Genomic DNA, 144179 nt, shown 5'->3' on the forward strand with positions numbered 1-144179 from the left:
ATTTTAATTTAAAATAATTTAAACAATTTAATAATTGATGATTTTTACTTATTTAATAAAGTAAAGTAATAAAATGGCTTTTGTATTTATTACTTGCCAGTTTAAATAAACAGATTTGGCAATAGCGCGTTTGATTATACCCATTATAGAGACGTGCATGAGCGTGTGGGTTAAACATTTCTCTCCCTGTAACTATATTTCTATCATTTTCTTTTTTCTTAGCTGTTGACGCGATGTTGTCAAATCAATGATGTTTGTCAAAGAAATGATGTTTAAGAAATGATTTATTAAATACAAAGAAATCTTTTTAAATACTAAGAAATCCTTCTATCAGTGCACATACAAATTTTTTTTTTAAACCGCTGTCTGAAATCTCGAATATGCTTATTCGTAAAAAAATTAACCTAGAAATTGTAATAAAATAGTCTACTGAAATTTGCTGAAGTTAAACTGGCGTTATCAATCACCAAGAAGGTAAAATTCTTGTGTGGTTCAGTTGAATTGAGCCATTGCCCGTGAAAAATAGCCTATCGACCTAGGGACTAAGTTTACGAGCGTTCCGAGCCGGTTATTCTATTACTCAAGGAATCTTCCCTGTTTCTCCCTTTCCATAACCCCCAGTGGATATTTTTTCGTATCCTAAATCGGTCAGGTTCACCCCACTTCTTTATGAAAGCCCAGCTCCCCAGTCGCCAGCACTATCATACACAAGAAAGTGAAAAGTGAGTCCTTCGATTTATGATAAAAAGAACACCCAATACAACACAAACAACACACATTTATTTATCAAAATAATTTATTAAAACAAGTAATAAATCATAAATTCAATCGCTGGTTGACGTTAATATTGGTGAATCCACTTTGGTAACGCGGTTTTTTTTATGGATTTTTCACGGGTATCAATCCTCGTGTTTTAGTAACCCTAAAGAATAAAGCAACTCGATATCACGATATTTGCATGTTTTTTATGAAAATTCTATAGTTTATGGGGACATTCGTATGTATTATATAATATTAGCATATTCAAGAAGAGCAACAGCAATCTCAATATTAGATGTAGAGAAAAAGAGATTGGTTAGATCGTTTGCGTGCCGCTATTTTTTTTGTTTTGTATTTTGCTAAGTTTTTTCTCCCCAGTCAGCTGGTGAAAATGAAATTTAAACTCTTAGATATCTGTGTAAATGTATTCAATCTTCTCTTATTGTCACTCCTTTATCTACGGAGAATGGAAATGCTTCTAATATAACGAATTCTCTCAATAAGTTTGATAAATCAGCAGTACTTCTAAACAGAAAATTTTTTTAGTGTCCTAAGAGGATTTTATTTCTAGGGATAGTTTGTTTTTTGAATTGATCGGATGAACTAATAGTTAAAATTTTTGCACGTACATTTCAGGCACATGTTCAATAAAAAATTTTTAATTTATATTATGTAAATATTTTCTTTTATGACTTAAATATATATTTATGTCATAAGGCCGTAAAGTTCGAAAGTAAAGTAAAGTTGTGGCCGGAAGGTTCGAAACGGGCGTAATTTTAACGTCCGAGGTGAAGCCTAGGCCGGAAATTTACGCTCGTTTTTTAACATTTGCGTCACAAGTATTGAAGCGAATATCGAAAAAAAGTCATTGTCAAAATCGCCACTAAACGGCCAGATGACATATAATATTTTTTGTTATTATCGCCCCATAAGTTTAACTTTTGAGGGATAGAAGGCAAATAATGACATACTTAAATGTTATGAAGTTTCACGAGGGCAGAAAAACTTAATTTTATATTAATTATCTTATTATTAATATTTATTTATGGCCAGATTGCTATTTTATTAACATTAGGTCCGATTCGTAATAAACTGTCAGCAGAAAAATAATTAGCGCCACTCAATAGTAACTAAGTTTAAAATTTACTTAAAATCATTGGTCAGTATACTAGAATGTGACTTTTTTTACCTCTCTCAATTCCGCCTGGGTGTACACGAAAAGTCCGTCAAAAAAGGGGGGAGGTAAACTTCACGGCCTAGGCTGTAAAAAAATGATATTTTGTATTAAAAAAAATTTTTCTTGTCGACAAAAAATTCAAATCAAAAATGTCAATTGCAAAATTTGAATTGAACCAAAAATTTTTTCCAGTTTAAAAAAAAATTTACCCTAAAAGAGAATTCCGTAAATCATCTTACTCACTGTTTGATCAAAACTTATCACTAAATTTTTTTTTCAATCTGCTCTATCCAATTTTCCAAGCAAGGCATCTGATCAATATTCCTGAATTCTGTCGTGAAGTTGTCGCCCTAATCACAAGAGCGCCTTCTAATTTGTTCCCGGACAATCTAGACAACTCGTTAACAACCTGACCAAACATTTGCTCGATAAGCGACAAGAAGCATCTAAACTCGACTACTCTTTTTTTACCAATTTGTCCACTCCCGTCCCCTTACTCATCAATTCCCTTATGCTCATCCTCCCAATTCTATTTGCGTATCTTCCCTTTCAACTTTCTCCAGAGTATCAGAACCTCTACGACCCACGTTTCTTTGTTTTCCTCATCTGCAACAATGTTCACTTTCCCTAGGTGGATCGAAAGCACGCTCATTCAACCGTGCCTCTATTGCATTACTTGTTTCATAAACATCCGTATTTGCTAAATAACTCGATATTGTATCTCCTGTTGGATAGTTTCTATTTCAGCATATACTATTAACTACTTGTGCAGCTAGTGTTTAGAGATTATAGATTCGAGATTCTGAATCCTAGAACATTACCAATTCAATTTAAACTTCGGTTACTTGGCAAAAGCTATCTATACTCATGACCAAAATCGAGCACTTTGTGATCTTAAGACCCAGAGCCCTCGAGATACTACTGCGATTCTCCTCTCGAGATACTCTGTTATTAAATCGCGCGAAATTAATCCGAGTTATCAGCTAACTATTTTCTAGCGATTCTATGGATTAACTTTGTATCGTGTTTGGCAATAAGCATTATCACTTTTTCCTAGTTCAAGTGTACTTGATTAATATTTTTGGAAAAACGGCCTAATGCAGATCTCATGTCATAATATGGAAAAATTATATTACAATTTATATTATTGCTATATTATTATTATTATTATTATTATTATTATTATTATTATTATTATTATTATTATTATTATACTCTAGAAAATGAAAAACAAGCTTATTCTTAAAAAAAATTTTTTCACCCACTTTATTATATAGGGCATTCCACGCCAAATCAAAGTATTTTTAATCGAGATTTTCGAGTTTTAAGTTTTTAATCGTGTTCTTAAAATTGTGTGTATCCTTCAATTTTTTTGAAAATTTGCTATTTTGAGTTTCTATCCATCTTTCAACTTTTATGTCTGGACCGGTAATGGGTTTTACATAATTACCATTTAAAAAGGGAGGTTTGTCACGTGATAATTTATCATTTCTTGCCAAAAATCGATCCTGTAAATTTTTGCATTATAAATTTTTTATTTTTGAATATAATAGATTACCGACCAAAACTCCTTATTAAAGAATCGTGAAAAATTTTATAAAAATCTATCGAGTGGTTGTGGAGATTGTTTGTCCATCAGTTGAAAAATGCGCTTAAAGTTTTTTTTTCCGCTCTGCATGTGATAACTTTCCCTCCACACAATGCTATAATTTTTCTTCTATTGCGAATTTTGTCACTAAATTTTAAGAGGTGATTTTCGACACTTTTGGATTATGGAAGAAAAACATTTTTGATTTTCCAAAAATTCTAGACTAGACGCTTATCTTAAGAGAATAAGAAAAATTTGGTCTTCAGCGTATTTATGCGATCAAATATATTTTTTCAAGTTAGTTTTAGTATCATTGATAATAATAAACTTAATGGTCAGTTACATGACTCTATATTTTCATAGAGTTCAATAAAATTCTATAAATTTTCATGAAAAAGTTTTTCCTAGATAGTCTGATATTTCTCACTATATTTGTCATTCCCTCAAAAAATAAAAATTGATCAATAAAATAAGTCACGCACAAAGCTAAAAAAGCTCTAATAACCCTTGATAAATCATCACGTAACTTATATCCCCGCAACAATTCAAGCCTTTAAATCATCCAGGTAGCAATGAGCGAATTTTCCTTTCCTTGTCTCGTCCATCGATCCATCATCAATAATTTGATTAGGATCATCAAAAATCTACGAAACCAATTTATCTATCCTATCCCTACCATCGATCAACTCTGTAATAAATGTCTCACATTAACGTGAAGATAGCGTGCAATGACGAAAGTTGATTTGCCAGAATACCCTGGTGGTATAGAGCAAATATTTCTTCTGGACCATGTGTACACATTTTAGCCAAGTGTATATATGCGTGACGTACAATACTCTCAATTCCCCTTCTCTCTTGCCTCACCCTCCTCTCTTCAGTGATAGCTCCATACCAACCCACCTCCAGTTGAAGTCCTTGGGGATTTAACGTGACGTATGTGGCTACCTGACGAGAGAAAACAATCTTCGAGAACATATCGCCTTTGTACCTGCACCATCGCTTGAGACCATGGGCATTCTAAAGGGAATGAAGCGGTTCAAATGGTGGTAAAAGAAGTCGAGAACTGGATATGTCGAGCTGCTCCTTTACGCCTTATGCTACCAATTCAATTTCAACCTTGTCTAAATTCTTATTGCACTCATTTTTCGTAATATATTTTATCTGATACTGAAACGATAAATTATTTAAACGGGTTTTTCATAATCAAGCTAACTTTTTATGACCCAGATGTAGAAGAATGATTTTTCAGACAAGTATGAAATTTATATTCTATATTACATAATCGTCTGAGAAATTAAAGAAAAAAATGATTAATTATCGGGTCACTTCCCATAAATTTACTTGCTTCGACCGGTAATGTAGTTTTTATTTGTCCTGAATTGTCTTCGAAGAGCTCGAAAATTAATCTCGTTAAGATTAAAGCCCCCATTATTGACACCATAATAATGATGATGAATATTTGAATTTTTTATCGTGTTTCAAATCAATATTGTCAATTTTTTTTTATATGACATCTTAATCATTGTTTTTACTTAAATAATTTAATTAATTAACTTTAATAGCAATAAATTTAATAATTATTATATTAACTTAAAACCAACAGGTCGAATGTATGTATTATTGACAGCGCAAAAAATTCAAAGAGCCGATTATTGACATACCATTGACCCTATTATTGACAGGTCTTTTATTACAGTTAAATTTATATTAACAATAATCATTTTTACTAACTAATGCAAAACTATTAATAATTTTTGTTATTTTAAAATTCATTTAAGACCTTGCTTTTCTATATTTTTTACCAGGCTTTTTTTAGCAATTTTTTCTAGTCTCAAATACTTCGATTCTTATTAAATCACATGACAGTATGTGAACATTAATACGTTAATATGTATGTTGATGGGGTTGGGTTATCTTACATTATGGCCTATGTTGTTAGTTGACGCAAGTTAATTTTTGTGTCCCCATCATTGACATCGGCTATTTTAAAATTAATTTTAACTTGATAAAGTATAAATAAATGATTATATGGTTATTTAGACTATAAATAATCTAAAATATCTTTAAGCAATGCAATTACATAAAAAAAGACATTGAGAAATCTGGATTTGAAAATAAGGTCTTTCTTAACGATATTGTTAAGAAATTACAAACGTATAAGCAGTTTCGGCCTATTTGAAAAAATGAAATTTTTTTGCGGTAAATAGTTTTTACCTTGGAATTAAATTTTACTATTTTTTAATTTTGAAAATTGTCATGAAATATAAAAAATTGTGATTATTAACAGATTTTAATTATAAAATTAAATAGGGTGTTAAAAGTGAGGGCCCTGTCAATAATAGGTGCTTTTACCTTATTATTATTTTTATAGGAAGTTTTATAGTTAAATTTGATAACATCAGAAAAATCTATATTTTTTGGTAACATTGTATTGTAACATCAGAAAAATATATATTTTTTAGTAATTAATTTTTTATGTAAAGTTTTTGGAGGAGTTTTTAATAGTTCATCGGTTCTATAAATTTGTTCCGTCACATTTGTCCATTAAATTATTAGTAATTGATCCTGTGATAGCACTATCATTTTCAAAATTTATTTAAAAAGTACCCAAACTACATATAGTGTCATAAATATCAAAAAATAATTAAGCCAAAGTTTTCTTAATTAATAATTCGTAAATCTCAGCAGTCACATCGGGAGAGAAGAATTTGCGGATAGCGACCAGAGGGACTTGACAGATTATTGTTCAGCATGCCCGAACTTCGGTTCTGGGCCTGAACAAAAATCATTGAGAGTATATAACTATCCTTGAGAGTATTCTCTACTAGTGATCTATTCAGTGTATTATTAGAATTATTATTTTTTTTTTTGTATTTTTTTTAGTAATTTTTTGGATCTGTTATCTGAGAGTTTGAGTAATATTAGCTGTAAGATCGTTAAAACTGGTGATTTCAATACTTATATGTATGTTCATCAGGCACCAGGCTCGTATATTACATGATGCAAGATTTGCGCTCTTAAATGACTTTTATAATTTTATTTTGCTTTAATTTGAACAAAACAATCTTGTTACTAACTATCAAATAATTATTTAGACCTGGTGCTGTCAAACTAACTTAGTGGCTGTATAACAGCATCACGGCAAATTATCAACTTAATGGTGTTAATTATGTGCAATTGCTACAACTTTTATAATAATTATTATTATTATTATTATTATTCTTATTATTAATATTATTATTTTTTCTTTTTATTTTATCAATTACTATTATTTTTTGTTTTTGTTTGCAATTGCTAACACATCAATGGTCTACTCATTTAGCAATCTATCTATTAAATTTATAATTAATATTAATATTAATATTCTATTAAATATGAAATCACTATGCTACCTGTAAGTCATCTTGTTACAAATCAAAAATTGTTTTTTTATATACTAACTGTTGTATTATTAACCCTGTTAATGGCCCCTTGGCTGTTGGGTTTGTTTATTTAAATAAAATAAATAAAATAAAATAAAATAAAATAAAAATGGTTAGTTATAAACTAATTCACTTTCAAATCGAACTAAAAATGAATTATTATTTTTTAACACATACACCAATAAATAACCTTACTAAAAATCAATCAAATAATTCCGAAACAGTAATGTAAAGTTTCTGTCGTAGTATTAATCATGCATATTCAGTCGACAACATTTCTACTCGTAGCAGTACCAGTGATCCGTCTAATTTATAGTTTAACTTATCTAAATGCGAACAGCGCTCGCGGTAAGGCTTGATGGGTAAAGGGGTTGCAAATAGGAAGGGGATGGATAAAGGGGTTAAAATGAAGACTGGTTTAAGCCAGTGCAGTAGCAGTAGTAGGAGTAAGGGTGGCAGAAGGAGGAAGGGTGCAGGGTGTAAGGGTGTTTCGGGTGTAACTTGTACACGGAGTTTGGTTCGATCGGCGAACCGAGTAAGATGGTATTCAACCCTTTCGGCTATTTAGCATTCCATCTTCGATTTCCGACAAGCAACCTCCTGGTTCCATCAACCCCTTCTCTACTCTCGGCAGCTCTCACCTTACACAGAATCCACCGATCACTGTCATGGATTATAATTTTTCATTAAGAACATATAAGACTATTTAAAGGTGAATATTTTAATTTTGAACAAGATAAGGGGACGCTTTTTGACCAAGTAATTATTTAATAAAGAATCATTAAACTAAAATTTTTTTTATGAGTTTAATTTTGATGTAAAAAAGATTATTTTTGGTGGTTTGAAAAAGTTGTAACTGTTTCGCAAAAAATATTCTTGCAATCCTAAGTCCGGGTCCTTTGATGAAATTTAACATTTTTTAACTTCCCGCTAAGAAAATTGAAAATTTTCAAAAGTCGGGAAGTTATTGTTTTCACCCCGTTTTTCAAAAATCGAGTTTTCATCAGATCTCGACGTTTTGAGATCCTAAGAAGCTTTCCTGACTATTTCCGCGGTGATATCACCTCGTCTGTATGTATGTATGTATGTATGTGTGTGTGTGTGTGTGTGTGTGTGTGTGTGTGTGTGTGTGTGTGTGTGTAAATCTCTCATAACTTCTCAAAATAAGCGGCGTTCTGAAGAGTTCCTTTGTCCCTAGAATTCTGATACTAATTTACAAAATTTTAGTCGATCAATTTTGAGAAATCTCAAAAATAAAATTTCCAAAAATTCGTTTTTTTGAAATATCTTTTAAACGGCTGAACCGATCAATTTCAAAAACTAATCAGCTCTTAACCTCAAAAAACCACGTCGATTGCCACCAGCTTGATCAAAATCGGTTGATTTGTTCGTGAGATATCGTTGTCGAAAAAAATTGAAAAAAATGTTTTTTTCAGAATTTCTATGAAATTTTTAGTCTAACCAGTTTACGCTTAAAAATTTTTCAAAGAACTCAAAAAACTACGTTGAATGCCATAAACCGCGAGAAAATCGATTTATTCATTCAAAAGTTATTGCGGTTTGAAAATTCAAAAAATAGTGTTTTATAAAACTTCCATTAGCCTTTTGAGCTCGAAGAGTTCAAAATCACAGAACAGCGATTTATTTGAGCTCGGAGAGCTCAAAATTACACAAAAATTATATTTTTGAGCTCGAAGAGCTTAACAAATAAGTGAATTGTTGAGCACTTAGGTATGGAGGTAGCGGGAAGTTGCAGGGATGGCCTTTAGGGTCAACCGTTTTCCTAATTTTTTTGTAAGCTGCAATCGATTGGTGCCGAGATAGCGGCTATGTTTAAAGAATTCTTTTTTATTATTATTGATATTTTTTGAACTTATGATTGTGAGGTCGACGAATGACATCTTGAGCAATAATTATCTGTCTACGAAATCTTTCAGTAATCCAGAGAAAAAAATTTTTTTATGGATTTAATTTTGATGAAAAAAAGATTATTTCTGATGGTTCGGAAAAGTTTTAACTGTTTCGCAAAAAATATTCATGCAATCCTAAGTGCAACCAAAAAAAATTCAAAAAAATTAAAAGTTTCGCGTCTTGTGTTAAAAAAAAAATTTTATGTTATTTTTTCATCTTATTCAACGAAAAATTTAAAAGATTTTTCACTTTCTATTCTATTATCCAAAATCGATAGTAATTTCGAACTCATTACTCCTTCAATATTTACCAAATATCTTTATTTAACTTCATACTTATACCTTTGAGTGTCCGTTAGATTTTCTCTAGTTAAAAAAAAAGATAACGATCTTTCTATTACCTTCGTTTGCCCTTGCATTTTATTTAGCTTTACGCTTAAGTTTCGAGCGTACCCTAAAAATGGTCAATACTAAAGAGTAGTAATTTGTTAAGGATTAAAAATATTTTCTGAACTTTTCGGTGATTTTTGTCAGATTTTATTTATGTCAAAAGTAATTAGAGCAGAAATCTGAAAAAAAAAATATTGTAAATCGTAAAGATTCTTATTTTAAAATATTTTAACTTAAAATTTTCAGGTCAGATTGTCACGTAGATGTAAGCAATATCGTGATTAAATAATTTTGCAATTTTTTTTTATTTCCGAGTAAATAAAACATTTTTAAGAACAGTAAGGACAGGTGAATTTAAATTTTGAACAAGATATTAGGACGCTTTTTGACCAAGTAATCTATATATATAAAAATAAATTGCTGTGCGTTAGTCTCGCTAAAACTCAAAAACGGCTAGACCGATTTTCAAAATTTTTTTTTTGTTTTGTTCGCTACAGTTTTGTATCGGAATCGCTATTGTTACGCTTGAGCCTCAACCATAAGGTTGCAAGAGTGTACCAAAATTGTTCAATATGTAGGAAAATACGTACAAGTATACTGCAGAGTTATACTACTTACCTATATTCAGTTTGTAGGACATAACCACAAATCTCAAGAAGAAACTCAAGAAGAATGTTTGTCATTACTTTTGTTTTGTTCGTGTTTATTTTCATATTGTTCATATTTATCTATCTATCTATCTATCTATCTATCTATCTATCTATATATATATATATATATATATATATATATATATTATATATATATATATATATATATATATATATATATATATATAAATGAATAGCTGTGCGTTAGCCTCGCTAAAACTCAAAAACGACTGTACCGATTTCAAAAATTTTCTTTTTGTTATGTTCGCTATAGTTCAGGGATGTTTTCAAAAGAATAAAATTTTAGGAAAACCCGTAAGTTCAGTAAAAGAAATCAACAGATCTAAAATTGTTAATCTATCTTCTGGATATATGCACAAAAAAAATTTCATTAATTCAGTGTTGATTTTTTGGGATCTTGATTTTCAGGCAATAATTAGAAGCGAGTTTTATTTAATAACTTGACAAAATTATAACTGTACATACAGCCAGTATTTATTTTTTATCGGAGTAGATTAGAGTTTAAAGATTGATAATCGCTGATCGAAAGGTGTAACAAAATATATTGTAGGTGATACGAAGTTCACCGGGTCAGCTAGTTATTGAATAAAAAATCATCAAACTTGGCAGGAGTATGTAAATAATAGTCCTCCGTAAATTGATTTTTTTATTTTTAAATTTAATCATTGAAAAAAAATAACAAAATGATAAATAAATAGGTAGTGTTCAAGCGTAAAAGTGCCTTATCTCAGGATCCATCATATAGTCAAGTAAATAAACTTTACTTTGAAGAAATTACTAATAACCGTACAACCAATATAATCTTTGAGATTGATTTAATTTTCTGGTTACTCTTTATTTTAGTTCAGATAACTTATAAGCCAGAATTATTAAAATGCAGCTAGGTTAGGCTAAAAAACTAATTATCAACGAAAAATTTCATTTATTATACTTTGATATAGGCCGCAAGAGAGTGCCAAAAGTAAATTATCTAGTTTAATTTTTTTAAGCAGTGTTTAGAGAATTTACAGTCAGTCTGATAACCTTCTTCAGTGCATTTTACATGTGTTTCAAATAAACAAACTTATATATTAAATTGACATTTGTTGTTACTGGTCCAGACTGAATTACCGACACCAGAATGTACTACATGTTCTTTATCACAATACGATTTTATTAAAGATTTAATTTTTTATTATAAACACAGTCGGAGGTTAGGTGGAGAAGACAGTAGGGGGTAAGCAAAAAAAATGAGACATTACTTCGTTCATCTTGTACGAGTTTCACTAATGGCGTCGTTATTTTAAAATACCGCGTTCATATTTTTCCGCGGGCTTGGTTAGAACCAAGTTGGGTATGGGTTTGGGTTGGGCGGAATGAGCACCGGGGAGACGGGTGTAAGAATATGGCGAGCGAATCGAACTTAATCTAAGCCGTGCTTTGTCCTACCGAAGTTACCCTCTTATTTTTTTGTTTTCTCTTTACCTCGGTTACCTCAAACCCCGAAGCGCTCCATGCTCCATGCGACTAAAAACTACCCCTTGATTCTAAATCATGTACGGGATTATGGCGAAGCTTTCTCTACCGTATTTTGAGGGACATTTAAATTCTTATTCGCGGATAAATGGCTAAAATTTTACGCGCAATAAAGTATAGATTTCCGTGGGTTGTTTTTTTTTTTTTTTTGTTTTTGAGATTCGGGGCTGCAAAGATCTAATGTACCCAACCGATGGAAAAACGTCGTCATAAAATCATTGATATGAAAATATAATAATACTTTTTGTTCTATAATTTATTCACTCATATTTCTACCCCGGCTTTAAATATCTTGGGCATTAGTAATTAATTTTTAGAGAAAGACATTATTTTGCCACACCCTATGTAAGAGAGATTTATTAATTTTTTTCAAATAAATAAAATTATCAATAATATTTATTACGATGATAGATAAAATTTATTTAAGACTAGAAATCTTGAACGAAGATTTTCATTGGGAAAAATATATTACTACTCTTTACATAAAATGTTAGTGAAAAAACTGGCTCGTTTATAATTTTCTTATTTTAATCGAATAAATGTTATCTTTTATTAGTAGCAGCTTAGAAATAGAAATTAAGTTTGCGAATTAAATAATATTTAGAACAGACAATTATTATAATTCTATTTTAATTCACAACAATTTATTTTTCATCCTGTAAAAAAGGATTGAAGGACTTAAAATTAAATTTTGGTTCAATCTACTATAATATTTTTATAGAAAACTTAAATAAAGTAAATTGTAGTTTTTACGTATGTAAAAAAATTACCTTAATGGAAGATAAAATAGCTTCTTTATATTTTTCTTTTAATTAATAAATAATAAATTCATTTTTTTACTTATTTTCTAAAAAATTTTGTAGTAATTTGTCAAATTTTCAAACTTGTTATTCCAAAATTCAAATTTTCTGTGACTAATTTTCATGAAGTTCAACGAATCATCTACAATGAAATCTAAATTATGTTAATGTCTTCAAACATTATCGACATTAAGTTAAGTAATTAACAGAGCTTAGCTAGAAAAATGATAATGACCTAAAAGTGAAAGTAGATCTGAAGCATATTAGTTTTTCTTCTTAACTATTAACGTCAATTTTTACAACTCATTGTCCAAATTAGTGTAGTTAATGCTATATAAATAGGACGACTTTCAATCATTGCCTTATTTTCAAAATCTTTTCGTGAGTTGACAGTCAAACAGTAACAATGAAGTTAATTATTCTCCTGTGCATTGTCAGTATGGTAGATAGCTTTTCAATCTATGAAGATACTAACCAAAACTGGGAACTTTACGCTCCGCCTGAGTAACTATTTTTTTTTTGTTTTTAAGTTATTAGTTTTCTAATTTTTAATTTATATTTATTTTCATTGCAGACCAGAATACGCCGATATAGATTATAAGTACTACTATAAAGCCTAAATTTTACAAGTGTAATTAACAAAAAAAAATATTTTTAGCCGTCCAGTTTCCTTAGACCCAATTGTATTTAAACCTAAAGCTAGAAAAGCAGGAAAGTAATCAAAAATTATTTTTATGCGATATTTCAGAAAAAAATTAGGGAAACAGTTGACCCTAAAGGCCATCCTTGCAACTTCCCGCTAATTCCGTTAATACCTGGGCGCTTAAAATTGCACCTACGAAGTTTTTGAGCTCTAAGAGCTCAAAAATATAATCTATGTGTGGTTTTGAGCTCTCCAAGCTCAAAAAGATACCTTTTCTATGCTTTTGAGCTCTTTGAACTCATAAGTCTGATAAAAGTTTCATAGAACACTATTTTTTGAATTATCAAACCGCAATAACTTTTGAATGAATGAACCGATTTTTACGCGGTTGGCGGCATTCTACGCAGTTTTTTAAAGTGAAATATTTAATTGATATCTTGAACATGATTCGTAATTCAGATAAACGATAGAACACATAGAAAATAAAAATAACTTGGTTCAAGTTTTTTTATTAAAGATTTTTCTATAAATTTAGGAATTGTTTCTCTTCATTTAAAAAAGCGATACACTTGAATGAATAAATTATAATTCCTGGATAGAGATCGGAAAAATCTCTATTGTAAAATTTTCTATTAATTTTTACATTACATGCAAATCATTTTTTATCATAGTGCATATTATCGGCGGAATTTATTTCCCTACTAAATTTTTCGTTGGAAACTAAAACAATTAGTTGTATATTGCCAAGTTATTGTCTTATTTCGCTTAACCTTAATTCAAAAATGTATGTGTATATTTGGTCGGAACCCCTCAGCCTAGAAAACCACCCCCGGAGTTATAGCCGCTTCGGTGCCACAGGCTGTAACTCACCGCCACACGTAGCACCCTCACCGCGTACACATTTACATAAATTATTGATCTCTGAAACACTGGCGCGTCTGCAATGCCATTGCCACATGCTTTTATATACCGAATTTAAGAAAGAAATCAATGTACTTATGTTGCTCTTTTTTAAGAGTTCAAAATTCACTCTACGATAACTAAATTTGGAATGAGAACAAATTTTTTCAAATATTTTGTTCTTAATCATAAAAGTCGTATTTTTTTTTTTTTTTAAGGCTACGCGAATAAAGTTCGTTGCTTATCCTCAATATTTAATATCGTAAGTAAGGATGCAATACAATGCTAATATGTAGTTCGGTAACATCGAATGTAAATGGGGCATTTCATGCCAAATTACAAAATTTTGTTTACAACCCTTTTTCATTTCGCTTTTTTTTTTTTTTAATAGTGTAATGCAACTTATTTTTGCTATCGGATAGAAAAAAAATGTAGACTATTGTTTTAAAACGTGAATAACTTATATTAAAAAAAAATACCATTTATCGATGAGTCAAAGTTTTTTTTAGCTTAATCTAAAATTTCAAATTTATAAAAAATTTTTTACAAGAAATATAAACAATAGATTAAAGAACATGTTTTTTTTTTTTGGTTCAAATATACGCATAAATTTTGGACTTCTATCAAATCATAAATACACATTTTTTTTTACGCCAATTTTTTCGTGATTAGTTGCACTTTTTTAAATGCAGTGATAAGAAAAAAATTGTTTTTTTCATAAATTATTATCGCAATTTATAAATAATGGTCACTTGCTATATTTTAATAGAGATAGAATTTCAAATCAGGATTTAGAAAGGGTGAAATATTAAAATTACGAGCAAAGTCTGAAATTTTGTACTCTTGAATCTTCTGTTTTATTCAATTTTTTAATTCTGAGACAAATTTTACGGCCCGTTTCGACTTTTTTCATATTCTTAGTCTGAATTTGTATTTTTGCTAAGAGAATTCGAACAGCGTTTCTTCTAATTCGCGTATTATGTTACTGATTCTCAAAAATGTCCTAAAGTAAATTTCTTATCAATTATAAATCGACCGATAGATTAGTGGTCACTGTCAACGTAAGCTAAAAATCTAGGCTTGAAAATCAACAATATCAATATTAATTTCTTGAGACTAGTCTTACAAATAAAGAAACTTAGCTTGAAAAGTTTTTAAAATTATTTTTATTAATTTACATCATCAATAATGAAACCTTTTAGCGACAGTAAACAGTAATTCCGAGCACGGAATAAATAGAGCAGTAAACAAATAGTCAGTCATACGGACTAACTTGCTCTATATCTACATTGAAAAAAAAAATTAACTCGTATCAAGAAAAAAATTCTCGAACTTAGAAAATAATTTCCAAGAGTTTAATTGTCTTGATTCAAGACGAAAAATTATTGAATTAAGTAAAATTTACTTAAACCAAGAAAAATTTCTTAGTTTAAGAATTTTTCTACTCAAATCAAGAAAATGAAAATTTTCTAAGTTATTTACTTTATTTAATTTTTTTTCCGTATAAAAAAATGTAGTTCTAATCAGATCAACTTCAATTATATAATCACTAATTTTTAAACGCCCACTTCACTACTCTTTAGTTAAAACCGAATGTTCAAATGCGTAAGTTTTAAAGTGACCGCAAATACAAATATATATGCTCCATATGTTTACACAAAAAAAATATGTCAGCATGTGTTTTTAAGTACATGCTAAAATATATGTATTTATAAATGTCAATATAAATATGTGCATATATGTATATTATGTATGTGTTGTATATTGATATTTATTCTTATATAGATATGCATATATCTAAACACGTATGAATTTATTATAGTTCAGGAGTTTTTCACGAGGGCGCAGCACTTACTAGGACGCGAAGTTTATAAATTATAAAAATAAAAATAATAGAAAACATAAAAAAAAGAAATTAGAAAAATTTGTAATTATTTTCTACTTAATTTTATGAAGATATAGTAATAACAATCTTTAAACATATTAATTTGATATATATTTGTAAGCTAAAATTCTTATTATAAGAGAAACTTTACCATTAAAAAATTATTTTAGACTGTTTATGGTCATAAGCCTTTTTTCTTTCTTTTTTTTTATCAAATATTCTTTTAAATAGTTAAATATAGTTTTAAATAGTTTTCTCTTCAGAATTTGCTGTAGCTCACTTAGGTCTATACCTTTCAGTCTAAATAAGAAAATACTGTTGTAAATTTAGGGATTAAGTACCCTTAGGTTTATTTTTTTGATTTTCTAACACGTGCATAACATCTGTTTTCAACTGATTATACCTGTACCTTCAAGTTATTTTGTTACGCTTACAACTTTCAACTACCAATACTCTAGAACAAATAATGTAACTACCCCATCGACTCTTTCCTAATTTTCTCGAAGTCTAATCTCTGACTGTATTACCTCAAACTATACATAGTTTACAATACTCAACTACTCACATCTATACTCAGATTAAGAAAAGAAATTTAAAGTAATTTAAAACAATTTGAATAGATAGAAAAAAAGGATTTGAATTGAATACTATTTAGATATACATTTCGCTTTGAGAAAGTGTTTTCAATTTCTTTTTTCTTAATAAGGATATCGTCTATCTATCGACAATCTTATCTTAACATAAATATTTTCAATTATAATATCAAATCTTGTAGAGTTGATATTTCATGGTTTGATAAATTTAAACAATTTTAACGTTTTAGTTACTTTTAGGTAAAAAATTTATTATTTTGTAATACAGAAAATACATGAAAAAAAAATAATATTTATTTATCTGAGAAATTTGTAATTGATAAATACGTTACATTCTTTTAGATTTGTCCGTGGATATAAAATAGAATTTATAAAAAATTTATGTTGGATTTTATAAATTTTTTGCTTATAAATATTTGCAGATCCTCGGAGTCAGGTAATTTGTTTACGATATCTTTAATATATACATGATACCTCTATAATTCACTTAAGAATATTATTATTAGATTATAAAATTCAGTGGATATTTTTCTTAGATTCTTTGGTTAACAAATTCCATTTTATGTTATTTGAATATATTTTTTTTCTATATTTTCTATATCCTAATTTATGAATTTTTTTCGTGAGGATTTCAGTCTTAAGCATTTAAAAAATGCTATTTCGAAAAGTATAAATGTGTAAATGGTAGTATCGCCACCCTTATAGATATGGATTATAATCAAAGATTGCCTTGTTGACTGTCAAGGAGAAGAAATTATTGTATGGAAGATAAAAAAAAAGTGACGGAAAAATGTATTGTGGCGTGAAAAGTGTTTGTGTTGCTATACAACGATGAAAGGCTCATCAATTAAGGGTAAGTGGAATAACCCGACGAAAAGGACCTGTTGGACGGCAGGCGACGGCAATTGTATTAAAGTCTGATCTTGTTATGACTCTACGTGTCATAGGACTCTTTTCCTTAATTCATCATGATTGAAACCCCTGAAACGTTTTTCCCGAAAAATACTTGGTGAAAATGTTGCCGCTGAATCTTGCTATAAGACTTTAGCCGGTAGCTAAAATTGACAAATGTTTTTCTAATACTACGTGAAATCTGTAAAATGTTTTTAAGATTTTTAAAATGTTATCTTATTCAAAACCGAGAAAAATAATGAATCAAATTAAAAAAAAAAGGCGTGCTTAAGGAGGTTCAAGTGTAACTTATGAGTCAAAATAATGTTTAAATTTTTTTTTACTTTAAGTCAGCCCAATATTCGTCAAAATTCTTTATTTTACTTTAAAACAATTTGAACAATTTGATAATTGATGATTTTTACTTATTTAATAAAATAAAGTAATAAAATGACAATCGTATTTATTACTTTCCGGATTAAATAAATAGATTTGGCAATAGTGCGTTTGATTATACCTATTACAAAGACGTGGATGAGTGTATGAGATAAATATTTTTCTCTCTGTAACTATATTTCTATCCTTTTCTTTTTTCTCAGCTGTTGACGCGACGTTGCTAAATCTTTATTCGAATAAATAGCTGATGATAGAGTCAAAAACATAAAATTAAACTTTAAATATTTCAAAAATTATATCGGTAATGTATTATTATTAAATTTTTTTTATATTTTACAATAATCCAAGTTTTTTGTGTATAGTTTATTATTCTTTAAAGTTGGGAGGTTAATATTGAAAAAAATAATTAAAGTCTCGACTATAGTTTGTCCGCCATAAGAGCCCGTGAATAAGGAGATAAAAAATGTGATTTATGAAATAGATATCTAAGTAACTAAAAGGTGAATTTTTTTAAAATTTTGGGATTAGATAAATGACGTACACAGAAAGAAAAATTTCTCGACTGAAGAACAAAATTCTTGGCTCAAGAAAATTTTCGGGTGCCTGAAGGAAGAAGTAAAAAATTTTCTTGAAATTCTATTCTTGATGGAAGTAATTTTTTTTTAATTCAAATTATCATAAATATTTGATACAATAAATTTTTATATTTGATCAAGATTTTTAGATTGTTTAGGGAAGCAGCGCCACCTACTTCAGCTGAGAAAATTCTCACCTCGAGAAAATTTTTCTCTTGAATATTTGATTCCCATTTTATATTTTATATTTTCATATTTTATATTTTAGCGTGCAATTATATATATTGAATGAAAAAAAATAATTAAATATAATTTGATCTTTCTATTTGACATGTTAATCAATAAAAATATTAATGAAAATTTACTTCTATCTTTATATTTAATTTTTTGGAGCAAGAGAGAAATTTTCTCAAGACAAGAAAATTTACTTCTATCAAGAACTAAATTTTTTGGAGCAAGAGGCTGAATTTTCTCAAAACAAGAAGATTTTCTTGACTTAAATAAATTTTCTTGGATCAAGATACGTATTTTTTAAAGCAAAAGAATTAATTTTGTTGGAATAAGTGAAATTTTTTGTGTCAAAAAAAACTTTTTTTTTTTTTAAGAAAATAATTAGGAAGAAAAATATTTTCTTGACTCAAGTGAACTTTTTTTTCTGTTTACAAGTGAACCTAATAAAAAGCGTGTAAAAAAAAGTTTTAACGAATTTCAATCGATAGGAAACCCTTAACTTTTCCCGTTCTTTCTTAATTCAAACTCCCACATATCCTCAATTTAATGACATAAAACACGTCTCTCTTTCCCCTAATCGAAAAAAAATTCACCAGCACAAACAAGGAAAAATAAAGATCTATCCTAAAGAAAAGTTTCTTGACTCTGCAAAAAGCCAACTAAAAGTTTAAATAAGCGATACATGCTCCAAATTCTAATGATGACTCCTTTTGTGCTGGGGCTTGCAGGGTAGTGATATACACCCTAGCATTCACATGTTATACGTGTAGACGTTCGGTACAATGCAATATTATTTCCAATCCACTCTAGAGTATGTGGTATAGAGTAGATACGTCACGAGCGACAACTCGACACTTTTCCCAACGGGCTTTTCTTGAAAATCCCATTACAAACTATCCTCTTGGTACGAGCGACGACGAGAGAGAGAGAGAGAGAGGTAGAGGTGGAAGTGAGTTAGCGAACATTAGTGTGAGTGTGAGTGTATCTAACGAAAATGCCAATAGATGATGTCTCTTTCATCCTCATCGTAAGCTCGTCAGCCCTTGAACGAGTACCGAAAACTTAACCCCCGACTCTTGCACCCCCTTAGCCCCCGTACCCTCCAACAAGCCTCCAACCCCTTATTTTCTGTACAGTACTGCGTTGACTTGCCTCATACCTAAGTTTTGCTCTCCCACACTTGGTATACCCTCGAAAACCCCCAAAACCACTTCGCTATTCGACTTTGCTTCCATACTCTCTGTATCCAACGAACGAGAGCCGAGCATGAATATGTAAATCCTTATTTTCAGATCGAATGCACTCGCAACTAAAAACCAACACCCAACCCACCACAAGCTATACTCTACCCATTGAATCAGCCCTACCATTTCGGCGGAATTGATTTATTAGCTGGGTGATATAAATATCGAGGGTGTGCTCTTTCAAGCTGTTATCAAATCTTTTTTTCCAGTTTTTTATTACTTCTATTAGGAGAAAAAGAAAATAAGAAACAACTTATCTTGTCAGGAAAAAGGAATAAGTTTTAAAGGAAATTTGGTGCGATGTTGTTCGGAATTTAGATTGTAATTGTCCCTTGCTTATAAAGGTATTCTGGTATAACAATTTAAAGCGATCGGAAGTTTTTTTATACTCTTAAAACGTAAGCATTCAAAAATGTCATACGTATGTAGAACTTTTTAAAACTTTCATTGTTCACGATTATCATTATAATAATGCTCATAAGTTTAATAGAATTGTAAATTTTTAATTTACTTTCATAAATAGCCTAATATCGCCATATTCAAATAAATCAGGGTTTATTAGAAAGTATATTTTATCAAGAGTAAGGTAAAAGCCCCCATTATTGACGCTATAAGAGTGATCATGAATATTTGAATTTTTTTATCGTGTTTCAAATTAATATTGTCAACTTTTTTTTTTTAGGACACCATAATCATTGATTTTACTTATATAATTGAATTAATTAAATTTAATAGCAATAAATTTAATAATCATTATATCAATTTGAAACCAACAAGTCGAATGTATGTATTATTGACAGCGCAAAAAATTCAAAGAACCGATTATTGACATACCGTTGACCCTATTATTGACAGGTCGTTTATTACAGTTAAATTTATATTAACAATAATCATTTTTACTAACTAATGCGAAACTATCAATAATTTTTATTATTTTAAAATTCATTTAAGACCTTGCTTTTCTATATTTTTTACCAGGCTTTTTTTTAGCAATTTTTTCTAGTCTCAAATACTTCGATTCTTATTAAATCACATGACAGTATGTAAACATTTATACGTTAATATGTATGTTGATGGGGTTGGGTTATCTTACATTATGGCCTATGTTGTTAGTTGACGCAAGTTAATTTTTGTGTCCCCATCATTGACATCCGCTATTTTAAAATTAATTTTAACTCGATAAAGTATAAATAAATGATTATATGATTATTTAGACTATAAATAATCTAAAATATCTTTAAGCAATGCAATTACATAAAAAAAACATTGAGAAATCTGGATTTGAAAATAAGGCCTTTCTTAACGATATTGTTAAGAAATTACAAACGTATAAGCAGTTTTGGCCTACTTGAAAAAATGAAATTTTTTTGCGGTAAATAGTTTTTACCTTGGAATTAAATTTTACTATTTTTTAATTTTGAAAATATGTAAAATTTTTATGAAATATCAACAATTGTGATTATTAACAAATTTTAAAAATGAAATAATGAAATTAAATAGGGTGTCAATAGTGGGGGCCCTGTCAATAATAGGGGCTTTTACCTTAGTCATTTCTCACTTGTGATTGTCATAAACCAACGAGAGCTTCCAGCGAAAAAAATATTCTTCACGAACAATATGAATATAATTTTATCCACGAAATTTAAAGACAGTAAAATATTAAATGGAAACTTATTTTTGCGGTATACCCATGACAAAACCGTAGCAAAAGCGAATGTTATCCACGACTTTATACTTAAATCCGCCCTATAAATATCACGCTCCTTTAGAGTTCTATCATAGTAGAGAGGGTGGTTTTCCAAAAGATTGGCTCGTCGTAGACGCAGAAATCGTTCATCTCTACTTATATACTTGTATATTTATATCTATATAAATATACATCCTCGAGCAAGAGCAAAAGGAAAACTTGCGTATTTCGTCCCACAGTACCCGGCTTTACAATCCACCCCGTGTACTCTATTGGACTGTAAAAGCAACTGACTATTCGTCATCCCCCGAAGCCTTCCTTTTTTTTTTATTGTAGAACAGACCGGACGATTTTAAACTACTAAATATTCCGTTCAATGAAATGATATTTATATATATTAAAATGACAAATATACAACTATATATTCATACATAAATAAAAGTATAAGAATGAAGGAGACGTAACACGTGCAGAAAAAATTCTCTGCAATGAATGGATGGATTTTTCACAACTGAATCCAGACAAAAGTATCACACTTAATGATACATCACACATAATATGTATGTATTTATATTATACTTATAAACATATATATGAATATACGTATATCACTGATGATTAGAAAAAAAAATGTCATACTCGCGTCATTATCACTGTGACAAATAATCACCTCTGCAGTAGTGATTTTTTTAAAAGCAGTGCTTTTCATGCTCTGATTATTATCGTCTCGTCATTCTTTTATTAAAAATAGAAAAAAAATTAAAGGAAAATATAAATGCTATGAAAATATTCCCACATATCAACGATAACAATGAAAATTCTATTATTTTTTCGTTTATTTATCAACTTCAATAATGAGTATGATGCATATTTTCATATTTTTAATGTAATTGTATAGAGAATAACTTTATTTAAAGCATATGAAAATAATTAACAAAAAATTTTGCAATCGATATGGAAGTAGATTTTTTAAAGTTACAAAAACTTAGTGAGTATTTTTTTTTATGAAATTCATATTTTTTAATGATGTTTAAGTAAATTTATTAAGTAATTTTGAATAATTAAAATTATTAAATCTATTATTATTGATGAATAAAAAATTATTGATTTATTATTTTATTAATTATTAACTGCCTTAATGTCCATGCACGATTAGTTTAAATTAAGAATTATAAATTAAATATGATTATAAATAATTATCTTTCAATTTTTAATCATTAATCAATTGAGTTAAATGGTATGATTTATTTTTTATTAATAAAAATTCAATATTTTAACCAAAAAAAAAATGTTTTTTTTATTTTTAGAGCTAAGTATATTGTTTAAAAATCTGTGCGATTTTTACTAAATTAATAAAAGAAAGACATTTCCCCTTTACTTTACTTTACTTTAAATCATTGAAAGTATTCATAAGAATTAATAATTTAAACTTTCATCAAAAGTTCATTTAACACAATAATCATTACTCAGAATTTTATTCGTCGTGGAATAGAAAAAAGTAGTCAAATTCTTAAAAGATTAATGAAGAAATAGTATAACGTAATTTAAAAAAAAAAAAGAAATATTCGAAGGGTATGTGAGTTATTTGCGGACAAGTGAATGCGAGTTACCGTGTTAGGAGTCTGGTAAGCTGAGTGTAGAAGTGCGAGGGGAGAACCAAAGTGGTAGGGGTTGGATAGTGTTAGAAGGGGTTGCTCGCGAAATGAAGATAGTATGAGGTATGAAGTGATTGATATACAGACACGCCACCGAGTGCCAACTGGTATATTGCTGACTCTGTCATAGAGATATGCCTAACTGTGATTTTCGACAACTGACAATGATGCATTTTGGGATTTTGATTTTTAGATGATTAATCAGGAACAATATGATTTATGCTTTAATATATGCGCTAAGATAACTTGTTTATGTTCATTGCCACGGGTTTCAGCAATAATTAATTAAAAAATTTCCTATGACCTTCAAACATCAAAATATTAGAAAAAGTCTATAATTAATCATCTAAATAATTTCATCGATAAAAAATTCATAAGATAAGGTTTAATTTTATTATTTCATTATTAAAATCTGTTAATAATCACAATTGTTGATATTTTATAAAAATTTTACATATTTTCAAAATTAAAAAATAGTAAAATTTAATTCGAAGGTATAAACTATTTACCACAAAAAAATTTCATCTTTTCAAGTAGGCCAAAACTGCTTATACGTTTTTAATTTCTTAACAATATCGTTAAGAAAGACCATATTTCCAAATCCAGATTTCTCAATGTTTTTTTTTATGTAATTGCATTGCTTAAAGATATTTTAGATTATTTATAGTCTAAATAACCATATAATCATTTATTTATACTTTATCGAGTTAAAATTAATTTTAAAATAGCGGATGTCAATGATGGGGACACAAAAATTAACTTGCGTCAACTAACGACGTGGACCATAATGTAAAGTAACCTAACCCCCTCAACATACAAATCAACATATTAATGTTTGCATACTGTCATGTGATTTTACAAGAATCGACGTATTTGAGACTAGAAAAAAATTGCTAAAAAAACCTGGTAAAAAATACAGAAAAGCCAAGTCTTAAACAAATTTTAAAATAATAAAAATTATTAATAGTTTTGCATTGGTTAGTAAAAATGATTATTGTAAATATAAATTTTACTGTAATAAAAGACCTGTCAATAATAGGGTCAATGGTATGTCAATAATCGGTTCTTTAAATTTTTTGCGCTGTCAATAATACATACATTCGACTTGTTGGTTTCAAATTGATATAATGATTATTAAATTTATTGCTATTAAATTTAATTAATTAAATTATATAAGTAAAATCAATGATTATGGTGTCCTATGAAAAAACAGTTGACAATATTGATTTGAAACACGATAAAAAAATTCAAATATTTATGATCACTCTTATAGTGTCAATAATGGGGGCTTTTACCTTGGATTGATTACGTATACACTGTAAAAAAAAACCGGTGTGAGTCCATGCGGTGTACGGTGTTAAAAATTCCGCTGTTAAATTCAACACCGAAATCGGTGTAACAGTAACACCGGTCGCGGTGTAAATATTTTTTTCGGTGTTAAATCGGTGTTATAAATTTTCCGGTGTTGATAATATTTTAAGTAACACAATTTTTATAATTAAACTTTTTATGTTTAATAATTAAAGATAAATAATAAAAAAAAAGTTAATATTTAATTTAGAAAGTTTAAAATAATAAAATATAAAGTAGATAAAAGTTTTTGATTAAAATAAATACACTGTGAAAAATTTCGATGTAAAAATGGACCCAGAGCACTTTACATGGCCGTGTGGTGTGAAATAATGGTGTGAAATTCTCTCGGTGTAAATTTTCGATCCGTCTTACTTTAACACCATTATTAAAGGACAATTTTAGGACATCATATAGATAATCGGAAACTCTAAAATAGTGGATTTTAGTAATTATTTCATAACTTTTAAATATTTTTTTTAAGATTTTCGGAATACTTCTAAGATAATTTTAGAATCAATGCAATTTATTTGAAGCAATTTAGTTGAAATTTTGTCCTTAAATCTTATGTGGAACATTTTTTGAATAATCTTAAAACATTTTTTTAACTATTGGAGGACAAATTTTGAATACATTTGAGACATTTTTCGGATATTTTTGAGACAATTTCGGAACATTTTTTGGACAGTTTTAGAGTGTTTTTACAGAAAATTTGAAACATTTTTAGAACAATTTTATAACAATTTTAAATGATTTTCATATAGATAATTTATTTTTGCACATCCGTACATTTGCCATGTTTAAAACATCCATTATATTATGAGAAACATCATGGTTACGATAAAAATGATTATTATATTGTTCTTAAACATTTAATATTCTAAATACTATTTAACTTGTTGTATAACATTCATTAAATCGATTTCTGCGTAATTTTATAAGTCGAAAATTCTTAAATAAATGTTACTTGTCTCATTTTGATAAATATTGAATATTAATTGTGTTTTATGAATCATGTAATATTCATATTCCGATACGGTGTAAATTTATTCTACTGTTACACCGGTATTACACCGGTTACACTAATATTACACCGGTTTAACACCGGATTTTTAACACCGCAAAAGAGCACCGCTACACCGGTGTTAATACACAGGTGTTACATAGCGGTGTTAAAATGAGTCCATTTTGTTAGCTTTTTTTACAGTGTAACGAAAACAAATGGTACAGGATATGAAAAAATATAAAATGGAATCATCCAGACTAGAAAAATTTTCCCAGAAGATTTAAATATCTTCCATTGTGAAAATTAATTCTTTTATCACAAAAACTCTTGAAAGATCTTCGACAAAAAGTAAATACCACCCAAAAAAATTATTTACTGAGAAAATATTCAAAAATAAATACGAGATTATTGACTTAAAAATATTCTGTTTAATCCACCGTGATCATAAACTAAAAAAGGAAATACAAAAAAAAAATCTCATTAATACTCTTTAACAATTTTTCCCATTAAAAAAACTCCATGATAATGAGATACCCGAAGCCGTAGATAGTGAAACGGATTCAAACGAACGAGCGTCTGACTTTAGCTTGAAGCGGATGACCGCCGTAGATGTACATATATAATATATCCATATATATGAAAGAGACTAAAGGTAGTATTAAAGGTTAGCCGGGATAGATGATGAAGAGGGAGGCTTGTAGAATGGGGGATTGAAGACGAGGATGGGGCTGGTGGGTAGATCCGATCCTCGATATTTGCGCCAGCTCGTGCTCACGGTACTCAACGAGCACCAGCGTATCTAGAGAAAAGAGTGGACGAGTCCGAGTAAGCTCACACGAATAACTATATGGATGATATGCATACATGTGACTATGGTTTTATGCTTTAATTTCTTCGACGGATTTAATTCTCATATTCGTATTTGTGGGTTCTATCGCTTCTCCGCATATCATCAAGAACACACGACTACACCTTCATCTTCGTCTGAAATCCTTTAGTCATATCACCATTTCGAGCTTTTTATGTTGACCCCAAAGTCCTTCTCCTATTCCTCTCGATTCTCTACCCCTGGTTCGGAACATCTCATCCTCAGATATCTAATGCGCCGTGAGCTTTTAACTAATTCTTCTGCTCTTCATTCTTTTTACGTTTCATTACTGTAAACTGTATCTTCTGATAATGGATTTCTATCTTGAAAGTTCAAGTTTATTTAAAAAAATTTTTAGTAACACGTTTTCTCTTCTGCTCGGAAAATTAATGAGTTACAACAAGATAAAATTGATATTTTTAGTGTAGTACAAAAATTCGACTTTTTTCGAGTCTTCTTTGAAAATTATAAGTTACCATATTTGATAAGCTCTCTCTAAAAATCAGATTGAATAAGATAAAGTACCTAGTAGTTGAATAGGTTTCAAAGTAAAACGTATTTGACCCTACTTTTACTATATAAAGATGTAATTATTAGTTCAAATTAGTAATTTTCATGAAAATATAAACAATTTTGAATTGATTGAAGCGCAAAAGCTATCAACGTTTTATCGAAATATCAAAAGAATTGTAACATATTATTGATTAATATTAAAAATAATACTATGAATATTTAATATGTTCATTTAAAAATGAGAAATATTTGTATTTAATTTTTTAATTACATTTTTTATGAATGACAAAGCAAATTTTTAATTATAAATCGAAAAACTCAATTCAAAACGTTCAATAATTTTTAACTAAACTAATTTTTAGCTATAAAACTTACTTAATTTGCAGTAGTTAATACAAATCACAATGCTGATCACTAGTCTATAAACCTATTAGAGATTAGAGTGCTGTTAAAATTATACGGCCCCAGCTTGTTCAAGTTCTGGGTACCGCTTTGAAAATTTGGAGGTATGGTTAGACTCTAAAATTTAATATAAAAATTATAGTTCATGTCTTTAAAAAATATATATTATTTAGAAAAGAATATTTCATTGGGTGGTACAATTTTTTTTACTTTCAATAATGATAACCCGTTTTTTTTACTGATTGTTCGGTTTACGGTTCAGTACCTTTTTCACGAAAAAAATAGCATCTGTCGGCTATTCTCGACATGTCTACTTTTAAGTTAACAAAAATATAATTGTTTTGATTTATAATTGAAAAAACTTACAGAAATCAATTACTGTATCATTGAATAATTATAACATGTGCATATTACTCATAATAAACATACGGATTTTGTATTACAACAATTCGAAAAGTCTGTTCAAGTATTGGTCCCTTTTTTATGTGTCCAAGTACTGAGTACTTTACCTTATACACAGAAAAAAAATTGCTATGAATCAAGTAAAATTTAATTTTTTACCACGTTAATAAAGTTAAAATATCAACTATTAATATTGTAAACTTAATTTAATCTTAAAAATTCAATAATCTCATTAATTAGACAATTATTCTTACTTCCAACAGTTTTTAGCTCCTAAAAAACTGTATTTTTACCAATCTTTTGGCATTCAAGATGCTATTTATCAATTGACTGCCTTTTCTCATTCTCCAAAGCATGAATTGATCTTGCTCGTAAAAAACTAAAAGTCAGCCAGACCGACAATAGAGCGGTCAGAATCAAAAGGGGTGGCTACTCTCGGTTTGGCGACCGCAGTGAGTTCCGTCATCGAGTCTTTGTAGCGCAGAGGGGTGAATAAGAGAGGGAGCAAAGAGTGGAAGGGTAGAAAAGTGTAAGGGTAGGTGGGTGAAGAAAGAAGCGAGAAAAGGGTTAAAAAAAGAGGATGAAATGTCCAGGACTAGCGGTTGATTGCTTTCTCTTTCCCCGGTGCCTTAAAATTGATGTCATATTCGTTATCCTTTGGACCCTCCTTTGAATCCTTTTCCACTTCTCCAGTTGGAGGTTGGTAGTCTCCTACATCACTCCCACATTCCATCTACATCCTCTTCTCCATCCACAATCTACATCTACCTCTTTTACATCCGGGGATATCCCCACTCGGGTTTTCGTATGCAAACTTATATTATTGATGTACCTGAGTATGTTTTATATCTACCTATGTTTTACTCCATTCTATTCCGTACTTTTTTCCCGGTTCTACCTTCGCCACTTTAAACCCTTATCCTTTTTTCTATATACGTAAGCTTGTATGCCTTTTTTTTATCTTGGTTCTCCTTCTTCTTTGGATAAGTACGTTCTTTAAAATAAAAATGCCACACCCATATTTTATTTTTTTTTAAACAATTTTTTTGTTTTCTGAATAAATCCTTGTAATTATTTTAACATAAATAATTAATTTTTACTTTATATATAGCTTTGTATGCATAAAAATGATTTCTGTTGGAAATAGATTGAATTTTTAATGCCGGAAATAATTTGTCGAGTGAAACGGGATGAAAATGAAAAGGGTTGAAGATAGAGATGAACGAAAAAGGTTCCCTGAGAGAATGAGAGTCAAGATATTCCGGTTTTTGCATAGATTAGTAAGTGTAGAAGCTACTTAGTGAGAGTGTATAAGCTTAAATGAAAGAGCATTGAGACTGGACGTCAGGGAATATGATCCAGTAAAGATAGTATTAAAGGGTAGAGAGTTATAGTTTATGTTGATTGAAAATAGAGATTTCATTTTCGTTAATCCTTGATTTTATTTTAGGACTGGTTTAATCAATTTAATTATCTTTGCAGTCATCCAGACCAGAATATCAAATATATTTACTTTAATACTCCTCCGAATATTCTAAATATAAATTATCGAATAATTTCAATTAAATTTCAAGGACAATTGCAGATGCGGAAAAAAAATTTTGGGAATTGCAGAAGGATTTGTTAAATTTAGTTTTACTTCAGGTCAGACTCGTAGAGCTCAAAAACGTCATGTGCAATTTTAAGCGCTTAGATATGGAATTAGCGGGAAGTTGCAGGGATGGTCTTTCGGGTCAACCGTTTTCCTAATTTTTTTTTTTATTAAATATTTTTTTTTTAATCAACAAAATGATTGACAAATTTCTTTCAAAGAATATTTAAATTCCTTGAACAATTGACTCAAGACGGTATCTGAATTTTTTGTGCTTGAAACACTGAGTTTAGTGCTGTTGAAAGTATCAGTAACGAACGAATCGTTAAAAATATATTGCAGGTTGGAAATTGAAAAACCGCCATTCGGCCGCACCCGAAATGGAAGGTAGATGTCATAGAATAGGTTTAAGGTAAAAATTTTAAAAAAGTGAGAGTGTTATAAGTCAAATTAAATGGCGTGTCATCAGCTTTAGAGCGGTGTTTTTAAAAATGGAATATTTTCTCTTAGTAAAAAGTTATTAAAAAATATAATCACGGAAATGACGATTTTTGACATTTGGTCGAATTTTATTCATCTTTAAAGTCGTTCAAGATAATTATCTGAAGAGTAAACATGTCTAGTTTCATTGAGATATGTTAAGGATTATAGGTGCTACGATAAACAGTGTTATAACTACATACCTAAATTTTTTTATAAATACACACATAAATTTTTTCACCACTACTTTTTTTAAGCCTTTCTCAACTATTTAAAAGATAATATGACAAAATTTTGAGTAAATTCTGACTTGAAGACCAATGCAAAAGATAGATTTACATAAATTCTACGTAACAGTGTTCTAAAAGAATTCGCAGATTCTTAAGCTCAATTAGCGGAAAGTTCTGGGATGGTTTATCAAGTCAACCATCTTATATATTTTTTGAGTTAACTGGCATAAGAATTTGTATCGTGAAAATTGTAACTGTTGTTCACATCAGCAAATTTTTCTAATAAACTTCTTGTCAAAATTCTTGAGTAGTTATCAAAAGTTTAATACTAATGTTTTTCTCATTTTTTTTTTTTTTTTTTTTAATGTACCTTTCTATTATAAATTCGTTTAATCTGAGAGAAAAGTATTATTTATGGATCTGAACGATTATAATATATGGATTCATGGATATTAACCCTTTAGAGTCTGACCTTGAAACCCCACTCTTGGGTCTTACTACGGATTTGCGCTCTCCCCACTACTCTCACGTGTAGACGTTTCAAGATCCTCTGACTCTAAAGGGTTAATGAGAAAAATATTAAGATATATTGTTTCTGATATAGTTTGCTTACATATTGATTTATTGATTATTGTTGTTGTTACAGGCGGATAATTAGTAAAATATGGAGTGACTAATTATATTAGTAACGTCAATATGTGATAAGAAATTATTTTTAGCTGCATGTAGAGAATTCACCAAAAATGCAAGTCATACCGTCGCAGCAAGGATCTTTCAGGCACTAAATAAAACATACAAATTGATAAATTATAGTTTCTAATTAATAATTAATTAAGTATTTCTATAAAAGTGAATAATCGATACAAATAATACAGAAAAATAATAGCAACTACATCAGTGACATTGAATAATACGTTCATATTTGCCTCTTTCTACACAACCCATGACAGATAAAAAAATCAATATATTTGCCAGAATAGCAATCAAAACAATCAACGCAAAGAACTTTGACATTTTAAGATTTTTAATAAATTGATTTCTCTATAAAAATAATTTGATACATAAATATGAATACTCTTAGTCGCTCAAACTCTTCTATATATTTTTATTTCATTTATGAGAATAATTAATTAAAATTTACTCACCGTTTCGAAGCGTAGAAAGCAGTTGATGGTGTTTTAGACAAACAGTCGAAGACAAATCCCAATAATTTTGGTGCAAATTTATATATTGTGCTTATCAGGACAATATTATTATTATTAATGAGTATAACTGACACGGACACATCGCTTGTTTTGTTATAAAATATTGCTCTGATGTACAATGCCCAATTATTCCCCTCATGCCCAAAATAAGAACGGTATTTATTACGTTAAAGGCAATTAAATATTTTAAATGTATGTAAATTTATGATAAGGATTATGAATTCATCCACGGGCGAAAGAATCGATGCTGCAACAGGATGCAATCCTGAGAGAGCAACAGGACAAAATCTTGTTACAGCACCACACAGTAAAAAATTTTTCGTCAAATTTAACATCGAAATTTGTGTTGATGACTTTTTTTATACAATCTGTGTTGTGAATCAACATTCTATTGTGTTGAATCAACATACTAAAATGTTAAATTCTACACAAACATTTTTACACTTTACACAATGATGAAAAATTTTTTACTATGCAAGATTTTTCCTGTAGGAAATAAAGGATGAAATGGAAAATTTTAGATAACGTTTATTAACGTAAATTTTACATTTGATAAAATCGGGAGTAATTTTAATTTTCGGGAGTAAAAATTTTAATTGATTATTCTCATAAATAAAATAAAAATATATAGAGGAGTTTGAGCGACTAAGAGTATTTATATTTATGTATCAAATTATTTTTATAGAAAAATCAATTTATTAAAAATCTTAAAATGTCAAAGTTCTTTGCGTTGATTGTTTTGATTGCTGTTTTGGCAAATATATTGATTTCTTCATCTGTCATGGGTTGTGTAGAAAGAGGCAAATATGGACGTATTATTTAATATCACCCATGTAGTTGCTATTATTTTTCTGTATTATTTGTATCGATTATTCACTTTCATAGAAATACTTAATTAATTATTAATTAGAAACTATAATTTATGAATTTGTATGTTTTATTTAGTGCCTGAACGATCCTTGCTGCGACGGTATGATTTGCATTTTTGGTGAATTCTCTACATGCAGCTAAAAATAATTTCTTATCACATATTGACGTTATTAATATAATTTGTCACTGCATATTTTACTAATTATCCGCCTGTGAAAACAACAATAATCAATAAATCAATATGTAAACAAACTATTTCAGAAACAATATACCTTAATATTTTTCTCATTAATATCCATAAATCCATATATTATAATCGTTCAGATCTATAAACGATACTTTTCTCTCAGATTAAACGAATTTATAATAGAAAGGTACAATAAAAAAAATGATAAAAACATTAGTATTAAACTTTTGATAAATACTCAAGAATTTTGACAAGAAGTTTATTAGAAAAATTTGCTGATGTGAACAACAGTTACAATTTTCACGATACAAATTCTTATGCCAGTTAGCTCAAAAAATATATAAGATGGTTGACTTGATAAACCATCCCAGAACTTCCCGTAATTGAGCTGAAGAATCTGCGAATTTTTTTAGAACACTTTTACGTAGATTTTATAGAAATCTATCTACTGCATTGATCTTCATGTCAGAATTTACTCAAAATTTTGTGATATTATCTTTTAAATAGTTGAGAAAGGCTGTATAATTCTAAACAGATTTTAATAAAACTAGACATGTTTACTCTTTAAATAATTATCTTGAACGAGTTCTTTAATATTACACTTCAAAATTAGGTGAGAAAATCATTTTTGGTCAAGAGTTTTTCTTTTTAATTAGTAGATGTCGGAAAAACGTCAAATAATGAAGATCAAACTCAGCAGTGTAATTATTTGACAAAAAACAATGAAATCGTATCTTTTAGTCAAAAAAAAAAAAAAAAAAAAAAAAAAATGAAACACGAAAGAGAATAAAAGGTAATACGTCAAGTAAGAAAATCATTTCTCCCTGAGGAATAAGAATAAGAAGTCAATGGTGTAACAGCTATGGTGAAAATACCGTGTAAACATTTGCAATGGATTTGCGAGCTATTCAAACGGTTAAATTCTCTTAAGAATTTAGTTTGCACAACCAAGAATCGCGAACCCCTTCTACTCTTCTTTCACTCCGATCCACCCCTCACATCTCTCTCCGTATTCTTATTCTTATTCTTCTTATTCTATGACGGAAATTCGAGCTTTTGTATTTCTAACAATTGATATTCTTTACTCTGTAAAGAAACAGATTTCATCCCTCACTTGAACAAATACTTAACTTTCAACCCCCTTCTCTACTTTCCGCTTTATCCGTCCGCCGCATCATAAACTGTTTAATATATTTTTTTTTTCCGTCTCTATTATAATTATTGTCAATATTTTTAAAACGAAACTCTAAAGGAGATAAGTTGAAATAAAGAGTAATAAAATAAAAATAAAGAATATTTGAATATGGCTTATTTGCGTGCGGCCAAAAAGTTCAATGCAGTATACTGTATTGCATGTTTGCAGACATTAATAATTGCTTTACAACTTATTATTTTTTTATATCGCTTAATTTTATTTGATAAGTGTGTCTGCATGAAGATAATAGAAGTGAAAAAAAAAATACTCTTAAATCAATACTACGTAGTGAAATCGGCGATAAAGTGCAATTAAACGTATTTTTAATGCGTCATTAAACAAATATAAAATTATAAACTATCCAAGTAATTAATTATTGTTTCAAGCTACATACAAATCGTTTAAGAATCTTACACATTCTATCAACACATAATTGAGTGGTGTAAAATATTATAAAATTAGATAAGACGTCAATAATTGGTGAATTGTGAATTAAATGGTATGAAATTGATTTAATATTTCCTAATAGGCAGTAAAAAATTTGAATTTTTTTAAATAATTAAGACATTTTAACAGTATAAAGCTTGTAGTTTTATATTGGCATATTTAAGGGTGAAATATAGTCGTGCGTAGTTCCTCTGTTTCTCACAAGAGTGCAGCATTTACTGGGTAGCATAAATCGAATTGATATAAAAATAATTTGCAAGATTTTTATTTAACTACCACACTGATAGAAGGATTTATTAACTATTAATAGTTTAATTTATTTGAAAACAATTATTTATTTTATTAAATTTTAATAAATATTTCTTAACATTCAATAAATATTTATTTGGGAGGAAAGTACATTTATTAATAGTTAACAAGTATTTATTAATAGTTAAAAAATATTTATTAACAGTTAATAAATATTTTGATGAGTGAATTTGTTTCGCTTGCAATGTCATATGATATAAAGATTGCTTATGATTAAAAATCATATTTATAAATTATCTATATTATTAAGAGAATAAGCAAAATTTTGAAGTCAGTGTATTTATATGATAAAATGGGTTTTTATGGTTAAATATGGTATCGTTGGAAAAGTCTTGACCTGGAGTTGTGCCTTTTCATGGTTTCATATCATTCTCACCAATAGCCAATTTATCATGATTATCTAGGCTGCGTTTGAAAATGCTCTATCTCTAGGATACATAATTAAGAAAAGACCGTGTATCTCGTGAACTATTGATATTTTTAAAGGTATAAGCTCACCTCGACATTACACTCATTGAGACCTTTAATTTGAGTACACATCAATTTTTCATATATTTATAGAAATTATATACATGTATACATGAAAAATATGTCAAAATGCATGTGGGAACTCAAATGAAAGCTTTTGATGAGTGTAACATCGGGATGAGCTTATATCTTTAAAAATATCAATAATTAAGAAAAGACCTTGTATCTTGTCAACTACTGACATTTTTAAAGGTATAAGCTCACCTCGAAATTACACTCATTAAGACCTTTAATTTGAGTACCCACATCAATTTTTCATATATTTTATATATTTATATATATGAATATATAAAAAATATATCAAAATGCATGCAGGTACTCAAATGAAAGCTCTTGATGAGTGTAACATCGGGATGAGCTTATATTTTTAAAAACGTCAATAGTTAAAAAAGTACAGTGCAATTTAACATAACACATTATTTAATAAAGCAAAATTGTATTTATTTATAGTACTTAAGTCACGGCAGTCACATAGTGACTGCAAGGTTGCTAGTTTGCATTAATTATATTACATTATAATAACGTTTATTGTAAAATACCAAATTCTATCACAGCTCATAATTATCTTTTATATTTTTAAATATTAAAAACGTTAATTTATTTAGTGAATTGAATTATTATCATGTATTTCAATTATACGATTATAAAATAGGTCAAAAGAAAATTGCTATTTTTGCTTTTTATTTTTAATATTTGTTAGCAGTTAGCAAATATTTATTAACATTTAAGAAATCGTATTTAATAAATAATTTATTAACTGGTTAATAAAGCTTATTAAATATAAACAAATCCTTCTATCAGTGCAATTTTTTTTTGTTTTTTCATCATGATCATCTCAATTATTGTGATTATTTTAATCATATTATTGTTGTGAGCATCAACACTATTATACTATAATACTAAAGTAGAAGAATACAAAACAGAAATATCCACTTTCGAGTGGAATAACAACCAATTCAATTATCAGCTTGATCGACGCCTAGCGTGATGTAATACTTTTCCAATATCCATTTTTCTCGGCAATGAAAGGTAAAAAAGTAATACTGTTTCGATTTATACTTATCATTTTTGTATCTATGGATTCGTGTTATCCAGAAAAATACGGAAATAAGTAGTTTATCAAGAATGATTCACGGATCCTAAGAGGGTGAGCTTAGAGGGAGGAGAGTAACAGAGTCAGAGAATGAGATCGCGTTTATATCCAGCCGATAATTACCTAGTACTCCAAAAAATTCTCCAGACAAACATCTATTGCGCTATTTCCAGTCACGATACAGTTATTATCGACATGAATATTTTTTTTTTTGCAAACAAGGAACACAATAATATAAATACACTAAATTTAAAGATGAATAGATTTTGATTTGTACTTTAAAAAATATTGTTTGCGGAAAAATTCAAATTTTTTTTAATAAAAAATCAGATGAACGTTAAGACGCTTTAAAATCTAGAAAACAGAACTAAGCAAATGCAGTTGTATTATTTAACAGCATATAACATGAATTCGGTTACCACAACGATTAGTAGTATATGGCATAGCAGTACGTTTCGGGTTAGCAGACGTATGTTTACCAGCCCCCGGAAATAACCTTACCGACCACTTGGTATCCCCGACTCCAGAAACTCACACTAGTAAACTCTCCTACCCACGCATCCTCTTTCTTAGTCTTCTTACCCCAAAACATCCCCGACTACTCTCTGTTCCTTAGTACTATCTGCTGTATCTCAAGACAAACAGTAGTGGTGTCTTAACAAGTGGACCAAGCTGTGCCCAAGACAAAGGGTAATTGAGGATAGGAATTAATACCCCTATACACTGGAAATTCACAATTCACCCAAACAACACCCTTCCTCCGACCTCCAACCGTCGGCTCAATGCTTTAAATGCGTTTCTTCGACTCAGAACGACACAAGAGTTAGGAGGACACCGGGATAGACACTACTAACTTGTCCGGAGATTCTCACTCACTTGAAACTAAAGATTGCGTTTCTCTTGTGCGTAAAAGACACAGAAAGAATTACCTGAACATCGATATTAATCAAACTTTGTCTTTATTTTAGTTTCTTTCCATTTGAGCTCAAAGATATGAGAGACTATTTCTTATGAATTGATACCTTCCAAAGTCCTTGAGAATTTCGATAGTTGATAGTTTCTACACTCTAGTATAAACTAAATTTTATCCCATTGTCCCTAGAGAAATTCGAAGGTCATCTTACTAATTAAACAATCAAATACGGGCACGTCTATATAAGAGATCAAATGCAGGGAATCTAGGTACACCCTCAAGGGATTACTATCTTTATTTTATCCTTCTCTTTGATGCTAGACAAGTGTCTATGGATGATCAATTAATTTTGTTCGATTATCTACTTGTAAAGTGGCAACTAAACCGTCATTTTCATTTAGCAGCCGAAAATTTGTAAAATTAAGGTAAAGTACCCAGTAGCTGCTCAGAAACCAGTACCTGCTCACGCTATGGGATTCGTATTCACAAATACGAATCCCGGAAAAAATAGACCAGGAAAAAATTTTAAAGTTATGAAAAATTTATATTATTTCAGATTTATTAAATTATTTTTATTATTATAATTTTTATATTATAATAATTTTAATGAAATAATATGAATTTTTCATAATTTTAAAATTTTTTCCGGTCTATTTTTTCCAATTACCGTATTTATTTTTATATCTGCATTTATGAATATAGATATACAAATACACAGAGTAGGCAGGTACTGGTTCCTGAACAGCTACTGAGTACTTTACCTTATCCTCATTTTCTATGCGCACATTTTTACAATTTACCATCCAGCATATTCAGTGACTATTTTTACGAATATTTTCAAAATTTTAACAAAATTAAAATTCTCATGTGTATTTTACTGTCTTGTAAATTAAAAACATCGCCTTTTAGTACAGTTACTAACATATTCTTAACTTTTACTGGGTGACAAAGTTTTCCAACAGGTGTCACTAACTGTAATATTTCAGCTTAAATATATTTTTCAATTATTTATACGTATTCAAGATATCGTTCTATAAATTACTCAAATTATTAGTCAGGTCTTTTTTTTACAGTATCATTAATTTTAATAAAAATCGGATCCGTACGATTTTGTCTCAGAAATAAGGGTTCAGACAAAAAAACCTCGACAAAACCATCTCATGACACTTAGGTCATAGTATAGTATCGTTTAATTAACAATTTATTTTTATAAGGGGCTTCACCCCTCAACTGCCACTGGAGCTTTACCCTTAGACCTATCCCACCCTCACCTTCTTACTTTCATTTTTTTTATTCAAAAAATTTTTATAGGATAATCATCATCACATCATCATCGTGATTATCATTTTCGCCATTACTGTCATCTTCATCATCATCTTAACCATCATCATCATCGTCATTATCATTTTCGACATTACTGTCATCTTCATCATCATCATCATCGCGAACATTATCATCATCATCATCATCACCATGGATGAATCATTTACTATGACATTACGGAGGGTGATTATATATTCGAAGAGGTTATTACACAGAGACGTTTTCTCCTCAGTTATTTTTGACGAGACAAAATAATATAGACATTATCATCAGAGACATTTTGATTGCGCTAATATAAAAAAATCAAATTCATAAACTACTATGCACACTAGCCTCGATACAGATTATATCTGATTATTGATTGACTACTCAAACGATTTACCTATAGGGGTATGTGTGCACACGCATATACAACCACACTCCAGTACCCAGTCATAGTTTTCGGGAATTTCAACTTCTTTCTCTCTCACTCTTACTCTGTCACTCTTTTTCAATTTTATTTTTCACGCACTCTTTATTGACCTGGCCCAGCTCGCTTACCCCCAACTTGCTATACTGGTCTTTACTTGCATACTCATATACTTCAACCGATCATGTTTTGTCATTCAAGTATCAAGAATATCCAATGACAAAAAGTTTCATTCACTATCAAGGTAAGAGAATTATTTTCAAAAATTTATTATTGAAAGTATAAATTTTATAAGTTTCAACAATTGTCAATTTTTCAACTATTCTACAGGCATGAAACGAGGGCACCATAATGAGGTCGATAAAAAACATCGGTGGTATAAAAAAACACTTCAAAGAATTGAAAAACATCATCAATGTATTATATCCTACAAAGAAATGTTTAAAAAAAAAAAATTTTGTTGAGTATTTAAAATTATTTTCGATATTGGTTTCGTTATCTACTCTGATTATTAGCTGCTAAAAATACAAGTACGTCTCATTGTCTGTCTAAAGCGAATTGCATTAATTAGTACAGCCGTCGATGAAAAGTCCACTAAAGAAAAAAAATTTTGCGGGAAAAAAAATTTACCCGGTATTTTTTTAAAGTATTTATGCCGCCTCCTATTCTATGAACGTTAGAAATAGAGAAATACAAGCTTCGTTAAAATCCACCGTCAAACGGGACGCAGTAGATGGAGGGAGAAAAAGGATAGAGTGAAAATGATGTGCAGAAGAGATAAAAGAGATAAAGGAGTAGTGACGTCTCGAGTAGAAGTCTGCGGGAGTTGGGGTAGGTTTTTGAACGCTCGGTCCACGGTTGATTTCGATTGAATAATTAATCTTTCATTACAGGGGTGCTCGAGCTTATAAGCCCCTTGCAAACGTTATTCCGTACGTTTAGAAAGATCGTTATATATACACAAGGGTAATAGGGGGGCTTATTCCACCCTCTCAGTGTACAAGTATAGAATTCAGTGAATCTGGCAGCCTTTCATTTCAATATACCTATTTCCTATACGTATTCAAGTTTAACTATGAAAAGAATTTTGTATCGAGGGTATTGAAGCCGCACCGATACCGCGAGTTTTCACCCCTTTACTCTCATCCCACTAACCCCGTACTACCTCCGACCTCTTTAAATTCTCTTCGCCCTCCGAAGACTTGGATACGACCCTTTAGCTCTATTTTTTTCTTTTGCTTCGTTTCATCTACAAAAAATAGCCCACCTTAGTCTTGCTATTGAAGAGATCAGAATAAAAAATATTTTTTGGTTAATAGATAATTTTTTTTTTTTTTTTCAGTATTATTGTTGACGTTAGTGAAAGAAAATTAGCTGGATCGAACTTAGGGAAATTTTTTTCCCTCATACCTCGCTACGGCTTTTTTCAAGAAAAAAATCTAAAAAACAATTGACCCTGCAGGCCATCCCCGGAATCCGCTATATTTTTGCTCACACCCCTTGAAAAGTTTTCGAGCAAATTTTGGGCTCTACAAGCTCAAAACTACAACTTGTCTATTTTGATAACAAAAAGTAAAAAGAAAAAAAAATTTGTCAGAAGTGGGATTTGAACCCACGCCCTCATAGAGGACCAGAAGCCTCAGCTCCGTCTAGCGGAGAAGGGGTGAACCTTGAGTCTGGCGCCTTAGACCGCTCGGCCATCCTGACAGCGATTTTTTTCAATCATACGGTCATTAATAAAAACATGCTTTTTAAAAGTATGACTAATTGCTAATTAACTAAAGCTAACGCTAAAATATTTTGCAATAGAAACATAGGCCTACAATTCCATATGTTGCACTCGTGTGTTGAAATATAGAATCATTTATCACAGAGCACTATCGAAAACTTCAGAGATTGTGTACGAGAGCATGTTAGAATCAGTATCTTTTGAATTTTCTTAGTTATACACTGATAGAAGGATTTGTTTATAATTAAAAATATTTGTTAATATTTAACAAATCATTTATTAGAGACCACTTTTTAGACCTTAACAAATATTTCTTAGTATTTAAAAAGATTTATTAATATTTAATAAATGAATATTAGATTTATTAAATACAAACAAATCATTTTAAATACTAAGAAATATTTGTTTAATATTAAAAAGTGGTCTCTAATAAATGATTTGTTAACTATTAAAAAATATTTTTTAATACAAATAAATCCTTCTATCAGTGTATATATGTCGGATTCGCATTATTAGGGACAGTAGAGTCCATTGGATTAGTTTCTCCCATCTTTATTACTTTACAATAATTAAAATATAACACTAGTTTTGATTTAAAAATATAATGTACACTAACTCGTATGAATAATTCTTTAACTACAAATATTCTTAATACAATTAATATAGAAAGTAAAAGCGCTGGGCAATAAGACCGAGAACGAATCCGGGATCAGCAGGATATGCTCGGTGTCTTTACTCGATCAATTCTCAACCAGAACTACTCATCTAAGAACTCAAAGTATTTCTTCTCTCAAAAATATTTCGACAACCCTCATTGTCTGTCGATATCTCTAACTATATACTTTTTACTTCTATCCTGTGACCTCGGCTACGTTTGGTGACCACTGTCACTCCGGACTCAAGCCCATCGCTATAACCATAAAAAACATAATCGGCTTAAGTCATAAATAATAACTAAATGTTCTATGCTTTACAATTCTGCGTACAACTAATAGAAATACAAACTAAAATATTATATTGGGAATTTTCCTGTCTCTGGGAAAATTCAACTCGATACTATCTCCGACATATGGGGCATTCCATAGTGACTAGTGGAACATTTGACTCTATAATTCCATCAATTATAAGCTATAATTATGTGACTGAAACTTATACTATAGTAAAATTTATCTTATAATATAAAAGAATATCTAATTAACAACATCCCTTTGTCAAAAACTTCGATTACTTTTTAAGATTCTCGTAATTATCATTTGACTGAGTGTGACTGGTGGGACATCGAAAAGTCCTTCTCTCTTACCACGGTATTCTTAAAGTCGAATTTCAGTTCGACCACGAAACTTTTAAAAAATACTTCTCTTTTAATACAAAATTTATCCTACAAACATTCAATGTTATGAAGAATTATACTGATTACTTACGTAGAAACAATTAAAAAAATTTTTTCTATTGTGACTGGTGGGATGGTCATTTGTGACTGGTGCACAGAAAAAAAAGTTAACTTGATTCAAGAGAAAAATTCTTGAACCAAGAATATAATTTTGAAGAGAATAATTGTCTTGAATCAAGACGAAAAATTCTTGAATTAAGTAAAATTTCCTTAAATCAAGAAAAATGTTCTTAAATCAAGAATTTTTCTACTCAAACCAAGAATATTGAGCTCTTAAAAAATATATACATGATTCAAGAACATTTTTTTTTCTGTGTGGGACCAGTACAAAATGTCTACATCAAGTTGTTTATTAAAAAGACTTTTATGTTGTTTCAACCTTAGAAACATTATTGTTTATATATTTAACTATAAATTATTGAGGATAACTAAAAAAAAAACTAATTAAAAAACACAAATAAAGGATTTAGCATGCTGACAACACGATCTTGATAAACTTAGGTGTTAATTAATAACGAACATAAAGAAATTTGTTCTTAAAAGTATAATAATAAATATGTTAGTTAATAACAAACATAAAATGAATTTTTTCTTAAAACTACTAAAACAACATTTGACCCGGTTACAAGTTAGTACGACTGAAAAATTACTAGGAAAGAAAAACTGATTTGCTTATTGATTAAAAAAAATTTCTTTACAAATTAATAAAATATAGACTTTTAATAATAAATTAGGACTAAATTAGAATGAATTAAAGAAATTTTTAAATTTTAGTCATTTTTCCCATTTCGCATGGAATGCCCCATACACTGTAAAAAATTTGCGGAGTGAACGCGGAGTGAATGATTTTTAATTGATTCACTCCCAGCGGGAGTGATATTTACTCCAAGAAGAAGTTAATTTTTATTAATAATAAAATTCACTCCGCATTCACTCCCAAAATAAATGAATTTAGAAATAAATAAGTTTTTGTAAAGAAAATATTTTTATAAACCCTTTTTATATTTAATTATTAAAAATTTAATTTATTATTTTTTATAATATTTCATTTTAATTATTATTATAATGTTTTTATTCATTTTTTTTTATAAATTAATTATAATTAAAAATTGTCAAATGTCTCAACAATAAAATTTGAAATTTTTTTTTTATATTCAATATCTCAAATAGTTAATAAAAAAATATGTAGTTATATATATATATATATATATATATATATATATATATATATATATATATATATATATATATATATATATATATAGCGGACCCGACAGACGTTGTCATGTACACACGTCTTAAATTTAGAAATTTTAGGAATGAGCTTGTATAGTTAAAAACATCATTAGTTAACAATATGCAATGGACATTCTTCAATAATTAACATTTTCGTAAATATAAGCCCATTCTGATTTTATACTCATCAAGAGCTTTCATTTGAGTATCCACATGCATTTTTGATATATTTTATATATTTCACAAATACCATATATATAAAATATATTAAAAATGCATGTGGGTACTCAAATGAAAGAACTCGATGAGTGTAACATCGGGATGAGCTTATATCTTTAAAAACTTCAATAATTAAGAAATGACATTGTATCTTGTCAACTAATGATACTTTTAAAGAAATAAGCTCATCCCGATGTTATACTCACCAAGACCTTTCATTTGAGTACCCACATCAATTTTTCATATATTTTATATATTTATATATATATACATATTATAACGTTAAAATCTCTGGGATTTAAGGGGTTGGTGGGTGGTCTCTTTGAACTAAACTACAAACGATATCTTTAATAGGAAACCTAGAGATTTAACCCCAAACGTTATACTTCCGACTCTCATACTCCCGCGAACTGCCTCATCTATAACCGTAAGGACGCCAGATAATTTTATTTGCGAGAAATTACCAAAACTCAAAGAACTGTAACAATAAGGCTGGGAGCTGCAGCAGAGAAGGCGGGTATACTCGGTGTCGCTCAGTGTGTGGATTGTGGAGAGAGGGGGTGATCCGGTTGCACGTTGGGGAAACGTGTGTAAATCAAGACGCTGATGTTTCGGATTGATAGCTGATTTATTAACAAAGTCCCAAAAACTTAACAAAAACTTTAACTATAAGGGTTACAACAAAACAGATACAGGAACTTAATTACCGGAAACTCGAATAAATATAACCATACAGAACTCAATATAACTTTTAGCTAGAAATACAAAAATTAAATAATTCTAATTACATTTGATTCTTACTGGAGCGATAACCCAATTAAAGTACAAATATCTAAAATGACCTGGGGCTTCAAAACATACCCTTCACAAAATCCTTAACTTTCTTAACCGTACAAAATAAAAACTCATAAAATATACCTTAAACTAAGCATCTTCTTACTTTACTCAAAGAAAAGGAATAAATTTAAAACGCACCGCAACAAACGTTTTACAAGAGGACTATTCCCCAGAATACGAAATTAACTCGACAGAAATAACAAATTAAATAATACCTTCTTTCCTTTTCCCGAGCCAGGATCGTCCATGGTGGCTACCTCTCCTGGAGCCGGTATAAGTAGGGAATCGTAAAAGGATTTTACAAGAGGTTCTAACCCTCAAAATTAACACTGACCAAAGGCTTCCACAGGCACAATGGTCCGATCACACCTGTGGCCTGCCAAAATTAACGTGGACCAGCGGTACTCTCGGCGAGGTTGGTCAAGTCTCGTCAGAAATACCAAAACCACCACAAGGGCAAAATTACTAAAACCGATTCCTACTCACACCTGACTCCTCCCATGTTGGAGCGCCAACATTACAGCTGGACTTCCGTAGTCCACCAGGAGTCTCAAAAGGGCTAGTTACCTAGCATCCACGAGGCCGGGTGACTTATTGTCCCGCTCCACGGCAACGTAGACTCGTCCACAAGCTCGAGACGCCAACTAATAACTTTACTCTTTACTTTACCTTACTCACACAAAACTCAATCACTTTCCTCATTATTACTCTTAAATCTGTAGCTATAACCCAAACGACTCGAAGCTAATTAAATAATTAATTAAATAAACAAAAGAAGAGAGAATCTGTAGCATAATCGTCTCTGAAGACGAATAAAAATTTATCGGGAACGCGTCCATCCTGGACGAAGACTGAATAATTTTTCTGTAGCGTCTAACCTGGACAACGGTTGAAGACCGACTATGGAACACGTCCGTCTCGGACGGCGGTTGAACTCGAACTCTGTTGATCGATGATCACTCCTCTATCTTACTGTAACTAATTCGCGAACTAATTCCCCAAATCCTGTATTACCGCGAGGCTTGATATCGCGGCCTCCTACTTTACCTAACCCTGTAACTAACTATCCACAATTACCATAAATCAATAAAAAAATTTTAAATCGTTCTATTTACAGTATCTTGGGTTATTATCGCTTTGTACAATATTTTTGAGCTTTTGAGCTAGTGCTCGATGTGACGCTCAGTTGTCACAGACCCCATGTGAAAAATAACGTCACAACCCCTTTCCCCCCGGGGGAGGTCTGAGTCTACCGGGTCTGCATTCTGCTTCCTCTGATCCTGAACTCTGCTTACTGGAACCTCTTCTTGAGCTGCTTCTGATGTTGAACCACTTCTCAAGCAACTGGAACTTTACTCCACCTCGGACTGGCTTAGCGTTAATGGCTGGGGACTTGCACGTTCTTTTGACTTGAACTTGCAAAAAGCTTTTGCAGTTTTTGAACTGCCTGTAGCTGTCGTCTTACGACTCGTGGAGCTTGACTCCTAGACCCAATGGCCTACGGTAACGTAATCGCCGGAGCGAATACAACGGTACTGTAGCTTGAGGGACTTACATGGCAAGTCTTAGTCTCTTGGAGGAGATTTCTCTGCCTCAGACCTCCTGGGTGCTTTTCTTAACTGTTCCCAGGAACATTGCCCCATATTCCTTCTTATACGGGCCCATGGCTCGCCATTTAGGGCCGCATGGTGGACACGTCCGTGCGGTCTCGTTGGCCCGACCGCACATCTGGCAAAAGATGTGCCTTGGCTCTGGACAAGAGCTAAATGGATGGCCTTCTCGTCTGCAATTCCAGCATTTTCTCGGCTTCCCCATCCATTGGAAGTCTGTACTCTGTTGCTGTTGGGCTAATCTACTTTCTGGAACTCGTCGATCTTGGAAACGTCTTGGAATCTGGTTTTCCAGGATCACTGGGGACTCGCATGATGGATCACGAGCCCTCTTCAGTCTTTCTTGAGCTGAGTACGGTCTGGGACTTGACCGGTATTCGGATGAGGGGTAGGTGTTAAACCTCTCCTTAGTTGGTGGAACTGGTGGGGTCATCGGGTTCTGGAGCTCTTGCTCACTCCGGATCAGGCCGAATCGACTTCCTGGATACTCTGGTCTCTTGGGGAGAGTTGGTTTCTCACTCGATGGTAACGGGTCCTTTGAGTGTTTAGGGATCGTACCTCGGCTCTCACCCTTAGACTGCTTTTCCTGGAACTTCGTAGATTCTGGAGCGTTCTTGTTTTGTACGTTGTTTAACGTTCCTTGAGCGTTATTTTTGTTCTGCAGGACATTCTCTTTGTCGTGAACTTTTCCTAGAGCTGTGGTCACCTGTCGTAGAGCCTCCTCTACAACCTCCATGGCTACCTGGACTCCTTCATCTCTTGGATCGGTTTGCGTTCCGATCTCCGCTGTAACGGGCGTGGTTTTTATCCTAGTCTTCGGTAGGTCCGTTTGGACACTGGTCGTTACCGTGGTCGACGTGGTTTGTTGTTCTGCGTCGACAGTAGGTACGGTGCGTAGGTTTTCGATTGATCGCCGTACCTTATAACCACTCAGAATCTGTAGCGGGCACGAATCATCTAGGCGGTGGCTCATGCGGACAGCCATCTTAGCCAAAGCTGTCACTAACTCTGGCTCGGTCTCTTTGAGCCAACGTAGTGTCTCAAGATGCGGGAGTAGCGGTTTCCAGAACCCCTCGGGGCTCTCCCAGAGTGTAGCTCGTTGATTGGAACCTGCTTGTCTGGAACTTTCGCCGCGCGTAGTGCTTGCTCTGGGCGGCATTTCTTCGTCCTGTTGTTCGGACTCGGCTGTAACGGACATGGCGTCGTCCATTGGGAGTTCCGGAGCCTCGGTCGCGGCCGACTCATCGTCGTCATCCTGGGACAGATCGATGAAGAGGATCTCCTCAAGATCCTGAATCTCTTTTGAAAGATTAGAATCTGCCATGCTGGACAATGAACCTGCAACGAATCTTATTAAATTTTTTTTTTTTTTTTTTTGTAACTAAAACTACTGTAGCAGAAACTGCAGAGAAAGGAATTAGTCGGGAATAAAGTAGGGTTTGAGGTGTTGGACAGAAAATTTTCCGACTATCTTTCCTGTAAGGTCACTGAGCTCGTATACTACTCGAGAAATCTTCTTTGTGATTCTGAATGGTCCATGGAACCGATCACTAAGTTTTGATGAGACAAATTTATCACCTTGGGAGAAAATAAATTGTTTCTTCCACACCATATCTCCAACTTGATATTCTCGGTCTTGATGTCGAAGATTGTAATAATGAGCTTGCTTCTGGAATGCTGAATCTAGAGCGTGTACTATACTTCCCCTCAAAGAATCCAGCTGTCTCATTCGTTCAGTCCACTCTTGGGGTGGTCGCTGAACGACGTCTGGATCACCTTCGAGGTCTCTTCTTAGTGTAACTGTAGCTTCTGGCTCTCTACCCATGTTTAGGAAGGCCGGGGTCGCCTGAATGGAGCTATGGAACGCTGAGTTGTGCGCGAAGCGGAACTGTGGAATATTTTTGTCCCACTCTCGATGATTGTTCCCAATAAAAGCGGTGATCATTGTTTTTAGAACTCTGTTGACACGTTCTACCGGATCTGCCTGGGGATGATATGGTGGGGTTGTCATGTGGTGGAATCCCACTCGCTCTGTCAAGACTCGGATGTCTTTATTGAGGTACTCAGTTCCATTATCACTGAGTAAAACTTTCGGAGCTCCCCATCGTAAAATAACTAGATCCTCTAGTGCTTCGCTGATAGTTGCACCTGTAGCTCGTCTTAGCGGCTTTAACTCAATCCACTTGGTGTACAAGTCCTGTATAACCAACAGGTATGAATATCCATTCATACTCTTCGGTAGCGGTCCCATAATGTCTGTAGCAACCATAGTCCATGGTTCTTGAACTCTTTTCTTCCCCATGAAGCCTGCAGGTGGTGTCTTTCCTGTTCCACCTTGGTACGTTGGCAGACTTCACAGTGCCGAACGAATTTAACCGTATCCTGGAACATGTTCGGCCAATAATAGCGTTTGGCTATTCGCCTGCAGGTTTTATCAACTCCGAGATGACCTGCTTCTGGCGTGGAGTGGTTCTCGTTGAGGACTCGTTGATGATGCTCCTTTCTCAAGACTAATTTCCACGCATCAAGATCTTCAACCTCGGCGTCGTTGAAGTATGTAGGTCGATGGAAATAAAGTCTTCCCTCTTCTATTTGCCAATCTGGAAACTTGTCTGGTCTACGCTGTATATCTCTCCTTCGCCTGTCGTACCAGCGATCTGGAACCTCAACTATAACTGCCAGGGATTCATCATAACCCTCTGGAATCCTGGATAATGCATCTGGAACATGATGAAGGGCACCCTTGCGATGGATTATGGTGTAAGAATAATCCATTAGTTCTAAAGCCCATCTCGCGAGTCTACCTGTCGGGTTCTTGAGGTTATGTAACCATCGTAGACTGCTATGGTCTGTAACCACTGTAAACTCGTATCCTTCTAAGTAACACCGGAACTTACGGATCGACCAGATAACAGCAAGGCATTCTTGCTCTGTGACGGTGTACTTTTTTTCTGCGTCGGTTAATGCGCGACTCGCATACGCGATGACACGCTCTTGATCATCAATGACTTGGGTCAACGCAGCGCCTAGACCCACTGAACTAGCATCAGTCTGTAGCGTGAACGGTTTACTAAAGTCTGGGCAAGCCAGTACTGGAGCTGAAGTTAAACATTCCTTGAGTGTTTCGCTGGCGACATCTTGATCTGGGCCCCATTCCCATGGTTGATTTTTCTTTAAGAGGGCTGTAAGTGGTGAAGCGATTGTCGCAAACTCTGGAATAAATCTTCTGTACCAAGACGCCATTCCCAGGAATCGTCTTAATTGTTTAATGTTCCTTGGAACTGGGAATTCACGTACTGCAGCTGTTTTCTCTGGGTCGACTTGAAGTCCGTCTGAGTTGACCAAAAATCCGAGATAACGAACTTCTGAGCAGCAGAACTCGCTTTTCTCTCTATTAATTGTTAGACCCGCTTCCCAAAGCTTCTTCAACACTTTCTTTAGCCACTCCAGGTGTTGTTCGATTGTTTCTGTAACTATTATGATGTCATCCAAATACACAAAAACGTGAGGATACATCTCTGGACCAATGATGTGATCAATCATTCTCTGAAAGGTCGCTGGAGCGTTGGTCAACCCGAAGGGCATTCTCCGGAAATGGAACAACCCTCTTCCCGGTACTACAAAGGCCGTCAAAGGACGTGCTCGAAGAGTCAAGGGAATTTGAAAATACGCTTGACTAAGATCTAAGGTCGTAATGTACCTCGCTCTCCTGAGTTGATCCAAAATGCTTGTCATATTCGGTAGCGGATATGCATCCTTCACTGTAACTGCATTTAATTTCCTGTAATCAATACAAAAACGCCACTTATTGTTGGGTTTGCGTACCATCACAACAGGGCTGGACCACTGACTGTGGGACGGTTCAATGACTCCGTCCTCTAACATCTTGTCGACTTCCTTCCACATCGACTCTAAAATGATCGGCGTAACGTTATACGGCTTGAGCTTAATGGGTTGTTCTGTAATTTTATGTACGTAATTTCTTAACAATGTTAATAATTAACAAGGTAAGATAGACTGTAGTTTGTCCATAACTTAAGTAGTAATTAACTGCGTAGTTTATTTCTTTGAATAATTGAAACAAGTTCAATTAAACAAGTAACTGTACTGTAAGATTTTCCAATTTTATTGCAAAATAACTGTAGCGTCTATAATCAACTGAATTTGTTTAATTAAACAATTTGTAAATACTGTAACTGGGATATATAACGTAGTTTAACTTTTCAATAAAGCACAAAGGACTTGAAAATGCTGATACTTGCAGATACGTCTGAAGTTCACAAATTTTTCACGAGAGAATGATCGGTGATCGACGGTTATCCGAGGATGTCGCTGTCTCCCGAAATTCTTCTTCGTCGTTGTTTCTAATTGGTAATCGAATTTTCTTCGAGCGTCTTAGCCAATCAGAACGCTTAGAAGGCCCACTATCCCTTTCGGGTTACCCTCTCCCGTGCGTAACTCGGTAGTGTTGTCTCTCCCCACTCTCGGGTGCGTTGGAAGATTTTGGACGCTCGAGTGGCGCTCTCGTGGCGCGTGCTACCAAGCACATGGACTCTTGTCTGTAGGTGAGAAAGAGAGGTGCGGTGGTGTTTGCCGCCTCTAAGTGGTTGTTTTGCCTAGCAACACTATAGCGTTTTAATACAAAAATCCCTTTGTTCTGCGTAATACTGTAGCCGACTATTTGTCACTTCTTGAGCGGATTATATCCACGCTGTAACAATGGATTTCTAAGAACCGTAATAAAGTAATAAAATTTTATTTACTTAAGTTAGGAATATGATGCATTCCTATAACTTTCTTTTTCTGTAGCCCGCACGTGTGCGAATGTTTAGACATTCCAATGCTCAATATAAGTATAATTTTTAGAAATGAAGCACATATATATAAAAAAAAAGGTATGAGTAAATGTAACATTTTGACTGTAACAAAGAAATTCTTTCTTTAGCTTTTTCTGTAATCCTACGAATTTTTACTTGAGCTAAACAAAAGAAATACCATCAGTATTTCCGGGAATAAATACTTAAATTAATAATTTTATATTTTAGATTTTAGATTCTCAGAATTTTTACTTGAACAAAAGAAAAATAATCTAAGGTGCTTTCTGAGAATAAATAACTGCAATAACTATTTTTCCTAAATTCTTTAAATTTTTAACTCAAGCGAAGAGCATAATACCCAAAAATAATACCTTAATAAATAATTCCACAAAACCTAATCCAGCTATGCAATCATGCGTAGTTGTTTGATTTACACATCGTTTTTCTCGATACAGGTGTTCGATCGGTGCGGACTCCCGCGCTTTTCAGGCCTCGATGTTGGGCGCCATTTTATAACGTTAAAATCTGTGGGAGATTTAAGGGGTTGGTGGGTGGTCTCTTTGAACTAAACTACAAACGATATCTTTAATAGGAAACCTAGAGATTTAACCCCAAACGTTATACTTCCGACTCTCATACTCCCGCGAACTGCCTCATCTATAACCGTAAGGACGCCAGATAATTTTATTTGCGAGAAATTACCAAAACTCAAAGAACTGTAACAATAAGGCTGGGAGCTGCAGCAGAGAAGGCGGGTATACTCGGTGTCGCTCAGTGTGTGGATTGTGGAGAGAGGGGGTGATCCGGTTGCACGTTGGGGAAACGTGTGTAAATCAAGACGCTGATGTTTCGGATTGATAGCTGATTTATTAACAAAGTCCCAAAAAAACTTAACAAAACTTTAACTATAAGGGTTACAACAAAACAGATACAGGAACTGAATTTACCGGAAACTCGAATAAATATAACCATACAGAACTCAATATAACTTTTAGCTAGAAATACAAAAATTAAATAATTCTAATTACATTTGATTCTTACTGGAGCGATAACCCAATTAAAGTACAAATATCTAAAATGACCTGGGGCTTCAAAACATACCCTTCACAAAATCCTTAACTTTCTTAACCGTACAAAATAAAAACTCATAAAATATACCTTAAACTAAGCATCTTCTTACTTTACTCAAAGAAAAGGAATAAATTTAAAACGCACCGCAACAAACGTTTTACAAGAGGACTATTCCCCAGAATACGAAATTAACTCGACAGAAATAACAAATTAAATAATACCTTCTTTCCTTTTCCCGAGCCAGGATCGTCCATGGTGGCTACCTCTCCTGGAGCCGGTATAAGTAGGGAATCGTAAAAGGATTTTACAAGAGGTTCTAACCCTCAAAATTAACACTGACCAAAGGCTTCCACAGGCACAATGGTCCGGATCACACCTGTGGCCTGCCAAAATTAACGTGGACCAGCGGTACTCTCGGCGAGGTTGGTCAAGTCTCGTCAGAAATACCAAAACCACCACAAGGGCAAAATTACTAAAACCGATTCCTACTCACACCTGACTCCTCCCATGTTGGAGCGCCAACATTACAGCTGGACTTCCGTAGTCCACCAGGAGTCTCAAAAGGGCTAGTTACCTAGCATCCACGAGGCCGGGTGACTTATTGTCCCGCTCCACAGCAACGTAGACTCGTCCACAAGCTCGAGACGCCAACTAATAACTTTACTCTTTACTTTACCTTACTCACACAAAACTCAATCACTTTCCTCATTATTACTCTTAAATCTGTAGCTATAACCCAAACGACTCGAAGCTAATTAAATAATTAATTAAATAAACAAAAGAAGAGAGAATCTGTAGCATAATCGTCTCTGAAGACGAATAAAAATTTATCGGGAACGCGTCCATCCTGGACGAAGACTGAATAATTTTTCTGTAGCGTCTAACCTGGACAACGGTTGAAGACCGACTATGGAACACGTCCGTCTCGGACGGCGGTCGAACTCGAACTCTCTTGATCGATGATCACTCCTCTATCTTACTGTAACTAATTCGCGAACTAATTCCCCAAATCCTGTATTACCGCGAGGCTTGATATCGCGGCCTCCTACTTTACCTAACCCTGTAACTAACTATCCACAATTACCATAAATCAATAAAAAAATTTTAAATCGTTCTATTTACAGTATCTTGGGTTATCGCTGTACAATATTTTTGAACTTTTGAGCTAGTGCTCGATGTGACGCTCAGTTGTCACAGACCCCATGTGAAAAATAACGTCACAATATGTATATATGAAAAATATATCAAAAATGTATGTGGGTACTCAAATGAAAGCTCTTGATGAGTGTGACATCGGGATGAGCTTATATATTTAAAAACGTCATTAGTTAACAAAATACATTATCATTCGTTAATTATTAACATTTTCATAAATATAAGTCCATTATGATTTTATACTCATCGAGACCTTTCATTTGAGTACCCACATGAATTTTTTCATATATCTTATATATATGATATTTATAAAATATATGAAAAGTGCATGTGGGTAGTCAAGGTCAACAATAATTTATTAATAAAAAATCTATTAATAAACATTTTCCCGTGGACTGAATTGTGAATCTAAACCATTCTGGAATCCACCGGAAGACACACAAAAATTTCATTAAAATCGGTCCAGCCGTTTAGGAGGAGTTCAGTGACAAACACACGCATAGAAGAAATATATATATTTATATAATATAATACATATAAAAATTAATTTTGAGATTTTTTTTGTAGAACGAAAATTCATCCTTATTTTATTTATTTTAAAAACTCCCAACGCGGAGTGATTAATTACTTCACTCCGGAACTCCGAGTGATGGGAGTGAAATTCACTCCCGATTCACTCCGGATTTTTTACAGTGTATAGAATTATCTTAGTTTATGATTCTTTATTTTGTTATTTTAGTTTCACGCTTAGATTTCAAGTTTAAAAACATAACATAGTTGAAGTATTCTCAGAAAGGGAAAGTTCTGTACTCGCGATCCCTACCAGCTAAAGATTAAAGGTAAATATAAATAATGCTGTGAAGCGGGAAAGAATAGGAGTTACGGTAATTATTACGTGAAGCGTTCCACATTCACGTAACAGGATATTGGTAGGAAAGGATTGAGAAAGGAATGTGGAGAGGATCATCTTAATGTGAGTTTATAGAATGTGCGAGAAAAAATTATTAGATAGCTCGGACTGGGATTCGAACCCAGAACCTTCCAAAGACATGTCGGCTACTCTACCATTTGAGCTATCCGGTCTATACTAAATTTCCTTTCGCTTATTCTATATACATTAAGCCACACCGTCCATCTTACGGCAAGCATTTTTACAAATATAAATAATGCTGTGAAGCGGGAAAGACCTCTATAATTGCGACTTTGTGTGAGTGTTCTTATCTAATGATTAAGATAGAAGTCAATTTTTTCTCTTTTAGGAAATAATATTTAATATGAAGAGAATGGATCATAGTAATCAGACTTTATTTAACTACATTCTGGTAATTAATAATTCAATGAAGCCAATACGTAGGATAAGAATCATTGAATATAAACGATAGTAATATCCAAATCATCAATATAAAATTTTAATGGTATATAAATTGAAGAGCATAAAAAAGAAGTTCAAGTGACGTAAATGGTAAATGATTGACATGACAATGTGGGGGATGGAAAACGGCAATAAAGTTTGAATAATAATAATAATGGGAAAAAAATTTCACCCCCTGAGGTAGATCAGTAAATCAAAAGAAGCACGTTAAATTATTGAATGGCATCAAATTAAAAAACTTGCGAGTCAAAAGCTCTTCTTACGCAATTTTTTCCGTCCCATTCTCTCGATCCTACTTACCCCCAACCACACTCGCCCTATCAATTTCCTTGCAGTAGAGATACAGAGATGAGAAAAGAACTCGTTTATTTTTTTTTTTTAAATTATTGACGTGTTCCAACATTACTCTCCAACATACTTTTCAGGTGACACGAGCTCGCTTGCATTACCACCCCATCTACCTTGTCCTACCCCTACTTTGGCTTCAACTCAACCCACTTACCCCCAGTCATTTTAGAAAGATGCCGGGGGTAGCATTTTAATAATGCAACCCTCGATTTTCGAGTTTTTTCTCGATGTTCAAATGCCACCGTCTCTCGGGAATTGAATTTAGTATCAAGTAAAATCGATTATAAAATACGCGGTGAAAAGTCACTGTTGAGGGATTAATTTTTTTTGTTTGAAATAGATCTGGTTAAATATTCAAGTATTGAAAAACCGGCAAGCTTGATAGGGAAATTTAAAATCTCAATGCCTCAATTTCGCAGCAGAATTATTTAAAAACTAATGAATAGGTAGAGAATTTTTTTATTTCGAATTTAGAATAAATAAAGATTTTTTGTCACAGAACTAAAACAGAATAACTTTTTTCACGTGTAAATAATTAGAAATGTTGTAGAAATTTTATTCTGAACATACAAAATAAATAACAGAAATTATCTCAAGGATGATAATGCAGGCTTTTAAATAAAATAGTCGTATAAGTATGACCATTGGGGTCTGGGGGTTGAGGAAGACTGAAGCGGGCGTTAGTTTTCAAGGGCTTTGAAGATGAGGATGGGAAAGATGTGGAAAAAATTTAACGGATATACGAGAGTGCCTGTATGAAAATCGTAGCTCATGGAGGTGCTCATAGAGATTATAGCGCGCGTGACGTTTAGAAATAGCATCTGGTAAATGGGAGGGGGGCATGACGTGTGACCGTAGCTTACGGTATCGTTATCGTGTATCGCGGGCCAAGTGTACACATTGTTCGCAATGTATTCTATAATCCTGTTACCCGTATTTTCTGGGAGCGCAAACCTCCAAGAGATAGAGAGATGACTCTAGTGTAGCTAATGTATGTACAGTATTTTTTTAACTGTTGACGTAAAGCATATATTTGTAAGGAAGATGGAATGTAGTTACTCCTATTAATGTATAGTCGGAATGATAACCTGGGTCAAAAAATTTAATCTGCTTTAGGATAAATGAAAATTTTTAATATTGCACGCCTCATAGTGCGAAGCGCGTGATTATACTCAATGTGTTATATAGTTCTAGAGAACAATGCGTCATTGTGTAGTTCAATTTTTTTAAAGTTCTAGTAAATAGATTTTACGAATTTCATTAAAAGTAAAATATTTTGCAACCATGCACACTAAATACGTTCCAAAATTTTTTTTTTAACTTTTAAATTTACAACAAAATGTTTTTTAATTTCCGAAAATCATATACAATCATATCGGTTACTTGGATTTTTTTATTTTTTTATTTTATATCTTTTTGTAAAGAAAAAAAAAAATTTTTTTTCCTTAATAGTCTCATGAACGTGGACTTGGCGCGATTTTTTTTACAGTGAAACTGTTTTTGTTCGGATTGATATTACAGATGATGAATCAACAAGAAATATAGAAAATGAAGCGGAAAATATCGTGAAAAATTTATCGTCGGCAAAATCTAGTTTAAAATACACAAATTGTTATGAAGAATTTTGCAAATGGATGGAAAATAATAAAGTAAAATCGATCTCAGAAGATGTCCTTTTGGTTTATTTTAATGAACTGGCGAAAACATTAAAGCCTACTACGCTTTGAAGCCGTTGGTCGATGTTAAAGTCAGTGATGGATCTTCACAAGGGAATTGATATTGACCAATATAAACGGCTCAAATAATTTTTGAAAAACAAATCAAAAGGATTTGAACCGAAAAAATCTGAAGTTTTTTCTCTTGGTGAAGTAAAAAAATTTATTGAGACAGCTCCAGATAATATTTACTTAGCAATGAAGGTAAGTCAAAATGTATTTGAATTTTATAGTGACTTATAAGTTATCTACGGATTTTAAATCTGACAATTAGTTAAACATTTGTAAATATCATACAGTCTATAATTTTCGAAAAATATTTAACTACTTCGATATTTACAATTATTTATTTATTTACATATATTTATATATTTACAAATATTTATTAATTTACGATTAATCTACTATTTACAAAAATCTATAAGTGGAATTTATTATTTTTTAGGTCATCGCTATTTTCGGGGTATCTGGTGCATTACGAACAGTCGAACTTTGTAATTTAAAAACTACTGATGTTGAAGATACTGGTTCAAATTTCGTAGTAACAATAGCGGATACGAAAAATTACTACCCTCGATCTTTTGTCATCGGAGATTAATTTTACAAAAAAGTTCAAGGATACATGGCTCTAAGACCAAATGATACTACGACGGATAGATTTTTTCTATTTTATCACCACGGCAAATGTACAAAACAGGTGATCGGAAAAAACAAATTCAGTGAAGTCCCAAAAACGATGGCGATCTTTTTGCAGTTGGAAAACCCTGAGCGTTACACTGGGAACAGCTTTCCGCGGACGTCAGCCACTTTGTTGGCGAATTCGGGAGCAACTCTTACGATGATAAAAAATCACGGAGGCTGGAGATCAAGTTCGGTAGCTGAAGGTTACATAGAAAACTCGCTGGGAAATAAAATGCGAATTTTTGAAAGAATTGTAGATGCTGAAAAACCATCAACATCGACGGGTATTTATAACACCGAAATTTCGGCTCAGACTCCAATCTTCAACATTTAAAGAACTACCAGAAACTTTAGAAAATTCTCATCTAAATCAGAAATCAGTTACTGTTATTCCTTTAGATTCTATAAATGTTGTAGATTTGCCACCTATTGTACTTGACGATGAGACTCAGAATGACTTACATCCAGCCGGAAGTCCTGAGCGAGATACTCAACCAATTATTGTTGAACTTCCATATAATTGTCCTTTAACTTCAGCTCAAGATCGCAACAAAACAATTGTAATAGAGTCAATTGAAAATATTGATTCAGTATTTGTTGAAAAAACTTCACCGCGTTCGGCTCAAGACCCTATTTTCAAAGTACGACCGACAGCGAAGAAATCAGATGCTAAAATGTCAAACACAACATCTGTAAAATCAAATGAAGTACCTAAAACATCATCTTATCACAGCAAGGCTGCATCCGATAACAACACTTTCAACGCCAAATTTAAAATTTGATAAGTGCAAAATTGATAATATTATAATTAACAATTACTATTATAAAATTGATGAAAATAACAGTCATTGAATTTAATTATTTTTCACACATATATTAATTTCTAATTTGTTCGAACTAATATACTTATTTTTTTAAATGTTCATTATTTTTACTTATAAACTGTAATAATTTTCCCAAATAAAGTTACGATGAATGATTATTGATAATTTATGATTACAATATAAGTTATAATTTATTTCAATAATTTGAATCCACATGTCAGTGACTTGTAGTATTTACTTACAAACAAAAAACTATTATATATTTTTTATTTTATGTATCCTAACCAAGAATAAGATTAAAAATTTTATTTATAATATTATAACTTTCCATGCGAGGTGTGGTAAAAAGAAGTATGCGAACCGCGGGAAGAAAGTTAGTCATCTCAATCCGCGTGGTTGTCACCCTCATTGACACTAATTACTATAGTAACTCAGTAATTAGTTGTTATCAGAATTGTAGCAATAATTCGGGCATCAGCTCGCTGATTCGCCAGTAATTTTTAAATGATTTAAGTCCTCAGATTTGTAAATTTACTTTGTAAGTACAATACTTCACTATTCATAAACATTTAAAAAAAAATCGAAATCAGCTGACTCATTTTAATCAATATGCCGATTACTTACCTTGAATTTCATACAGAATGTAATTTCAGTCGGTTAGCAAATTTTCTTCCTCAATACTACCATTACCATGTGAGTATCCGAGATAATTTCACCTACAGCTAATTTACGCGTTTTTTGCCCAACTATATTTCATTTTTCATTTACACAAATAGATTATATAATTGTAGCCATAATAAATATAATAGTAGCCAAATAAACAATTTTATCATAAAAAATGATAAGTATGAAAAGCTACACTGAAAAAAAAATTATTAACTTTATTCGAAAGAAAAATTCTTGAACCAAGAAAATAATTTTGAAGAGGATAATTTTTTTAAATCAAGAAGAAAAATTCTTGAATCAAGTAAAATTTCCTTAAATCAAGAAAATTTTATTAGTTCAAGAATTTTTCTAGTCAAATAAAGAAGATCAAGTTCTTTAAAATCATGTAGTTGATTCAAGAACATTTTTTTTCTGTGTACGGAAGCAATATACATTACTTTTCAAACTTAAAATTTTTAGGGTCTATACCCGAGAAGTTCGCCAAACTAAACAGTTGAAAAATTTTACTGAGCATATTAAGTCAGTTGCTTCTATTGCGATGCATCTTAATTTTATAGTCTTTACTCACAATAATGATAAAAAAATAAATCCAGTTAATACCGCTCTTTTAAAGCGACTTAACCCGTTGAAGACATACGGGGTCTAGTGGATCTCAGGCGTACTTTGAGGCAATTTTAAATTTAGAAGATTTATATTTATAAATGAGACTTAGTCTCATTTACGACTGATTTCATTGATATTTTTGAAGATATTTATATTTTTCATTGGAATAATTATAATAAAAGAGTTTTATGTCAAGAAACTAAATCTTTTTATATTATTTTGCATGTTTAAATGTCTTATTCTCATTTTAAGCGAATGACCGAAATTCGTAACTTCAAACTTCAGAATAAATATATTTTTTACAAACTTTATCAAATATTGATTTTTTTCCTCAAAATATACTGTTTTTTAAATAAAATGGCGTCGATTTTGTTTCGATATCGTAAAAATCAAAATTTCTGCGACTTTATTCATAAAAAAAATTCAATTTCGTAAGTTATTTTTTCTAAACGATTTTACAGTATTGTTAAATTATTAGAAATTAAAAACAACTATTAAGATATTTAGAGGAACTGTTATATAAAAGTTTGGTGCTAATTATAAGTCAATACATCACATAGGAAATGAATTAGAACTGTTCTGTTGAGTGGGGTCCACTGGACCCCGTGTATCCTCAACGGGTTAACATTAATGATTGAATTTTGAGATTTATCAGTTTTAAAAAATTTATTTGAGATAAATCAAATGAACGAAAATTTATCAGATAATTTTGAAGAGGCTCTATAAAGATTGGACATTTTAAAACACATCTATTACATAATATCTCCAACCAACCTATTACAAATAAAATGATTCTTCCATAATGCTTGAATCTATTAATTTGAGATTCACAATTAAACAATTTATTTCGTTTTATTTTTAAATTATCCGACAAAAATTCACTTAGTAATTATCGTGTGTAACAATATAAAAGTAGTTAAGGCTGGAGAATTTATTACAAAAAGATAAAACAAAATAAAAACAATTAATAATATGAATAAATAAAATTATATAGTATAAAATGAAGAAGAACAGTAAAATACAGAAAGGTCAACGAGTTACATTAATATCGTTGGTTGGTTAGACGTAAAAGAGTGTGGTAAAGGGATAATTTATAGGAAATGGGTTGTTCGACGCTACTACACAGTAATTTAATTAAAATAAATGTTCGTGCATTTGGCGAATCCAAATGGAGAAACGAAAACTGCCTGGACCACACGAATAAAATGCAAATTTAGACCCTAGCAAATGATCATAAGGGGTAGCTAGGTGGATTTTATTCAAGTATTTTCGGAAGATGAAAAACGAAGACTAGTGTGTAAAGTATGGAAAAAAGAAACAATTAATCTATGGATTAAAAATCAGTCAAGCGTTCTTCATTGATAACAGAAGTGTCATATACTATTCAGTATTCTGGTTCATATGCGAAGTAATTAGTAATTATTTTTAACTTCCCGCTAAGAAAATCGAAGATTTTCAAAAATCGGGAAGTTATTGGTTTTACCCCGTTTTGCAAAAATTGAGTTTTCATCAGATCTCGACGTTTGAAGGCCACAGGAAGCTTCCCTGACTATCTCCGCGAGGGTGTCACTGTGTCTGTATGTATGTATGTGTGTGTGTGTGTAAGTATGTAAACTTCCTATAACTTTTGAACGGTTAGATCGATTTCATCGCAGTTGGTGCCATTTGAAAGGGCTTAGCCAAACTTAGATTTTGAATACAATTTGGACTGATTCGGACCGCTAGATTTCGAAAAATCTGAAAAAAAACTGTAAAAAAAAAAAATTTTCAAAAGTAGTTTTTTTGGAATGACTTTCAAACGGCTCTATTGATCAACTCCAAAAACTAATCAGCTCTCAACCTTGAAAAACCACGTCGATTGCCGCTAATCCGGTCTAAATCGGTTGATTCGTTCGAGAGATATCGTGCAGGAAAGAAAACCCAAAATAGTTATTTTCGATACGGATGCGCAAAGGCAGGGATTTTGACGACTTGAAGTGACGTCACGAGTTTGAGGCTATGGCGCATTCTTATCAAGACCGAGATATTTATCCGGACGAGCGTAGCGAGTTCGGATATAGTACGAGGTCTTGATGAGAATGTATCATAGTCTCAAACGCGTGCCTTCACTTCAAGTTTGTCAGAATCCCTACCTTTGAGCATAAAGTATTGAACATAATTTTTTGTCGTATCAATTCTGAAAGTTGGATTTGAAAGAACTGTGAAAAATGTCTTATCATTGTTTATTTTATTTAAAGTAATTGCCATAGTAGTTAAATTAGGTGGAGTTGATGTTTTTGTTAATAGTTCACTCATTTTTATTAATAACTTTATAATTTAAACACAAAGCCTGTCACACGAGATTAAATAGCGACGGATTAAATCTACGTATATGTTGAAGTCGTTTACAAGATTCGACTATAGCGTATTTTAGCAGCCGTGCAGAAATGTAGAGACAGATAGAGAGAGAGAAGTTACTTTTCGATACTAGTACGAGGTAAATTAACTAAACTATAGAGTGTCAGAAATCGTATTCTTTGCGCCCTCTGTGTGTTGCTTGAAAATCCAACTTTCACGGTTGATATGTCAAAAAAGTGTTTTTTCGGAATTAAGGTAAAAGCCCCAATAGATGATCATGTACCAGTATATGATCACTCCATGTATTTGTATACCTATATTTATGAATATAGATATACAAATACATGGAGTGATCATATACTGGTACGTGATCATCTATCGGGGCTTTTACCTTACTCCGAAATTTATAGTTTAACCAATTCAAACTTAGATTATTTATGAGGCTTAAAAAACTGCGTCGAATGCCGCCAACCGCAAGAAAATCAGTTCATTCATTCAAAAGTTATTGCGGTTTGAAAACTCAAAAAATAGTGATTTATCAAACTTCTATTATACTTTTGAGCTCAAAGAGCTCAAAAGCATAGAAAAACTATTTTTTTGAGCTCGGAGAGCTTGAAACAACATATAAAATGTATTTCTGAGCTCGAAGAGCTCAAAAACGGCATAAGTGCAATTTTAAGCGTCCAGGTGTGGAATTAGCGGGAAGTTGCAGGGATGGCCTTCAGGGTCAACCGTTTTCCGAATTTTTTTTTTTTACTCTCTATAACTACATATTTCAAATCGATTTTTTCTGCCTGGGATCCTTTAATTAGTATTTTTACCTACATAATTTAATGGATTACGAGTCAACTGCACAGAAAGAAAGATTTCTTGACTGGAGAACAAAATTCTTGGCTCAAGTAAATTTTCGGTCGCCCGAAGGAAGACCGAAGTTGTCTTGGCCGAAGTAAATTTTTTCTTGAAATTCTATTCTTGGTGGAAGTAATTTTTTCTTAATTCAAATTATCATAAATACTTGATACAAAAAATTTTTATATTTGATCAAGATTTTTAGATACTTTAGGGAAGCAGCGCCACCTACTTCAGCTGAGAAAAGAATTTTCTCATCCTGAGAAAATTTTTCTCTTGAATATTTGATACCCATTTTAGATTATTTTAGCGCGCAATTATACATATTGAATGAAAAAAAATGATTCAATATTATTTGATCTTCCCATTTGACATGTTAGCCAATAGAAATATAAATGAAAATTTACTATCAAGATATTTAATTTTTTGGAGCAAAAGAAAAATTTTCTCAAGACAAGAAAATTTACTTCTGTCAAGAACTTAATTTTTTGGACTATTATTTATTACAGTTTACTTTTTTTCTGTGTACTTTCACAAACGACACAGTATCGTGAAAATAATAATTCTGGCAATCAATGTCCCGGGCCATGTGGATCGTCATTATCGCAATACAGTAAATTGAGGATATGCGCATGTAAAGTATAGTTTTATAATTGCTTTTCTCTGTTTGGAAACTTTTTTAATACTATCAATATTTATCATAATATACTTACAACGGTGGCCCAAAATAACCGACTATTTTTTTTTTAAGTCTTGAGTGAAAAAATGTTAGTTTTTGATGTTTTAAGAGCCCTCTCCAAAAGACAGCTTAAAAAAAAATTTTTAAGTTGCGGTATAATTTTTTTTATAGACCAAAAAAATAAGTTTCTGAAAGTTTCAGTTCAAAATTTAAATTTTGAAAGGTCGCTCATAATTTTTTTTTTTTTTTCTTTAATTAGTCATATCGCCGACTTTAACTGTTGGGAGTGGTACGTTGGAGTTTTTTTGGTTTGTAAAAATCTTAAACTACGCAGCAAGGTCAAATCTCAACCAAGCTTGTTTCTAAGACCAGCTTGAGATTCGAATCCACGCTTGGAAGTTTATTAAATAAAATTATTAAATTAAAAAAAATTATTTTTTCTGTGTTGTGCTTGATTTTTAGTTCATCTCGTGATGTATTTTTATCGATTATGGTACTAAATAAAAAAAAAAAATGCATGGAATTTTAATTCGCATTGTAAAAGGTCGCTCGAAAAAATCTAAACTAATGCACTAATAAATTGAAAAAAATTATGAGCAACCTTTCAAAATTTAAATTTTGAACTAAAATTTTCAGAAAATTATTTTTTTTTTAGTCTATAAAATTATACCGTAACGAGAAAAAAAAATTAAAAAAAAAAAAGTTCGATTTTTGACGATTTTTAAAATCTTAAAAAATTTGGAGTGACCTCTTAAAAATTTTTTTTTAAGCTGTCTTTTGGGGAGGGCTCTTAAAACCTCAAAAACTGACATTTTTTCACTCAAGACTAAAAAAAAAAAAATAGTCGGTTTTTTTAGGCCACCCTAATACTTACATAATTATAATTAATAGACATACATAAATTTTTGGAAATTTTAAAGAAATAAATGTCATGCAAATATCTTGAATAGTAAACTGTAAAAATTATACAGTGTTACAAATTTAAATAACATTTTTTTGAGTAATATTTAAAAGTAACACAACTTTTAAGTATAAAAGTATCTAGTCACAACAAAAAAAAATTAGTTTATTAAAGTATACCCTTTAAAATTTATTTTTCAAGTAAAAGCCATTTTAATTGTAATAAAATAACTGAAGCTCATACCTCTTCACGAAATATCAGTCATAAATAATAAAAGTTAGCTTGTGCATTCTCTTGAAACCGGAAGATAGGTGTCGCGATCTTGTTGGCCGCAAAGAATAGTGTCGCTTTTGTGGGGGTTGAATTAACGGCGTCATAGCAAAGGTAAGGGATAGAAGAGGAGGGAGCTGAGAGATCGCTGTGGATGTTGAGGGTGTTAGAGTAAGAGGACGTACGGGGATTTAAAAGTGTCACAAGGGGCTGGAGGATATACTCCACGGCTTGCCAGTAAGAGGGTGGTAGTGGGAGTAGATACGACGACTACGTAACGGGGAATATTTTATGTTCAAAGAGAGCAGTAACGGAAAGGGAATATGAAGACAAAGATACTCTCTATTGTCGTCATCTACCGCCATTGCCCAACACCATCAGAACTTGCATCCGTTGCTATAACGCGGGAAACTTTGAATCATTTTTATTGCTCTGTCTTCTCAAAGAGTTATCTTCATTAATGTCCAAACACTATTTATTTTATTATGTATTTATTGAGGAAGCTACCTCGTCGTAATTATCTTTGTATTTTGGTAGTTACCGACTGTTACCTTTATCCGATTATCTGTAAAGAGAAGTGCTATATCCGAACAAAAACAGTTTCACTGTAAAAAAAATCACGCCGTCCACGTTCATAAGACTATTAAGAAAAAAAAATTTTATTTCTTTACAAAAAGATATAAAACAAAAAATTAAAAAATCCAAGTAACCGATATGGTTGTATATGATTTTCGGAAACTAAAAAAAATTTTGTTGTAAATTTAAAAATTAAAAGAAACAATTTTGGAACGTATTTAGTGTGCGTGGTTACGAAAAATTTCACTTTTTATGAAATTCCTAAAATCTATCTACTAGGACTTTTAAAAAAAATTGAAGTACACAATGACACACACCAAGTACGTTTTACAAAAATCAAGTGATTTTTTGAACTAAAATTGTCTCTATTTAGTTTCTATCGCACTTGTAGAATAATATTTACACATAAATTTCATGAAAAAACACTAGTTTCAAAACTTATGACATTTTTAAAAGACATTTTGCTTTTTAAATAAATAAAAAAAATGTTTAAAAAAATTATTCCGTGGACGTCCGTGTGTCTGATGTATGTATGGAAACAGGCGTGGTCACGATAACTGCCAAAAAACTTAACTGATCAAGTCCATTTTTTTTTATACGCTTCAGTATTCTCCAAAACTAAGTCCTTTCAAAGATCACGGTCTAATTCAATGAAGTTTAATTATAATTAGCAATAAAATAAAATTCACTTATCGTTTGTATATCTATATCTATATAAATAAGGTTCGTTTACAACACATGCGCAGTACCTTTCTTTTCTGAGTGGACAATGCCACGAAAGATTTAAAAGTATTTGTATTTTATTTCAATCAATTTTATTATGAAATATGAGATTATGAGGCGTGCACTTTTGGATTTTCAAACTTTTTATAGAATTTATTACAAAAAATCATACTTAAAAATTAACGAGTTGAATTAAGCTGCAAAAAAATAAGATCAGAAAAAAATTGATTTTTTCGATCCACTCTAACACACTTAATATTTTTAAGGAGGTTCGAGTGTAGCTTACAAGTCAAAATAATGTGAAAATTTTTTTTTACTTTCAGTCGTCACAATATTCGTCAAAATTCTTTATCATAATTTAAAATAATTTGAACAATTTAATAATTGATGATTTTTACTTATTTAATAAAATAAAGTAATAAAATGACTTTCGCATTTATTACTTGCCGGATTAAATAAACAGATTTGGCAACAGCGCGTTTGATTATACCCATTACAGAGACGTGGATGAGTGTGTGAGTTAAATATTTCTCTCTCTGTAACTATATTTCTATCCTTTTCTTTTTTCTCAGCTGTTGACGCGACGTTGCCAAATCTTTATTCGAATAAATAGCTGACGATAAACGAGTCCAAGACATAAAATTGAACTTTAAATATTTCAAAAATTATATCGGTAATGTATTATTATTAAATTTTTTTTTATATTTTACAATAATCCAAGTTTCTTGTGTATAGTTTTTTATTCGTTAAAGTTGGGAGGTTAATTTTGAAAAAAATAATTAAAGTCTCGGCTAAAGTTTGTCCGCCATAAGAGCCCGTGTATAAAAAGATAAAAAATGTGATTTGTGAAATTTTATATCTAATTAACTAAACAGTGAATCTTTTCAAAATTTTGGGATTAAATAAATGACGTACTTATTTATACGTATACTTAATTTCAAAGCTCAAAGTTGGAAATTATGTTTCACATTAGATCCGCTCGAATCTCCTTAAATTGTATAATCCAAAATTTTGTTAAACGAAGTTGTTTAATAAATTTCTTTTGAAATTCAACTTTTAAAAATACAGACAAGGGGTTAAAACCAAGAAATTACTTTAAATTAACCCCTTTCGTCACCAAAAACTCACTCTACTACCCTCTACTCTTTTCCCCTTCTGATGTCTACCACGACAGTGCTTGCTTCAAAGATAATCCGAATGCGAAAGTTTACACTCCTTTAAGTGCCCAAATGGAATAACTTCTTTAATTCGGAAATTTAGTGGACAAAAGTGGTTATCGTAAATAATAAAAAAAAGGAAGGATTATGCGGTAAGAAATCAACGCTAAGAATTAAATTAGAAGGTTTATACGAATAATTTTTTTTTTTCAAGAAAAAAAAAATTCAAGGCTTTTTTTACAATTTCATGCCTAACCACAAAAGTTAAATTAATATTTTAGCAATTTATTTCACCAATTGTGTTTTATTTTATTTCAGGTTACTAAGAGGCATCTTGTAATTATTCCAAACTAATATAAAGCTAATTTACAATCTCACGAACGTTGGGCTAAAATAGAAACTCGGCTGATGATGGAGGTAGATGCTTTTACCGTAAAATTAAAATAATAAACGACATCGTTACGAATTCATCTGATTTTCATTCCCATTTCGCAATGATTGCGTATTATTCCGTAAATCTTATCGAGAGTCGTTAAATTTTTTTCTTTTCTGCTCTTTCGTCTTACGCTTTCATTTAATTTATTATGTTAATAAATTTTAACTAACATTTTTGATAAATTCTGCATCGCAATTTGAAAAATAGACAAATTCTTTCTTCAATATAATTTTTTTTTTTTTTTTAAGCAGTTTTATAATCAATTAGATGACTCCGACTAGAAAAAAAGTTGTAAAACCTTACGGAATCTTATCGGGTTAAGGTAAAAGCCCTCATTATTGACACTATAAGAGTGATCATGAATATTTGAATTTTTTTAACGGGTTTCAAATCAATCCTGTCAAGTTTTTTTTATAGGACATCTTAATCATTGTTTTAACTTACATAATTTAATTAATTAACTTTAATAGCAATACATTTAATAATTAGTATATCAACTTAAAACCAACAATTCGAATGTATGTATTATTGACAGCGCAAAAAATTCAATGAGCCGATTATTGACATACCATTGACCCTATTATTGACAGGTCTTTTATTACAGTTAAATTTATATTAAGAATAATCATTTTTACTAACTAATGCAAAACTATCAATAATTTTTATTATTTTAAAATTCGTTTAAGACCTGTCTTTTTTATATTTTTTACCAATTTTTTCTAGTCTCAAATACGTTGATTCTTATAAAATCACATGACAGTATGTGAACATTAATACGTTGATATGTATGTTGAGGGGGTTGGGTTACCTTACATTATGGCCTATGTCGTTAGTTGACGCAAGTTAATTTTTGTGTCCCCATCATTGACATCCGCTATTTTAAAATTAATTTTAACTCGATAAAGTATAAATAAATGATTATATAGTTATTTAAGGTATGCTATTTAATAAAATACCGTAAATAATTTAAGGCATGCAATTACATAAAAAAAAAACATTGAGAAATCTGAATTTGAAAGTAAGGTCTTTCTTAACGACATTATTTAGAAATTACAAACGTATAAGCAGTTTTTTCAACTTGAAAAAGTGAAATTTTTTTGCGGTAAATAGTTTGTACCTTGGAATTAAATTTTACTATTTTTTAATTTTAAAAATATGTAAAGTTGTCATGAAATATCAGCAATTTTAATTATTAACAGATTTTAATAATGAAATAATAAAATTAAATAGGGCGTCAATAGTGGAGGCCCTGTCAATAATAGGTGCTTTTACCTTACAGATTTAACAATTAAAAATCTAAGTCCGTCACATAGTTTTATTTAATAATTTTTGAAAATAATATTTAAAGAATTAGTTAAAGAAATGATAAAAAAAGTTTAAAATAGATGAAAAATAACGTACTCGAAGCACTGCAACGATGTTAATTATATACGAGGTATTATTTTTATCCGCAGACTTGGAGTATAATTAAAAGCTCGAGTACGTAAATATCTGTATATAGTTTAGACCATTTCACCCCCTCATATTTTTCATTACATATTTTTTATCTCATTGTTATTATTATTACTTTAATTTACTGTTTTCTTTTTGTTGCTTTATAAGTAACGTAAGACTACATTATGAAAAGAAAAGGGTTGGAAATAAAGAAAAGATGTGAGATCGCTGAAAAAAGAATAGTATATACACGCATAGTCTCATATTTTTTTAAGTTAATTTAAAAAAATATTTTCTCTAATTTTAATTAACCCTAGACTACATGTACATACCATTTTTTACTTTACCCTGGCTACACTTTAGTATGAATATACTCTATTCTTATTATCCGTGCCCACGTCTTTTTTAATACATTGTGTAATAAGGATAAGTAGGCTCGCTAAATTTAATTATTAATAACAATAATAATAATCATAATTTTTTCATTGCTTATGCAAGATAAGTACCATCTTAACGCATATCTTTAAGTTTGGTAAATAGCTAATTGCTCATTTTATGAAGATTTGAAGAGCTCGAAAATCTAGTAGTTAGAAATACACTTTAATTGTTTACTTTAACTTTAGCATTGCGATATCTCCTCAATAAATAAAAAAAAATTTTGAAAAATCCAAAACTGCACGCCTCATAACACTTATTCATTTTTTAAGCCAAAAATAAATTGAGTAATTGATGTTTAAAAGAAAAAAATATAATTAGGTAATTTCTTATAGAGAATTTTCTATTTTTTTTTTAATTATTGGCGCTCGTTTTTCTTGTTATACGCGCGCGCAGTCTAAAAAAATCTAGCTTGATTAAATGGCGCCATAGTTTTCACGTGAAAGAAATAAGAAAAGTTCTTTTGTTTTTGTACATGTGTATCATAGTAAATTTTAATAAAATTCATTAAAAAAAAAAACTACACGAACTAGGCTACTGATATGAAATACGGCACCAGTTTATCGAATTATGGAACTAATGAAACAAGCCTGGTCTCGATATATGATTTTTTTCGGGAGTAATCGTTGGTACATACAAAATCAGCGAGTGACATCAAAACGTTCACGTAAAATTTTTTTCGAAACGTTTTCTTTTTTAGAGTAGCAACATAAAATAATTTTTAAAAATATGAAATAGTTTACTTCAAATATTTTCTCGATGTAAATCTACTCATATTATTGTATAAGTGCAATATGGTTGTAATAGAGGCATTTAAAGATCACAAAATTGCTTTACTTTGACAAGGCGGGAGTAAAACATTACCTCACGCGCTTCGCGCTATGAGGCGTGCAAAAATTATTTCTTGTTTGCAAAATAATTTGACGAAAAGTTCAAGAAGTAATAAGAACAATAGACAATTTTTTCGAATTTTTTAACGATATTTTTCGAACAAGTGAACCGATTTTTATTTTATTTAGAAAAATCTTATTGTATTTTAAAGTTCTTTTAAATTTATACAAATTTCATTGATCATTAAAAGATGACTTAATAATAAATGAATTAAATTATTATATAAAGAAATTAAATAATGTCATTTAATTTATTAATTAAATATTTATTAATTTTATTAATGTAATATTATAATTTAAAAAAAATAACAATTATATGTAAAAAAAAAAATTACAATTATTTTTTTTCAAATTAAAGATGACACAATCTATATCAAAACGTGGTGAAAAATATTAGTTATATTAAATATTGATAAATAATATATTATATCAATTAGTCGGATTAAAAGTTAGGCCTATTATTATTTGATTTAATAATAAAAATAAATAATAATAATAACAATCATAATGGACAATGCTAAAGAAAAAAACAATAAATAAAAAGTGAACAAAGTCCATTAGAAACCGAAACAATAGCCAGTAGTAGTTGAAGTCTAGTAGTATGTAGCTTATAAATTTAATCTTATATGAACCGCGTGTATATCCGCCATGTTGACATATTTAGATGCATAAATAATACACAAGACAATGGACAATGTCCAAAACACAAGATCTTGTACGAATGTACTTACATTATGTATAATGCTATACACCTTTAACTTGAGACTTTAGACTAGTACTAAGATTTCAACCCCTTAGTTTATTATTATCTTATCCCTTTACAAACTCACCACCATAACAACAATATAATGATAATCTTTCTTTCCAACAAATTACCATGATAATACTTACAGCATCTTGAACTTTATTATTATTACTGTGCTATTATTATCTCCATCGAAAATTATGTATCTTTAGACAATGAAAATTTTCGAATCTCGTCGTCGGAAGTGGAACTTTTTATGGCCCATTAATATTATTTTCTCAAAACACCAACTTTAATAATGATACTAGTTCCGACTAAGGTACCGGCGGGCAATAAGGCCTAGCTAAGGGAGATTTTGAAAGAAATCGAAAATATTACATTTAATTATCGAAATGTATCATTAATTTTTATTTTAATGTCGCGATAATTTATTAAGGATTAATAAAGACACGCAGCCATATTTAAATAAATTTTTCTATAAGAAAATAATATCAAATAAATTTTGACAATGAGAAATAAAGCCTTCAAGAAAATATTGAACAAGAAATTATTGCTGAGAATTTTTGTCGCAAGAAATTTTTGCATGAGAAAAAACAGACGGTCACCCGGATTTAACACGATCACATTTCATTCAACACATTGTTAATTAGGGCTCTATATCTGCGGACAAAATATCCCCGACAAAATATCCTCGGACAAAATACCCTTAAGACAAAAATTCCGCCAGATAAAATACCCATGAAAATATTTATACCCAGAAAATATTTTTAAATTCAATAATATTTTTAATGTTAAAAATGTGTTAAATTGACCCCCAATTATTTATTAAAAATGGTGCTAGGTCGGGGATATTTTGTCCGCAGATATAGAGCCCGGTTACCATTTTAATTCATTAGCTATTAAATATAATGAAGTAATGGTAATTTTCTCGATAAACAAACACAAAATTAAATTTTTTCAAAAACCTTACGAATCGGCCTTTTTTTTCTACGAGTAGTTAAGTAAGGATTAGATTAGATTAGATTAGATTAATCTTTATTTATGCCAGGGTACAGGCCAAATGGCAAATTTACAAATAACATAAAAATATACAAAAGAATAGATGTATAAAAAACAGTAATTGTAAGTACAATAGAGAAAAGTTTCAAAATTTGTTTGCTTAAATGTTATAGATTATAATTAACATTTTCGTGAATATAAACCCATTCTGATTTTATACTCATCAAGAGCTTTCATTTGAGTACCCACATGCATTTTTGATATATTTTATATATTTATATATTTCACAAATACCATATATATGTATAAAATATATAAAAAATGTTATGTGGGTACTCAAATGAAAGAACTCGATGAGTGTAACATCGGGATGAGCTTATATCTTTAAAAACTTCAATGACATTGTATCTTGTCAACTAATGATATTTTTAAAGAAATAAACTCATCTCGATGTTACACTCATCAAGACCTTTCATTTGAGTACCCACATCAATTTTTCATATATTTTATATATTTATATATTATATAAATATATATATATATATATATATATATATATATATATATATATATATATATATATATATATATATATATATTAGGGTGTGCCAAAATGTAACTCTCGTGGAGAGCCTTTTAAAATTGGAATTTTGAGTTCCGCTTTTAACAAGGGCTGCGTTTGGGCATTTCCTGAGATATTTTGGAGAGAGACGATGTATTTGATTTTCATAGAATTTCTTAACAGAAGCTTAGTTTGGGCACTTCCGGCCAAATTTTGAATTTTCAAATAAACATTCATTAAATAAACATTTTATCGTGGACTGAATTGTGAATCTAAACTATTCTGGAATCCACCGGAAGACACACAAAAAATTTCATTAAAATCGGTCCAGCCGTTTAGGAGGAGTTCAGTGACAAATTAGTGCATATCACATCAACACCAAAGCTGATACACGGTAAAGGTATCAGCTCTGCTGTTGGGGTGGTAGCATTTTGACCTCAAACAATCGATCAACAAATCGATAATAATCCCCCAACAGTCAGTAAAAATCGATCACCAAATCGATGATAATCCTCAACAGTCGATAAAAATCGATGATAATCCCCAACGGTAAAAATCGATCAACAAATCGATGATAATCCCCAACAGTCGGTAAAAAAAAACAAAACATACAAAAAACCCACCATCGATATCACAGAAACACCAACAACAACAACCGTCGATAAGACAGAAACCCAAATGTCGATACCGGAGGAATCTACTTTATCAGGGGGATAAACCCTCCTTGTTTAACTACTTCTACGGTAGGGTAATAAGGCCTACGGGTTAAACATACTGGAAACAGTTCAACTATACTTGATAAAATTGGTATTAAAGATCAATCATCACTTAACTTTAGCAACAATACTTTTTAAGATGTTGATAATAATTAGAACAATGATTTTAAATTATTAAACATAAAATTATAAAAAATGCTTACCATTTACTCAAACCGTTTTTTTAGAAATTCTTCTGCGCTATTTTAGCATATGGAGGATGATGAAATATAGAAGACACGGAACGTGATGTTGAAACTCTATAAACTGGTCGCGACATTTCCATGTTGAGGTAAAAGCAGATATATTGACAAAGCCTCCACTATTGACACTATTTAATTTCATTATTTCATTATTAAAATCTGTTAATGATCACAATTTTTGATATTTCATGACAATTTTACATATTTTTAAAATTAAAAAATAGTAAAATTTAATTCCAAAGTATAAACAATTTACCGTAAAAAAATTTCATTTTTTCAAGTACGATAAAACTGCTTATACGTTTGTAATTTTTAAACAATATTGTTAAGAAAGACCTTATTTTCAAATCCAGATTTCTCAATGTTTTTTTTTTTTTTATGTAATTGCATTGCTTAAAATTATTTTAGATTATTTATAGTCTAAATAACCATATAATCATTTATTTATACTTTATCGAGTTAAAATTAATTTTAAAATAGCGGATGTCAATGATGGGAACACAAAAATTAACTTGCGTCAAATATTATACGTCGACCCGTTTGTTTTTAAATTGATAGAATAATTATTAAATTTATTGCTATTAAAATTAAGTAATTAAATTATATAAGTAAAAACAATGATTAAGATGTCCTATAAAATAAAGTTGACGACATTGATTTGAAACACGTTAAAAATATTCATGATCACTCTGATAGTATCAATAATGGGGGCTTTTACCTTAGACGCTTCTACTAGAGTAGCCTTTAGCAGAAGCGGTTATTTTAAATATCACTTCTGTCACATAGGCCTTATTACCCGCGGGTACCTTAGAGAAGTTAAAATAAATTTCCTTTTTCTTGAAAAATAAAAAAAAAATTTAGTAGCGTCCAAATCACTCTAATAAGCTCTTGAAATTTTCATCAGCTCTCAACACTTAAGAATCTTTTTTGAATTTCTTTTTTACATTAATTCCAGTAATAAAAATTGTCGAGATCATTTAGTTTCTCCTTAAACTTCTGGTTAATCGCCAGTAAGACAACAGGAGAAATGAGCTGCTGGGGATGAGTTAAGCGGGAGGCATGAGAAGAGTAAGTAAGGATAAAAATACGTTAAAATGAGAGTAAAAGAAAATAATAAAAAAAATTTAAGAGAGTGAAACAATGAAAAAACGACAGTTGAATTTAAAGGAAAAGGTAGTGTCAAGTTAAGTAAAAAAAAATGTTTGAAATTAAAGATGAACTTTGAGAGTTTATAGGGGTGATTTTTCATCCCCCACTCTTTCCTCTCTCCCTCTCTCAGTCTCTATTATCAACCCTCTTGAAAGGTATATTAACTGTTAAATCACTTGAAAACGTTAGCTTAATTATTCTGACTGTTTTTAGATGGATATAGTTCGCTCAACTTTTTATTTTTCTAGCGTTTTCACATTTCAGTTGAAAAGAGATAGATAATTGCAATGAGGCACTTTTGATTATTAAAATTAAGAGCTACACAGTAAAGAATTTCGCGTCATTGCGTAAAAAAAAATTTAAGTTAAATTTTTTTAACGTAAAATTTTTTACTGTGAAAAAAGCTTCCGAGGGGACGTAAATTATTTTTATTTATTCGTTACAATGAAGGCTATGGATGCTTCATCAACAATATTGGGCATCTCAAAGATCAATTTCAATTTTAGTTTTTTTTTTTTTTTTTTTTTAATACGGAGTACTAAATTACAAATATACAATTCTTATTATTAATATTAAGAATTCAAACTCTAACAGAAATATTTTTCATTATCTCTAATGATATTTTCAAGATAACCAAAGAAAAATGTCTTTTTAGCCTACCCTGATAATCAGCCATCAGTTATATACACAGAAAAACAAATTTACTTGAATCAAGTAAAGTGATTTTGAAGAACTTCGTCTTCTTGATTTGAGTAAAAAAATTCTTAAACTAAGAAATTTTTCTTGGCTTAATTAAATTTTACTTAATTCAAGAATTTTTCGTCTTGATTCAAGACAATGAAACTCTTCAAAATTATTTTCCTGGTTCCGCAAAAATATATATAAGCTTGTCGCTAAGTAATCCATAATTTTTACGCAAGACTGTACCCGTGGAGACGCAACCCATACAATTGTTTCTGTCCGACTCCGTAGATACATACTTTTCCATAAATTGCTGAACTTTAATCCGTTATTTATAAATAATTAGACGATCAAAAAATTTATTTTATTTTTTTTTTAAGTCACAGCAAATACGTTAAAAGATTTCATTTTTTTGAAATTTTCTGACAGTTAGTTTTTTTTTTTATAACTAAGAAACTGATACAGAAATGTAGAGAGCGTATGCAATCAATGTTAAATATCCAATTTTTCAATGAATTTATCTCGGGTTACATGTGGTCAGTCGACTTCAAATTTTTAGGGTAATTGTATCATTATATCCTTAATAAGTATGCAAAAATTTAGAATTTTCTGCCGGTATGCCTTAACCACGACAACTACCTTAAGAATTCACATTGATTAGCTCACATAGTAAATTTTATAAAAGATACATTTAATTTTATAAAACGAAAAAATGCATTTCTGATAAATAGGAATTTTTTACTTTCAAATATTAGCTATGAATTTTTTAATAAAGAACTGATGAAAAATATAAAGTAACAGACAGTTTTAAGTTTTATGCAACTAAAAATATATTCAAAATTTAAAAATTTGGTATTAACAATTGTCATTAAATTATTACAAAATAGGATCATAATTATTACAATACGAAGAGTAAAACTTGCAGTTTTTTCTACGAGGGACATATTTTTACACTAAAATTTTTCCAGCTCTTTTTTCATCAATGTGATTGGTCAAATATATCATAAACATGGAAATATATGTGATTCTGTAAGCCCATTCAAGCGCGCACTTGCGCGCGCACTGTTCTTATCTACTGAATAATTTAAAAAAGTATGAATTAAAAGGAAATATCCGTAAAATTAGCAATAATAATATTAAGTATTAAATATAAAAAAAATTATACTTTTTAATTTTTATTAGTTACGGTATTTTCTTGGTTAGCGTAATAAATGCATAATGCTATGAATATTTTCATCATAACTCTGCCAACTTGTCTCCAAAGGAATTAACCTCCTTAAATTAGCAGTTAGCTTACAGTTTTAGAGTAAAGTCCTTGCGTCTCGTTAAATTACCATCTCTTAAATATTTTCACCCTTTTCTTGTTCTACTTTTTTTATTATCACGTTTTTATTTTACTTAACTGTCTTCCATTCCTTTTCGCTTCTCTCTTTTTTCTTCCTGTCAGACTGTTAGATACATCTTGATCACGTGATAAAAAATTATATAAACTATTTTTATAAAATATATTAATTTTAAAAGTTGGACTATAAAAAAAGTAACAAACAGGATAAAGCTTTCATATTAGCTTAAGAGGTAAGTGTGCATATTAAATCCCATAATATAGCAGTGTTGAAAAATTTAAGCGGCATTCAGCTCACTTTAATTACCAAATCGTGACTTGGTTTATTTATTTTTTGTCTTGACAAAGTTTTAAATTGAACGTCGGTTTTTTTTTTACTTTTTAAAAAATTTTACTTTTTAAAAATGAATAGAGTATGTACACGGAAAAAAGTGAACTGTAATAAATAATAGTCGATTTATAATAAGTAATGATCAACTGGAAAAAGTTACCATTTCAAACAGTAAAGTGATGGTTTTAACAATCACTTTATAATATTTATCATTTAAATGCTACAATTTATTATTTACATGGAAGGAAATACTATTTCAAACAGTCATATTTGCTATGTGAAAGTCGAAAATGTTAAAGTATAATAATTAAGAATTTTGACTTTGATATTTATCATTTCGTTCCTAAAAAATGATCGCATGATATGTAAAAAATATAAACTACAGTTACTAAATTTTCTATACAAGCAACGTCAATATTCACAAAGTACAAATGTTAAATCTTAAACGCAACGCTAGAAATCAAACTATAACTATTGATTTGCTTGGACTGGTAAAATATATATTTTAATAGTAGAATTTTTACTGTTTTAAATGTTAAATTCTCCGAGTGTAAGACCTTCCCCTTCTCCTCATAGTATAGTCTATATATTTAAACGGCAATTTTTACTGTTTGAAACTGTAATTTTGTAAGGCGATCGCGATCTCGAGTTTTACATTTTCGACTTTTACATTTTCTAAATTGAGTTTTGTAATATTTAGATTTGTTCCACCCCGATGTCCGCTTTACTCTTTGAAACCATAAAAATTAACCGGAATCCGGGTGAATTGTGCAGTTTACTTTTTTCCGTGTAAGATGCTTCTGCAATAAGCAGTTGCGCGGAAAAAAGTAAGCTGTAATAAATAATAGTCGATTTATAATAAGTAATGATCAACTGGAAAAAATTACCATTTCAAACAGTAAAATCGTGATTTTAACAACCACTTTATAATATTTATCATTTAAATGCTACAATTTATTATTTACATGGAAGAAAATACTATTTCAAACAGTAATATTCGCTATATAAAAGTCGAAAATGTTAAAGTATAATAATTAAGAATTTAGACTTTGATATTTATTATTTCGTACACGGAGAGAATTTTATATTAACCCTAACAATACTTGTTTTGTAGATTTTACTATCTTAGATGGTAATTACTTTTATAAAAGTTAAAATGATAAATATAACAATTTAAATTATAATCAGTACAATAATAAAATAATAATTCCTAAAATAGAGCAATCGTACCATTTACTATCGAGATGGTTACATTTACCATCACAAGTGGTTAAAGTTACCAATTGTATTATAAGCTATTCAGTAAAAGTAAGCACTGAATTAATCAACAACATTATCAATAATATAATAATAATAATCTATATTATTAAGAGAATAAGCAAAATTTTGTAGCCAGGGTATTTATATGATAAAATGTGTTTTTTATGGTTAAATTTGGGATCGTTCGAAAAGTCTTGATCTGGAGTTGTTCCTTTTCATGGTTTCATATCATTCTCACTTATAGTCAATTTATGATGATAAGTATTTAGGCTGCATTCGAAAATGCTCTATCTCTAGATACATAATTAAGAAATGACCTTGAATCTTGTGAACTATTGACATTTTTTAAGATAAAAGCTCATTCCGATGTTAACTCACTTATCAAGATCTTTCATTTAAGTACTCACATCATTTTTTCATATATTTATATATATTATATATATGTATTAGGGTGTTTCAAAAAAAGACGAATTTTTTTTTTTTCTTTTGGTGTCTAAAAATTGATAGTATACCTAAAAACAAAAATTTTTGCGCCCATGTGAGCTCTTAATATCAATAGTAAGATTTGCCTGTATCCATTTCTTTATTTTCCATTTAAATAACACGGGAAAAATTTTTTTTAATTTTTTAATTTTTATTACTTTGGAACGGTTCATCGTAACAACAATCTGAAAAATGATATTAGTAGGAAATTTTACGCTCTACAAAAAACGTTTGAAGACCAAAGTTCCTCAGATTAACGGCTTCAAAGATATCCGCTGTCAAAGATAACACTAATAAAAAATTTATAATATTTTCCAATAAAACTACAAAAAAATATCATATGCTATATTTTTATTATTTTTATGTTAAATTACTTCAATTCCGTTAACCTGAGACTGTAAACTTTTTTTTACTAATTAATTCAATACTTAACTCACGAAATGCACTAATATATAAATATAAACGTTAAAAATATCTTATAAATGATTTTTGGTCTCTTTTATAACAAATTTATTTTTTTTACTAAATATTAAGAAATTTAATTGAACAATTAATTCTTTATAACAAAAAACTATATTTACAACTTGTTACAACAATTTTTCAACTTGAAAATATTACAGTTTTATAAAATTACTTTTATTGCAATTAGGATATTGTTTTCTATGTTCTGTCACTACTTGCAACAAATATTGAAGCTGTTCTTCATCTTTCGTTAAGCATCGATTATACTGCTCTATCAATGCCACGCCGCGTTCTGCTACATCATTCACAACTTGAAGTTTCCCGAAATACTCCAAGTTTTCTAAGAAATTCGGATTCTGAGGCCACAAAGTAACATCCTCATCAATGAACTCATACGACAAATCAAACGATTCAAATATATTAATCGATCTCATAGACATAAATTGACTAAGATCTTTATTTAATAATGACTCTAAATTTTTCTTATCTATTATAAAGCGATTTGTTGTAGTTTCATTGGCTTTACAGTTTTTAAGAGCATGAACTATTCTTTTTTTTGTTCCAACTGAAACATTTTTATCAAAGAGAGATAAAACAGACAGCTCGTTGTTTAAATACCACAAGTGATCGGCTAATTTTTGTGAGCATGTCTGTGAAAGACTATTATTAAATCTTTCATATGAAATTAATTCTTTAATCAAAGTTAAATCATTATTAGGTGCTGTTATAGCACACGGCGCAGTGAACCAAGCTTTTAAATAGAATATTATGATAAATAAACAAAGTTCTCGTAATCCATCTATTTCCGATTTAGTAAGATGAAATTCATTTCTGAATAAAAAAATTTTTAAACTATATATTGCTTTAGCCATCCACCTTGCATGATGGACCGCTCCAGGATGCTTAAATGTAATATTTGTGGTAGTAGTACCCAAAAATATTAATGATAATTCCAGAAGTTCACGGTAATCGTCTCGACAATGATCCATCTACAAAAAGTTATAAGTCAAAATGAAATTGATTATATCGCAATTTCAAAGTTGAGAAGACTAATTATTATTAACTGATGTGAGGTAAAAGTTGTAAAATATTTTACAAACGCAATTTTAATCGTTAAAGATGATTGAAAGTATAACAGTCATGTGAAACTGATTTTCAATATTTTTAATCACGACGGCAAGTTAATTAATCAGAGTAAAATTGATAATTGAGGAGCTTATTTTTCAAAAGGGTATCTTTTGATTTTTGATTAATCGAGACAAAAACTAGTTATCTTCAATTATAAATATTTGTATTGAACTTTTTAATTTAGCTATAAAGTGCAATCGGTTATGAAGCTGCAATTCGATTTTCATTTATAAATGTTCATAATTCTCAAAGTAATTAGTATTTAAAAGTTCAGAAAACTGGTATTTTAAAAATATGAAAAGATACCCTTTTGAAAATCAGCTCCTCAATTATACTGAACTTTATACATTTTTTCTTTTTCCACTTTAACATCAGTTAATAATTCTTCAGCGCTGGATTAAAAATTTTACTTCTATTTGATTATTAACGAATTTCAAAATCTCATCTTTTGATTGGTGTTATTACTTCCAAAACTTTTTGTCACAAATACCAGCCGTAAAGTTTGATTGGTCAATTTCATCCCACTTCTTTTTAAATCTCTGATAAATTGAAACGTTTGGGCCAGACGAAGCAGGCCAGTATACTTCAAATGCACTTCGAAGAACAATTTCAAAATATGGTGTCGGCATGGCAAGTACAACAGTTTTCTACTAAGAGCCTTTTCTACTAATACACACGCACCATTTCTGATTCCTGAAAAAATAAAATGAGAATTGCTAGTGAAGTATCGATTTTTAGAGTAGTACGGAGAAATCTTTTTCAATTTGAAAAAAAAAAATAACTCATAACTTGGAAATTAATGGTTAATACTAAAAATCTGATTTGATTTAGCATTTAAACATTACGGTAATCAACCATGTTATATTTTTTTTATTAATAAATTATTTACCCGTATTTGACGCCGTAGTATCAGAACACAATGCTTTGATGTTGTCAGTATTAATATCCCATTGTTTTACTGTTTTAATAATAGCTGAAGCTTGGTTTTGTCCAGTCCCAGATTCTAGTTTAGGAACTCCTAACAGTTGAAATTTACCTGATGATGATAAAATAATCAGAAGCCGGTCAACTTGTTCTGTACCTGTAATATCTGATAACAGTTTTCCATCAAAATGTAGTACATAATTGTCAGTTTCCAGATTAGTCTTCAGATTTAACGCCGCTTCTTTCCGGAATTTTTCCCTTGCTCGGTGAATAGTCACATGACTAAAGTTTACGCTTGCACAATCAATGTTCAAGCAAGATAATAAAGCAGCAATAATGTAAGTCGCCATCCTACTAGTCACGTTAGCTCTATCCAAAGCCGCAGCAAGTTCTGGTGTCATTATATCAATTTTTGGAACTTGTTGTTTTGGCATTTCATCTTCATAATCAGAGATTATACGAGAAGTATTACTTTCCAAAGATTTCTGGGATAATTGAGATGGATGACTTGATATTTTATGATTAGCAACATCATCAGTCTCAACTGCACAATAATAGTTGACATTGTCGTTATCAAACTCTCCGACATTATTATTACTATCATTACCATTATTATTATAGTTTTTATCATTGCTATCAATGTTCTCTTCACTATTATTATCACTATTATTGTTATTATTATCATAATTGCTGATATCAACATCCATGTCTTCGACATCTTCTAAAATTGGTTGAGAATTATATGAAATAAAACCACGTCGACTGGAAGATTTTTGTCCCAAATAAAAATAATCTTTTTCTTTGTCCAGTATATTTAAAACATCCGCATGAGCTACATCAAATAGTTTATTTAATTCATCCTGAAAAACGGATTCCTTTTTTTTTTTTGAGACTTTGACTTTTTCATTTTACGGTTTTTTTGTAAATTCTTCCATCGATTGTGATTTGAGATTAGTTTCAAAAAAGCAGATCTTTTCTCTCTTGTCGGGATTTGTGCCGCACACCAAATTTCAAAAACTTTGTCGATAGTGATTGATATACTTTCTTTAACTGAAAAATTTTTCGTATCAAGATAATAAAATAAAAGCGACATAACCTCTTTCAGAGAGGGTAATTTTTTTCCAACTAATTCACTTAACACATCACCAATCAAGTACACTGTTTTCACCATTATGGTCACAAAATTTATAACTAATATATTTTAACTAATTAAATTAATAATATAACGGATTGAAAAAACAGTCAGTATCAATGAACAAAGACAATGACGAGAAGATATAGTAAAGCGTTGAGAGCAAAGCAACTAAATGAAGTTAGTACCGAACAACCAGGCTTACCAACACAGAGCTTATTAGCTACAACACTCAAATTAAATGAGTATAATACTCTGTACCGACAGAGCTAAATAAAGCTCTGTTGATATTTTTCAAATAAAAAACATTTGATCAAGTTTTATAGTAGATTTAATTGATTTAACGTATTTACAGAATTTTCATATTATTTTGAATAATATGCAATGATGAGTGTTTGGTGAGTTTGTGTAATAAGGAACTTTACATTTTCCTCTTACAAAAATTTATAAATTTTATAAAATATAAAATAAATTTGTTATAAGAAAGACCAAAAAATCATTTATGTGACATTTTTAACGTTTATATTTATATATTAGTGCATTTCTGTGAGTTAAGTATTGAATTAATTAGTAAAAAAGTTTACAGTCTCAGGTTAACGGAATTGAAGTAATTTAACATAAAAAATAATAAAAATATAGAATGTGATATTTTTTTTGTAATTTTATTGGAAAATATTTGAAATTTTTTATTAGTGTTATCTTTGACCGCGGATATCTTTGAAGCCGTTAATCTGAGGAACTTTGGTCTTCAGACGTTTTTTGTAGAGCGTAAAATTTCCTACTAATATCATTTTTCAGATTGTTGTTACGATGAACCGTTCCAAAGTAATAAAAATTAAAAAATTAAAAAAAATTTTTCCCGTGTTATTTAAATGGAAAATAAAGAAATGGATACAGGCAAATCTTACTATTCATATTAAGAGTTCACATGGGCGCAAAAATTTTTGTTTTTAGGTATACTATCAATTTTTAGACACCAAAAGAAAAAAAAAAAAATTCGTCTTTTTTTGAAACACCCTAATATGTATATATGAAAAATATATCAAAATGTATGTGCGTAATCAAATTAAAGCTCTTGATGGGTGTAACATCGGGATGAGCTTATATCTTTAAAAACGTAAATAGTTAAAAAAGTACAGTGCAATTTGAAAAAACTCATTATTTCATGAGGCAAAATTTTATTTATTTATTCAATAAATAATAGTTTAAAAAAACTAAAAAACACGGTTTTTATAGAAAACCAAACCAAAAAAATAGAAAATAAATTTGAATTAAGAATAGTGTAAAAAATTTGAATAAATATAAATTAATAATAGTGTAAATAAGAAAAAAATGTTTTATTTAAAAGAAAACGTGAGGTGCTTTTTAAGATATTATCGAAATGATAACCCTTATTTTTATATCTGTCATTGAAATGTTTATCCGAACAAAAACAGTTTCACTGTAAAAAAAGTCGCGCCAAGTCCACGTTCATAAGACTATTAGGAAAAAAAAATTTTTTTTTTTCTTTAAAAAAAGATACAAAATAAAAAAATTAAAAAATCCAAGTAACCGATATGATTGTTTTTGATTTTCGGAAATTAAAAAAAATTTTATTGTAAATTTAAAAATTAAAAAAAAAATTTTAGAACGTATTTAGTGTGCGTGGTTGCAAAATATTTTACTTTTAATGAAATTCGTAAAATCTATTTACTAGGACTTTAAAAAAATTGAAATAGACAATGACGAAAAATGTTGGTGTGATGACAATAAGTGTCAATGTAGAGCTCAATATTTTGCCTACTCTGAGATCGAATGTAGACTCGGTAAGTTTGATTTTTTGGGGAAAATTACTACATTAACACGATCAATATTATCTGCATGGACATGGAATGACGGTGCAGTCAAATATTACCCACTTTAGTTGACAATAACAACATTCCCACGACAGTAACTGTAAACTACGGTTGCATTGATCTTGAGAGTCAATGCAGTGATACAATTATTGCTTATGGCTTTTTCTTCCGCAGCCTTCATAGGAATGCCTTGCAATGCATCAAGCCAATGTCATGCTCATAGCAGCGATTCATACTGCTTTAACAAAACTTGTCAATACAAACCAAACTACATGCTGAAGAACGAAAATGCATGCTTACCAGTGATAACCTCGTATTGTTCAACAACCGATGAGTGCTCGGACCCTGAATCTATTTGTATTGGCAATCGGTGTCAATGCAGGACCAACTTATAATGCGGGAGTCAAAATGTCTGCCAAGTAAGAACTTTAAAAATAATATTTTTAAAATCTTGTCGAATTTTTACTAAAATTGTCAATACAGAACAATTAAAAGGACGATGCAGTAAGAATTCAGACTGTTACGAAGTGAAGTTTGCAATGTGTTCAAATGGACAATGCGCTTGTACTGCTGGATTCTTCGCTGTCAATGCAACTTGCACAACAGCTGTTGGTGGGCCCTGCATTACCAATAAAGATTGTACTGTCAGATTTTCTCATTGTTTTGAACAAACTAGTAAATGCAATCGAAACTACATAAAATATTCCGAGAGTCAATGCGTTGCAAGTGAGTAACAATAACTTTATCTGATCAACAAAATTATTATCTGATTTGAAAATAATTTTAGCGGAACTAGGGACGACTTGTTTTGACCAAAGAACTTGCAATTTGATAAAAAAACGCACATTGCTTTGAAAATCAATGCAGTTGCAAGGACAACTATGTTGAAATAAATCCATTTAAATGCTCTCCGTTGCTCAACGCCATCTGCTCCGATAACCTGGAGTGCGCTCCCGCAAACTCGGTCTGCATTGATCATAAGTGTCAATGCGAGTTCAGTTACTTTACGAAGTCCAACTACGAGTGTGTTCTAAGTAAGTCTCAGACGTCAGCTAAGATTTTTTGCTAATTTGCTTGCTTTTAGTGTACCTGGAAGAGCGATGCAGAACTGACAAGGATTGCATTGACATTCGCTTCGCAAAGTGTTCTGACGCTGGAAAATGCATCTGCCATAACAATTACGTGCGAACTGGCCCAGAAACTTGTTCGCCAATTTTGGGAGGTTACTGCGAAAGCGACAAGGAGTGTATCACTATCAATGCAGAGTGTTTCAGGGACCGATGTCACTGTTCCGCAGAATACACGCAGCGCTCTGATGACCTCTGCTTACCTGGTAAGTCAAGTGACGATGCATTAGCACTTCTACCTCGCTTGATTTAGCGAATAACAATTCCCGTTTGTTGGAAATTAATTTTCTGAACGAATCCTTGCAGTGTTCCTGGGTCAGAAGTGTGTCATGGACGACCATTGTGATAAAATATCAAACGCTGAGTGTTTCAACAAAAAATGTCAATGTAAGCGTGGGTACACAAAGTTCGGCCACCAGAATTGCTTGCCCCTGATTGGCGCAAACTGCACGGAACACAAAGAGTGTGCTGTCTACAATTCGAACTGTGTTGACAATAAGTGTCAATGCTTGGCGACTTTTGTTCCGCAGTCCCAATTCGAGTGTATGTCGAGTAAGTACTGAATTTTGTCGGTTCCAGCTGTTGCATCGTCATTTTTTATCGATACTTTCAGCTACCCTTGACGTCATTTGCTACAGTAACGATGACTGTGAAATTCCGAATACACACTGTTCAAGATTTCAATTCTGCGCTTGTAATAAAAATTTCATCACCATGGACAGGAAAGTATGTGTTACTATTCTGGAAGCGTATTGTACTATTGACGCACCCTGCACCACTGCTGATTCTGTTTGCATTGACAATAAGTGTCAATGCAGCCAAGGTTTTGTCCCAGGGCCGTACAATGATTGCGTACCATGTAAGAATAAAATTCACTTTGACATTAAGTTAACAGTCAATTTTATTTGCATTGATGCCTAATGTCAATGCAGTTCAAATTATTCAATGTGCCTCACAATGTCTGCCAAGTTCGTGACTTATAACCTGAATTGTGAATCAATGACAAAAATTTAGTCTGCATTGACATCGAGTGTCAATGCAGCTCTAATTTCACCAAACAATTATTTACCTTACAAGTATGTAATTTGTCACCTTGATACCACCACTAATACGATGTGTGCAAATCGTAAGTACAAGATATTTTATTCGTTGGTCGTGAAAAAGGCTTCACAAAATTGTTCTGCAGGTTTTGGGCTGTATTATTGGGCTGAATAACACACACTACATTGACTTTAAATGTCAATGCAATCCCGGTTTTGTTTCTGTGGCTATAAATATGTGCGTTAAAAGTTAAAAAAATGATAGTTGTTGTTTTTTACTATAAATTAATTTAATAAAAATTGTGAAACTAAAAAAATATAAATTCAAGAATTTTTTTAAGCGTTATCAGTAACGGGAAAAATAAAAACTTAGAGTTTACGTCTTTGGACACGCGCGATAGACGCGGTGGGTGGTACCAGATTGATATAAAGTATTCTCGAAAGCCCAACCCCAACTGCATCGTTATGATGTTAACCAATTTGTATCCACCCCTTGAATATAAAATTTTATTAATATTAATTGAAAATAATTATCAATTGATTTTTGTTAGTATGAAAAAGAAAAAAACCTAAAACATTTTTATTAAAAAAGTTCGTTTAAATTTAATTCTCTGGAGCTTACTTAATAAACGTGAACTGAATTTTTTATCTACATCTATCAATTATTAAATTAATAATCACAAAAAAAATTAGCAACAAATCTTACATTGACAGAAAAATTTCTTTTTAAAAAATGGGTATTGTTGAAGAAAAATTTTTTTGCTATAGGAAAAGAATATTGTTTATCTAAAATTGTTTTTTTTTTCCATATCAAAAAAAACTTTTTTTACCCAATTTTTTCAAAAGAAATTTCTATTTTTACTGTACATTGCTTAGCAGCATTTAGCGTAGTAAAGAGAGAGTTGCCAAAATTCTCAAGATGAAATTCGATTTGTTGAAAAATTGATAAATCATTTTTAAAAAATCAAGCTTTTATCAATTTTCTGAGTCTTTTAGTTTTTAACTTCCCGCTACGAAAATCGAAAATTTTCAAAAATCGGGAAGTTATTGTTTTCACCCCGTTTTGCAAAAACCGAGTTTTCATCAGATCTCGACGTTTGAAGGTCACAGGAAGCTTCCCTGACTATCCCCGCGAGGTTGTCACGGCGTCTGTATGTGTGTGTGTGTGTGTGTGTGTGTGTGTGTGTGTGTGTGTGTGTGTGTGTGTGTGTGTGTGTGTGTGTGTGTGTGTGTGTGTGTGTGTGTGTGTGTGTGTGTGTGTGTGTGTGTGTGTGTGTGAAAGTATGTGAACCGCTTATAACTTTTGAACGGCTTGACCGATTTCATCGCGGTTGATGCCATTCGAAAGGGCTTGACCAAACTTAGATTTTGAAAACTATTTGGACTGATTCAGATTAATAGATTTTGAGAAATCTTCAAAAAACTGAAAAAAAAATTTTTTCAAATGTGGTTTTTTTGGAATAACTTTTAAACGGCTTAATAGTTCAATTCCAAAAACTAATCAGCTCTTGACCTCAAAAAACCACGTCGATCGCCACCAGTCCGGTCAAAATCGGTTGATTCGTTCGAGAGATATCGTGAACGAAAGAAAACCGAAAAAAGTGTTATTTCAGAATAACTCCAAAATTCCTAGCGCGATCAATTTAAAATTTAAGATTCTTTGTGAGGCTTGAAAAACTGCGTCAAATGCTGCCAACCGCGTGAAAATCGGTTTATTCATTCAAAAGTTATTGCGGTTTAAAAATTCAAAAAATAGTGTCATCAAATCCTTATCAGACTTTTGAGCTCTTCGAGCTCAAAAGCATAGGAAAACAATCTCTTTGAGCTTGGAGAGCTCAAAATAACCCATAAATTGTATTTTTGAGCTCTTCGAGCTCAAAAACGCCATTGGTGCAATTTTAAGCGCCTAAGTATGGAATTAGCGGGAAGTTGCAGGGATGGCCTTCAGGTCAACCGTTTTCCTAATTTTTTTTTTTTTTTTTGTCTTCTTTTACTTTATATTTCCGATAAATTATTATCTAACTTATATTTTAATATTTATAATTAATTATTCAACATTTACTACTTTTTAATGATTATTATTTATTTTACATGCAACTATTGTCAACAATATCATCAATTCCAGTATTATACTGATCATTTATTTACTCTACAATTTACTATTACAAGAACTCATATTAAAACATAAATGCTCATTAAACACTAAAAAACTAAAAGCCTCAAAAATAAAAATATTATCCGACTGATAAAAGAAAGATTTTAGACCCCCAACAAACCGTAAAAATTACATGCTTATTAAAAAGACACAACTAGCAAGATGTTTTTAAAAAAATATCCTTTTTTTATGATTCTTGTTCCATTGCCTGAATGTAAAATTAATTTACACTTAGTTAATTTAAAATAAGTGTTGCTAAAACGTTCGTATTTTATTTCAATGTCTTTTCATCTCCTCGCTGTACTATCTTCCATGGCTTTTATTTATTTTATATCCTTTATCTTTTATTGCGAGGGTAACTAAGATAAAAAAAAAAATTTCGCTTTTTCTTTCTTAAAAGACACGTACAATTTTTTTATTTTTCCGCACAAGGGATGAGACTGAGTTGACGATTTGAAAGGTAATACGCGTCTCTAACTCTGTTATAGATGTAAATATATATAAGTGATGTATAAAATATTTTTTTCTTGACTTTTGAGATTTACAAAGTTGAATGAAATTGTTTGCGATAAAGGCACAAAATTGTTTCCATCTTTTTAGTTTATTATTTTAATATAAGTTAATGACGCTTTATTGTGGGTAGTACTCAAGCGGCTTTTATGTCACATTATACGATATATTATTGTGAAGATTGATCAAAGGAAATAAAGTAGTAGGCTTTTAAAATATTTTTTCGTTAAGTGCCGCTTTCTTTATATTAAAAAGAAGTATATCAGATACTGGTTTTAGAAGTTTATCTTCTGGAATAATTACACTTGCATCATGAGAATCAATTATAAGGATAAATGCTGAAAAAACATAAAAGATAAAATGTCTTTGAAGTGACACTGGTTACGCTCGGTAATTTTATGATATTGAAAGATTGTTAGTCTTAACAACTATTTTTGCGAAGAAAAAAAATAGTAGTTTGTAATTACCCCAGTAACATTGATTTTGTACAAGATTCTTTGGCCAGATAGTTGACCAAGCCCTAGAAACAGAATCGGATAATTTTTGAGCCAGACAGTTAACCAAGATTATTCGTCCAGGCTGTCGGCAGATTTGGACAAGATTTTAAAACAGAATCTGGAGCAATACTTAGTCTTCAGTGACAAGTCGACAGATCTGTAACTGAACTTTGTCCAAATTGTTGGTAAAAAAGTTTAACCCAGACTTGCGCGAGAGACGAAAAAGACTAACAGTGCGCATTCTTATTGTACTGAAATAAAAATGAGAACTTCTGCCTTCACAACTAAGTCTCAAAAAGTGGGGGTGGGGAGCTCTACTATTTCTGGCCATTTTCGGAACGAATTCTGGCCCTAGTCTTGCCCAAGAATCTTGGTCAAATATCTGGAGCGATTCTTCGACGGTTCTTGAAGATTAATTTGCCGTAAGTTTCTTGTCCAAGAATTGTAAAAATATGCATACAAATGCTTCATCACGATTTTTGAGCCAGAATTGAACCAAATTACTACTAGGCTATTAACCATTAATGGCCTTGACATAAATATATAGATTTACTATTAGAACAATATTAAATTGATAATATTAAATAATCTATTCAAAATAATAGTAATAATGTAAGTAATGTCAAATTACTATTTTCTTATGGTAAGCTTATTGGAAATAATTCAAAATTTTGTTCAAAATATTAGTTGAGTTTTCTAGTTTTTTTTTTTTTTTTTTTTTTATCAATAATTTATTTTTAAACTCTTTAGTAAGGTACCGGTGGGTAATAAGGCCTAGCTAGAGGCGATTTTGCAAAAAATCGAAAATACACAGAAAATGCACAGAAAAAAAAATTTACTTGAATCAAGTAAATAATTATAAAGAACATTTGCTTCTTGATTTGAGTAGAAAAATTCTTAAACTGAGAAATTTTTCTTGGTTTAAGTAAATTTTATTTAATTCAAAAATTTTTCGTCTTGATTCAAGACAATGAAACTCTTCAAAATTATTTTTCTTTATACCTCGGTCGAAAGTACGCATCTTTTGCACCTATTTTGAAGCAGAAAGTTAAAGATTCGTGCATTGGTAAAGCTACACATTCGCTCTCTATAACAGCGGGAGCATAAAATGCTTTCGTTACCGCGACTGGTATTAGTCATTTGTTACTAACTATATTTTGTTTACGCTGATCATTTACGATTGATGATACAATACAACTTGGTTATATTTCTTTATTTCTTCTACTTATATGAAATATTTTATGTATAAATGGAGATATAGATAAAGATATAACTGCCGTAAGAGTGAGTAGATCATCCGATGTAACTTATAACCAGGTTGTACTGTACTAAGATTCAGTTTGACAGTGACGTGTGTAAAATGGATCAACTTTATTTAATTAATGAATTATTTAGAAAAATGTACGCAGTAACAACTATTTAAATTAATTTTTATTAATTATTGTTAATTTTCAGATAATATGCTCGTTTTTTTTTTTTTATTTTTAACCGAAAATAATCTTCATTATGTTTGTTGAATTCAAGAAATTTCAGTTTTATTTAATCTAAAAATTTTTCAAAAAAAATGTTTGTTAATTATTTTTTATTTGATTTTACATTAATTTTTTTTTATTTGATGCCTGTCCCCCCCCCCCCGACCAGCAGTACTCACTTCGCTCGTACCGCAAATGTCGGGGGCAGGCATCAATTTTTTTTCGATGCAGTACATTAAATATTTTACGTACTTTCGACCGGCTATAAAGAAAAATAGTATACACTACACGGGCAGAAGTTTGAGAGCTCTGAACTGCGCGCCGTGATGCCCTCGGCTACGCCTCGGGCATCATGTCGCGCAGTGCAAAAATCTCAAACTTTCTGCCCTAATAGTGTAATATACTATTACTGTGTAATAAGGCCTACGGGTTAAACATACTGGAAATAGTTATACTATACTTAATAAGATTGGTATTAAGATCAATTATCACTTAAATTTAGCAACAATACTTTTCAAGATGTTGATAAAAATTAGAACAATGATTTTAAATTATTAAATTTAAAATTTTTAAAAATGTTTGCCATTTACTCAAACCGTTTTTTAGGAACTCTTCTGGGCTACTTTAGAATATGACGGATGATGAAATATAGAAGACAGAAAACGTGATATCGGGATTCTATAAACTTGTCACGATATTTCTATGCTAGACGCTTCTACTAGAGTAGCCTTTAGCGGAAGCGGTTATTTTAAATATCATTTCTGTCACTTAGGCCTCATTATAATTCGAAATCAATTGTTATATTTTATTGTGATGAAAACATATTAAAGTACACACTCCTCCCCTTTTTTGCGAATAGTGAAGTTATGAATGAAAGCTAAAATGAAGTAGAAGCAATTATTAACCTTATAAATATTATATTTTGATATAACTCCTATGAAAAATTCATAAAATTTTCTCCGGACTGAAAATTGATTCTCTTTTACATTTAAAAATGATAATTATAAAATTGTTATGTGGACGATTTCACCTCTCGCATACGTAATTTCAAGTGTCCGGTGAAGTACGAAACAATTAAAATAGCTGCGTTTACCACTTGCAACCTTTGTCCAATTGTTGGGTGTATAACCCACGCCAAAAACTCTCCCAGTTACCCCTATACTAGGATTCTCCATTTAACTCCTACTTCGAAACAGCTCCAACCTCTGTAAATTCACCTCGAACATAGCTGGAGGTTGCTCTTACCTCTTACCCCGTTAAAGGTAAAAGATAGAAGCTACTGGTAAGTTTCTTTCCGCTTGGTTGCATTCAGAAAGGGAATTATTTTAATTGCGGACAGCCTCGGTTGGCTACCTACTCTTCGTTGTTCATCGTCGTATTTTCCATTCCCGGCCGACGTCCAAATGTGGAAAAACCACCCACACCCTCTTGGCCCATCCACATCCCCATAGACTCCCAGAATACCCTCTGTACACGTTCTCACGTGAATGTGGTTATTTCTACCTCTATTTAAGTACGCATTTATATTTTTATCGTTTCTCTTTCATGTAATCATATTTTTTTAATAAATATTTTTTTATCCATTAAATTAATTCTACATTCACCTCAGGTATTACCCATGTTGTTATAATCTCTACACAGCTGGAGGTCTATTTTAAAAAATGATAAATTGTTTTTTTAATCTAATATTATGAACGTCTTTGAATAGTTTTGATAGTTTCTTTTTTAACGGTTTTAAAGAGGTTCGAGCGAATTTAATGTAAAAAATAATTTCCAACTTTAAGCTTTGAAATTAAGTATACGTATAAATAAATACATCATTTATCTAATACCAAAATTTTAAAAAGATTCACTGTTTAGTTAATTAGATATTAAATTTCAAAAATCACAATTTTTATCTCCATATAGACGGGCTCTTATGACGGACAAACTTTAGTCGAGACCTTAATTATTTTTTTCAATATTAACCTCCCAACTTTAACGAATAAAAAACTATATACAAGAAACTTGGATTATTGTAAAATATAAAAAATATTTAATAATAATACATTACCGATATAATTTTTTAAATATTTAAAGTTTAAATTTATGTTTTTGACTCGTTTATCGTCAGCTATTTATTCGAATAAAGATTTGACAACGTCGTGTTAACAGCTGAGAAAAAAGAAAAGGATAGAAATATAATTGCAGAGAAAGAAATATTTAACTGACACACTCATGCACGTCTCTGTAATGAGTATAATCAAACGCACTATTGCCAAATCTGTTTATTTAATCCGGCAAGTAAAAAATACGAAAGTCATTTTATAACTTTATTTTATTAAATAAGTAAAAATCATCAATTACTAAATTGTTCAAATTATTTTAAATTAAAATAAAAAATTTTGACAAATATTGGGAAGACTGAAAGTAAAAAAAATTATACATTATTTTGACTCATAAGTTACGCTCGAACCTCCTTAATTTTGTCTGAAAATAATTAAGAAATCCAACAAAATATTTTCAAAAAAATACTAATGACAATGATAATTTCCTTTTTTAATTTGTCCTTTTGTTTTATGATAAGACACACTCTTCGTAAAATTTTCTTACCAAAATTCCCCCATGATATATTCACAATCCTTCAGGGAATAGTAAGACAATAGAATTTAATGTCAGATATCTAAATGGATATTCAGAAGGTTGTACACATTATTGTAAATTTATTTTTTTCTCTGACGGTCTTGACAATTGACCAAAGTCGTTGGTAACACGACTAATACACCCTAGATACTCTTAAATTCGGCAAGACCCTCTTACCGTTCATTACACCCTTATGGATCGTTACGGAATGTAAGTTAAGAAGAAACGGATACTACGAAATACGACACTCTAAATTAGATAACTATGATCTTCCAACAATGAAGTCTTTTGATAATAAACACGAAAAGTTTGGAAAATCCAAAAGTGCACGTCTCAAAAGACTTATTTATTTTTTAAGCAAAAAATAAATTGTGCAGTGATAGAAGGTTTAGTTCTATTTAATAATATTTAGTAATAGTTACTAAATCATTTATTAAAGCTCATTTATTTCCACCAAATAAATATTTAGTAGTATTTAACAAATTATTTATTGCTACTCAATAAACCGTTTATTGGAATTAAATAAAATTAATTTTTTAACTAATTTTAGCGTATAACCTAACTTATTTACTCAAAATAAAACAAAATAATTAAAATAAATAATTTTAAGTAAAAATATAAGGTACTATGAAGAAAAAAATCTCATTAAATTATAATTTTTCATTTGAGACATTTATAAAATTAAAAATTATACAAGTTTTTAACATATCAATAATAGACAAATTGAAAAATTTAAACTAAACTCCACTGAGAAATGACATAGAAGCCATTTGGGAGTATGTGTGTTTTCAAAGGTTTGATAAATCTCCCAAAATTGAGCTGAATGAAATAATCTGAGTCAGTGAATAGGTTATGTATCACATTGAAATTAAAGCATAGTCATCTACCGACAATACTTACCAAAGAAATATTTTGTACCTACTACTAAATATTATTTGGTGGAAACAAATATTTATTTTGATATAATAAAGTTCTGTTTATATTTATTTAATTTATTCAGAATGAAAAAATCATTTATTAAACTGTAACAGATAATATTGATAGGTAAAAATATTTTTTTCTCCTAATTAAATGACTAAAAATTTCATTACTAAACCAGTTTAGTACTCCGTACTAAATCCTTCCATCAATGTGCAATTGATTTTTAAAAGAAAAAAATAGTTAAGTAATTTCTTATAGAGTATTTTCTATTTTTTTTTAATTATTGGCGCTCGTTTTTCTTGTCATATGCGCGTGCAGTCTAGAAAAATCTAGCTTGATTAAGTGGCGCCATAGTTTTCACGTAAGAGAAATAAGAAAAGTTCTTTTGTTTTTGTACATGAGTATCATAGTAAATTTTAATAAAATTCATTTAAAAAAAAAAACTACGTAAGCTAGGCTAGCGATATGAAATACGGCACGTTTATCGAATTCTGGAACTAATGAAAAAAGCCGGGTCTCGATATATGATTTTGTTCGGGAGTAATCGTTGGTACATACAAAATCAGCGAGTGATATCAGGACGTTTTTTTCAAAGTAGCAACATAAAATGATTTTTAGAAAGTATACGGAAAAAACTAAACTGTAAAATTCACTCGGATTCCGGTTAATTTTTATAGTTTCAAACAGTACAATGGACATCGAGGTGGCACAAATGTAAATATTACAAAACTTAATGTAGAAAGTGTAAAAGCCACAATTTATAATTTAATATCGAAAATGTGATCAGTAGCTGTCACTATTAGTCAATAACGACTCTCTCATCTTAAAAAATTACAGTTTCAAACAGTAAAAATTGTCGTCTCAATATATAATATATACTATAAGGAGAAGGGGAAGGTCTCACACTCGGAGAATTTAACATTTGAAACAGTAAAAATTCTACTCTTTAAATATATATTTTAGCAGTCCAAGCAAATCAATAATTATAGTTTGATTTTTAGCGTTGCGTTTAAAATTTACCATTTTACTTTGTAAATATTGACTTTGTTTTTATAGAAAATTTAGTAACTGTAGTTTATATTTTTTACATATCATGCGATCATTTTTTAGGTATGAAATGATAAATATCAAAGTCTAAATTTTTAATTATTATACTTTAACATTTTCAACTTTTATATAGCGAATATTACTGTTTGAAATAGTATTTTCTTCCATGTAAATAATAAATTGTAGCATTTAAATGATAAATATTATAAAGTCATTGTTAAAATCACGATTTTATGATTTAAAATGGTAATTTTTACCAGTTGATTATTACTTATTATAAATCAACTATTATTTATTACAGTTTACTTTTTTTTCACGCATAAAATGGCTTATTTCAAGTGTTTTCTCGATGTAAATCTAATCATATTATTGTATAAGTGCAATATGTTTGTAATAGAGGCATTTAAAGATCACAAAATTGTTTGACCTAGACAAGGCGGGAGTAAAGCACTACACGGTGAGAAATTTCCATTATTTTTTATTCTGCATGGATTTTAGATATTACAATGGTGCATATTACTAGTGAACCTTATTGACTCAGAATAAAATTTTACAATGGCCCATAGTAATTTCCGAAACAAATGAAATCAGACATAGTAAATGGTAGAAATTGAAATGTACCATAGTAAAATGAAATATGCAATAATTTAAATTTCCGAATGTACTATAGCAAAAATAAGAAAACGTTTGTAAAAATAAAAATTTTAGAGTAAAAATGTTTTTAGCAATCAAAAAATATCAAACCAAACAAGATTTTTTGTTTGCAATAATTTTTAAAAATATTTTTTTAAAATATAGTTTTTTTTATTTTTTTTTTTCATTTTTAACAATGAACGTAGGATTTATTTTGGCAGTTAATTTAATTATGAATAATTATAAACACAATATATAACTTTTAAATTATTTTTTATTATTATTAGAAGTGTCGGTTGCAAGTTAACCATCAAATGCTTGTTTTCATTTTAATTTTTCACGGTAAATTATTAAATATTTTATTATTTATGAATCTTACAAATTTTCATTAACTATTCATGTGTTGATGGATTTATAAACTAATATTTATTTAAAACTTAATGTTTATTGCAATTTTCATAACACCGTTAACCACTACTGATAGCGTCTGTAGACTTATGTTGACAAAACAAAGCAGCACGAAAAAATGAAAGAGCGCGCGTCGCGACTGACGCGCATACGTTTACTATGGGACATTTGAAAATTTCATAGTCACAATTTTAAATTTAAACCGAGTACACGTGACTCAATGTGAATCTTTTTATAAATTTTATTGTCGACTGAGCAACAGAAATTTTACTATGGAACTATAATGAAAAGTTTTAAGCACACTAACAGTTTTTGTTCTGTCAGTTTACGAAAATTTTTTATATATGTTTATGTAACAGTTGCATGGTCAAATTTACTATGGTCCCTAGTAAATATTGATTGGTACAATATGATATTCTTAAATTTTTATGGTAATATTTTGAATTGAGTCATTAAGGTTCAGTCTTATTATGTATGCATAGTAAATTTCTACAGAAATTTCTCACCGTGTACCTCACGCGCTTCGCGCTATGAGGCGTGCAATAATTTATGAATTGAAGCCAAAAACTAAATACTGATTACCTTAAAAATCAAGTAAATAGTAAACTTAGGGAAAAAAAGGATTATTTAAGATTTATAAGAAAGTAAATTTGAAGAGTTGCACAAACCATTAGTCGTGAACATTGTGTAGCCTTATCCCGTTATCCTTATTTTCCAGAATCGCGACTTACTACTAAAGATACTGGGTAGAAGTAGCAGCGTTGTTAATGGTAAGTAAGTAAGAGAATGGGAAAGAAAGTTAGTTATAGGGCGAGAGAAAGATCCGGTAGTTTCATAACTATACGAATATAACCAGGAGTTAAAACCACAGCATGAATGTCGTATCTTACTACTCTTACTCTACTCCACTCCTGCCGTGCTTTCTACGTTTACTTCAAGGATATATATCTATAGTGTATAGGCGGTCGTCTTTAGAACAGGGTGGATTTTATTATCAGACTAAATCCTATTTCGTGAAAACAACAAATGTGGAGGTTTGTTACACCAACTACCATAACATGTGTATACTTTATATCTTCGAGATATTGTTGAATTTCTGGAAAACTAATATTTGTTTGTTATGTTTTATATTACTTTTTTTTCAATTATTTTTTTGTCTTATTGCAGGATTAATTTTGATTACTTGAGGTCTAAAAGTACAATTTTTTTACGGGACTGATGCGACGTTATTTAAAAAAAAAAAAGCTGTATATTTCAATAAGGATAAATTTACCCTTCAACATCATATTGATGATAAATCGCAGGCGTCAAAAACCACCAAATTGATTGAACTGCAATCATTACTTAAATATCCTTTTTATGATGCTACACTATGACAATAATACCAAGTAACATGTACCTATATTTTTCCAGATATTAATCAGGAAATACGCCCGTTATTTTTACGTCTTGATATATAATGTAATTAACCTTATTTTCTTCAGACTTGTTATTTCTCTAATGATCAATGGGAAGTCAGAGGGAAAATTGAAGGTTTTTTTATCACTAAGTTGTTCATATTGCAAAAACTAACTTGATTGATTTTCAAGTCTCTCCTGAAAGTGTGTTAGTTTATTGAATTACAAAAATCCTTTCCGAAAATCAGCTACAAAAAAAATGAACTTGAATGAAGAAAATAATTTTGAAGAACTTCATAGTCTTGATTTAAGTTGAAAAATTCTTAAACTAAGAAATTTTTTTTGATTAAAAAATTAGTAGGGTTCATTCAAAAATTTTAATAATTTGAAAATCGTCTAAAATTGAATTATTTTTTCTTTATTTTATCAATTTTTAAGTTTAAAATTTTATGTTTGATGTAAATTTTGAAAACTTTAAATCGAAATATTTATTTCTAGAAATTATTCTACACTGATAAAAGAATTTCTTAGCATTTAAGAAGATTTCTTTGTACTTAAGAAATCATTTATAAACATCATTTCTTAGGATTTAAAAAATATTTCTTAGAATTTAAGAAATATTTCTTAAATACAAAGAAATATTTTTTAAATGCTAAGAAATGATGTTTAAGAAATGATTTCTTAAATACAAAGAAATCTTCTTAAATTCTAAGAAATCCTTCTATCAGTATAGAAGATTTATGTAACGTTCAAAAATAAAAGATAATTATTTTCAGGTTTTGTGTTATTTAAATTTTCACCTTCTGACAATCATAATATACATATAAATTATACAAAAAGCACACAGAAAGAAACATTTCTTGACTGGAGAACAAAATTCTTGGCTCAAGAAAATTTTCGGGTGCCTGAAGGAAGACCGAAATTGTATTGGCCGAAGTGAAAATTTTTCTTGAAATTCTATTCTCGATGGAAGTAATTTTTTCTCAATTCAAATTGTCATAAATACTTAATACAATAAATTTTTATATTTGATCGAGATTTTTTGATACTTTAGGGAAGCAGCGCCACCTACTTCAGTTGAGAAAAACTGAGAAAAACTCATCTTGAGAAAATTTTTTTCTTGAATATTTGATGAAAAAAAATGATTCAATATTATTTGATCTTCCTATTTGATATATTAATCAATAAAAATATTAATGAAAATTTATTTTTATCAAAATATTTAATTTTTTGGAGCACGAAAAAAATTTTCTGAAGACAAGAAAATTTATTTCTATCAAGAACTAAATTTTTTGGAGCACGAAAAAAATTTTCTGAAGACAAGAAAATTTATTTCTATCAAGAACTAAATTTTTTGGAGCAAGAGGCTGAATTTTCTCAGAACAAGAAGATTTTATTGACTTAAATAAATTTTCTTGGTTCAAGATACGTATTTCTTAAAGCAAGAGAATTAATTTTGTTGGAATAAGTGAAATTTCTTGAGTCAAAAAAAAATTTCTTTTTCGCTCAAGAAAATAATTAGGAAGAAAAAATATTTTCTTGGCTCAAGTGAACCTTCTTTTCTATGCACATTATTAGTTAAATACCTTCAATTGAATTTTAAATAAAATTAATTTCATGCAATTGATTTATAATTAAAATCATTTCTTTAATTTACTATTGTAGTGTACAGTAAACATATTTTTTTCGTATAAAATTTTTTTTAACGTGACTTGTTTTCAGAAGACTGATATTTTGTGCCGTATAAAATTTTTTAACCATTAAAATCAACAGATATAAAAAATTAAAATAAATATCAAATAAAGTAAAACCCGAGATAAAATTAGCAGACTAAGTATAACAGGCTGAGTTTTTTTTCTACTTAAAGTAATTCCACAAGCAAAAAACGTGAATTTCGCACAAGTAAGAGGTTGTACGTTGGACTTTAATGAATTGACTTGTACAAGAGACCGTCGTCGGGTTTAATAGAATAAGCTAATTGTGGGATATTGGCTAAGAGGTATAGAGTTGAGTACAAAAGAGGGTGTTTAGACAAAATGGTGTATTTGTAGTCTCGTAGTTACTACTCGTATTAGTAGTACTTGTAGTAAGTTTTCGTGACTCGTGTCTTTAGTCACTCGTTTCGTTCTATATAAGAGTGAAAATAAAGTCAAAAAGTGCCAGCGGCTCTGAGATCGTTAGTATCATTTGTAGACGACCAGAATTACAATGTCACTTCTTACACTGTCTTCTATTTGACTACTTTTATCTCTTCATTTATAGTTAAATCATTATTTTTATTCTATTTATTTATTTATGACTGATTTTTTTAACTAAATTAGTAGATTTTTTGCAAAAAAAAACGTAAAAATAATCCATCTTCCTTTAAAGATGGATTTGCGTTGATGTATCAGTGTATAAAAGAGGGATTGACGCCTACGACACGAGCTCTCAAGGGATTACGCGCAAATATCTCAACTGTACGTGACAATCACTCGGAATAAATCGACTTTAGTTAATATTCTTTCGGTGAATCGGTATAAAGTGCTCGAAGAAAAAAAAATGGATTTTATAAATTTTTGAAAACAAACTTTTTGATAAATTAAAGGGTCATTCTGAATCCAGTGCTCGAAAAAAAGGCAATATTAATGATTTTTTTACAAATAAATTATTATAGATATTGATATAAAATTTATTTAGCTCAACAAATACACTCTTGAATTACACAAAAAATATCTAAATTTATTTATTTTTATATTTATCCACAGATTCGGTAGAATCTGGCGCCAAGTTCCGTTCAAATTCGTTGTAAACGGAGCGCGAGACTACCGACTGTGTTTACTGTAAGCAGAACGGTATTTTGAGGTTGCAAAATTTTATTTAATTCTACGGTACTTCTTGTTCCTAAATTTTATATTATAACAGTAATTCATGCTTTATTTTACTGATATTAATTAATTATATTCAATTATAACAATTAATCTACTTGAAATTATTAAATTTTATCAGCACAAACTATAGCAACGCAAAAATTTCGATCCTGACTTTTTTTCGATGGGCAAAGTGATCTGCCACCGACTAAATAATTCGAGAATTCATGGTAATCTTCCAATATATGGGAAACTACAGTTAAAAAAATACATTTCACAGCTTGCATCTACATCCGCCAGGGTGCGCTGGAATTGTTTTTACATAAACTGTAGCTTCAAGGGGATAGTTTGCTATAAAAAATGCAGCCAACGCGAGATTTAAGTTGGTACCAATTGTAAATTTTTATTATAATTACAAAAAATACTAAAATCTGAACAAAACAGTTTCACTGTAAAAAAATCGCGCCAAGTCCACGATCATAAGACTATCAAGATAAAAAAATTTCTTTTTTCTTTACAAAAAGATATAAAATAAAAAAATTAAAAAATCCAAGTAACCGATATGATTGTATTTGATTTTTGGAAATTAAAAAAAATTTTATTGTAAATTTGAAAATTAAAAAAAAAATTTTAGAACGTACTTGGTGTGCGTCATTGTGTATTTCAATTTTTTTAAAGTCCTAGTAAATAGATTTTACAAATTTCATGAAAAGTAAAATATTTTGCAACCACGCACACTAAATACGTTCCAAAATTTTTTTTTTAATTTTCAAATTTACAATAAAATTTTTTTTAATTTCCGAAAATCAAATACAATCATATCGGTTACTTGGATTTTTTAATTTTTTTATTTTATATCTTTTTGTAAAGAAAAAAAAATTTTTTTTATCTTGATAGTCTTATGAACGTGGACTTGGCGCGATTTTTTTACAGTGAAACTGTTTTGTTCAGATTATGTGAATAAACAACAAGTGTACGGAGCTCTTACAAAAGTTGGTATGCCGCTGACCTACATGATAACTTGATGACGGCTTATCTAAAACACAAAAACAAAAATTATTCACCTTCAATATATAAGTAGTTATTACGTCAACTACGGGGATTGATATTTATTAATAAAAAACAAAATACCGGACGTTTAAAAAATAAGTGAAAAATTAGGCTTTTTTTCACAGTTTTTAGTCCTAAAAAAATACACTGATAAAAAAAAATGACTTGATTCAAGAAAAACTTTTTCTTCAAAATGTCACTCTTGTTTTAAGTAATTCAATTCTCTTAACCTAAGAAATTGATTCTCGAATCAAGAAACTTGGATGTTTTAAAATAAGATAAATACAACTTCGCCCAAGAATTTTTTTTCTCTTGGATTAAAATAGACGGTAGCATTATTGGTTCAAGATATTACCGACTTGTTCCAAGTATGGCGCGACTCTTGAATTAAGATATTATTTTACTTATTTTAAGCATATAAATTTTTGTATTTTTGCTATTCTCTGTATTAATAAATATTTTTCGGCATATAGAGAAATACCAATTTTTTTACTCCAAAGATTTTTTCTGACTTAAACTTATAACATAATAAATAAAAAAATTTGTTCTTGAATCAACAATCAATAATTCTTGAAATGAAATAAAATTATTCTTTACTGAAGAGAATCGTTTTTGAATAAAGAATTCACTTGTTTTGATCGAAGATAATATAGTCTTGAACCAATTAAAAATGTTATCGATCGGAGTGATTAGATCTCTCATTCCAAAAAACATGAAATCAAAACAAGAATTTCTTGAAATAAGACAACTAGTTCTCTTCAAAATAATTTTCTTGGAGCAAGAATATTTTTCTTGAATGAAGAATTTTTTTTATCAGTGCAGTCAAAATTTATCAAAATTTATTTTTTATTTTTATTTATTTAAATGCCAAGGCTAAAGCCAAATGGCAATGGTAGAATTTATATAATGGTTATGGTACACGTAAGTAATAATATGAAAAGTTTTACATCGTTATATAAGGGTAAGAACATAATATAAATACAAGTAAAATACGAAAGAAATTTTTAAGACTAAGAGATACTGATGGTTATTTACATAATAGCAATTTGCGAATCATTAAGTTCACAAGTATTTTTATATCAGTTTTGAAATCAGTTAGGTAATGAAACTAATTGTTATATCTGTTTGATTAATTGTTTATGAATCAATAGTTTTCTAGCACGTTGAATTTTCTAACTCCAGATTTTGGAAGAATTCGAAAGCTTTAATTTTGAAAGTCTCAAGACTTAGTGCATTTACATTTGGTCGTAGCTAATGCAATAGCTACTACTATGTAAAATATGTGGTTTAAATTTCATTAAGATCGGGCCAGTGATTCCGGAGATATCATGTACGTCAACCCGAAAAACATAGTTCTAAGATAAACGCGTTTAAAGTTTTTTTAATTAAAAAAAAAACTTACCTAAAGTCAATCAGCCATGCTCGTGCTATACAAAATCCCTTTAGCCTTTTCAAAAATTTGATTTTCTTCCACTCGAACATCCACATAGACATCGTAAAATACTATAGTTACAGCGGTCTGATCACTTAGAAATTTTAATACAATACTTTCAGATGTATGTCTACGTTCAAAAAATGTACAAAAAATTTAATTTTTATTTTAAAGTTACAAACCAGAATGCCCCTTATGAGACATGTCTAAAGCTTAAAATAATTACATGAATTAAAAAAGTTCTACCTTCAATGCATTAAATTTTTAACGTTCAAGAAATTCTTTAACACAAAGTAAATTAAATTCTCGATTGGACATTTTTCTATTTCTTTAAAAATTTTCGTTACGAAATTAAAAGATTTTATTTAATTTTTTTTTTTTTTTTCATTAATTACTAAATTTTGCGGTGTAATATTATAGTCGTTTTTCATTTGGCTCATACCTACAGAATAAAAACACAAAAGAAAAATTCACGCAACCAAAACAAATATCCTTTTTGGACTAAAAATAATAAAAAATGTAACCGAACTGTCCGATATCGAGAACGAATCACCTGTTGCACTTTAATAGCACCGAGCGATAAACTGTAAGGGTTTGGGATCTATCCGTCGGCGAACCGAGTGTAGTAAGGGGTGAAACGTTGCGATGGTAGGACGTTTAGGAATTTCATGTTTCACAGCTATTCGTATCAAGGGGTGCGTCGATGCATTTTATTTATTGAAATTGTTTGTAAACTTACATGTTTGCGTATCTTAATACTAGTTACAATAAAAAAAAAAAAAAAATTGAGACAAAATAGATTTCAATTGAGTAAGCTTTTTAAATCCTCGAAAGTACAGACTTTTATAAACTTTAAGCTTTCAAAGTTCAAATCACAAATTTTTTTTGCATTCGAATAAAATTTATAATATTCAATAGAATTTTGCATTGAAAAAATAGTTTGTTTGATTTAAATTCGTAGATTTATTTAAAATATTTTATAAATACGGATTTAATATGAACAAATTTGTTTTATTTAAATTTGGATTACTTTCAACCAAATACTATTTTGTTTTGGTTTATTTGATTGAATTCGCTCATTTATTTCATTCAAATAAGATTTGTTAATAGTTAACAAATCTCGTTTGAAATAAATCATAAGACGTTTGTGTCGCTACTTTCGCTATTTGAGTTATCGTAATTTTATTACCTTCATCCTCACCTATTATAATTGAGTAATTTTGTATAGGTACATAAATCTTTGATGAATTAAATAATGGAAGAGAAAACTATCAAAATCGAACTCGAATCTAATAATTTTAGTTTATTAGAAGATACCCCAATATAAATTATATAAACAAACTCATCCTCATTGCTTTCACAACCCTAAAAATATGTCAGATATTATTTACTATATTACAGAGCATGATTTCTTTATCGACATTCAAATATCACATTTGTTTATAGTTAACAAATGTGATTTGACTGAAATAAATGATTTTAAAGTATTAAAGAAATATTTGTTAACTATAAACAAATAACTATTTGATTGAAATAAATACACTGAATAAACCATATTTTCATCTCAAATAAATTAATTTAAGGACGTTCGAGCGCAACTTATGTATTTCGTCTAGCAGTAAAAATAATTTGTTAATTTTTAAACATATTTTATTTATAAGAACATTTGTTAATTAAAACTTTTATTAATAGAAAAACTTTAGCATTAGAAAATAATTTTAGGCCGTTTATGGTCATAAGCCTATTTTCTTTTCTTTAAGCTATTGAATATTCTTTTAAATAGTTTTCTCTTTAGAATTTGATGTACCTCATTTAAAGCTAAACCTTTCAGTCTAAAATTTTAAATACTATCGTAAATTTAGGGATTGAGTATCCCTGAGTTTATTTTTTATTATCTTTTTATTGCATCTGACGACGAATATTTTTTCTAATCTGTGAGAAAATTTTTTTGTCAACCATGTGCATAACAGCTGTTCTCTAACTTACTCTCTCTACCTTCAAATTATTTCTTTACGCCTACAATTTTCAACTACCAATAATTTTGCACAAATAACGTTACCACACCTATCGACCCTTTCCTCATTCCCTCAAACTGTAACCTCTGACTGTGTCACTTCAAACAAAATTCTTCAGTCAGTCATCTACTCACAAGACAATTGCATCTATCTATTCATCGACTATACATCGACAATCTACCTATCCATCGACTATCTATCGACAATCTATATATCTATCGACAACTTATCAGTTTTCTATTAATCAGTAATTAATTTAAACATATCAAAAAGTGTGTAATTTTACATTATTAAGAAGTATTTATCAATAAATCGTTAAGAGTAAAAATTACTTTTTCTGCCCTCCAGGCGGAAAGTGGCAACTTTCGGCCCGCTGCGCTAAACGAAATTGCCGCTTTCCGCCTCTGTCGGACAGAAAAATAGTATACAAACCTATGGCAGCAAAATAATAAATATCTCAGATCACATATATGTCGACCTCGGCTTCGCCTCGGGCAACATATATGTGTTCTGAGACATTTCTCATTTTCTTGCCACAGGTGTGTAATATACTATTGTGTGTTTAAAATCAACAATTTAATTGAAATATCCTCGCTCCAGTAAATTGTAGCTAGGAATTAAACATTATGAGTTAATATAATGTTAAAATTTCTTTTTCACTTCCAGTCTTCCTAATATTCATCAAAATTGTTTATTTTTATTTCAAATAATTTGAACAATTTAATAATTGATGATTTTTACTTATTTAATAAAATAAAGAAATAAATTGACTATCGTATTTTTTACTTGCCGGATTAAATAAACAGATTTGGTAACAGCGCGTTTGATTATACCCATTACAGAGTCGTGCATGAGTGTGTGAGTTAAATATTTCTCTCTTTGTAACTATATTTCTATCCTTTTCTTTTTTCTCAACTGTTGACGCGACGTTGCCAAATCTTTATTCGAATAAATATCTGACGATAAATGAATTTCTTGTGTATAGTTTTTTATTCGTTAAATTTAGGAGGTTAATATTGAAAAAAATAATAAAAATCTCGACTAAAGTTTGTCCGCCATAAGAGCCCGTGTATAAGAAGATAAAAAATGTGATTTTTGAAATTGAATATCTGAGTAACTAAACGGTGAATCTTTTTAAAATTTTGGGATTAGATAAATGGCGTATTTATTTAATACGTATACACAGAAAGAAAGGTTCACTTGAACCCAGAAAATATTTTTCTTCCGAATTATTTTCTTGGGCGAAAAAAATTTTTTTTTTGCATAAGAAATTTCACTTATTCCAACAAAATTAATTCCTTACTTCAAGAAATACGTATCTTGATCCAAGACAATTTATTTAAGTCAAGAAAATTTTCTTGTTTTGAGAAAATTTCTCTCTTGCTCCAAAAAATTAAGTTCTTGACAGAAGTAAATTTTCTTGTCTTGAGAAAATTTCTCTCTTGCTCCAAAAAATTAAATATCGATGTAAATTTTCATTAATATTTTTATTAACTAACATGTCAAATGGGAAGATCAAGTAATTTTCAATCATTTTTTTTCATTCAATATGTATAATTGCGCTCTAAAATAATCTAAAATGGGTATCAAATATTCAAGAGAAAAATTTTCTCAGGGTAAGAAAATTTTTTTCTCAGCTAAAGTAGGTGGCGCTGCTTCCCCAAAGTATCTAAAAATCTTAATAAAGTATAAAAATTTATTGTATCAAGTATTTATGATAATTTGAATTAAGAAAAAATGACTTATACTAAGAATAGAATTTCAAGAAAAATTTTTACTTCGGCCAACACAACTTCGGTCTTCCTTCAGGCACCCGAAAATTTTCTTGAGCCAAGAATTTTGTTCTTGAGTCAAGAAATCTTTCTTTCTGTGTACTTAATTTCAAAGCTCAACTTGGAAATTATTTTTCACATTAGATTCGCTTGAACCCCCTTAATTGTGTCAAATAAGTATTAGTTTGTGATGTTTAAATAAGAGATTTCTTTATAATAAACGAGTATCATTCAATTCAAATAAATTGTTCTCTCAGTGTGCTAGTATTTAAATTCTCTCAATTAAAGTTTTAAATAACCTAAATTTTCACCTCCTCAAAAAGATAAAAATTTATCGTCTATTATTTATCACTCCCGACTTATCAATACTCTTAGAATATTAAAATAAAAAAAACATTAAGAAAACTTTTTCTCGGTATCTAAAATTCCATCGGTTGGTTGTTTTCTTCTCTTCACCCACTTGCAAAAAAAAAGTCATTACTCGCGAAAGGAAAACGATGGACTCAGTACTTTATTCGAGGCTTAGATTAAGTCCAAAGAAAAATCTATCTAGTCTCTATAGTCCGTTAGGCAGTGTATATATACCCTTGAAAGAAAAAAGTAATAAGTAAAAGAAAAAGATAAATAAAAAAACAAGAATGTGGCAATATGGATGTTGTCCCGGAATATCCCCGTAGAATCTTTTGAAGGGAATGAAGTGATCCGGAGCCGTTGGGTTTGGGTTTGGGTTTGGGTTTCCAGGGGGTACATAAGGATAGTCTCTCACTCAATTTAGATCGAGTAGCGGACATTTGTTACCACCAACACTCACCCATATATCTATCTAGCTTTTTATTTCCTATTATTTATCTGGATAAATAAGTCAACTTATTCTTTAGTCTTATATCCTTATATTTGTCTTCGCAGTTTTATTTATTCATTTATTTATTTCTACTCAATCGATATAACATTAATATTGAATGAAATTATCTATAAGATGAACAAACGTAGATTATTTAATCTACATAAGGTAAAGTACCCAGTAATTGAACAGGTCTCAAAGTAAAACGTATTTGACCCTACTTTTAATATATAAAAATGTAATTATTAGTTCAAATTAGTGATTTTCATGAAAATATAAACAATTTTGAATTGATTGAAGCGCAAAATAACAAAGATAATTGAATATTTATATTTTAACAACGTTTTTTAAATAGATTTTGAAAGGAGTAGTAGTTGAACAATTATTTCTGACAAGCCGCAGTAGTTGAACACTCCGGAAGCAATAGTTGAACTAATAAAATATATGGCAATAGGCACAGTAAAAATTTTCAACGTTTGATTGAAATATTAAAAGAATTATAGCATATTATTGATTAATATTAAAAATAATACTGTGAATATTTAATATGTTCATTTAAAAATGAGAAATATTTGTATTTAATTTTTTAATTACATTTTTTATGAATGACAAAGCAAATTTTCAATTATAAATAAAAAAAACTCAATTCAAAACATTCAATAATTTTTAACTACACTAATTTTTAGCTATATAACTTATTTAATTTGCAGTAATTAATACAAATCACAATGCTGATCACTAGTCTATAAACCTATTAGAGATTAGAGTGCTGTTAAAATTATACGGCCCCAGCTTGTTCAAGTTCCTGGTACCACTTTGAAAATTTGGAGGTATAGTTAGACGCTAAAATTTAATATAAAAATTATAGTTCATATCTTTGCAAAAAGTATGTATTATTTAGAAAAGACTATTTCATTGGGTGGTACAATTTTTTTTACTTAAAATGATGATATACCGCTTTTTTTACTGATTGTTCGGTTAACGGTTTAGTACCTTTTTCATGAAAAAAATAGCATCTATCGGCTATTCTCGACATGTCTACTTTTAAGTTAACAAAAATATAATTTTTTTGATTTATAATTGAAAAAAATTACAGAAATCATTTACTGTATTATTGAATAATTGTAACATGCGCATATTACTCATAATAAATATACGGATTTTGTATTACAAAATTTCGAAAAATCTGTTCAAGTACTGGTCCTACTTTTATAAGTGTTCAAGTACTGGATCTTTACCTTAAAAAGAAATGGAAAATGGTAATGATTTTTAGGATTAAAATCTCTCTAACGTTATAAATTAAATTTAAAGTTTCATTTTTTATCTTAGTATTTACTTCTCATACAATAGAATACAAGAAATAAAAAAAAATATAATTAATAGCAATTAATCTCTTGAAAAAATGAAAAGTTAAAAAGATTGAGCTGAAAAGACGAATTGCAAACGAAATCCTACCGGCGATAGTGATGATGGCGTTAGTGGTTAGTAGTCTTGCTTAGTAATTATACTATAAGGGATTATAAAGGTCGTACAAGTGGCACATGAGAGTTGTTCACTCGAACTTGGCATTCACGCCATTTTCAAGACCCTCTATAATCCATCGCACATACGTATATATAGAAATATACATGGGTACTTAGTTTTAATTTTTTTTGTTACTGGAGAATACACAATAAAACGGTAAGAGTCGGTATTTATTGTCATTAAATCATTCAACTTTTTTTTTATTGTCACGATACAATAGTGAAGTATTTGAATATTTCATCAAATTGTTGCAGAAAAAGCTTGTTCAAAATTATCTGAAAAATTGTTAAAAACCCCCATGGAAAGAATTTATATGTAAATAGTATATTACAACCCAAGGCCAGAAAGTTGGATTTCCTGGCGTATGGGATATGATGGCCGAGGCGTAGCCTTGGCCATCATATCACATACGTCAGGTTATCCAACATTCTGGTCATGGGTTGTATACTATTTTTCTTGCTCTCCAGCCGAAAGTACGCAACCCCGTGGAAGGGGTTTTGCAAAACCGAGGCGAAGCCGAGGTTTTGCCGGGCGTGAGGGGGGGCCTCTCGACTTTTGCAAAGCCGAGGCGAAGCCGAGGCTTTGCTGGTCGGGACGGGTATAAAAAAAAAAAATAAAAGTTAATAAATTGAAAAATGTTATTTTAAACTTTACTAACAAATGCTCTGATTAAGAGTGATATCATGCATAGAATTTGTCACAAATATTTAAACTCATTCTAATTACAGAATTTCTTTTTTTAAGTTGATTAAAAATTAGTTTTTAATTAGAATTCGATGGCTAAGAAAGATTGAAATTAAATTATTACAAGTTTGTAGAGTACATGGATCGTTTTATAAACATTGCTTTACTAACTATCAAAATATAAAAGAAAGCAACTTCTTATTAAGCAATTAAAGCTTAAATATTTCCTAGATTGTCCTAATATTGATAATTATCTTACATTTCTACTGCTTGGACATTCCAGTTTCAAAGTTAGCATGAAAATATTTCCGGAACGGAGTGTGCTATATCTAGATGTAAAATACACTATGAATAAGCCGCCTAGATATCGCATGCCACACTTACAGATGGTAGAATGAGTGTGACGTACAATCATCAAGCACTTCAATCAACTAATGGCTCATAACTTAACGCGTAACACAAAATGTCCTGGGAAATATAGATTTTCTTCGATTCGCAACAACAATTGTTGTCATGGATACTTTGTATGTTATACTGTAATTTTATTACCTTCCTGGGTCACTAAGCACTTAACTCTTGAAGAGAGCTGACGTTTAAATTCTGTAAGCAAAATTGCGCAACTCGTGAAATATTTGAGTTCGAGTATTTCATTCGGTTAAATTAGTGATAAAAACCCATTCAATAAAAAGCGATTTTATTGTTTCAAAATCAATTATGATGCAAAAAATTATTTTATGTTTTTTGATTGTAACAAGTGTGGGAGGAAATCAAATAGACACTTACAACCAGGGTCGTACTCGTTGTCGAAAATTAGAATCCAAACGCGAAAAAAACTCGTTTGTTTTTAAACTATTTTATCATACCCTTATTACGTGCCAATTAAAACTTTCAAAAAATCCAGTTTGATATCTTATCAACATATTTTTTCCTGTAGTTTTGCGAGTTGATTTTTCTGAGATCTGGGGTCAAACTCAGATAAAGCTCAGATAAAAGGTTATCAAATAATAAAAACAGGCAAAGTTGATTTGTATTCTAATGTTTTAAAACTTAGGCGAGATAGATATGGCTGTCTCAAAAATGTGAATTACTATACGTATTGTTACTTAGTTTTATACTTCTATATTTCATTTTATTTGTAAGCATACATTTTTTCCTTTTCTAGTTTATTTATTTAAGGTCACTTTAAAACACCTAGGTTGTTGACATGCATCTTAAAAATATTTAGTGTCAACTTTTCCCTGGTCTAAGTTCAGTCATAGATAAATTAGCCTAATTTTTAACTTATTTGTAATATATGATAAGATTACTAGGTTAAGAATTTTAGCGTTTAAGTAGACCTAAGATTTTGTGGTTGTAAAAAAACATGTGAAAATTTTGTTAAATCCTTTTCTAAAAAGATCGACTAAGATTATCATGGCAGTATTTTTGAAGGAATGAAGGCGCGCGCGCCGCGCACGATGTATCTTGTGTTTAATAAAGCTATCTATTTAATATGAAACTTTTTATTATTATTTTTCAAAAAAATCATCACCTACCTATTCAGAATTTTACAGGATTATTTTGCGTCATTACTTCTATGGCGTCAATTTTAATGGTCTAAAACATAATGGTTTTGTCGTCAGTCATTATTATTATTATATTATTAATACAGTCGCTTGGGCTACGTGATTAATAGCATATACGCAAATACTGACACGTTTCCGATTTTATTGAAGGCTTTTGCTCCTCTACTCAGCCATCAGATAACATGGCTCATCACAAAACGAGCACATACCTAATTTATGGTAGGTAGGTTGAAAATAAGCAACATATTGGAAATGACTGGAATTTTTTTTATTAATTAAATTTACTGAGATACATTAACTCCCACTGGATGATTTAATAAAAGCATATTTTTGGCTGTAAAGTGGGAACGAAATTTCACAAATAATTCATAGTTTGATCGCATGGTATTTATCCAGTAAGTAATGAAAGGAATGAAAGACCATGTGTATAAGAGTATACTGGCTCACAGATGTAAGGCTAGAACATCTCTGTTGTCTGATTCTGAGCACTACTGATGTTACTGATATGGTTACCGTAGCTACTAGTTGATATAGACAAGTATCTATTGCACAAAATAGAAGTTCTTCTGACGCCTTTGCTTCCGTGAACAACATTAGGTCCTGGTAACGGTAAAAAAATCTGGTTAGGGTAACGTAAAACAAAACTGAAACACACTGATAGAAGGATTTGTTTATAATTAAAAAGATTTGTTAATATTTAACAAATAATTTATTAGAAGCCATTTGTTAGTCCTTAAAAAATATTCCTTAGTATTTAAAAAGATTTATTAATATTTAATAAATGAATATCAGATTTATTAAATACAAACAAATCATTTTAAATACTAACAAATATTTGTTCAATACTAAAAAGTGGTTTCTAATAAATGATTTGTTAACTATTAACAAATATTATTTAATACAAGCACATCCTTCTATCAGTGCACGCACATGGCCAGATGAGCTCATTAAAAAACATCTTTTAAATTGGAATAATACTATTGTTTATTAAATTCCTTTCTTAGTAGTATAGGTATGTAACGGTAGGTAATTTAACTTAATCTAATCAATATGTAGTTTTTCAGTGACGTTATAGATAGATAGATAGATAGATAGATAAATATAGATAAATATATTTATTTGACCTTAGAGCCAAGGCTCCCTCAAGGCCATCAATAACCAATACATTTTTATACAAGTATACAGTATTAAAATATAGCTACAATAATAGTTTTAGGTTAATAACATAATAATATAATATTATAATAACATAATAATATAATATGATAATAACAAGGTAAAGTTTTCAAGTAAGTCAATACATTAATTAATTAATGAAACATTAAATCAATAAATCAATAAGCACTTTGAACCGTAGTTACAATTAATTAAATTAATTAAATTAATGAAACAATAAGATAATAATTTAATAGTTTAATTGTCTTTTTTTATACTGAAATAATAATATGACAAATTACTAAAGGTAATTTATTAGAAATATATTTTAAATTGGAACAATATTATTATTTATCAAATTCTTTTTGAAACAATATATGACGGTAGGTAATTAATTTTAACTTAATCAAAATACGGTTTTCCAGTGACGTCATTCTGAAATAATGACATTGTAACTAACTACAGGTACTCATTAAAAATATATTTTAAATTGGAACAACAATATTATTTATTAAATTCTTGTCAAAACAATATATGACGATACACGGAAAAAAGTAAACTGTAATATTTACTCGGATTCCGGTTAATTTTTATAGTTTCAAACAGTAAAGCGGACATCCAGGTGGCAAAAATATAAATATTACAGAACTTAATATAGAAAGTATACAAGTCACAATTTATAATTTAATATCCAAAATAAGTGATTAGTAGCTGTCACTATAGTAAATAACGACTCTTTCATCTTAAAAAATTACAGTTTCAAACAGTAAAAATTGCCATTTCAATATATAGTCCATATTATGAGGAGAAAGGGAACTTAGATGAAAGAGAAGGGGGTCTCATTCTGGGAGAATTTAATATTGGAAACAGTAAAAATTATACTTTTAAAATATACATTTTACAAGTCCAAGAAAGTCAATAATTACAGTTTGATTTTTAGCGTTTCGTTTAAAATTTATACCATTTTACTTTGTAAATATTGACGTTGCTTGTATTAGAAATTTACTAACTTTATTTTATATTTTTTCCATATCATAAGATCATTTTTTAGGTACCAAATGATAAATATCAAAAAATATCAAATACGCCTGAATTCTTAATTATTATACTTAAACATTTTAGACATTTACAAAGCGAATATTACTGTTTGAAATAGTATTTTCTTCCATGTAAAGAGTAAATTGTAAAGTTTAAATGATAAATATTATAAAGTGAAAAGTAAAATCACGATTTTACTGTTTGAAATGGTAATTTTTAGCAGTTGATCATTACTTATTATAAATCGACTATTATTTATTACAGTTTACTTTTTTCCGTGTAGGTAAATTAATTTTAACCGAATCAATATATGGTTTTCCAGTGACGTTATTCTGAAATAATAACATGGCAACTAACTATGAGTAATTTACTAAAAATATATTTTAACTTGAAACAAGTATGTAATTTAGGTAAATTGCGTTCATCAATGATTAATATTTATAGGAAAAGGATCTTATAAATACCGAATCATGTAAAACGATCTTTCAGTCGACTGCAAAACGTCCTCAAATCAATCCAAACTTTTCATAAATCAATAATTGATCCTGTATTAAAATGGGTTGTTTTAATTCGAAAACTCTAAGCCGTAAAAGCTTATTAAAATTATTTGAGAAGAATAACGCAGCTGCAATTATTTACGGTGAATACCGAAAAATAATGGGCATGGATCTGAGTGGATTTCTACGTCTTTCTGCATCTATTGAAATCTTCCAAGGAAGCCAACGTGAAGAAGAAGAAGAGCTCTTCGAACACAGCCGCGTTAATTTGTCCAATGGAATGGGCTTATATTGATCGATCAAGCGAGCCCGCCGAAGGCGGGCGAAGCTCGATCGTAATTATACGTCGCGTCTCGTTCTCGATGATTATATAATTGATTACTTGTAGTACTGTCAAGTACGAGTCAACTACACAACTTTTAGCGTTTAAATTCAAAAACTTTTCCCGCCCGCTAACTCCGCTACGCGGCGCTCAACCATCATGGCGTCATAATTTCAGAGTGTTAATCTTTGTTTATTAATAAGAATGTTATCCTGGTTTGATGATTACCGGGCTTAGTAAAGAATGGGTTTTAGAATAACAATGGGTGGGAGGTAATCATCTTCGAACGAGACGCGACGTATATGATCGAGCTTCGCCCGCCTTCGGCGGGCTCGCTTGATCGATCAATTATACTTGCGTCTCGTTCTCGATGATTATATAATTGATTACTTGTAGATGTTTAGAGAATCAGATAACATTTTATTATTATTTTTTATTATTTTTTTTTTTTTTTTTTAATACAGAAAAATTTACGTATTTTTATTTATGATTGTATTAGCAAAAGAATCACTTGCAGGCTGTATTGGACGATTATAAAAACGGGCGAAGACCGTTGATCCAGCAGACCAACCGGCGGTTCTTCTGATCGTGTCCACATCCAAACCTTGTTTACAAGCTTTAGAAACTGCCGCGTGCTTTACACTATAAGCAGTGAAGGTGTTAATATCTATTCCTGCTTTCTCAAGTAGCGACTTGATCCAATGACTGATAGTTTGTGCAATTGCCGGTTTATGGGGTTTTATTGTTGAGATAAAAAGTTTATCTGAGTTAGACCTCAGGTTTTCAGTTCTCTCCAGGTATTTTAGCATGATTGATGCTACACAGAGTTTTTCTCTTTCTTTAAAGAAAGGTACCGTCAAGATTGGTTGCTCTTTTCCAGGTCTTGAAGTTTTTATAAGATCTGGTATTTTAATGCTTAAACCTGTGGATGATCTTGTAATATCTTTAATATTGATGAGAGCCAGTGTTTGCATCCTATGCGCAGTAATCAGTATAAGAAGAGTAGTTAGTATTTCTGACAACTCTTTCAGCCGCAACTTATTAATATCTTCAATAGTTTCAACATAGGTGAGCACCTGTTCTGTGTTCCAAGTCTCCGCATATTTTGGTCTTGTTGGCCTTTTTTTAAAGGTACCCCTGATGAATCGTGAAATCATAACGTCCTTTGAGAGATTGTTCTGTGAAATCAGAGATATCGCTGCTCTTGTTGAGTTTATGGTCCCATATTTTGCTCCTTTACTAAATCTATCCGCCAAGAATTTTATGACATCAGTGTTTTGAGGATTAAAGGCATCTATTCTTTCTTGGTCTGCAAAAAACAGCCACTTTTTCAGGCAGCCTTCATATTGCTTGACTGTAGACTCTGTTATGGAGTCTAACATTATTTCCGCTGCTTCGTTTGAAATTCCTTTTCTGATGAAAGCTTGCCTGATAATTTGCCGACCATTAGAGATAATTTGCGAGCAAGTGGATGATTCTGTTGCCTGAAAGGAGATTGCAATAAATTAATTTTTGGTTCAAAAATTAGAGGTGGCTGACATAGGATAGAGGTAAACAGGGGATACCACGGCTGTGCAGGCCAATGTGGTACAATTAGAACTCCCGAAGCTTTATCATTAATTATTTTTCTTAAAGCTGGTAATATAAGGGCAAAAGGTGGAAATGCATAAAACCTTTCACTCCTCCATGAGAAAGTAAATGCATCTACTAACTCTGCGTCCGGGTCCGGATAGCGCGAACAGAACCTTGAGCATTTTTTGTTAACGCGAGAACCAAAAAGATCGATTGAGAAAGGGCCATAACAACCTAAGACTTTTTGAAAGGCAGTTTGTGACAATTCCCATTCAGTATCCAGATTTACTTGTCTGGAAGCTCTATCAGCTTCGACATTTAGCTTTGACGGAATATAAGAAGCTACCACCCAAATATTCCTACTCTCGCACCATTGCCAGATACTCCTTGCTAGCTCGCTAAGCCCTGGGTATTTAATTCCTCCCGCTTTATTAATATACGCTATTGCCGTTGTATTATCAATACGGAGTAATATTTCACAGTCGCGAGCCTCTGAGGCAAAACATTTAAGTGCAAAAAAGGCTGCTAGAAGCTCTAAATGGTTAATATGTAATTTTTGATCTTCCGGGCTCCAGAAACCGTGTGTCACATTTCCCTGTGATTCTGCACCCCAACCAGTTCTAGAAGCATCAGAACTGATGACTAGGCTGTAATTTTGGTTTTTTATCCTACTACTTGTTTTCGAGATATTTCTTTTCCACCAGAGTACATCTTCGAATACAGTCTCGTTTAGTTTCATAGATCCCTCAAAGTCATTATTATTTACTAACAATGCCAACCATTTTGCTCTCTCAAGTCTTTTGCAAAATACTTTACCATATTCTACTCCTGGGGAACAAGCCACTAAAATTCCTATTACATGAGCAATTGTCCTAATTTTATAGTTTCTATGGGGTTCTATGTCTCTTAGGAGCGAGATTACCTGAGATCTCTTTTTGGATGTTGGTTCAACTCGATATTTTTGCGAGTCTAAAACAAAACCAAGGTACTTACAGCTCCTGCAAGGAGTAATTTGGCTCTTAGAATAATTTATTATAAATCCTAAGGATTCTAGAAATTCGATGGTGTATTCTACATTCGTTTGACATGACTCAAAAGAATTCCCTATACACAAGATATCATCCAAGTAAATCACTGATATGAACCCCCGAGATCTGAGCTTATTAACCACTGGCTTCATAATTTTAGTAAAAATATATGGACTAGTTGATAAGCCGAAAGGTAGGCAGGTAAATTGGTACAGCTGGCCCTTAAATCTAAACCTAAGAAATTTTTACTAGCTTTGTCTACCGGTACTAAGAGATAGGCGTCTTCTACATCAATACTTGCCATAAAAGCATTTTTATCTAGCAAGTTTCTTGCTGATCTTAGGTCCTCCATTTTAAAATGTGACGTTTGAATAAACTCATTAAGTCTTTTAAGATTAATTATGAACCTATCTGACCCATCTGGCTTAGGGACTAAAAAGTAAGTTGAAACAAATTGACCTTCATCTTCCGTGCAAGCTTCTATAGCTTGCTTTGAAACTAACTTTTGTATTGCAAGTTCAACCCTAGCCTGTTCTTCTGGAGACCATGTAGGTTCCAGAGGCTCGGAAGTTTGAAAAGGGACATTCTCAAAAGAAATATTACAGCCTTCAATGCAGTTCAGAATAAACTTATCCTCAGTTACCTTTTTCCACTGTCCAGCAAAATATTTTAGTCGACCTGCTATTTTATTTACCTTACTAGAATCCTCGTTACCCCTGGTATCTACTTCTTCCTCGACGTCTGACCCCTGTCGGTATTGGTTCTCTGCGCTGGTCTCGATGATGTTGCCGGAACTCGGTGTCGGTAATTCACGCCCGTGAATTTCCTCGAAAAGAGGGAGCCCACCTGCCTGGATCTCGCAGGTGGGCCTCTCCCGTTTCCCTGAGCAAAAACTTTACTAGCTGGCTTTTTAGCTATTGGTTTATCAGTTGCCTTTAATGTAGAGGCAGCTTTAACTATAGCTTTGGCCTCTTTAACCTGTTCGGTTAACTTTTGACCATACAGCCACTCGTCTGATACACTGGCATCAAGAGTAGGCTTAAGGTCCTTGTCTAATGTTGGCGTAATAAAAGATTTTCTAGCCTCCGACTGCTGGTGAAAAATATCTGATAGGATCTTTCCCGTATCCCAGAGATGTTGTAACAGAAGTGTCTGGTTGACTGGTTCTGTTGAGACTTCTGTCAGCATGGAGACTGCTGCACTCAGGGATGACAGTGCTGTTCCTACGCAGCTCTGTGTCTGCTTGAAGTGTTCATCTCGTTTTTTAGCAATCTCAGTAAGGTGACGCTGTACCTCGAGATTGACTTTTGGTGCCTCAGTAACGAATTCACCATCTCTGGGATATTTCTTGAGAAGTTCTTTTCTAACTTCTTCTGAAATACCTTTTTCCATCCAGCCCTTCCACCATTTCTTAAGTTTCTCGTTAACTTTTACCTGACAGCCTGAGTCTGTGATTTCTTCGCCTAGTACTTCCAGAAGTTCATCATCTAGTTCCGGGTAGTCCTCTTCAATTGTAACTTCACCATCCTCTATATCTTTGTCATCAGTTTCATGATGAAACATAATGCCTTGTATCATAGATATTATTCGTGTGGAATAAGCCTATCAGAAAGTATATATAAATATATATGAATATAGATATATAACTATTGTTCGTATGGAACTAGGTTAGGCTCGTGTGGAGCTACCTCGTACGACCTTCGTATGGAAGGTATATTCATTTTGGATTTATTGGAATTTAATCATGTTTAATTAAATTATTTTTACCTTTTAGTGCTTGAATTTCTATATTAGGTGCCTTATTGGCGGTCTTTTGGACCTCGATGAGTTCAGCAATAGACTTTGCCATTGCGGTTATTTGTTGTTGTAAGTCTCGCTTTGAGATTTTTGGTGATCTACTGCGATCTCTTGAAGTCGAGTGAGATCTTCTAGGTGAACGAGATCTCTTTCTCGATTTTCCCATGATCGAAAGTTATTTAATTTATTTAAAATGAAATAAATAACAGCGATTTTTATTTTACGCATCCGTTGTCGTTGACACAACAAAACAATATGACGCCATGATGGTTGAGCGCCGCGTAGCGGAGTTAGCGGGCGGGAAAAGTTTTTGAATTTAAACGCTAAAAGTTGTGTAGTTGACTCGTACTTGACAGTACTACAAGTAATCAATTATATAATCATCGAGAACGAGACGCAAGTATAATATCCCTACTAACGCAAGCTACATCGACGGCTTTAAGGATCCTCAAGCTTACATCGTAACAAGGACTCCCAATTCGGAAACCACAGCTTACAATTTTTGGAGGATGATATGGCAGCACCGAACCGAAGTCATCGTCATGCTTGATTACCCTAGAGAAAATCAGTTTTCCGCTTTGTTTTGGAATTCAAATGAAGAGTCATTGCTCTAATTTGGAAAGCTGAGCATCAAGAAATTCAGAGCTTATCAGAACCATTTAAGTTTTGAGATCTTCAGAATACTTATAACACATGAAGATGGAGCTACGTTGTATGTGAACTACTTTTTATTCAAGAACTGGCAGCGACAAGATTTCTCGCCCTCAGAATATGACGTACTAGATCTAATCTTCATGGTGGGTCTTTATAACAAATCGGTAGTAACGCCAGAGGCTCTAAAAGGCTATAAGAGTCCTATAGTAGTTCACTGTAGTAACGGATTGCAGCGATCCATGGTGTTTTGCGCTGTCAATATAGGTATATCATCTATTTCAAAGAGAGGTAAAGTAAATTTATACTCTATAGTTTCGAATCTGAGAAAGCAAAGGTATAATTGCTTGTACGACGCAAACGACTATGACTTGTGTTACTCTCTTTTATATTACTATTGTATGTATTATATGTAAACAAATGTTATTTTTTTTTATTTATTCATTTACGGTCACTTTAGATCACCTAGATTGTTAACGACCGCGCGTACAAATTTATACTCTGTTTATAGCATGTACACAGAAAAAAAATTAACTTGATTCAAGAGAAAAATTCTTGAACCAAGAATATAATTTTGAAGAGGGTAATTTTCTTGAATCAAGACGAAAAATTATTGAATTAAGTAAAATTTCCTTAAATTAAGAAAAATTTTCTTAAATCAAGAATTTTTCTACTCAAACCAAGAATATTAAGCTCTTCAAAAATATATACTTGATTCAAGAACATTTTTTTTTCTGTGTATATGTTAACAGCATTCAGCCTCAATTTCTCTATAGTGAAGTTCAGCCATAGATAAATTAGTTTAAGATTTAGTTGTAGTAATCTAATTATTAGTTAAGAGTTTTCAATCTATACGTAGATATATAAATCTATGGTTGTGTAATGAACATGTAAAAGTTTTGTTAAATCTATACTAATATTATAAAGAGGAAAAATTTGATTGTTTGTTTGTTTGTTTGTTTGCATTGGATAGGCTCCAAAACTACTGAACCGATTTGAAAAATTCTTTCACTGTTGGAAAACTACACTATTCCCGGCTGTCAAATCATGGGGTTACATAGGCTATCATATATTATGAATAATTCGAAAATTTTTGTTAGATACCCGTGCGAAGCCGGGGCGAACTGCTAGTATCTAATAAAATTAAGACTTCAATATGTAACTTTTTTTATTATCCTTTCTTAATAACCCTTTCATTTGCAAATTATTTAGAACTTTCCTCTACTTTTTTATTGAAACTAAGAGTTTCAAAAACTTTAATGGATAGGATTTTAGACTACCATGAGTCTGTTTGTTTTCAAAAGTTTCATAAGGAAACTCATACATAGTAAAAAATTTTTCGTCATTTTGTAGAGTGTTAAAATTTGTATGTTGAATATTACACTTTAGTGAGTAGAATTTAACATTCTAGTGCGTTAAATCATCAAATCAACACATGAGAATGTTAAATTCTATACACTAGAGTGTAATATTCAACACACAAATTTTATCACTCTACACAATGACGAAACATTTTTTACTGTGTATATATGCCAATCATATACCAAGTTTATGAAGGGTTGAATTAAAAAAAAAAAAAAAATCAAAAAAGTAAGACTAAATTGCTTTATTAATTTTTAATTATACTTAAACTCGACGTGCCATCAGACGATATAACAATTATTATAACAATAATTAAGAATAATTATAAGTCCTTAGCCGTACAATGAGTTTATAATTCTACAAAATCTGCATAGTACGATCATTGATGTACCAGAAAGTGCAACAAGACACGGTGTACATAAATGTAATAACTAAGACCTGGAAAGCTGAAGTTTCTTTGTTGTCATCCTCAATGCAACTGATGGTATCGATACGGTCTTCTTAACTACAGCTTCGCAACAACAGTTATCTATTCGCTCTGAGTGAAGCCATGGTAGGGGAAATGAAATCGACTGAAGCGTTCGCAGTGGTTACTTTCGGAGTTACGGGAGGCTATTATTCCTAAAATTATAAGCAAGTACACGTGGAAGTATTTATTTTGTTTTAATTTTAATAAATTAAAAAAAAATGAGACACCAGAGTTGTTGTGTCTTAAAAAATACCAGCAGAAATATTTACTGCATTCTTTTTTATTTTTTATCATTATACGTACTTGTTGTTGATTCGTTTAACTAAAAAACAAAACTGCAATTATTACACTGATAAAAGGATTTATTAACTATTAATAATTTAATTTATTTGAAGACAATTATTTAATTTATTAAACTTTAATAAATATTTTTTAACATTCAATAAATATTTATTTGGTAGGAAAGTACATTTATTAATAGTTAATAACTATTTATTAATAGTTAACGAATATTTATTAACAGTTAATAAATATTTTGTTGAGTGAATTTGTTTTGCTTGTAATATCATATGATATGAAGATTTCTTATAAACAAAAATCATTTTTATAAATTATTTGTATTAATTATATTACATTATAATAACGTTTATTGTAAAATACCGAATTCTATCATAGCTCATAATTATCTTTTGTATTTATAAATATTAAAAAGGTTAATTTATTTAGTGAATTGAATTATTATCATGTATTCCAGCTATAGGATTATAAAAAGTGTCAAAAGAAAATGCTATTTTTGCTTTTGATTTTAAATAAATATTTGCTAACAGTTAAAAAATATTCATTAACAAACAAATCCTTCTATCGGTGTATAAAATTGTCACATATTTTTTATAACTTTTTTTTTTACAATTATTTATAAAATTTATTTATTTTTATGTTTCTTGCTATTGACATACGTATAAAAACATACTCTGACAGCCTCCCGTAGTTCATATTTTGACTGGCGCTGCAGTCACACTCATAGCGAATAGCGCAAAACGTAGCTGTTCTTCTGACTCCAGCGTGCCCATGAACAACAATAGCACCTGGCATACGTAGGTTATACTCATATGTTTCCTTGAAAAAATCTTCATTCCTTTCGTTCATCATCGCCAAAAACTGCAGGATATCTTCTTTATCGGGAAATGTGTGTTCGGACCATTTTAAATATTTAAGGTGGATTACCCTCTTTGATTGCCCAGTGTGTAAGTGAGTGATGATTAGTACTGTTTCGGTGTAATCCTTTTCCTCGTTACGCTCTTTCTGTTTGATTTTGAAGTCTCCTGAGATTATGTCAATTTGACTCGGAGTCAGATATGGATAGGATTGTTGTTCCTCTTCTTCGGAACCATTCAACATAACAATCACACGCGTGTTTTCTTCCCAAATCATGCTCCAGAAGTTTCCCAAGGTGCTCGGCATCGGTTGTTCCGTTACTATGAACTTCCTCTTCAGTCCGAAGCGACTTATGTAGTTGCCGTTAATATAATCCGCTCCATCGCTGGTCTGGTGTAAGACCACGCGGGAATCATCCTAGCATGGTATGTTTGGAAAAAGATTTTTGTTCTTGTTCTTCGGCTTCTTCCAGTTTTCGTAAGTTCCGATTAATGGTTCTTGACAGATGCAGGAGTACTCGTGAGCCATGATGTCGGTGTACTTCGGATGAGTGTACAAAATGATCGATTCAAAAATTCGAAATCTTTAAGAGGTGCAAACAAATCGGTATTCATGATTATAAAAATATAACTCCGGTCTGGACGATGTGTGGACGTCTGTTCTTAACAATTTGCTATATAAGACTGAATACGGAATAGGGATGTTTATTATCATGTATATTATCATGTATATTAGCAATAGGTAGCTTTTATTTAATTCTAATTAGCATCTAGTCATAGATAAGTTGAAAATTTTTAATCTATAAGTAGAAATAGAAATGTATGGTTGTGAAATGAATATGTAAAACTTAGGTTAAATGTGTAATAAAATAAAGGATTTAATATGCAACTTTTTTTATTGTCATTTCTTTAAATATTATTTATGTTACTAAACATTTATTTCAATGCAGAATGAATACCTATAGAGTGTTTTTCAATTCCTTTAGAGTGTTTTAAATTCATTTTTCTAATCAGAAACTTACATGTTAATTTTTCCTTAAGAGGAGAAATTGAAAAGTATTTAAAATATTCAAAAGTACACTGAGAGACAGTTTTATTAAATACTAATAAACGCTTCTTTGTATTTAGTAAAACACGTATTTGGCTCATGCGCAAATAAAAAATTTATTAAATACAAATAAAATTTTTATTTGGACCAGTTTTGAGATTTTATTAGTATTTAATACGTGTTTATTAATATTTAATAAACGTTTATTAGTATTTAATACGCGTTTATTGGTGTATAATACGTTTTTATTTATACACAAAATAACTTAGTTTTTTAGTAATCAATGAATAATAAGATAAAAACGTCATAATCGGTTTCGTTTTGTTAATAAATGGTTGTCAACAAATTTTATAATAAATCTATCTATTATCACCAAATAATATTGAACTATTGACGATTATTCATAATTTCAAATTAAAAAATGTAAATCAGGAAATGGAATTTTATAATGAAAATACAAAGAAATTTTTTTTTAATTTTTAAAGGTAAATATTTATGACATTATGAAGTTAACAGATAAATTAAAAAAAATTTTTTTTTTTATTTTATAGCAATTAAATTATTATAAAAAAATATGATCAAAAAGTTCCATATGTGAAAATTAATAAAAATTACAAGTGAAAATTTTTAGAAGTATTTTTTTATTGTGATTGATTTGTTAAAAAAATTTTTAAAATTGACAGCTGACGGCTAACTTCAGTGTGATGAATATTCATAAAAAAATAATTAGAATTTATTATATTTAACTAACTTTTCTTTTATTGAAAATCACTACATGATATAACAATAGTACCGTTCGCACTTGTGATGACTTTAAAATTAAAAATCAAGTAAGGCTAACCACAAGCAGGTTATAAACATGCAATATATACATATATACATTGAATTACTTAAAGAAATTTTAATTTTTATTTGCGTTGAAATATTTGCCACAATGCATCTTAATCCCTTTTTTTTAATAAAACATCCATTGTTTAATAGACACTCTTCACTGTTTAATAATTATTTTAATTTTTATTCACTATTAATAAACAATAACTCCGAATTTTACGCCTTGACTTTAGGATTAAAGATGGCTGCCGTTAAAGCGAGACTAGCGGTGGTTTTAATAAACACATATTAGTATCTAATAAAATTTTATTAAATACTAATAAAATTTTATTCACTGCAAAACAAATTATATTTATATGTAATTAATATTTATTGACAAGTAGTACTAAAATAAAAAAAATCCAAATACGCGTTTTTATTCGCTGTGAATAAAATTGTCTCTCAGTGTATTGAAAAGGATTCAAATGATGTTATTTCCTACACAGAAAAAAAAATCTTCTTGAATCAAGTATATAATTTTGAAGAACTTGATATTCTTGATTTGAGTAGAAAAATTCTTGATTTAAGGAAATTTTACCCAGATAGCAAAATGATGTACAGTCAACGCTCTCTGTATTTGACTCACCCGTACAGGACCATTCTCTGTATTTGACTCGTCCTTGTCCATAAGAGCTGTGTAAAATCGTCAAATACAGAGGAAGAATGTGGTCAAATACAGAGAGCGGTCAAATACAGAGAGCGTCGACTGTATTAAGTTATTCCGAATGAGCTCAGATTTCTGATTTGGACGTCAGAGTCTACGTCTAAAATACGTCTTTAAGACCTTCTGAAGAGGTCGAATGCGCCGCTTATTGTAGACTTTAAGAACTCATCAAAACAGGCTCTTAAAGAGCTCTTTTTTCTGAACTCGCACAAATGAATGATTTTTTATCTCTATACGCTATTATAATGATAACAATAATAAGAACACAACAAAAATAATATTAATAATAATAATAATAATAATAATAATAAAAGTAAATTATGAAAAATAATTCAGAGTTTCATGAAGCACCGATGCTGATTTCGAATGTTTATTATTTTAGTTAGACCTAATATTGTCGGTTTAAAGAGAGAAAGTGAAAATCGCAATTGCCGTAACTAAGATTCGAACCCGAGTCGCGCGCGTGCTAGATCGATACCTAACCCCTTACGCTGTTCAAACGATATGTCGTTACACATCTCATTATTCTTATAAGCTAAGTTTATATAGTGATAAAATGTTGCGACCATTGTCTATATTATTTATTCTATTTGATACTGTGTATCGATAGAGAAAAAGTAACTTTTACGAATATTTATATACTAAAAAATATTCAAAAGTCTACCTGTAATATTTTTTTAAATAGTCTATATAAATTTTGTTTACTTTTCACAATATAAAATCTAATAGATAAATTAATGAATATTAAAAATTCAACAATAATTAATAAGTATATAGTTATAAGATATCGTTAAATTCGAATAAAATGTTTAAAATTGATAGTACTCCTTAAATGTAGAAAGTTACTTACGTCACTTCATCGTGAACGGCAAACAATTTTAAATAATGTACTCAAATGGTCAACAACAATTGATAACGACTTAATATTTGTTTTAGAATTGCGGATGGTTAATCACTGATGGGCTTAGCCCAAAAAATATTTTGCACGACTCATGACACGAGGCATCAGAGTGTGCTTACAATCGAAATATTTCGTAACATTATGTAATATTATAAATATTATATTCCCCTCTTGACAACTAATAAATAAAGATACTATTTTAGAAAATGTTTTTTTAAGATAGACACTTATAATGTTCGTTGTAGGGAAGAAGAAATTATCTTCGAAATTACAGATGGTTGATCCTTGCACAAAAATGTCTTACAATCTTATCATTGGGTCTAAGGAATACGGAGTATTACAGGCAATGCTCGTTTCAATCATAAATAATATTACAATATTAATTCTTATTAGCATCCAGTCATAAATAAGTTAAAAGGTATTAATCTATAAATAGAAATAGACATGTATGGTTGTGAAATGAGTATATAGAACTTTTGTTAAATGTGTAATAAAATTAAGGATTTAATGTATAATAAAAGAAAAGATTTAATATTCAACTTTCCTTATTATCATTTTTTCAAATATTTAGCATTTTGTGACAATTAAAATTTTTTAACGTAAGAATAATAATTGTTGCTCTTTATTTTACAATGGATTTTATGTAATTAATTTTCATGTATTTTTTCAATATTTAGTTTTAATTTTTCTCTAATAACCATCCAGTTAAGATAAGTTAGCTTAAAATCAAAAACAATTTATAAATAAAAAATCTATTAAATAAACATTTTCTCGTGGACTGAATTGTGAATCTAAACCATTCTGGAATCCACCGGAAGACACACAAAAAATTTCATTAAAATCGGTCCAGCCATTTAGGAGGAGTTCAGTGACAAACACACGCACAAAAAAAAATATATATAAAGATTAATTAATTTTGAGATTTTTTTTGTAGAACGAAAATTCATCCTTATTTTATTTATTTTAAAAACTCCGAACGCGGATGTTTCTCGGAGTGAAATGCGAAATCACTCCGAAATCACTCTGAAATCACTCCGCAAATAAAAACTCCGGATTCACTCCCTACGCGGAGTGATTAATTATTTCACTCCGGAACTCCGAGTGATGGGAGTGAAATTGGAGTGAAATTCACTCCGGATTTTTTACAGTGAAAGAGTCCAATGGTCATCCATTGCAACGATGGGCTAAGTCGATCAAGGATGTTCGTTGATATCGATATATCGATATCTCGAACTCAAAAGACTAATGAAGTAAATTTTTCGTCTTTTAAGTCAATATTCGAACACGAAAATTTTAATCGCACGCTGCATGCAAGGTACTATTGTTTTTGTTATTTAGTACTTTATTTCTATTTAACGCGTTCTACGGAAGAAGAATAATCGTTGCTCTCTATCTTTTAATCAATGTCTCATAGTTTATTATCATATATATGAGCAATAGGTAGCTTTTATTTAATTCTAATTAGCATCTAGTCATAGATAAGTTGAAAGTTTTTAATCTATAAGTAGAAATAGAAATGTATGGTTGTGAAATGAATATGTAAAACTTTTGTTAAATGTGTAATAAAATAAAGGATTTAATATGCAACTTTTTTTATTGTCATTTCTTTAAATATTATTTATGTAACTAAACATTTATCTCAATGCAAAATGAATACCTATAGAGTTTTCAAATCAAATCTTAAATCGTTTTGACTGATTTTAAATTCCTTTTTCTAATCAGAAACTTACATGTTAATTTTTTCTTAAGAGGAGAAATTGAAAGGTATTTAAAATATTCAAAAGTATTGAAAAGGATTCAAATTATGTTATTTCCTATGCTCTTAAATTGATTTAGTGAATTCAGATCAATAGATTTTGAGAAATCTTCAAAAAACTAAAAAAAAAATTTTTTTTAAATGTGGTTTTTTTGAAATAACTTTTAAACGGCTTGATGGTTCAATTCCAAAAACTAATCAGCTCTTAACCTCAAAAAACCACGTCGATCGCCACCAGTCCGGTCGAAATCGGTTGATTCGTTCGAGAGATATCGTGAACGAAAGAAAACCGAAAAACGTGTTTTTTCGGAATAACTCCGAAATTTCTAGCGCAATCAATTAAAAATTTGAGATTCTTTGTGAGGCTTAAAAAACTGCGTCGAATGCTGCCAACCGCGTGAAAATCGGTTTATTCATTCAAAAGTTATTGCGGTTTAAAAATTCAAAAAATAGTGTCATCAAATCCCTATCAGACTTTTGAGCTCGAAGAGCTCAAAAGCATAGAAAAACAATCTCTTTGAGCTTGGAGAGCTCAAAATAACCCATAAATTGTATTTTTGAGCTCGAAGAGCTCAAAAACGCCATTGGTGCAATTTTAAACGCCTAAGTATGCAATTAGCGGGAAGTTGCAGGGATGGCCTTCAGGGTCAACCGTTTTCCTAATTTTTTTTTTTTTTATGAAATTAGAATAAATGAATAATATTAAAAAAGAAAAAAATTTTTGGTAATATTTTTAACTTCCCGCTAAGAAAATCTCAGATTTTCAAAAATCGGGAAGTTATTGGTTTTACAAAAATCGAGTTTTCATCAGATCTCGACGTTTGAGGGTCACAGGAAGCTTCCCTGACTATCCCCGTGAGGGTGTCACTATGTCTGTCTGTATGTGTGTGTGTGTGTGTGTGTTTTTTTTTTTTTTTAAGGGGGGGGAATCCTTTTTACGGATTCTAGGCATAGCTGTTTGGCCTGGATATGTGGCGACTCGACGCAGTGTCATACTAAAACTCGACGCTAGCACCCCTACCCACTAAACCCTAAACCCCTTTTCCTCTTTCCCCTAATCCCTCATGGAAACCGCCGTCAGGCATTACTTCGTGAGGGGAGGATCTAGCTATTGCTCTTTCTTCTGGTGGCTAAGGTGTTATTCTTTCCTCCTTCTAATTGGCGTCATTCGCTCTTCTTCTTTCTATGGACCGCAGGTCTGAGAGGACTCCCGTGACAAACGTGTTTGTGGCGTTCCAGGCAGCCTCTGATGACAGCATTGCTTCGACTATTGTCTCTGGTTGGACTTTCCTCTTCAGGATATTCTCCAGGTCATCTCGCTGTGGATAAAAATGTGGGCACTCAAAGAAGACGTGCTCTGCATCTTCATTGACTCCTGGGCAGGACGGGCACTCTGGGGAATTATCATGCTTAAAGCGGTGGAGATACGCCCGGAAACAGCCGTGTCCTGATAACATCTGCGTAAGATAGTAGTTGACCTCACCATGACTCCGGTTTAGCCAAATGTTGATCCTTGATATGAGACGATGCGTCCACCTACCCTTCACTGTGGCATCCCACTGTAGTTGCCATCGACTTATGCTCTTCTGCCGTTCTTCTGTTCTAAGCTCCTCAGTGCTTAGTGTGGTTGACGTCTTTCGTTGGTAAAGGATCCGTCTTTCCTCAGCTAAGACTCTGAGAGGCAAAGTTCCGGAAATGACACACACTGCTTTCATAGATATTGTGCGGAAGGCGCTCGCTACTCTTAAGGCACTCAGACCCCAGCCTTTCTCCATGATTCTTGATTCTCTAGTGCGTCCGCCCAGATAGATATTCCGTAAGTGAGCATTGATGTGACTACAGATGATAGCAGTAGTCTTCTGCTCTGCTTTGGGCCTCCGACGTTTGGCATCAGTCGGGCTAAGCTAGCTACCACTGCTGATGCTTTTGCACTCACGTGTTCGACTTGCTGCTTAAAGTTGAGTCGGGTATCAAGCATCACTCCCAGATATCGGATATATGGTTGTGATGTGATTTCTTGTTCTCCGACTTTCAGCTTTATGGTCTCTATCACTTTTCTGCTGGTAATAAGCACAGCCTCAGTCTTCTGTTTAGCCAGTTGTAGATTCATTGAGTCCATCCACCGGTTAACTTTCTCAAAGGTGATACCGAACATATGGTTTATATCATCTAGGTGTTTAGCAACGATTACGACAGCTACATCATCTGCATATGCAACAAGCTTGACACTTCTTGGAAGAGTCAGTCTCAGCAGGCCATCATACATGACATTCCACAGAAGTGGACCCAGAACGGAACCCTGGGGTACACCTCCGGTAATATCATACTCTTTTGGACCATTCTTCGTGTCGTATCTCAGGATTCTGTCCGTGAAGTAGCTAGCCACTATCCTACGTAGGTATCCTGGTACGTTTTTCTCTTCCAGGGCTTGCATAATGCAGTCCCAGTTGGCGGAGTTGAAGGCATTTTTGATGTCCAAAGTGGCCACCAGGCAGTTCTTCTTCGCTCCACCCTTCCATCTGATCCCTTCGATTGCCTCCTTGGCCGTTGCAACAACCAGATTGATTGCGTCCAGGGTTGATCGTCTTTTCCGAAAGCCATACTGGTTATCTGCCAGGAGTGGATCGACATCTGCTTCTATTCTTTGGTGGATTATACGCTCAAATATCTTACCTGCCGTGTCTAACATACAAAGTGGTCGATAAGATGACGGTTCTTGTGGTGGCTTTTTCCCTTTTGGAAGTAGTACTAGTCGTTGCTGCTTCCACTTCCGAGGGAAAATCTCTTTCTTGAGGCATGTGTCGTAGACGTCCAGGAACAATGATGGCACTGCTTTTATAGTTGTTTTTAAAGCAATATTGGGGACCCCGTCCAATCCCGGCGCTTTATTGTTCCCTACACGATTACAAGCCTCCATCAGTTCTTCCTCCGTGACAGATGGAATGTCATCCATTTCATTCTGCGCTAATAGGTAGTTAAACTCGCTTTGTTCGGGGAACAACGCACTTACGATCTTCTGTAGGAGTTGAGGACACGTGGGTGATGGCATTAGCTGGTTTTTAAGATGGGTCATGACCACCTTATACGGCCTACCCCACAGATCTCTGTCCACCTCGTTGATGAGCTCCTTCCAGCATTTTCTTTTGCTATCTTTGATGGCTTTGTTCAGGGATCGATGGGCTTTTTTGTACTCTGCGACCAGCTCCGCAGAGTTAGGTCGTCAAAAGCCACGCTGAGATATTCTTCTCTTCTGATGACACTCTTTACGAAGGGCGCTGATGTGGTCGTTCCACCAGTGAACGGAGGGTCTTGTGTTCATCCCACGTCTACGAGACATACTGGCGTCACAAGCCTGGGTCACTCTTTTCATCAGGTCCTTGGTCTTCTCTTCTGCGCAGCCCGCGATAATCTGGTCTGTGTGTGTGTGTGTGTGTGTGTGTGTGTGTGTGTGTGTGTGTGTGTGTGTGTGTGTGTGTGTGTGTGTGTGTGTAAGTATGGAAACCTCTCATAACTATTGAATGGCTCCACCGATTCGATCGCGGTTGGAGAGCTCAAAAGCATAATGTGTAATTTTAAGCATCTAGGTACGGAATGAGCGGTAAGTTGCAGGGATGGCTTTTAGGGTCAACCGTCGTCCTAATTTTTTCAAAACTAATCCCTTTGATTAGATTTTTTCGGAAAAAAATTTTTTTTTTTGAAAATTTTTTTGGTTATTTTGAAATTTTTTTTTTTTGAAAATTTAAGCACTTTCTGGAACAAAAATGTGGAAAAAGCTCGGAAAAACATTTTTTTTTTTCATTTTAAAAAATTATGAGCTTTTCAGAGCAAAAAAGGTGATCCTTTAATTTTTTCAAAAATTCGATTTAGTGAAACAAAAGAACGGCTGGCTGGATTTCACCCGTGCGAGTGAAGGCTATGATTTATTACTTATAATAAAATTAGGTACTATATGACAATGATTTACGGCGATATATACAAATAATAATAATAATAAATTAATAAATAATTAATTATAAAAATCTGAAATAAAGTAAAATTAATTCTTAAATTAATAACAATAATATCAAAAATTTCAAATATAAATAATAATTATATTAAATTCAAGAAATAAATTAATAAATAGATACAAAACAATAAAATTCAGAGACACACTGAGTGTGGATCTGTTGCCAAATTTAGGCGCAGAGAGGGACGCACACAGGGGATAAAAACCCTGTTACACCCCCCTGCCAGACAATGGTTAATTTTGTTAAATTTAACCATGGGCGAAAACAAACGCGAACTCACATCCCGCATGATCGACTACCACGCACACCTGTGTCTCCAGCTCAAAAAAAAATTTTAACCGTAATGTAAACTATTATTATATCTACTTAAATTGTAATTTAACCCTCCTCGCGACAAAGTATAAAGATAATTGCAAGGTACAGGGTAACAATCTATTCTATGATTACGCACAAACCCTCGCGGCACGTCGCTGTTACAACAACACGGAACTTCCCAATGCGAGCCTAAGAAACGATGTGCTGATTCATATCGAATGCCGAATCCATTCTTCCCCACATACCTTCGAGGATTTACTTTGTTGTGTAGATAACGATTATACACAGGGTCATATGCGTACGGAGATGGACGATTGCGTTTCTCTCTCTGACCCACCTGGTCAGAATATTCGACGCAAGTCCGACGTCTCCTAGTCAATTTGGTCTTTACCGAAGACTTTGACCACGCAGACCCTTACGCTGACCCACCCGAGTCATTAGCACTTCCGTTTGTATCACCTCGTGTGCTTTAAGAAAAATTGACGACGTTGCTCGCAACCAAAGACACTCTTGATATCTTACTCTTTTTGAAGGGTCTTCTCCTACGATGTCTCCTTTTTTTAACAATTTTTGACTTGTCATCACTCGAACGGTCCTTCTGGTTGCTTGAATTTGAACTAAATGTCGATGTGCTCACTTCTGTCGACGCGTTTCCACCATTTGTGTACTCCGTAGTTAAATTATGTACAGCCTCGTCACTGATAATTGTACCGTCGCTGGGTTTCTTCAAATTATTACAAAACCTCCTGCGACGTCGCTTGAATACACGATTATTTAAGTCCTTGAGAGGCGCTGAATCTCTAATAGGAACCTTGGATTCACAATCGACCCCTGAATCACATTGACTTCCGGTCATTCGCCGTTTGGGATATTTTATCTTGACTAGACACTTTGGTCGTCATTTTATCTACTATTACTTGTTGAAGTTTGGCGAAGCAATCCTCTATCTTCGACTCCAACGTTCGTATGGCGACATCCAAATCTCGACAGGTCACAAATTGGTCCGTAGGTGACTCAAAATATACAGATTTGCCGTCATTGTCTATCGGTGGGCCTGTAATACCCTTCGCATGATCCAGCAATACTCCATCCATTGTGGAACTCGAGTCATTCACGAGTTCACTTTTGTGCGCTGAATACGAGCCATCACTGTTCAACACCTCCTTCTCTGAGACACTCGGGTAAGTCACGAGCTCTCATTGAGATGTTACATCCAGTGATTCCAAACTCTCATGCTTTGCAGATCCTCCACCGAAAACCAACTCCTGGACTAGACAAATATTTGAACCTAAACTATCGTCGACGGGTTCAATTAAATTCTGGCAAGAACCCTTGTATCGACGGTTGACTCTCTCCGAGAGCAGAGCTAACTCGGGATCGTCACCAGGGGAACTTCCCTCGTCCACGGCAGGATCCCAATGCACTCCTGGCAATCCACGTTTGTAGTCTTGAAAACGGATCAAACGGTCACGTAATGTTTCTATATTTCCTTCCATGTACAAACCTAAGCCATGAAGGAAGAGTTTCAAACGACTCATTGGCAATTCAAGGCCAAGCATCAACCAAGATGGGTCCATCGCTGGCGAGGTACTTTGTACTGGGTCAGTCTTTAAGAAATTTCGATCGGTTTGGGGACTCGAATCACTCGATTCACCTGAATATGAAACCCCGCTACCGCAAGTCGAACGTTGACTGCCGTTCCACCCTTCCAACTCGCCAATTTTGCAAAACCTGGCTAACCTTGATTTCATATTGCCTTTATTTACAATTGAAATCAACCAGGGGACCACTTAATTCCAAAATGAAACTTAATACAAAATCAAAATGGTCAAACGGCGACAAATAACAAAAGAAATACCAACTATTTCTTGTCAGCCGATGACAACTGCTAATAAAGCAAAGAAACGATTTGTAAACAAAAAAATAATAATAATAATACCCAAATAAATTCAGATCGTAGTATTAATAAACTCACTTATTACTTAAAGCGTTACTAAGTGTTTGAAAAACATAAATAAATCACGACGATGATTTAATTAAATCCAATTATTTAAATTTAATCTGAAACCAAATAATTATTTCAAACGACAATTTATTATTTGAAAAGTATTTTCAGATTAAGGGGGTATTCTAGTCTAGAATTTTGAAAAAAATGAAAAAGTTTTTTTTTCATAATTCGATAGTTTAGATATACAAAAATATCTCCCTGAAAGGATTTTTCAAAATTCAAATTATTTTAAAAGTTACAGCCGTTTTAGTGTCGGTGCTGGTAAATTGACTGATAAAGTAATCACTCAGTTGTCTGCGTACTACGGATTAGCTATCCGTCATCATCCTGAATCCGTTGAAGATATGAAACGAGAAATATGGGCCACGTACTTGCATAAAATTTCAACTGATAAGAAGCCTCAGCACATGAATTGCCCTCCTGGACCAGACAGCTGGTGCAAGTGGCAGAAAGCGGCCGAAGGAACTGAGGATGACTTTCACCATGAAAATCCACCTCTAACTGATAAGGTTTTAAAAGTTATGAAACCTATTTACGAATGCTTATCAGATGATTCTTTATTAGAACGTTGCTTGGGCAGCGAAACTCAAAATAACAACGAGTCACTTAACTTTTTAATATGGACATTTGCACCCAAACATATCCATGCCGGGTCCCAGACAATTGAGATTGCTAATTGTTTAGCAGTTTGCATTTTCAATAAAGGCTTTTATCCTATTTTACAAATAATGAGTCTAATGGGAATAAAAATAGGTCTGGAATCCCATGGGTTTGCTGTTAGGCGCAACGCAGTAAGGATTGAACGGTCTGAGGTTCGAGCTTCAGATGCTTCAAAAGAGGAAAGAACTGCTCATTATACAGAGAGAAATAATGAAAACAGTCAATATGAAGTAGAGGACGGCCCAATTTATGAAGCTGGGATGGCTGATTAAGAGAATGTAAGTTATACGTACTATTTTATCAGTTACGCTGCCTGAAACTGAACGTTAAACTTTAAACGCGTTTTTCTCGAAACTACTTTTTTCGATACGGTGATGCAGATCTTAGGTTCTAATCAGCCGATTTACTTGAAATTTAACAATATTCTTCAATTATCTCGCTTTCGCACTAACCAATAAAAATTGAAAATTTCAAATTTGTAATATTTTTAAAAAATTGGAGGAAGTTGAAAAATGAGTAAAAAAAATCAACTTCTATTTTTAAACAGCCGCCATTTTGTGAAAAAAAATTTTTTTTTCAAGTTTTGTTGGTTTGTGCGACAATGACATTTGTACTGATCAATAATTTGGCATTGTTTTTTTTCAGATGGATACAAAGGGAGAAATCCTTTTCACGAAAACACGGCCTTTTTTTTTTCTCTACTTCAAGGACTTATATCTTTTTGAAAATTTATTTTTTTTTTTGAAATGTATTTTTTTGTATTCTTGAAATATCAATAAGTAAATGATAAAAAATTGTATAGTAAAAATATTAACTGCTTCTTTTATATTAATTGCCAAAAAACGCTCGAAATTCAGACCTCTAGACTAGAATACCCCCTTTAATAAATATGAAGATTATTTTCAGTGACGACGATAATAATAATAATCCGCTGGGACTGTGATACGAACTGTAGAATGATAGACTACTGGAGAACGGCAAGCTAGTCAGTCCCGCGTGACGTCATCGACCAAAACTTTACGTCGACGAGCAGGCAGTGCTCGCTGAAATCTTCAAGTTGAAGATATTAATCGCTTGTACTCGATACGAATCGGTAAATCTATTCGGTGACTCAGAACTCGATCCCATGCTGTGCAATAATTATTTTTTACTTCCAAATTCCGGTCGACTTAAACAATTAATCTAATGATAATTTTCCTCGGCGGTGACTATCACAATTTTACTGAGGCCGACATCAAATAAATAAATTTAAATTTAAATCCAAAGAATAAATTTTATCCTAAATAAAATAATACTAGTTACGCTCAATTTTGAAACGAAGAGTGCAAAAGAGAATCACCTATAACACGATGCAGTGGCAAGTAAGCCGAATGATGTCACTGCTTCGGAATTTCCTTCGCTGGCCGAGTGCTCGACGCTCAGTACTCTTTTTCTTTCTAACTCAACTTTTTTTTCCTAATAATGATTATCTAATCCCCAGTTTTCACAATACGCTGCAGATGGATTAATTAACTAAATCTCGAACGCCCTGGCCCCACACGTTGGTCGCCATGTAACAAAAATTACGCTCCAGCTGACAGTGGAGTGGTCAGTGGACACGTAATTTTGTCCAGGTCGCCCAATATTCAAAAAAACTAAATAAACGATAAACGACTTGGGAGGTAACTCTTCGCCTCCCAAGCAACCCTCAACTTTTCCTCAGGCTGGGTTAGTGCACGATTTTGGACGCCAGTTGTTCTTTTAACTAGGGAAACAACAAACCCTTTGATTTTCAGGGCCGATCTGCAGGTATTCAGGGGAAGATAAATAAAATAAGATAAATAAAACTAGTATTAGGAAAGAAAGGAGGAAGTAATCTACGTAAATTAAATTATTAACGAATCAGCAAATATTAATAATAAAACAAATAAACTATTTATTCAAAAGACCTGAAATTACTTAAAACTAAGTCCAGAGCAAATTCCTTAGCCGGATGAACTAGATAACAATAATAATAATCTTGCCGCGTACAAATATTAATTATTTATCTAAATTCTGAGTAGACCGTTTATTTACGATGATGTTGATTACAAAATATAAATTATATCTAATAATATTGAACAGAGATAGACCCGAAATCCCCAGTCGGGTTATCTCGACAAAAGATAATAAAAAATTAAATACTGGCTGACTCTAATAACGCCTTTTAATAACAAATTATTCGTCAGGAGACAACACGGTGTGCGGATACTAACATGGCTCAACTTTTGAGTACTCACCAAACAAAGGAAACTCGAACGAAGGTGCCAGATTCACACTCCTTACACTCTGTGGACTACCGCGTGTCTCCCGATTTTTATTTTACCAAAAAACTCCGAGACCTCGAGGTCCGATCACGAGGGCCTCTCAAGTCGTTTACCAAAATTACTGATCCCTGTGCTCGCAATCGATACTTTAGGGGATTATCCGTGCAAGCAAGGGCTACGACTTATTACCAATAATCAATATACAATGAAATAATAAAATTATAAATATTTCAATACAATTTTCTGAAATAAATGTCAAAATTAATACTTAAGAACTAATAATAATAATACGTAAATTTTTAAATATAAATAGTGATAAATGATATACAGTATATAAATTAATAATATTAATACAAAAATAGTAAAATCATGAAACACATCGAGTGTGGATCTGTTGCCAACACTAGGCGCAGGGAGAGACGCACACAGGAATAAAATTCGTGTGACACATTGAATCCATGACTCTGAGGACTCTGAGGAAAGTCCGTTGCAATAAAGACAATGGCAATCATCATTTTTATATTTTAAATGTTTTTTTTTTTTTTTTTAATTTTTTTTTTTTTTTTTTTTTTTTTTTTTTTTTTTTTTTTTTTTTTTATTTAATTCAAGTCTTTTCTTTTTGCTTCATGTTGATTTTATTTTTCTGTGAGTTCTCGGTGATACTCAAGACTCGTAAAAATCGTGGTTTTCCCTCGACGCCGTTTTCTTGGAGAAGAATCTCTAGATTTTGATGGTTATAGCTTTAGTAAAAAAAAAATTTTTTTTATATGATTTTTTGGGTAGGGGGCCGTCGTGCCCCAGAAAAAAAAATTTTTTTTTCGATTTTTTGCGAAATTTCGACTGATTCGTTCGAAATAGATGGAAAATAAATAAATTTGATGGTTAAAAGCCACAAAGAGAAAAAATCGGCTTAAGAGGGCCGTCGTGCCCCAGGCTCCCCTATTAAGAAACTGAATATAATTATACGCTTCAACTTTGTTCGGTAATTGCAGGACTAACAACGCACAAGATTTCACAATCATTTGTTTATCTATTCCAGGATTATAGACGATGCTCTTCATGCATTGTTAACCTCCTGAAGTCGCGCAAGTCTAGGAGTTCTTTCACGGAGCTTTGCAGGACATACCCTTCGATGTTAAGAAAAAAACGAGCAACAAAACAGCGTTAAAACAACCTCTAATTAATCAATTAAAGCTCAAATATTTCTCAAATTGCCCCAATATTGATAATTATGTTACGTTTTTACTGCTTGGACATGCAAGCTTCGAATTTAGCATCCAAATATTTCCGTAACAGTAGTGTGTGCTATATCTAGATGTAAAATACACTGTCAAGAAACGGCCTAGATATCACATGCCACTTTTATAGGTGGTAGAACGAGTATGACGTGCAATCATCAAACAATTCAATCAACTAATGGCTCATAACTTAACGCGTAAAGCAACAAAATGTCCCGGGAAATATAGATTTTCTTCGATTCGCAACAACAAATGTTGTCATGGATACTTTGTATGTTATACTGTAATTTTATGAGCTTCCTGGGTCACTAAGCACTTTACTCTTGAAGAGAGCAGACGTTGAAATCCTCTGAGCAAAATTGCGCAACTCGTAAAATATTTGAGTTCGAGTATTACATTCGGTTAGGTATTACATTAGTAATAAAGACTCATTCAATAAAAAGCGATTTTATCGTGTCGAAATTAATTATGAGGCAAAAAATTTTTTTTTGTTGTTTGATTGTTACAAGTGTGGGAGGAAATAGAATGGACATTCACGATACGAAAGGAGATTCTACAGAACGTGTTAAAAGCGATGCGGTAAGTCTTAATATTTATATGATTCTTGTAAAAAAATTCTATTTAACTTTCCGTTAAGATATTTTGAAATTTTTATAAAATTCGAAGATAATTAATATTAATTTTATTCTTAAGAATAAAATTTGTATAAAAATTAGAAAAATCCAAGATACATGACTCATTCTGCTCATTTGACCGTAAAAAATATAAAAAATGTAAAATGTAAAAAAAACTCTTTCCAAATCACCGTTAAAAAAAAAATTTTCTTTATAGAGCAATTGTAAATGTGAATTTTGTTGAAAAATTAATAAACGGAGTAACTTTAAGTACGATTACTTCTTAAATAAAAATTTAAAAAAATTGGTTGTCTTTAAAGTCGGTTTACGGACGATAGTTTTACGTGGTAACGTCATAAAAAAACATTAATGAAAAATTGCGTACTTTCATGAATTGAATTGAATTATTATCACTGAATTATCATTATTTTGTATTTAAAAATAAGAAAATTTAGAATATTTAAAAATTATTTTAACAAAAAAAAAGACTTATTGATACATTGTTAATCAAAAATTGATACAATAATTTAATAATTGATATGATTATTATTATTTATAATTAATATTAATTATTTTATTAATTTATCGTTGATAATTATTATTAATTTATTTATTTATAATTGATATTATTTATTAACAACTAGACGACCCGGTGAATTTCGTATCATACATATATTTGTGAAAAGTATAGTCAAAACTTAATACAAAATTTTTATTTACATTAAATGCAACATAGTTATACACTTAATTAATTTAAAGCTTTCTGATGGACTACATTTTTTATCTTTTTTGCGGTGCGTAAATATATAAAGATGGTGGTTTTCCGACTCACGAACACGCGACGTATAATTTCCCATGCACGAAACACGGAAACTCCGATTTGATTTCGCAAATTTTCAACGACTGGCCTGGCGATTTATTGATGGTCGTCAGTTCGGCTTGAGCGTGACATAACTCGTCCCACATTTAGTTAACTTCGACAACCTAAGTCAGGTCGTCTTATCCTTGATATTTTGAAACAATAACAATAAAAAAGTTCATGCACACTGACAAACTGATGATAGATTTTATTAATCGGCTTGAAATTAATTTATTTCTTTTAACAACTAACTGACACTTTTTTTTATTTCTGAAAACAAAACAGACCAAAAAGATCGGACCTCACTTCACAGCTAGGAACGGACCCAAAGAGATCGGACCTCATTACTCAGCTCAGAACATTGTATATTGGAAAACTAAATTGTCGTTTTTAATATTTTCTGTTGTTTATTATTTATGTTTTTCACCGTTTAAACCTTCCCTGAACTTCCAGAATTTCCTGTTTCTCTTGAGATTTTGTCAAATTTTATATCTGTAGGAACTGATATTTGAAGAATATGAATTTTTTGACAATTAATACCCCCGTACTCTTATGTGAGGGAGGAATTTTACAAGATCCTATTCGAGATGATTTCTACATTATAAATAAAAGATTCTTACAAAACTTCGAGTCCATAGGAACTATTGTTTGGAAATGATAGTTTTTCATTGCTGACGTCCCCGCAATCCCTTTTGGGGTTAGAACTTGATAAAATCCATTCTTAGCTGAACTTAAAATTATACACGAAGATTCCTACCAAATTTAGAGTCTGTAAAAAGTTACAGTTTGGAGATAGAAATTTAACATTCTAACACCCACTCCCGCAATTCTTATTAGGAAGACTCCAACTAAATTTGCCGTCTGTAGGATCTATAGTTTGAAAGTTAAAGGTTTTCATTGTTAATATCTGCCCCCGCAACCTCCTGTGGAGTGAGCTATCGTGAAATTCGTCCATAGATTATTTCTATATCTCTTACAGAAGATTCTTACCAAATTTGGGGTCCATAGGATCCATAGTTTAAAAACGGGAATTATTCATTGTTAACGCCCCCGCAATCCTCTTTGGGGGAGGATTTTTTAAAAATTTTTTTACATACAACCCTTCTCCTGAAAATTCTGAAGACAACAAAAAAAAAATTAGGAAAACGGTTCGCCCTGAAGGCCATCCCTGCAACTTCTCGCCAACTTTATACCTAAACGCTTGAAATTGCACTTATGACATTTTTGAGCTCTTGGAGCTCATAAATACAATTTGTGTGTTATTTTGAGCTCTCCGAGCTCAAAAAATAGCTTTTGTATGCTTTTGAGCTCTTCGAGCTCGAAAATTTGATAGGAGTTTGATAAAACACTATTTTTTGAATTTTCAAATTGCAATAACTTTTGAATGAATGAACCGATTTTCACGCGATTTACGGCATTCAACGCAGTTCTTTGAGTTATTTGAAAAATATATAAGCAAAGACTGGTCAGACTAAAAATGGTTGGTGGCATTTGACGCAGTTTTTTGAGGTTCATAAAGAATTTTCAAGTTTAAATTGGAAGAACGAAAAATTTTGGAGTAATTCCGAAAAAACACTTTTTTCGGTTTTCTTTCGTTCACGCTATCTCTCAAACGAATCAACCGATTTTGACCGAATTAGTGGTGATCGACGTAGTTTTTCAAGCTCAAGAGCGGATTAGTTTTTGGAGTTGATCGATGAAGCTGTTTAAAAGTTATTCCAAAAAAACCACTTAAAAAAAAATTTTTTTTCCGATTTTTTTTGAGATTTCTCAAAACCTATCGGTCCGAATCGATTTAAATTCATAGGAAATCTAAGTTTGGGGGAACTCTTTAGAATGCCATTTGGTAGATTCCGATCGGTTCAATCGTTCAAAAGTTATAAGCGATTCACTTACTTACTTACTTACTTACTTACTTACTTACTTACTTACTTACTTACTTACTTACTTACTTACTTACTTACTTACTTACTTACTCTCACTTCACTTCACTTACTCCACCTCACTTCACTTCACCTCACCTTACCTCACTTCCCTACTCACCTCACTCCTCACCCCACCCTCACTTCACTCACTCACCCCACCCCCACCTCACTCCACCCACCCCACCTCCACCCACCTCACCCCACCCCTTCACCCCACCTCACCTCACCTCACCTTCACTCCACCTCACCCCACTCACCTCACCTCCACCTCCACTCCACCCCACCACTCACTCCCACCTCACTCCCCACCTTCCACCTCACCTCACCTCACTCTCACTCACCCCACTCACCTCACTCCCACCTCACTCACTCACCTCACCTCACTCACCCCACCTCACTCCACTCTCCACCACTCACTCACTCACCTCACCCCCACTTCACCTTCACCCCACCCCACCCCACTCCACCCCACCTCACCTCACTCACCCCACTCACCTCACTCACTCACCTCACCTCCACCCCACCCCACTCACCCACCCACCTCACTCACCTCACCCCACCTCACCCCACTCCACCCCACTCCACCCCACTCACTCACTCCCACCTCACCCCACCTCACCTCACCCACCACCCACCCCACCTCACCCCACCCCACCTCCACCCCACTCCACCCCACTCCCACCTCACCCACCTCCACCTCACTCCCACTCCACCTCACTCCCACCTCACCCCACCCACCTCACCCCACTCACTCCACTCACTCACCCACCTCACTCACCCCACTCCCACCACCTCACTCACTACCCACCTCCACCACCCACTCACTCACCTCACCTCACTCACCTCACTCACCACCCCACCTCACTCACCCCACCCCACTCACCCACCTCACCACTCACCCCACCCCACTCACCACCCCACCCACCTCCACCTCACCTCACCCCACTCCCCCACCTCACCACCACTCACCTCACTCACCCACCACCCCACCCCACTCACTCCACCTCACCCCCACCTCACCCACCACTCACCACCCCACCTCACCTCACTCACTCCACCTCACTCACCCACCTCACCCACTCCACTCACCTCCACCACCTCACCTCACCTCACCCCACTCCACCACCCACCCCCACCCCACCTCACTCACCCCACCCCATCTCACCTCACCCCACCTCACCACTCACCTCACTCACTCACCCCACCCCACCACCCCACCTCACCTCACCCACTCTCACTCCACCTCACTCCACCTGACCAATCTCACCCCACCCCACCCACTCACCTCCCCACTCCACCTCACTCACCCCACCCCACTCCACCCACCTCCACTCACCCACTCCACCTCACCTCACCTGACCACTCAACTCCACCCCACCTCACCTCACCTCACCTCACCTCACCACTCACTCCACCTCACCCACCACCACCTCCACTCTCACTCACCCCACCCCACTCCACTCACTCCACCACCTCACCTCCACCCCACTCACTCACTCACCTCACCCCACTCACCACCCACCTCACCCACCTCCACCCACCTCACCCCACCCCACTCCACCTCACTCACTCACCTCACCTCACCTCACTCCACCTCACCCCACCTCACTCCACCTCACCTCACCTCACTCCACTCACCTCACCTCACCCCACCCACCTCACCTTCACCTCCCACCCCACTCCACTCACTCACCCCACCTCACCTCACCTCACCCCACTCACCTCCACCTCACTCCCACCTCACCTCACCTCACTCCTCACCTCACCTCACCTCACCCACCTCCACTTCACCTCCACCTCCACCTCACTCACCTCACTCACCTCACCTCACTACTCACCCCACCTCACTCACCCCACCTCACTCCCACCTCACCTTCACTCACCCTCACCTCACCCCTCACCTCACCCCACCCCACTCACCTCACCCCTCCACTCACTCCACCTCACTCACCTCACTCACCTCACTCACCTCACCTCACTCACTCCACCTCACCACCACCTCACTCACTCACTCCACCCCACCCACTCCCACCTCACCCACTCACCCCACCTCACCCACCTCACCTCCACCTCACCCACCCACTCCCACCTCACTCACCTCACCCCACTCCCACTCCACTCACCTCACTCACCTCACCTCCACCTCACTCCACCTCACTCCACCTCCACTCACCTCACTCACCCCACCCACCTCACTCACCCCACTCCCACTCACTTCACTCACCCCACCTCACCCACCTCACCCCACATCACCCACCTCACCTCACCTCACCCACCCACTCACTCCACCTCACCTCACCCCACTCACCACCCCACCTCACTCCCCACTTCCACTCCACCTCACCACCCACCCACCTCCACTCACTCACCTCCACTCCACTCACTCACCCCACCTCACCTCCACCTCCACCACCCCACCCCACCCCACCTCCACCTCACCTCACCTCACCTCACCCCACCTCACCCCACTCACCCCACCTCACCTCCACTCACTCACCTCACCACCCCACCTCCACCCCACCTCACCTACCCCACCTCCACTTCACCTCACTCCACCACTCACCTCACTCCACCTCACTCACCCACCTCCACCTCCACTCACCCCACCTCCACTCCACTCACCCCACTCACTCCACTCACCCCACCCCACCTCACTCACCACCTCACCTCCCACCCCACCCACCTCACCTCACTCACCCACCTCACCCCACTCCACCTCACCCCACTCCACCTCCACTCCACTCCCACTCACTCACCCCACCTCACCTCCACTCACCTCACCCACCTCACTCACCTCACCCACCTCACCTCCACCTCACCCACCTCACTCACTCACTCACCCCACCTCACCCCACCTCACCACTCACTCACCCCACCCCACCTCACCCCACCTCACTCACCACCTCACCACCACTCACTCACCTCACCTCACTCACTCACCTCACCACTCACCCCACTCACCTCACTCCACTCACCTCCACCCCACTCCACCTCACCTCACCTCACTCACCTCACTCACCTCACCTCACCCCACTCCACCTCACCCTCCACTCACTCACCACTCACCTCCACCTCCACTCCACCTCACTTCACCTCACTCCACCTCACTCACTCACCTCACCCCCACCTCACTCACTCACCTCACTCACTCACTCACCTCACCTCCACCTCCCACTCCACCCCACCTTACCCCACCTCACCCCACCTCCACCTCACCCC

General features: G+C 31.7%; 7 protein-coding genes, 3 long non-coding RNA genes and 1 other non-coding gene across 11 annotated transcripts in view; 3 read left to right on the forward strand and 8 right to left on the reverse strand.

The window, feature by feature from the left end:
- The first annotated feature begins 5066 nt into the window (after positions 1-5066).
- Positions 5067-20641, forward strand: LOC123272091. The gene is made up of 3 exons (XR_006511021.1): positions 5067-5280; positions 17673-17674; positions 20581-20641. It is a non-coding gene; the product is annotated as an uncharacterized LOC123272091 (long non-coding RNA).
- A 9732-nt stretch (positions 20642-30373) lies between these two features.
- On the reverse strand, positions 30374-31046 carry LOC123272085. Its single transcript, XR_006511015.1, has 2 exons — positions 30920-31046; positions 30374-30815 (listed from the first exon to the last, which is right to left on the reverse strand). It is a non-coding gene; the product is annotated as an uncharacterized LOC123272085 (long non-coding RNA).
- Positions 31047-39844: 8798 nt separating this feature from the next.
- Positions 39845-39960, reverse strand: Trnal-caa. Its single transcript has 2 exons — positions 39923-39960; positions 39845-39889 (listed from the first exon to the last, which is right to left on the reverse strand). It is a non-coding gene; the product is annotated as a tRNA-Leu (tRNA).
- A 6731-nt stretch (positions 39961-46691) lies between these two features.
- Positions 46692-47504, reverse strand: LOC123271723 (KRAB-A domain-containing protein 2-like). Its single transcript, XM_044738116.1, has one exon. It carries the CDS (start codon positions 47502-47504, stop codon positions 46692-46694), a length of 813 nt encoding a protein of 270 aa, XP_044594051.1.
- A 30772-nt stretch (positions 47505-78276) lies between these two features.
- LOC123271382 lies at positions 78277-79756 on the reverse strand. Its single transcript, XM_044737687.1, has 2 exons — positions 79724-79756; positions 78277-79174 (listed from the first exon to the last, which is right to left on the reverse strand). Exon 2 carries the CDS (start codon positions 79172-79174, stop codon positions 78338-78340), a length of 837 nt encoding a protein of 278 aa, XP_044593622.1. The 5' UTR covers positions 79724-79756; the 3' UTR covers positions 78277-78337.
- Positions 79755-81408, reverse strand: LOC123271724 (superoxide-generating NADPH oxidase heavy chain subunit C-like). Its single transcript, XM_044738117.1, has 4 exons — positions 81334-81408; positions 80203-81097; positions 79898-80006; positions 79755-79758 (listed from the first exon to the last, which is right to left on the reverse strand). Exons 1-4 carry the CDS (start codon positions 81406-81408, stop codon positions 79755-79757), a joined length of 1083 nt encoding a protein of 360 aa, XP_044594052.1.
- Positions 81409-83090: 1682 nt separating this feature from the next.
- On the forward strand, positions 83091-83938 carry LOC123271725. The gene is made up of 3 exons (XM_044738119.1): positions 83091-83174; positions 83587-83623; positions 83688-83938. The coding sequence occupies exons 1-3, from the start codon at positions 83091-83093 to the stop codon at positions 83936-83938; spliced, it is 372 nt and encodes a 123-aa protein (XP_044594054.1).
- Positions 83939-114247: 30309 nt separating this feature from the next.
- LOC123271726 lies at positions 114248-116729 on the reverse strand. Its single transcript, XM_044738120.1, has 3 exons — positions 116627-116729; positions 115369-116201; positions 114248-115261 (listed from the first exon to the last, which is right to left on the reverse strand). Exons 1-3 carry the CDS (start codon positions 116727-116729, stop codon positions 114248-114250), a joined length of 1950 nt encoding a protein of 649 aa, XP_044594055.1.
- On the reverse strand, positions 115174-117940 carry LOC123271727. The gene is made up of 2 exons (XM_044738121.1): positions 117072-117940; positions 115174-115261 (listed from the first exon to the last, which is right to left on the reverse strand). Exon 1 carries the CDS (start codon positions 117938-117940, stop codon positions 117101-117103), a length of 840 nt encoding a protein of 279 aa, XP_044594056.1. The 3' UTR covers positions 115174-115261; positions 117072-117100.
- Positions 117941-120717: 2777 nt separating this feature from the next.
- Positions 120718-120999, reverse strand: LOC123271643. The gene is made up of 2 exons (XR_006510934.1): positions 120960-120999; positions 120718-120808 (listed from the first exon to the last, which is right to left on the reverse strand). It is a non-coding gene; the product is annotated as an uncharacterized LOC123271643 (long non-coding RNA).
- Positions 121000-137693: 16694 nt separating this feature from the next.
- Positions 137694-144179, forward strand: part of LOC123271416 — a 39401-nt gene continuing 32915 nt past the window's right edge. Inside the window, exon 1 of the mRNA XM_044737733.1 lies at positions 137694-138141. Coding sequence (XP_044593668.1) covers positions 138031-138141 — 111 coding nt within the window. The 5' untranslated portion in view covers positions 137694-138030. The remainder of the gene's footprint in view (positions 138142-144179) is intronic.

Source organism: Cotesia glomerata, linkage group LG9 (assembly GCF_020080835.1).
Source record: "Cotesia glomerata isolate CgM1 linkage group LG9, MPM_Cglom_v2.3, whole genome shotgun sequence".
NCBI classification, from domain to species: domain Eukaryota; kingdom Metazoa; phylum Arthropoda; class Insecta; order Hymenoptera; family Braconidae; genus Cotesia; species Cotesia glomerata.

Excerpts from the sequence above, each read along its gene's own strand:
- LOC123271723 (XM_044738116.1), bottom strand. The coding sequence starts at position 47,504 with ATGAATGGATATTCATACCTGTTGGTTATACAGGACTTGTACACCAAG.
- LOC123271382 (XM_044737687.1), bottom strand. The coding sequence starts at position 79,174 with ATGGATCATTGTCGAGACGATTACCGTGAACTTCTGGAATTATCATTA.
- LOC123271724 (XM_044738117.1), bottom strand. The coding sequence starts at position 81,408 with ATGGTGAAAACAGTGTACTTGATTGGTGATGTGTTAAGTGAATTAGTT. Across the intron at positions 81,098-81,333 it reads AATTACCCTCTCTGAAAGAG|GATGAATTAAATAAACTATT; the intron begins GTTATGTCGCTT and ends TCCGTTTTTCAG. Across the intron at positions 80,007-80,202 it reads TACTACGGCGTCAAATACGG|GAATCAGAAATGGTGCGTGT; the intron begins GTAAATAATTTA and ends TTATTTTTTCAG.
- LOC123271725 (XM_044738119.1), top strand. The coding sequence starts at position 83,091 with ATGACGAAAAATGTTGGTGTGATGACAATAAGTGTCAATGTAGAGCTC. Across the intron at positions 83,175-83,586 it reads TGAGATCGAATGTAGACTCG|GACCAACTTATAATGCGGGA; the intron begins GTAAGTTTGATT and ends GTGTCAATGCAG. Across the intron at positions 83,624-83,687 it reads GGAGTCAAAATGTCTGCCAA|AACAATTAAAAGGACGATGC; the intron begins GTAAGAACTTTA and ends TTGTCAATACAG.
- LOC123271726 (XM_044738120.1), bottom strand. The coding sequence starts at position 116,729 with ATGGAGGACCTAAGATCAGCAAGAAACTTGCTAGATAAAAATGCTTTT. Across the intron at positions 116,202-116,626 it reads AGTACCGGTAGACAAAGCTA|GAATTTTAGTGGCTTGTTCC; the intron begins GTAAAAATTTCT and ends CTCATGTAATAG. Across the intron at positions 115,262-115,368 it reads AAGCTTCGGGAGTTCTAATT|GCAACAGAATCATCCACTTG; the intron begins GTACCACATTGG and ends ATCTCCTTTCAG.
- LOC123271727 (XM_044738121.1), bottom strand. The coding sequence starts at position 117,940 with ATGTTTCATCATGAAACTGATGACAAAGATATAGAGGATGGTGAAGTT.